Source organism: Neolamprologus multifasciatus, chromosome 20 (genome assembly GCF_963576455.1).
Source record: "Neolamprologus multifasciatus chromosome 20, fNeoMul1.2, whole genome shotgun sequence".
Classification (NCBI taxonomy): Eukaryota; Metazoa; Chordata; class Actinopteri; order Cichliformes; family Cichlidae; genus Neolamprologus; species Neolamprologus multifasciatus.
The window spans coordinates 27,643,222-27,765,117 of record NC_140458.1 but is presented as its reverse complement, the minus strand read 5'-3'; the positions used below and the strand labels follow the sequence as shown (position 1 = coordinate 27,765,117).

General features: G+C 40.5%; 4 protein-coding genes and 1 pseudogene across 6 annotated transcripts; 1 reads left to right on the top strand and 4 right to left on the bottom strand.

Annotated features, from left to right (window-relative positions):
• Positions 1 to 14,191: 14,191 nt before the first annotated feature.
• dalrd3 (DALR anticodon binding domain containing 3) lies at positions 14,192 to 27,000 on the bottom strand. The gene is made up of 13 exons (XM_085145621.1): positions 26,764 to 27,000; positions 24,728 to 25,035; positions 24,115 to 24,425; positions 23,416 to 23,474; positions 23,198 to 23,299; positions 23,053 to 23,117; positions 22,683 to 22,741; positions 22,513 to 22,595; positions 22,301 to 22,427; positions 21,154 to 21,212; positions 20,887 to 21,003; positions 20,737 to 20,805; positions 14,192 to 19,010 (listed from the first exon to the last, which is right to left on the bottom strand). Exons 1-13 carry the CDS (start codon positions 26,998 to 27,000, stop codon positions 18,891 to 18,893), a joined length of 1,716 nt encoding a protein of 571 aa, XP_085001747.1. The 3' UTR covers positions 14,192 to 18,890.
• LOC146495097 (uncharacterized) lies at positions 26,921 to 35,631 on the top strand (annotated as a pseudogene). The gene is made up of 4 exons (XR_014871561.1): positions 26,921 to 27,023; positions 31,020 to 31,155; positions 31,241 to 31,457; positions 32,565 to 35,631. The product of XR_014871561.1 is annotated as an uncharacterized LOC146495097 (transcript).
• A 6,597-nt stretch (positions 35,632 to 42,228) lies between these two features.
• On the bottom strand, positions 42,229 to 61,268 carry impdh2 (IMP (inosine 5'-monophosphate) dehydrogenase 2). 2 transcript variants are annotated; one of them, XM_085145622.1, is made up of 15 exons: positions 60,770 to 61,268; positions 59,068 to 59,116; positions 56,888 to 56,989; positions 56,725 to 56,799; positions 56,266 to 56,472; positions 56,082 to 56,169; positions 53,668 to 53,867; positions 53,210 to 53,300; positions 52,828 to 52,923; positions 49,257 to 49,328; positions 45,931 to 46,074; positions 44,169 to 44,313; positions 43,634 to 43,777; positions 42,860 to 42,943; positions 42,229 to 42,614 (listed from the first exon to the last, which is right to left on the bottom strand). In XM_085145622.1, the coding sequence occupies exons 1-15, from the start codon at positions 60,865 to 60,867 to the stop codon at positions 42,593 to 42,595; spliced, it is 1,617 nt and encodes a 538-aa protein (XP_085001748.1). In that variant the 5' UTR covers positions 60,868 to 61,268; the 3' UTR covers positions 42,229 to 42,592. The 2 variants fall into 2 exon arrangements, with proteins under 2 accessions (XP_085001748.1, XP_085001749.1); XM_085145623.1 differs by lacking the exon at positions 49,257 to 49,328 and having other exon boundaries at positions 60,770 to 61,266.
• A 3,705-nt stretch (positions 61,269 to 64,973) lies between these two features.
• On the bottom strand, positions 64,974 to 81,861 carry arih2 (ariadne homolog 2 (Drosophila)). Its single transcript, XM_085145624.1, has 15 exons — positions 81,715 to 81,861; positions 75,358 to 75,902; positions 73,109 to 73,176; positions 72,585 to 72,657; positions 72,077 to 72,218; positions 70,671 to 70,792; positions 70,195 to 70,304; positions 69,410 to 69,527; positions 69,155 to 69,205; positions 68,811 to 68,832; positions 68,241 to 68,392; positions 67,779 to 67,922; positions 67,210 to 67,278; positions 66,928 to 67,044; positions 64,974 to 66,517 (listed from the first exon to the last, which is right to left on the bottom strand). The coding sequence occupies exons 2-15, from the start codon at positions 75,619 to 75,621 to the stop codon at positions 66,446 to 66,448; spliced, it is 1,524 nt and encodes a 507-aa protein (XP_085001750.1). The 5' UTR covers positions 75,622 to 75,902; positions 81,715 to 81,861; the 3' UTR covers positions 64,974 to 66,445.
• Positions 81,862 to 84,719: 2,858 nt separating this feature from the next.
• On the bottom strand, positions 84,720 to 94,276 carry xpc (xeroderma pigmentosum, complementation group C). Its single transcript, XM_085146676.1, has 14 exons — positions 93,929 to 94,276; positions 92,489 to 92,785; positions 92,273 to 92,369; positions 91,649 to 91,733; positions 91,405 to 91,559; positions 91,100 to 91,220; positions 90,908 to 90,997; positions 88,831 to 89,694; positions 88,397 to 88,557; positions 88,101 to 88,182; positions 86,462 to 86,593; positions 86,162 to 86,331; positions 85,532 to 85,625; positions 84,720 to 85,362 (listed from the first exon to the last, which is right to left on the bottom strand). Exons 1-14 carry the CDS (start codon positions 94,038 to 94,040, stop codon positions 85,030 to 85,032), a joined length of 2,793 nt encoding a protein of 930 aa, XP_085002802.1. The 5' UTR covers positions 94,041 to 94,276; the 3' UTR covers positions 84,720 to 85,029.
• Positions 94,277 to 121,896: the final 27,620 nt, after the last annotated feature.

Below are 121,896 nucleotides of genomic sequence, written 5' to 3'. Positions count from 1 at the left end.
CCAAAGCGCTTTACACATCCAGTCATCCACCCATTCACACACACATTCACACACTGGTGATGGCAAGCTACATTGTAGCCACAGCTGCCCTGGGGCGCACTGACAGAGGCGAGGCTGCCGAACACCGGCCACTGGGCCCTCTGACCACCACCTAGGCAACTGATGGGCAACTGGTGAAGTGTCTTGCCCAAGGACACAACGACCGAGACTGTTCAAGGCAGGGCTCGAACCAGCAACCTTCCAATTACAAGGCGACCACCCAACTCTTGAGCCACGATGGCCCCCACTGCATCGACAATAAATCTGAACAAGCTGTTGCTATGCTCACACTGGAGAAAACAGTGGTTGAGACCACACTGTGACCAAAATTATTTCAACTATGGGCAATGGTTTCTTCAAAGATGGGGTCTGGTGTCTGCGACGACTCACAGTTGCCATTTTTAAAAGGACTTTGATTTGTTAAGACAGTGATAGCAATATATAATGGCAATAAGAGGGAAAGGGTCTGCTGTCTCTGTACAGTTCACTTGGGTCAAGTTGGCAATTACATGTAATCTGTTTGTGACAATATAGTGATTAACTGTGATAAACCGCTAATTTGTTGTCATCTCTATACACAGAAACTGATATTAACTACTGACAGTCCGAGTTCATGGCTTTGCAGCAGAAATGCAAAAATTCCACAACACACTAACACCAAAGTAACGCCTCTGCTTGCTTTGTATAGCAATACAACCAAAGTTCAATACATCATCAGTGCAGACTGACTCTGACTGATTGCAACATGTCTGCATTTAATAATGACATTATTTGTTAAACCTTTAATCAGTCAGTCCACAACGGCAACAAAAATTTCAGTGCAGACACTGATTTCTATTTCTTTTCTCTACTTCTATTTCTCAAGTTACAAAGAGGTTTCTGTTCGATTTTTTTTGCTGACTAATGTGATACAATATTACTATTTTAACCAAAACTGCTATTTAAATTAAATATTTTACCAAAAATTATTTTTAGCAAACTGAAACTGCACCATAGTACAGCCATAACCTTTGAATTTACTTAACCTTTGAAACACGCAGGAGTGTACACTGCAGAAGAAGTGGCGCTAATCACTCGAGAAAAACTTATCAGACTCCAGTCCCTCTATATTGATCTATTAATCCAAATACCCTTAAACACTTCACCAATAACAATAATCATCTTACTCAGTATGTGTGTAAATAAAGTCTACTTTCTTACTTGGCTGGATCTTATTAATTAAGCTGGACACAGTGACTCTGTCCTATTGAGAGCAGTCTGAAAGTGGATACTGGAGTGAAGTCTGTGTGCATGTGTGTGAGTGTGTAGAAGCCTAGTGAGAACTGTTGTATCGCACTGTTTCCGGCCAGTTTCTGAAGCCTTCCATGCATTCACACACACACACACAAAAACAAACTGCAGAGCACTTTAAGCTCGATGGGACTTCATTACATACTCGTGCACACCCCTCGACTCCCCACTGTTAGTTTCCAGATTGCTAAAGCTGGATATACTCTTTGATAGAGTTAGTGTGCGTATTGTATGTGAGGGAATAGGAGCTGGAAAACTGTGTTCATTAGCATACATGCGTGCCAGTGAGCACGCGTTAGCTGGCAGGAAGCTTAGATGTTCAGTTCTAAAGACACATCCTAATCAAAGGAACTGAAGAGACAAATTGAAGATGAGTTGGGACACTGGGAAAAAAAATAGGCTAAATGCAATTTCATAGCTTAATGGCATGTAATTCTAGGCTAAATGGTATTTCAAAGTCAAGGACGTTCAATAAAAGTAGTGAATTTTTTAAAAAGTTGCCCCAAATTTCCCTGAAATGACCTCTTCTGGTTTTTTTGTTTTTTTTTAACTGAGTCACTGATTTCAGTGATGCGTCTCCCTTGTTGTTTAGAATCAGACTTCATGTTTTCATGTGCCCAGCTTCTCTAAATGAGCTCCTTGGTGTGGAAAACAGATGTCTGTAGTTTTGCATTGGCACTTGGAAGCTTCTGCATCTGCGTGTGTGGAGTAAACTCAGTAGAAATATTAAAAGCATTACTTACAATCCAGACAGCTGTGTAGCTTACTGTGTTTTTCCTTTAGTGAGTTAGTTAGTCTGCTTCTTTCTGACTAACCGCAGATAAGGCTTGAAAAAAAAAGGACGGGGGGGGGGGGGGGGGGGGGGGGGGAGATGGGAAGGGCTGTTCAGGGTTGTTCATTCTGACAGACTGAGATACAAAGGAAAAACACAGTTTCTTATCTTGGAACAAGTCACAAACTCACTTTTTTTTTCTTACCACACACAAAATAATAGAAACAAATTCAAACCTGTAGTGTTACTGAGCAAAACCTTATTTACTCGTCTTAGCATAGCAGTCAAAAAACGCTATGCTGTTGGATTATCATTATAATCGTTATAATCCAACAGCAGTGATAAGTAAAGCTCACTGAGCATGGATAAGCAAAGGTCAAAGGTGCAATCATCTGAAATTTGTCCTGAAGCAAGACACTGAATCACCTGTAATCCCCATATAGGTATTTTATCAGAACATCTGGTAAACTACCACAGAAAAGAAGAAAAAAAAAAACAATACATGTTCTTGGTGTGTCGTCGTGTTTGTGTTTCCTCTTCGTTGGTTAAGAAATGTTTACTGAGGAAGATTCTCAGATGCTGGATTAGAGACTAAGATGGACAATGAATGCTACGTGACCAGTACTCTGACCTAATGTGTGTGTATGGGTGCATCCATGTTCGTGTAGCTAAACTTTGATGGGTTCGCTTATCTGTCGCCGTGAACAGGTCTGGGTACAGAGGGGAGATATTGAGCCATTAAGTGGAGATGAGAGACGAGGAAGAGGGGTAGAGAGAAAGGAAGGGAGGAAGGGCAGGGGGGGAGATTGGGTCATAGACAGGTCGAGTCTGGTCTGACAGCTGGTTGTATCAAGAGTTTATCAGATTAAATCTGACCATCTCCACTGTGGGAGGGAGGGACCCAGTTAACTGATGCCCTAAACACACAGACGCCATGGTCGACACATTTTACGCTTTATACTGTGAGCTGTCCAATTGTTTAAAAAAACAAAGAGAGTGATATTTATCACATGATAAAGAGCTGAAATTACAGAAGAAAATAAGTTCCTGTCCTAGTAAATTAACAAAGGAAAGTGTGTTGCAGTCGCTCCACTGATGGGGTAAATTGTGATAAATTAAAAGTTAAGAACTGCTCAGAATTTTGTGCAGAAGAAGCTAGACGCAGCGGCAACATTAAAACTCTTTGTTGTCTCCGTCCCGCGTGATGAGATTAGTGTAGCACGTAATATCATAGTGTCAGGATATTAAAGTAAGTAAAAATGCTGACAGGTCCACTCAGGTGTACTTTTAAAGTCAAGATAACCTACATTTTGAGCATGTGGTTCTCTCACTGGTTGATTGAACATCGATACACGAACTCAGCATCATTTATTCTGCACACACAACTCCATCTCCATACTAGCACTGATGTGTGCCCTGCATGTTGTGAAGGCAAAAAAGGAGACAAATCTGTCCCGTGCCAAGCATTTCCTATTGAGGATGGCAGCTATGGATGATGATGTCACACAGGTCAGACTCTAACCTAGTTAACAGCTTTAGATGGCACAGCTGCTCTATAAACACCATCATTACACCACCACTCTCCTGGTGGTGTAAGGGGGGTGGGGGATATTTTCTTGGTGCACTTTGGGCCCACTTGTACATTCATTGAAACACCACAGCCTACCTGAATATTGTTTGCTGATCACGTCCATCTGTTTATGCCCATGGTGGTTGCTTCCAGCAGGATAGCACACCGTGGCACAAAGCTCACACTAGTTTCTTGAACATGAAAATGTTCACTGTACTCAAATGGCCTCCACATTCACTGGATCTCAGCCCAATGGAGCACCTTTGGGATGTGGTGGAACAGGATATCACATCATGGAAGTGTAGCCAACAAATCTGTAGCAGCTGTGTGATGTTATCAAGTCAAAATGGACCAAAAACTCAGAACAATGTTTTCCAGCAACTTGCTGAAGGCATTAAAAGAGGGTCCAACCCAGTGCTAGCAAGGTGTAGCCAAAATGTGAACGTTGAGTTCTTTTAGTATCTTTACTCAAGTTATTTCAGTTCAGCTCAAATTAGCGTTATTTAGATTGCACAAATGCACCAGAATCTCTCCAAAATCATTTTATGTGGTAATGCATAAAGACCCTCAGCAGTCTTCTACGACTTATCACTTGAAGAAACTTGGGTGAAAAAACGAAATTTTAATAGGAACCAATCCAGCAGAATCAGCGAGCTGAGGTGAGGGCAGAAAAAGGAATTTAATTATCATCTATTCATATTTTTAAATGAATCTCTGAGAGCATGTTGAATATCAGATATTTGCTTCAGTACAACAAATCGCTCAGTTAAAACGGTTTGAGAGATCTAATACCAAGAATCAGTTTTACATTGCAGGTATTTACTTATGCTACGCAACAGCTCCCAGCATTGTGAAATTAGGATGGATAGAGGTTATTTTGGGATTCTGTCTCAGCAAAAGCTGCACCTCTGTCTTGAGTTTTTATTACTGTTTTATGAATTCTCAGTTTAATTTGGTTCACTTTAAACCAAGAAGGTAAATGCTTCTTTCTGCTACACCCAACTTTTCTGCCCTTTTTTCCCCCCATTGGCTTCTGCTGAACTAAGTTAAACAATCTGCACAAGCATGAGTTATTTCATCAGTTGATTAATTTTCACTTGTTATGTTTAATGAGAAATTAACAGGAATTGTAGAAAAGTCAGGCGACTACTCAAAATGCAACCTGTCCTCCTGCCTTTATTGGATTCTGGTCTATATTTATGACTATCAAGCAGAAATTGCTTTTATGATGGAGTTCTGCTCCATATGATTGCTAGACATCAGAGCCAAATGGCCTCTCTGGAAAGCCCTCACTGTTTAAATCTGAGGGTCAGACCTTTTTCTCTTACCAAAGTAAAAGTAATATTTCTTTTTCCAAGCACTTTACTCTTATCTGTGTAAATATGACAGCACAGCTCTGTGGGGTATTCTGCAAATCTTATGAAGTGTATTTTTCCGTTAACCCTCTTTAAACCTATAATGAATGCATGACAGGCTATTCCTTTGCCTATTGATGCCTATAATGGAACAAACTACTGCAGAATAATTTCTCCCAAGGGCCAGTCATCGCTACCAGTGCTGGCACCCAGCCCCAGTCATGAGCCATAGCCCTAGGCAAGCGGCCACAGTTCATAGCAATTTGGTGTAGCCAGAATGCTAATTTGTATGATTTAATTTAATTCAATTCTCAATTTATTCAATTACTGAAGAACACAGTCCCTGCCTCTACAAGCCTGTCTCCCCTCCTCCATTCTTGACATGACCCCCACCCCCCCTCCCCACAACAACCACCAATCTCATGCCTGTCGCTCACACCGCTGCTGCTGCACTTGACATGCACATTTGCGACTGTTTTGGGAATTGACTGCAGGGGCCAAGGTTCAGAAAGCGCTCCACATGTTGAATCCTGTCGAGTGCTGAGTCTCTGCTGTGGAAAGATTTAGCCACACCAGCACCCACAGGGATCTCTACAGCTTCCCATCAGTCCCTCTGTCATCCTTCTACCAAATCAGTTTAAGTGCAGAGCTGTTTCCGCTGATTCTGTGTGTGCTAGGCCTCAAATTTGTCCTTTTGAAAGGGTTATTAGGGCATGCAGGAAGTCTGTGTGTTACGCAGCACTCCTCGAACTCAGTGCACCAGCGCTTCGCTGCCAGTCTGCAGCAAAATCAAAAACTGCACACATGACAGTACGTCAAATGTATAACAGTTAAATATTTAAAATAGGAACACATTCATACAGATTCATAACTGAGAGAGTTAATTAGAGAGATTATCTTTCTGACACAAATGATTATTTAGAGTGGGCACTTTTTACAATATGGCAGTCAATAATTAACATGTGCTGATCTCTCATCCACTGCCCTTCTGTTGTACTGAACTCATCACCTCACCGAATGTGCACTGCTTCATGGTTTAAATCCCAAAACAAAGGCAGAGTAAATACCTGAAAATCTGTGAGAACTATCAATTTAAAGGTAACACTGCTCCTATAAAACAATCCAAAAGTACAAAAGATCAAGAACCAGTCACAATGTAAACCACTGTAAAAGTTAGGGAGTTAATAATATTTGATGGATGGAAATATAAAAGTACAAGAAAAGAGTTTCATTCTCCTAAATCTTCATTTTGTTCATTTTCATGCTTTTATTCATTTTTGTCTTTGGCCAAGGTGGAAAACAAGAAAATTAGAAGCCATTTATCATGTGAGGTGTGTGGTCCGGCCAAACCCAGTAGCAGTTGACCACCTGCCTGACTGACTGCACCAAGCTACCCACAACCCCCCCCCCCCCATCTCTCTCTCTAAGCTTTCCTGCTGAGTCAATAAGGAACTCTTTGGCTTACAGAGGATGGAGGAGCTCAAAATAGAGCGCCTTAGCTTCTACGCCAAAAAAGATATGAGCTGCGTTCAGTCTCAAGGAGTGCATTAAATCTGTCGACGTGAATGTGTCACGGGCCTCAACGAGGCGGACGGCGCACCCGACTGCGTGTCTCCTCGTGGGAGCAGAGGGGAGATAAATCTGCTGCCTGTTGGCTGCTGGTTGAGATCAGAGTGCGTGCACTTTAGTACACGCAGTTCTTTCTTTTATCTTGTGTTTCACTTGCTGCCGTGTGCACAGTACTGGATACACATGCACGGGAAACGGAGGATGTAGTTAAAGCACTTACAGCAGCACGGTTTGATCTCGGGATGGGTTCTGAGAGGTCTGCAGCCAAATTTGCCTTGTGAAATCTGATTATTAAAGCCAGGCCCATCATGAGACGTCATTAATGAGTACTGGTCCTCTAGCCTTCTAAATGGAGCGTAGAGAAGAAATGCGATATGCTAAACGCCACAGCAGCATTAAAAGCGAGGGGCAGAGCCCAGCGGTAGGGCCAGAGGGGAATTAGGATTGGACCACGGTCTCCCTCTGTTAATCTTTTCTTCAATACTTCCATCCATTTTCTCTCTCTTTCATTTTTCCTTCTTCCCAAACTTTTTCCAAACGCTTCCCATCATACCACCCGTCCGCTCTTCTTTCCCTCCTTTTTTGAAATCTGCTTCCTGTGTGTATTTGATTATCCACCCACTCTCTCACTCTTCCCTTTTTTATCTTCTGCTTCCCTGCCAGCTTTTACATTCTGTCTTGCGACAGAGTTTCTCTCCTCATTTCCATGTTTCCCCCCATGTCTTATTCTTATTTAATCCGTCACTCCCGTCACCCTCAGTCCATTTCGAGCTCATGCATTTCCTCTATCCCACCTTCTGTTTATCCCTCTTTTTTCCCTCCCTCTTTCCCACCTCCAATCTTTTCCCTTCCTCTACTTCTTTATTCTCAGGGGCGTCCCTGACCCCATTCATTCATCTCTCTTCAAGACAGTGGATCCGCTTTCAGCGATTACTCTACATGCCCCACTCTCTCAACCCGTCGCTGTGTTTTCCAACCACTTTTCACACACACACACACACACACACACACGCACACACAATTCCCATTCCCTTTCTCTCTACTTTCTCTTTTGTCTCGCTCCAACCTATTGCCCGAGGGGAGTGATTGACAAGCAAGCGGGGGTCTTGTAAAGGGGAGTTTCTGATTGGTGGCAAGGGAGATGAAAAGGATAAAGCCTCCTGGACCTGCCCCGTCTACACTGCAAAAAACAAAAAAGTATTAATTGTGACTCATCTTGTGCTCAGTATGAAGGTGTTCCGACAAGCTTCTCTCGCTCACTGGAGTTTTAGCTGTCTGTGTTTGTTCAGGAAAGAACCATCCAAAGTTTAGATGGAACCAAAAACCCAAAACGATAAAAAAAAAATGAGGTAGGCCGGCAAAAGTAAATGTAATATTTAAATGGCTTGGCACTCTCACTCTTACCCAGCGAAGTGTGTGCCAAGCTTGAAAAGATTTATGCTCTGTATGCCTCCCACCGCTTGTTAAATTACACACATTTTAACGCAAGCAGCTCAATTCATGTTGTAGCAGGACTTTTGATTTATACCATCTTCAATGCAACTCGACTGAACTGTGATGCACTCCCATTTGTTAACATGGCCAACAAAAGGAGCTTAAAAAGGAGGGTTGTTTGTGCTCTTTTAAGACAGATGTAGCTAATTAAAACTAATGATGTAACAGAATAAGGAAATCACCCTAAAACTGGAGGGTTTGTGGGTATACAATAACAGATGTTGAAATCGGAAAGCCAGCAGTTTCTCCTGCCTCGAGAGCTGAGCGCAGTAAAATGAACAATGCACATTCAGCTGCTTCTCTGGCACTTCACAAAATGTGTCATTTATGATTTCTCAAAACGAATCAACAGTAGTCCTTTTGACACAAAAAATGTATATGAAGTACATGTTATGCATATTATGCAGTGAAACTATATTCTCTGTTAACATTGAAGGAAGTGACTAACATCATCTTCTAGGTTTTTTAAGTGTGTGTATGTCTACCTTGGTTCAGTTAAAACTGTCTGAACACCGCCACCACCTGGTCAAAATGGTGTATGACAGTTTAATTACCTAATCTTGATAACTTAAAGCCAGTTTGACCTATGTTGACTGTTAGGGGATATGGGATGTGTGTGAGGTCGCGACCAAAAACAGAGTGTGCATTCAACATAAACATAGTTTATGGTATATCCATGTATGTATAAAACAAATTTAATATCTTTAATGCATAATAAGAAATAACATAAGAAATAAAAGAAGAAAAATGCAGTTGAGTGCAGCCATCTTTAATAGAATCGGTGCATAAATATGCAACAAGAGCAAGCAAAGAGGTCTTGAAACAGCTGTGTTGTTGCACTTGCTAAGCACAGAACAGACCTCGGGAGCAGATGATTCTGCTGACGTCTTCATCATATGACTCATACAAGTGCAAATACACACAGCAGCCCTAAACATACTCACTTTGAGACTTAAACCTACCTGTCCCCCACTGCATGAGCCAGAGAAGTGTGTGTGTATGTGTGTGTGTTGGTATATGCATGGATGCAACATAACGGGGAAAATAACAATTGAGCAAAACTATTAAATGTAGTTTAGTACACATTTTTGCATAACTGCAAAGCGTGCAGAATATAAGCATAAAAAAGTTTTGTATCATTTCTATCATAGATCTGTTGGATGGATCAGAAAATCCATTTTTATTTGAGCTGCAAGTCTTGCGGGCTTGAATCCTGATCAGGTTCACACTTTTGGAAATCAAACTCAATTTGTGTGGAATACACTGATAGCGTTTTGTGTTTAAACCAAATTCAAGCTAAACTTGAAGGTTCATTTTTACGCCTACATTGGAAAAGTTTTATGATTGTAAAATATTTTACACAGCTACATAGACAAAATGTGTTGTAAGCATGTGGGATGCATGTTAAATGAAAACCAAAGCAGAGCACATCAAATGCTGAATGTGAAATCTTTCATATTCTCATTTTATTTTTGTGGCATCCAGGGCCGTGCAGAGACATTTAAAGGGGCGGGTGCTCAAAGTTAAAAAGGGGCACATTGAACCAGGCTGAATAACAACAACACACATTCATCAAGAATCTAATATGGGATCGCATCATACTATATCACTGTTGTGAGGTGGCGACAAGGCAAAGCAAACGTAGCCTATGTTTTACCTGATGGGTACAATGTTGCTGTTGGGGTTGCTGCTGCTCCTGCTGCTGATAGTGCTGGAGGGCAGGGCTGTGTTGATCTGAGACTGTAGACATTAAAAAGTCCATAGGAGAGATGGTAGCTGATTAAACAAGTGTCATGAGATAATAACAAAATGCAAAGATTGGTGACAGCGCTTGGAACCATAAGGCAACAAAAACTGTGAGAAATAAATTAGGCTCTGCCTGTGAATCACTCTTTGCTTCTCTTCTTTCTTCCATCCCATCATTTCATATATCACTCTCCACTTGCTGTCTATCTGAGAACAAGGCATAACTTGCTATTGCAATAAACTATAATCTAATTATCCACACCTAACAACTCTTGCACTTAATCTATAATAAAATGTGTAATAAAATGATGACAGAAAAATGTTATAGCACTGCCTTTAGTAGCCTCACACAGCTCCTGTTTCCTCCTCGTGTCCTTACCAGTCATGTCTGGACAATGTTATATCATGAATAATAATTTTAAAAAATCCATATACATAAAACAAACACATGCACGCACACACAGTGACATTTTAGACCTTCAGAATACTGTATATACTATGGGCATCACGGTGCTGATCCAGAATCCTTACATTATTATTTATTACTAGAGCTACAATAATAAAGCAATGAGGAGGGGGAAGTAATAAATATGAAATAATGTCATTATGATGATTCCATTTGTTTCACTATCCACTCTGTGTAGGGGCAAAGCTTGTTACATTTTTAAACTGTAGCGATACAATAATTTTACTGCTGTAAAATCCAAATTTTGTCTTATTTAAAATATAAATCTAATATAATCTGCTTCTTAATGTATGTTCTTTAAAATACAGCGTGTGTGTTTTTAAATATTATAATAATGCATAATTATGTGGACATGCATATTAAATCGTTTTTAGTGAAATATAATCCCCCCAGAAAGGCAGGAAAAGCCCTGTAACTTACTTTAAAACTAAATATGTTCCCTAAGAGCTACAGACCCATGACAGCCTTACCCAGTGAGCTAGCAGCTATGATCAGCACTACTTGTGCAGTTAATAAAAGGACAGGGAATGTTCGTCGCGCTGTTGCACACACAGCACGCTCATTTGTTTCAGTTCGTCAAATTGCCACAAGACAACTTACCAACGTGTACATAATAAGCTAATACTCCTGGGTGCTATACACTACAGTGTACGCTGTACACCTACTTACTGGTTTTGTCGCATCAGTCTGTATGGAAGAAATATAGTAAGTCTGTGTCTCTGAGTTAACTTGTGTTTCTCCTACAGCTCCGGACTGCAAAAAATGCGCATGCTCTTTGTGAGCTCGTTCCCGGCTCATAACCAGCGCGTTCTGCCGTCAAGGGCGATCATTGGTTAAATGTGATCATGTGACTGATGCAAGCCAAATCCTTTTATTTAGCAAAACTGTGATTAATAGTATATATTATTGTTGAGGGGCACAGACAGAACTCCGCACGCCCACACACATAAAAAATAAATAAATAAATAAATAAATAAATAAATTTTTTAAAGTTGCCTCAACAAAAGGGCACTTTGGGCACCCATCAGGAAAGGGGCAGGTGCTCAAGCCCCTCCACCCCCCCCCCCCCCCCCCTCTGCACGTGCCTGGTGGCATCGATCAGTTAAAAAACAAATGATCTGGCAGGACTGTCTCAGCCGCTGTGCTGAATCGCCTCCTCAGTTAAAAACAAGAGTTTTCAATTGCATGAATGGAAGCATATTCCTCAAAATCCTGAACATATTATTTGCCATTAACGGTGCCTTCACAGATGTCATATGAGTCAATCTGAGGTCTTTGTAATCAGCCCTGAAGAAAATCTATCTTCCTGCAAAATACTTTCAAATTACCAAGAGGACCATTAAAAAGTCGCCCATGCTTTCATCCCATCATGTTTGCATTACTGTAATTCCCTCTACTCCTACAGGTCTCAGCCAAAGTCCATCTCCCTCCTTCGCCTCAAAAATATGGAACCAGACTTCGATCAAAATCCAAAAGATAAGAATATTGGGAGGACTCCCACTGGTTACCATTTAGATAGCTAGTTAACTTATTTTGAGGCTTACATCTTACACCTTATGAGCTGAGTCTCTGCCTGTGAGCAGTTTTCTCACGCTCAATCATAAGCTTACTCAAAAATCTGTATGTCTGTTCTTAATGCGTAAAGATCCCAACTGGTCAGTATTAGCGTTCGGCCTTGTCTCGTATTTGTAGCAGTTTTCCTGGACTGTCTAAATTCACACTTTTCTGGGAATTTTCCCAGACAAGTGTAATACAGCGCAGTGGTGGTCCTAGCCTGTTTGGCGCCCTGGGCAAACACCCCCTCTGGCGCCCCCCCCCCCCCCCCCCCCCCCCCACACACACACACACACACACACATGAAGAGAGAGACAGAGTATGCATTGTATGCAAACGTTGTATGCAAACGGCTACTAAACAGACATCATAATTCGTCATACAATGAGAACAGGACAAGTCAACAATTGACACTGACTAATTAATATTATATTATTGTATATATTGTTTGGAGTTTAGTCTGTTACTGTTACTATTTTTACCATTTCTTCTTGGAGGAACTGTAACCCACATAATTTCCTTAGGGATTAAGAAAGTATTCTGATTCTTAATGTTTTAGGATACATGACCTGCCATTATCCAATGACACATCTGCTTACCTGTATCTTTTGCTCGTTTCTCCTTGTAGGAGTCATAATTAAATGTATTGAATTTTAAGGATCACTGGGTTTTCATTTGTTTGGTTGCTATGGTGATGTGTAATGGGAGTCACGTGGGTGCTAGCGGCGACATTAAGAGGGCGTTGTCAGTCTGTCTTTCACTGGTTTGATTTTGACAGAGCAGGGCTGGGTAGCCGTAGTTTTTGTTGACCGCAGCACAACGAGTTTCCCCTTGTTGCATTAGAGCCTGTGATGTTTTAAGAGTTTGAATCGCGAGCCGATCACATTGCTCTGTAAACTTTTCAAGCACTTTAATAAACAAGCAAGCAATTCCACCTCTGGCATTATTGCGTAAAGTTGACAGGCAAATAGGCAGGCTCAGTCCCCGGCCTCTAGCGACTGTGGAAGTCGCTACGCTCCTCCTCTTCTTTTCTCTTTTTTTAGAGTTTAAAAACGGGTTGTGTGTGAGACTATAGATCAACAAAATATAAAATATACATTTTCAATTGTTATTGATCCCTTTACCCCTAGTCCTAAAGTGTATATTTATTTTCTTACTCTTCTTATATATATTGTTTGTTTACTTGCACTGCTGTAACTGGAGCCTCGTCGTCTCGTCTCTATATACTGGACTGTATGTAGCGGAGATGACAATAAAGTTTACTTTGACTTCAGCAGCAAGCTGGCGCACCGAGCGCTCTCGCGCTCACTGTTCGCGTATAGAATTTTGAAAAAACATCGGTGCAAATTATAAGTCTGTATCATGATGTCTGGTGTTTTCGTGTTTGTTGGTTTGTTTGTAATTTGTTTTATTTTGCGAGTTGGTCATTTTTGCTGCTCCAGCCAGCCAGAGCATCCCCCGCCGCCCCGCCCTTTCCTCCCTGTGCCGCAAGCAGCAGGCGCACCTCGCAAACGGAGGGCGCCCTTACTCCCAGCAAATGGGCGATAGAAAACCAATGCCATTCCCAATATGCGCTGGCATGATGTCGGGGCAGCATGAGAACGAGCCGTGATGCCGCCCCCACCATGATGCCGCCCCGGGCAACCGCCCGTGTCGCCCGTATCTAAAACCGCTACTGATGCAGCGGCTACGTGCTTGCTGCTGACTGTGGCTGAACTATGTCATCTATGACAGATAGCGCTGACAGCGGCTCAGTACAGGAATTTACAGACAGTTTATGGAAAGTAGGAAGCGCATCATTAAATTGCTCCGTTGGCTCGCATTTATTGGCAGGCGCTCATCATTTATGGCTGCAAATATCACGCGTTTATAGCAACTTTTTTGTGGATGAGATCGTGTACTCTGTGAGGCTTTAAATGGCTCAGCACCTCAGAATGATAAACGCTGTGGCTTTTTGTGAAAGTCACTCAGTTGTTTTGTGTTGTGCCTCGACAGGAAGACGCATCGCCACTGCGTGGGCTTTGACCATCACTCGCTGTCCCTATACTGTCTTGGGAGTAATAGTGCAAAAAGCTGACAGTAACAGGAGGTAGAAGATATCTTGTCACTGGAAAAATCCATGAGCCAAGTAAATGATTTTTACCCTTAAGAAACAGCGTTCTGCCTGTAAAGCTACTAATAAAAAGATGTGAATATAACCTCGACGCCCGAAAATCAGCTATAAAATGTAAAAAAAAAAGAAAAAAAGAAAAGTGAATCCAGAATAATTCGCAGAACATTAATAATAATGATTCAACAAATTACGTGTTTAAGCCGGAAATTTTGTTTTTAAAAAAAATCATGTTTTAAATCATTAACTCATTCGTCTTTGATTCCAGCAATATGTTGCAAATAACACTGGGAACGAAACATATTTATAGCTTCTTTTAACAACATCTTAGTTTTCAACTCAATATCCAAATGAAATTAATTTTAAGTTTATCTGATCATTATAATTATTTCGTTAATCTGTTGTTAAGATGAGATGATTAGGAAACATTTATGTGGTGGAATTTTTGTATTAATGTTCACTTACCTCCATGGAATTTCCCATAATTGACCGCATGGGCTCTTATCTAAGCTACACGCTAATTGCTGACCTTAGCCAATAGTGAAATTCTCCACTAATGGCATTATCATGCGCTAAACCGATTTGTCTGTGCTCCCTCCATTAATTAAAACAAGACCAATTATCCAAGCCATCACCATCACTTCTTTTTACAGATATTTATTTTAATCATGCAGCTATTATATCTACTAACTCACATCCTCTTTGTTTCACTTTGAAAGCATGTTTTTTTGAAAAACAAAAAACAAAAATACAACTGATGCAGTCATTAATGATCTATTGCTCCCACACGTGTAAGCTCCACAGCTTTTAAAGTCATGACAACATTTAACAGTGAGAAGGAAAACTAATAGCAAGAGTGTGCATGCACATGTGTGTGAGTAGACAAACAAATGATTTTGGGTGAGGCATTTCCAGCCAAGCAACAGTTTAATTGAGTTGCAGGCCAGCGTGCAACTGCACAGAAAATCGGATGTGACCTTCAAATTTCCTAATTCGAGTCCACATAGAGGCCATGTGATGGCCGCTCCTGCAGCCACTAACCCCGTGTAGTTATTTCAGTTTTCATACATATAGCCTGAGCTGGCGAAAGTGCACGCACTCTTTACGTAAGTAGAAGCACAGATACTTGTCTTACAGATGGCGGCATGTTTTAGGTCATTGTCATGCTGGAAGACCCATCCGATCCGTAACCCATCTTCAGTGTTCTGGCTGTGGGAAGGAGGCTCTTGTCCAATGTTTGCCACATGGGCACAGAACCAATCTGTGGGAGCCAAAATTCAAGCTGGGTGGGACCTAATACATCTTTCACTCAATGACATTTTTTTTCCATGGATTTTTGGTTCATATTCTGTCTCTCTGCATTAAAAATGAAACTACCATAACAATTAGAGTCTGTTTATTTCTTTCAAACTCACACATCCATTGCACATTTCTCCAACTGTATCGTGTTTCATAAAGTCACAATCACACATCTGCATCTGTATAGAATTAAAAATGACTGAATGCTCCAGTTTTCAAACCAGTTTACTGAGCAAAACAAGGATGACAGAGTTGTGTGTCATTTACAGTACACAGGTGTACACAGGTATACAGCTATACATCGACAGCAGAGATATATAAGAAGGCGCGGGGTTAAAGTCGCAAGGTATCAACAAAGCACAGGGCCTTATAAAATATCAAGATGGTGTCTTATTTTTCCTGGAGCACTGCAGACTCAATAACTATTTCATGAAAGCAAATAAAACCATAAGTTTGGCTTGAGTCAGAGTTAACGAACGCTTTTCTTCTATAAATGAGGGTCAGAAGAGGAAATAAATGATCAGCAAAAGGGAGAGGGGGTCTACACAAGGGAAAAAGACAAATTACACATGACACTAGCGGGGTTGTATCCTCAGTGAAGGATCACTGTTAGCAGCATACAGTGAAGTGTACATATCTGTGCAGTGAGCGAGTTATTGTTGAATCCAAGGGCAGCGGGGAGCAGAGCACGAGAGGATTTATGTATAAAACATCAGTATCAGTATCACCATCTGTCAGACACTGAAGCTCGAGACAAACATACAGTGAGAGAATCTGTCATGCTTATTTTTAAGTCTGCAGAAGGGGAAAAACACAAACTGCGGGTGCACAGATGTGTGTAGGCGAGAGTTTGGCAGTGTTATTTACATTCAGATGGACAAATACACTTACGGGGCAGAGGTGCAGAGATTTTCATTAGAGGGGAATTAGTAGGAGCTCGGCTGTAAATAATGCATGCAGCAAATGCAAAGCAAGGTCTCCAGATGGAATTTCACTTGGTATGATCAAAAGGTTCAACAGATGAAGTTAGTGTTTGACTGCATTCCTGACTATTCTGCAGTCATCTTTATAGCTGTCTGGTTTGCAGACAACAAGCCTTCGTGACAATTCTTTTATGGGGAAAAATAATGTGAAAGTCCTTGGACTATTTGTGCGACTACAGTGTATAATATAGCCCTGAATAAAATAACAAACAGGGCCTATAAGGAGGGAGTCAGCATAAAAGACGGAGAACAGAATGAAGGATGGGTGACCGAGGTCAGGTGTTGGGGCCTGAGGCAGCAAACATGGCAGCAAGAGAAAGATAAAGCTAATGTAAGTCAGCATCGTTCTGTTTAGACATGGTTGCAGTGCAGTAGTGTAGTGTGTAAGAGGAAAACATGACAGTCTCTCTGCAGATCCTCTGCTTTAATACTGTGGTAATTACAGCAGCAGCTAACAGGACAGCTACTAAAATAAAAACAACACATTGTAAACGTCTCATTCCCTTTTCTAAAGAAAATAAAAAACTAACGGAAAAAAGTTTGCTTTTTTAAAATCATACATTTACAGGGTCAAACAACATTTCATGCAGTGAAAAGTAAATCTGTCAGATATTTGTGATCAATAACACTGGACTGTATTATCATAGAATTAAAAAAAAAAATGCTATGGCACATTTGTTGGTCACAAACAACAAAAACTGAACGATCAATGTTAGATCCTTATCATTTCACTCCCAAAATTTACAAATAGCATTTTTGGCATAAAAGTCATACATGTTGTTATCATGCCATTTCATGCATGTCCTAAGATTGTGACACGATGCATTATGTGTGTCCATAACTGTCCGAAACAGCTGTTTCATAGTAACATCTGTGATTTGTCAAGCAGGATAATAATCATGTAAACACAGTGATTAAGACTCAGATGAAGAATATATATTCTGTACATTTCTCTCTATTTTTTAAGACAATAAATATTTTCAAGTGTTGATAAATACAAGGTGGTAGATTTCCATGAATGGGGACATTTAACATTTGGAGAAGACTCATAAAAGTTGTTTTTCTTCCTTTAGGCAGTGACTAAACAGTTACATGTGTTCTAAAGAGGATTTAACTGTTGTTGGTGACATTGAGTAGATGGGTAATAAGTAATAAGGCAAGTCTTAATACAGATCAGTTGAGACAAACACCTTAATTATAACTTGGCACCAAATATAAATTAAAGCTATTGGCTAGTTCAGATTTGGGGATTGTTATGTGAAAAGGACAAATACATTTAATTTATAGTTAGCAGATTCAGAAGGGCATACCAGCTCTGCCTGATTTAGATCCTGACGCCTGCTGTGCTTAAGGGAAAGACATTTTCTCCATCATGTAGTAACAAAACCAAAATTAAAAGAAACATTCTGACATTATGGGAAAATGTGCTTACTTGCTTTTTCATTGAGAGTTAAAATAAACAACAAACAAACAAACAAACAAAAAAAACCCCAACAGACTGATATCACCAGTAGCTTACTCGTGTCTCCAGGCAACTGGAGGTTTCCAGGAAACCATCCAACCCCTTCCAAATACTGAGTTTAATGCCAAGTTTTTGTATTGAAACAAACAAGTTATAATGTTCCAATTAGCACACTTTAAAAATTCATAGGTGGACTTTGTTATCTTGATTTAGAGCCAGGCTCGCTCTTTTCTCACTCGTTGCGTTAAGATAATTAGCTAACTAACTAGCTGAGGAAAGCTAACTAGCTGTAGTAGCTTCCAATTTCTATATATCCAAAGGGTCCCAAGCAATATGTCTTGCGTAGCATATTATGTATATCATAGTGTAGTATACTATATACCTTAAGTACTTGTTTAGTGTAGTGTAGTGTGTATTGTAAAGTGAATTTAACTGGCTAAGTCTTAAATCAAAAACGGCAAGTTATGCATTTTATGTTAAAGAACATGAACTGCTAGCAGCTATATTTTGCAATCTTCTGACCGCACATATATTGCCAAAATTTCTAATAGTAAAAATGACACTGTAACAGGCATATACTCCAAGAAACAGCAAACCATGTCCATCAGAAAAAAAGCTGCCGCTGCTGGCTAGCTGGCAATTGGCATGCCATCACTGTGAATGACTGCTGGTTAGTGGCATCGCCCCTTTTTCTATGTACAGAAGACTGACACAACTGAAATGCTGACAGGTAATTATGCAGCACGTCTGTAGCTGTATTTGTAAGTGTGTGAAGAGATTCTAAGTACAAAAGCACACAGCTTGAGACAATGAAGATTTTCTCATCAGTCAGTAAGAAAGCAAATAAGCAGCAACCCAAATGTCAAAATATTTCTTTTACAGCATACAAGCAGCTCAAATTGTCCAAGAAAATCTTTCAGCCCAGAAAAAACAGAACAGGGTCCACTTTATATATTGTAGTTACACTATTCATTGAAATAACCAGACAGTTAGAATATGTCACAATACACTGACAGGGAAATGCAGAAGCGGGACAGTGGGCAAGTGAAATGTCATAATTTGTTTTAATATTGCCAAAAAAGGTGTCAGCTAGACACACACAATACACATGGATATGGTGTGTGCGTAGGGAAGGCAGGGAGGTAGAGCCAACGGTGAAGGGTGGGTGAATTATGTCGGGGCTATAGTTGCCTGATGGGGGGAAGGTTAAGGGTGTCCAGAGCGCTGTGGTAGAGCTCTCTCAATGCTCTCAGCAGATACAAACGACAAAACATTTGGTTGAAGAGATGAGGCAGTGGCTCCTGCAAGCAAGACAGACAAGAAGAAAGATTGAAAATATAGCAAGGGTATGTGAGGGAGTGAAAATACAGAGGAACAAAAATAACAATAAAACAACTGCTGGCTTAAAAATAAACTTCAGTTCTTTTCTGTCTGTTACAGATGTAGTCAGAGGTGGCTCATCATGGGCATGAATATCATGGTAATTTCAGGCTTTCTTTGACGTGTTGTTTTTCCAGAGTGTAATGAATGCACAGCATAGATCTTTAATGACTTAAACGAAAACAGGAACAGAGTCCATAAGTTTGAATTTATCTTGGATTTTCTCTAATCCTCCACACAATTATAGAAAATTAATTATTCCACCTGGAAAAAGACCAGTTAAAAAAAAATCATTAAAAGCCTCAAAGTACTAGGATGTTCATGCATTAACGCAGTGGTTCCCAAAGTTTTTTTGCTAGGCCCCCCTTTGTTTTACAACAAACATTTTCGCCCCTACACGGGTATTTTTGAAAACGCAGCTGTTTCGTCCACACGTAAACAGCGTTTCGAATCACCGAAAATGGAGATTTTTTTTAAACTCCTTTTTTACGTTTCTGTGTGGACGAGGAATACAGAGTTCGTCACGCAACGTCAAAGGTATGTGCCTTTTTTCACGTCACACTGTGCGCACGTTATTGTTTACATGAAATGAATTGCAGAATAGCAGATAGTCAGATTAACAGTATTTTGTCTCTATCTGCAGGTTTTACACGCTTACACACGCAGTTACTGTCCCTCCGTTTAGAAAGGCAGCGGTGTCACGGTGGGATTATTTTATGTGTAGTTGTTTTTTCCTGTGTAATAATATTCAACATTGCTATCAATACATTTTTCAAAAAATGCCTCTCTGCGCAAAATGGGTTTAAAACATGAACAACTGTGGGATACTGTTTGTCTGTGATTTGAGCCGGGGGAACAAATTTTGGCAGGATCAGCCTGATATTATTTGTATCCCACTGTAACTTTACTGTATAAAGAGCTAACATCTCCAAAATGTCACCCCTAGTTAGCCATTACAACAAGTGCTTGTGAACTAAAAATCACGAATGTGGGATAGTGTTTGTCCGTGATTTGAACAGCCCAGCGCTGCTCCCGACGAAGGGAAAACCAATTCTGCTGGGGAGACCTACCTCGGCACTTGTGCAAGTGAAACCAAAGGGAAGATATGCTTCACCATATTTTCTAGTCTTTGGCTTAGAATGTAGTTGGTTTGGAAATATTCAGCTATGCTTCATCTCCTGCTTTGCGTTTCTGTGGGCACCCATGCTAGCAGTGTTCAAGCGTTTTGTTTTTTTGCCCCCCCTTTTCATACTGCGCCCCCCCTGCCATGGCTCTGCGCCCCCCCTAGGGGGTGGGCCCCACACTTTGGGAAGGTCTGCATTAACAAATGAGTCTATGCAATCTTCTGACCACAACTGCATGTAAATGTAGTGTATAAGAAGAAAGGGAACACACAAACACACAAGAAAAATCACATAAACGCATAAGCAAATAGATTTTGCGGCATTCACACATAATCAGAAAACCCTACTGTAAGCATATTTGCTGTGGTAATATAGAATTCAGAAAATGATTAAGTGTATGTATACAGACCGAGTACAAATATAAAATCTACTTCTTGTGGGACAATATGTATAATATAATCCAGTTAATTTGTACACACTCCCCTCTGTAAGTACACACATACATATATGAGTACATCCTTACCCCCAGCACGTGGACCCGGTTGTAGTAGGAGCTAAAGTCTTTACTGAGCGACACGAGAAATTTACAGATCTGAGGAACACAAACGTGTGTATGAGTTATATAAACATCTGCAACAGCGGACGTATCCACCTTTTCTGTTATTGCTCTTACCTGTTCAGTTTTTATGTTCACTCTGGCTCCACCCCCTTCGCTATCCAGAGCCTGTCCCGATTGTTCAAGCAGCTCCGAGAATGGAATGAGGTAATTGAACAGGAGAAGCCATTCACCCTGTCAGTTAAAACACAGTCACATGGTAGCGCTGTAGGATTAACACTGCATTACTAAAATTTAGAAGTTACAGTTTCTAATATAATTAAAATTAAGAAAAATAATCAAATTGTAGAGAACAGCATATCATAGAAGACACTAAAGTGGCACCTCTTCTTTCAGAGCAGAGAAGTCCAGCTGGGAGTCCTCTGGGATTTCTGGGTAAAGACCTGCAGATAAAGAGTCAGAAAAACTAAATGTAGAAACATTGTGATAGATTTTACATTACATGTTCAACATTATAGACATATTGATTGAACCCAAGAGACCAAGCAATAAGCCAAGTATCCCTTCATTTAGCTGTGGATGAAAGCTTTCATTCTTTTGGACCCTGCATATCAAGGACTCTGCATTTATTTAGGTTTATTCTCATTTTTTAGAAATAACTCTACCAGTCATCACAGGCATTTACTCTTCATCTAAAACTCATATTACCTTTGGTGTACCACAAGGATCAGTTTTAGGCCACATATAAAATTCTGTGTAAAATGATGGCACTTCAAATCATCCAATGTCAGCATCCCTATTCACTGCTAGTTTTTTTTTTTTTTAACCTTTATTCAACCAGGAAGGGAAACTCTTGAGATGGGCCCAGAACCACTGTGTTGCCAAGGTGTCACCCCTTAGAACAGCTGACCCACCTTCTTCTTCAGCAAAACACCTGAAAATCATCATTGTTGTTCCCTTTTTTCAAACCACATCTTAACATGGAGTTCACCTGCAGAATAGAAGAGATTCCGGAACAATTTGATCCAGCTCAAAGCTTAGCCCTACCTAAGCTTTGAGCTGGATTTTCCAGATTTATCAGATGACATCACTCATATCCAGGTTTCTCATGGATTTTAAGATCTGATTGACACACGTGTGTAAAGCACTTTTTTGTCTGACTTGTTTTTTTTTCTTTGCTATTATTTTTTATGATTGTTTTTGTTCTGGCTTCTTAATATTCATAACAACATTTTGTGTTTTGCATGTCCTTGGATACCACCCTAAAGCAGCTAACCTTGCTTTCTTATAACTGTGACAGAAATAAAATGCTCCACGTGCAACATTATCCACCCACTGAGCAATATCGATTTCTGATTTATTTATGCAACAAAACATCACAGTCCCGCTGAACTATAAATAAAGCTCGTTCTGGCTTTTAATAAGACTCTCTTTCTCTTCAGACTGGGTGAAGTTAAAGGAAGACTGCAATCATTGGCCACAATGATCTGAGTTACGGGAACATTTATTTACAGAAAAGCACAGCTCTCACCTTTCTCCACTCCTCTCTCGTAGCTGTCGAACAGAGTGTGCAATCGGGCGCAGTTATACATCACAAACACTCCTCCTCTGGGCCCCTTGGTCGACACACCGCCTTCCCTTTTGACGTCCAGCGTCACCTAAACATACGGCTGTCAGTCAGTCTGACTTAGTGCATTAGAGCATGGCTGCTTGAAAGGAAACAGTGCTGTACTGATGACTCACAGGACTAGTGTGGACAGTCGACAGCAGCTCGAATCTGACTGTAGCAGAGGTCATGACCTTGATGATGTCATCCCACGTCTGACCTTCAAGAGGAGGAAGCACTTGTCTTCAGTTAATTCAGTTTACTTACAGTCTATATGCACAATGAGAATGCGCATAAACACACACACCTTCTACTTGATCTCCATACTTCATCTCGGAGGCCTCTTTCATCTGGCCTCTTCTCAACCTGGAGGAGAGAAGGAAGAATAGAAGGCTCATTAATACAGGGAACAGAGCTAAAAAATACACCACAATTACACGCAGACGAAGAAAAGCATCAACAGCGTCTTATTCATCACATCTGCAACGTTACAGTGCAGGGAAGATGATGGTAAGAGTGTTATTGGTGAAAACAAACACATCTGGTGGGGATCTGGGCAGGGTGTGCGGAGGAGTAACAGAAATGACATGAATATGTCACAAAAAGGACGAGAGAGGACAAGGGATAAAACAAAAAAAAGAGGCGGAAGCACGGACAGAGGAATTGATGTGTCTTACTGCAAGTACTGTGCAGCAGTCAGGTGTGAACCAGGAGTCTTCACAGGCCCACAAACAAGATGCCTCTGCAGAAACAGAAAGCAGAACAGGTAAAAATAGGAACCCTTCATCACTGCATAGTGTGTGTGTGTGTGTGTGTAGCTACCTGTGTGTGTTTGGCTCCGCTGGCTCTCCACAGCATTGCTATCTGCTGCTGGCGGAACTCATCTTGACAGGAAGTCACATGTAACGCTGTTACCATGGCTGCCTATGAAAGAGGCAGTGACAAAATTAAAATCAGTGCTTTGTCTGCCCGTTTTATTTTGGGTTTTTTTATTAATAATTTTATATTAAAAACAAAGACATGGAGTGTGTTTGTCTCACTGTGCACTCAGCTGTGGATAGGTCCAGTTGTGCCAATTGGGAAACGCCGTCTCTGTTAACTAAAACAGGACAACAGTCTGTCAGCTGTTATTATACAATATGAAATCTCTGTTATCTCATTCATCTTTTATCTAAGCTAAGCTGCATCAATGCAGTTTTATTACTTTGGGAACTAAGCTTGCTGGCTTTCTTGGAATAAGTAGGTACCCCTCAGACACACACACACACACACACTGGAGAAAGTTGGCTTAGCTTAACATAAACATAAAACAGTCTTCTAAGCTCACTAATTAAACGGGAATGTTATAATTATGAGTGCCGCAAGTTATTCTTGGCCAGGTGAGAAGCTTGCCGGAGTCTCCTGGCAACCAAACTGGAAACACGAAGTTTGAGGAGGTCACTGGCTCAGCAAGAAGCAATTCTGGCACAAATCCTCAGATAAAAATAAAACAGAGCTTGATTTATTTGAGTGGACTGCTATTAGCTTCAGTAAAGAGAAAACTGCCAGTTTCATTTTTTTTTTTTTTTTGGACAAGCAGGAAGATGAGATATAGAGATTTCTAGACCTTGACACAAAAAGCAACAACTGATCAAAAATATTTGCTCTGGATTTGGATAAACTGATCATTCTTCATGATGAGGTGTAAATGAAGGCCTGTGGTAAGCAAGGGAACAACGGGGGAAAGCACTCCGACTCACCCGTGCAGGTGCCAAGGCTGGGGTCGTATCCCGGCAGCCCCTCCTCTTGAAAAACTTGCTTCAGGTTGATCCTGAGTGCTCCTTCGTTCTCTCCCTCCTCTGTTTTCCTCCCTCCCCCTCCGCTAGCTCTCCTGCCTCTCTCCATTTCCCTCTCTCTGTATTGAGACTTCTCTAGCAAGTCCTGAATCTTCTCCTCCCGCTCTTCATTCGTCCAATTAGCCGGGGCTGTCGGCCAATCGATTCCCAGAGCTCGGAGGAAACTGATGATGTCGCTGTCTTCAGGAAGTGTAGGGCAGAAGGACACAGCATATCTAAGACAGAGAAAGGGATTAATTAACAGTTGCATCCATTGATGGTTAATTGATTAGTCTATAGATTATCAAGAAGCCAATGGTAAAATCTTTCAAATGTCCACTAATGCAAAAAAGAGAAAAATCAGCTAATTGTCACATTTGGGAAGAAGAAAACAGTTAATTAAGGGAATTTTCCAGTGTTATGATGACTGTGTTATTAATTCTTTTTGAATGAGAGAAAAATTAAAACCAAGAGGATTTTAAAAGCCCGACATTTCTGGCAAGGTTTACAAGGTCCAGGTCCATTAAACCAGACTCACCCCTGTCTTCTCAGCAGTGCCCCCAAGTGGTCAGCCAGAAGAACAGTCCTCAGCTGGCCTAAACTTATTGTGTCAGGACTGGGTGTGTTGGGCTTAGGGTGCAGTGCGGGGCAGTTGAGCACCACACAGCCCTGCCTCTGACTCAAGGGCTTCAGGTACTCTGCAGCTCCACCCGCCAGAACGGCCCTGAATGTGGCAGCCCGATCCACCCGTACCCTTAGACCTTCACCCATCACCTCCCCACCAGCCACAGGGAGAACCCCACTACCACGAAGGGACAGCACTCTGGACATCACTGCTGGAGGGACCTGGGAGGATGTAAAAATAGATATAGGATGTTACATACAAGCTATAAGAAAAGTATAATGTATGAAGGGCGTTTTTATAAGTATTAATGGTTGTCTGATGCATGATACAGTCATGCAGTTATAATCACACATTCCTCCCCTAGCATTAGCATTGTATTAAAGAATATTTGCAAAGAGGTTTGCAACTTGGGGGGTATTTTATGACTCTGACCTCTCATTTGAGTCTAATGTCATGCAATCCTTCTTCATTCAGCTTAGACAGATATCAAAAATCAATTAATTCAAAATCCTGCTGACAGGCACCAGTCCTTGCAATCATTCTTTGGCTACCTGTTAGATTTAAAAATTAATTTTAACATTTTATTCCTGGACTTTAAACCCCTACATAGTCTGTCCCCTGCCTATATCTATGAGATGTTATTTTAAATGAGCATGGCTGCTGCCCACTAACAAAGCATGTTCTTGTTAGTAGTCTGTAAAGCTTGTTTAGTCACTAAAGATGATAGAGGCTTTGCAGTCCAGGTCTCACAACTTTGGATTTCCCTGCCTGAGCATCTCATCCAGGCTAATTTTGTAAGCTCTTTTAAATCTCTTAAAGCACATGTTTATCATCCGCTTTCTATAACTGCTCATGCGGAATCTTTTTCATTTTTCAGACCCAAATGTGTATAAATGTTTGTTTTTCCTTAATCTTTTGAATTTTTAATAGTTTTTAAATTCCCACTGTAGTCATGCTTAACTCCAACTTTTCATATTTGTTGCTTTTATTATTGCTAAGCACTTTGTAACATTGTTTTAAAAAGTGCTTCATGTTTTATTTGTTCTATACACATTTTTGCAAATAAAAAAATGCACACCATTCTCAGTATCTCTCAGTGGGAAAAAAAAAATTGGATAATGGAGTCTGCTTTAGAAATCAATGCCAGTGCATCTCTACACTGTAAACAAAACAAGTGCATTGTGGAACATAACACATGCACAAGGATACAAACAAATATGTACTAATCTGTTTCTTTTTTAATCTTTGCATTGTCATATTTTATGGCTGAAGAGAACAAGCTTCAAACGGGGTCTTTTTGTGCTCTGTGTAACGCAAGTTGCAGCACAGCCAGCTTGGCCTTTCTGTCTATCTGACCTATATTGTATGTGTCAGTCATGGGTTAATAATTACTGCTGCAGGCTGTTAGTGCCTGGTCGATGGTGATGTTGGAGCAGTGTCAGCAGCCTGATCAATCCACGGTACCAGGCCCTCTTAGTATCATTCAGATGTACCTACTGTTTTGCGAATGTAGGTGTTATTTGTGACACCGTGTGGCATTCACGGGCAGTCGGAATCATCTGAGCACTTTAAAGCAGATAGTTCCGGTCCCTCGCTCCTATTGGTTGAGTCACGTTCGAAACAGCTGAAAACACCTTTATTCATTTTTAATATCACTGTATTACTGCGCGAAACGAACTAGCACTAACATAAACACACTAGTACCGAGGAAGTACACCGCTTAGCGGAAGAATAAAATGAAGAGCTGTTTATCGGAACTTCAATGTGTATTCCCGCTGTCTGGTGACAGCGTCCGGTTTGACTAGATTTAAGAAGCGTGTTCAGAAAGCGCATTGAGCGGCTTAGATACTATTTAGCGCTATGTTGAAATAACATAAAACAGCACACTCTGAGATTAGCATGGAGTCACACATAGGCTAATATATCCAACAGGTATCAGTCAAACCAACCTGTCCGTCCGCGTACAGCGTGTTAAGCATCGTGGTCGGCGACAAGAAGTCCCTGTTTCGTAGATTTTTAGCGCTGCTCTCCTTAAACCAAAGCTTCTCCGGTTCAGGGAATACCCTGTCACCGTTTACACGGCTGGAACCGTGGACATCTTCACGCTTCCCCCGCAGCGCGGAGCTCAGAGCACGGACTGTAGGGGTGATGCGAAGGGGCGAGAGCTCCTCGATGTTCTCCATCATCACCACCACCACAGCACAAACAGGTGAGCTTTCTACCAGTCAGCTCATTCACCCTCTCCTCATATCTTGTGTCAAGGCGTCGTCCCGCTGCTCGCGTTGACACGGGCGAAGATGAGCCTGATTTTGGGTTACGCTAGCCGCACGGTTGCTCGCTGGTTGATGTCAGATGTTGCGCTGCATTGCCTGTTTTCCTCTTTGCGGAACTAGTGAAATGTAATCTGTGTTTTCCTACGACATACATTCGCGTGTCGGACCAGCATGGCGCCATCCAGTGTTAGGTGAAATAACTGCAGTAGTTGTGCCCCAAAATTTGTGCATACTGCTCTCTGTACTGAGAATCTGGAATTTTGTTAGGGTTTGGGCTCGCCACCTCTGATCCAGTGAGGGAGAAGGGTCAATCATAAGGTGAGCCCACAACTCAAAAGTTGACCCTGGTCTTAGAAACCCAACATCATGAAATCCTTCCATCAGGGGTGAAGTTTAGTTAGATCATTTTCTTATTGCTTACCTTTTTTTTTTGCTAATACAACCATAAATAGCTTTGTGTGTAGAAACTTAACATGCAGCAATTTTCACATTAGTCATCTAAACAAATGTTTTTTTTTAAGATTGTAAATAAAGTTATGGGTAGCACAAATGAAGGTCCTTACAGCAGTTCAAAGACATGCAGTTAGTGCGGTTAGGTGAATTGGTGATTCTATATTAGCCGTAGGTGTAAATGTGAGTATGAATGGTTGTCAACCTAGCAGAGCAGCTTTTCAGTTATTAAATACAAAGCTGAGTGCAGAGAGAACCACAAACAAGTAGCAGCTGAAGACAGCTGCAGCAAAAGCCTGGCAGAATATCTCAAAGGAAAAAACACAGCATCGGTGATGTTCGTGGGTTCCAGGCATCAGGCAGTTACTAACTGCAAAGGAATTTCATCCAAGTATTAAAAAAGTAACCCGTATATTTAAAAGTTTGTAATTTTGCCCAAGTAATGTTTGATCATTTTGATAGGTGTATAGAGGCAAAATTATCAAAAATTGTCTCTGTCAAACAAATTATGGACCTAAAGACATGGAGATCCCATTATCTTTATGATTTAAAGATTTCTGTCTGAATAATGGAAGTATGTTTCCAACATGAACTAACAACAATAATAAACCCTCTAATGCTTTTTTAAAAAAAAAAAAAGATTATGTTGTATCTATGCTCTACCAAAGCGCCACCATAATAGGAGCTGCAAATGCTCTAAGAACTTGAGCCTATAGTCATTGTATTATTTCACGTCCACTGTGCTGAAGCTCAGAGACAAACTGCAGAAAATGTGTCATTGTCCCATTAATGACACGCTGCATTTCGAGCAAAGAAAAGGAAAACAACAATGATGAAGCTAGTGTCAGTGACGGGCACCTAGCTTGGAGAAAAGTCCTCCTGCAACTGCACACAGGTGCTGGAGGACATCCATCTGCAGAGGTCAATGGACCATAACAGGAAAATGCCTCATAATGTCAGCTCACAACCATGACTGAAATAATCAGTTGATGAAACTACAAGAAAAAGCATGAAGTCTTGGAGTGCTATCTAGTTCCCTGCATTTTCGGCCTCATCAGACCACCTACTGTCTGACAGCTGTCAAGTGCCTCAGTCCACATTTCTTATTATTATAAACTACTAAGGTGATATTCAATGACATCAAAATGTTTTTGTCATGGAGGAGAAAGATTGATGCATATTTTTTACATTTTGTTTTAGCACTGAAACATATTTAGCTCTCAGTAAGGTGTTTTATAGGCTAGAAATAAGTCAGTGTAACAAAGAAACTTTAATTGTCTGAGCTGCTGTTGAGGCAGATAATGCACTGCACATTACGCTTGGAAATTTGATTTCACTCCAGAAATGACAGACAAAATGGATTTAGTAAATGTGAGCAACAAACAGGACTTCATGTTTGACATGGCTTAACACCTCTCGTGTGAACATGCAGCAGCCTTCGGTTCACAGGAAAGAGATGAGTCAGTATAGCGCTGACGTCTGGATGTCCTGATGGTGTGCAGTTAGACGTGCAAAGTCTTGCTTTCCTGTGTCCTAAAAACAAAATGAAGCTTAATGGTTCAGTGTTTGGTTAGCACTCTGGCTGCATTAATCACACTGAACTGAAATAAGGTTTAAAAAAAAAAAGTGTCTTTACTTCTGTTTACTTCTCCCTTAAGTGCTGCTGGTCAGATAAATATGGCAAACACTTTATAGTTCTTGATGTTCTAAAGCTACAGCAGCAGCAGAGAGCTTCGACACTCTCATCTGATACAAGCAACTCTAACATTTAAAGTTTGTTCAAACAAAAGAAGACTTTTTAAATGTAAAGTAGGGAAATGATCTTCTATTAACCTCTGGCTACATTAGCCGTAGGCTCAGGGACAAAGACTGCCCTCAGTAGGACGAGTATAGCTAAGAAAAAACTACTGTCTTGAATCACACACTCGGTTAGTTTAACCCTCACTGTCACTCATAACTGACCGAGAGCTCATAACTAATCTGAGAAATGAAGGGATTGTTTCAGGAAAAGACTCCGTTTCCTTATCCTAAAGATTTGTTCTTTTGAAGGAATGATTTGGAACCGGGCAGTGCAGAGCGACTGCAGCAGCTGTGCTGTAATACTGCTCCTGCCTTGATTTTATTTTATTTTTTTTTTTTTTGGGGGGGGGGGGGGGGGGGGGGAGGTCAAGTTTTCTGGTTCTGCATTTGCATGATGTCCAAGCCTGTTGTCCTATATTTACTTTTTTGCCTCGGGGCAGCACCTGATCTGTTATCTGTTGGTTCACAAAGGTCCATCTACAGTACAGTGGATTACACAATACAACCCTTCACTTTATCACGAACCTGTTTTAGCCCAAACATTGCTGTAACATAAGACTTGCCTTAAAAGCACATTAAATAACATGCCTAAACTTAAACTGCAAATATTTACACCAAGTAGGTCTGCCATGTGTTACCATACACCTGCAGACAGACCTGCTCTGATTGGATGATATATTTGCTCATCATTGTTAGGTTTTATTGAGCCTTTCCAGTGTTGTTTAGCCAGAGAGTTAGACTTTGACTTCTTTCATTCAGAGTCAGAGTACAATCAGAATACATATCATAAACAATATGTGATACTGGGATGTCCTTTGCTTAGCAACATAAAATCCATTAGGAGAGGTTGTTATAGTTAAATAAAAGTAAATTAAACTAGATGTTAAGAAATATTTTAGTTTGTGTGTTGTTGTGTGTAATATTTTTTAAATGACTTTTGAGAGCAATTAAAACTAACTGAGGCAATTTTGTGCACTACAATAATTAAATAAAGTAAAGCTGTGAAGAAAATATCCCTAGTTTTAGTATCTGTTAGTTTAGTATAAAAAGAAAGTATTAAAACTTGAGTCATGAGGTGTTGAAAGACTGTTGGAGACTCTGAATGTCTACAATACTATGACACAATTTGAGTGAACTGCTTTCCAAAAGTTGTTTTTATTGTAATACCTGTACTAATTTTCCTAACTCTAGCCTCTGACACATGCCCTCCATACAATAATAATTAGACTTAAACCAAGAGTGAAACTAATTAAACCGAAACTAAAACAAACCTTTTTTTTAACGATAAAAAACAAACATGAAATAAGGAAGCATCCTCTGGAAACTAAATATAAATTAAAGAACAGTAATAGAATCCAATAAATACGAATAAGACTACAAATCTGTGATAACTTTGCTAGAAGGTGAGATTTTTAAATGACTATTTGTTTTCGCAGTATTTTGGCTGTTTATCGGTGTTTTTTAGTGTGTTTACTAGGGTTGAGAGTGACTGGCGTGACGTGGATGACGGTATCAGGATTTTAAAAGGGGGGATGAGGGGGTGGGAGACAAATTCTCCTCTTTTTGCACGTCGTCTTACGGCGGAGCTGTATGACGCACGGGGTGCAAAGATTAAATAAATACATCTTTTTTTAAAACGGTGTTTGTGTGATTTTGTTTGTTTGTTTGTTTTTGTTTTTTAGTAAATTGAGACGTGTTGTTGGGGTAATTGAACGCAACCCCAGGATGCACAACTGGCAGGAGAACGAAATCCGAAGACTGCTGAGGATCCGCAACTTGATCGCGGGCACGGCGAGAACTCCGCGGTTTACCGGCGGATAAACAGCTGCTGGCGGAGAGGGTCGTCCGCGGGTCACTGTACCACGAGCAGAAGACCCGCTGCGGGACCGAGCGCGTCGGCTAGCTGATACGCAGACGTGATCTTCGAAATGCCAAGTCGGGGAACCCGGTGAAGCGCCATCCCCAGCACCCACACCCGCCACGCCCACCTCCGCACCGAAGTGCAGTCAGGGACGAAGTGGACGACTGAGAGCTCAGCAAGCACCTAGGCCCAGCGGAGGTGGATGACGACGAGGACCAGTACAGCCCACCAGAACACGTGCACACAATCAGCCCCGTGAGTTTGATTCTGTTGTAGGGCAAGTTTGCAGGGGCGGTGCTAGATGCTATCAATCAAGCGCTGGTATCAGTATCAGATCGATTCTAGTGCAACAGGGTCAATACTTAGTTTCTGTCCTCGAAGTTCAGTACTTCTAAACCGAATTGTTAATTTTTATTTTTTAAGAATAGAAAAAAAAACCTTTAAACTGCACTCTAAAAAATGTCTGAACCATTCTGTTGAATGCCTTTATTTGTAGCCTTCAGCACCCTGAAACAACAAGCTTGTTTGACGTTTGAACTTCTATGGAGACCAGTGCATTTAGATTCCAGTAAAAATCACTAAAATAGTATAGAGTGTGAATTGGTCGTGAGGTGCAGATATCACATAGACTGGTTTAAACACACTACTGCACAGGAGGTTTTGGTCCATTTACACTTTACTCTGTTTATATTCTCTATACAGGTCTGGCTACACAGAATAGCTCAAGCCTTTTACAGCAGGTAGTGAGGTCTGTGGGAGCTACATCATTTTTTCTGTGCACATTGAAAACCTACAACAAAGCCCAAGCATTCATGGCTATTCGTCAGTTTTCAAATTATCAGCAAAGACCACGCAGAGGTGTTTATTATTATCCCATATACTTTTGATGTTGGGGTTTAGTGGAAAGGACTTTCTGAAATTGATTGGCATGCCCTTGGATGTTCTCAGTATTTAGGTGTAGGTGGGCTTCATTGTTGCACACACATAGTCTTTGAACACAAATTTTCACTGATGAAGTCAGACCAGCATGTTTGTAAGAATAAAACAGTTGGATCCACTCTGTCAGATAAGCTAGTTTTTAAAAGAATGCCATCAGATTCCTGCACACATTTAAACTGACCTCTGGGCAGTATTTGGGTCTCCAGTTCTTTATCTAATCTGTAGGAAATCTGCATAAGGAACAGTATCACTTATTCAATATTCTGTCCTTATCAGGAGGCTCTTTTATTGCTGGAGTTTGTTCTATTCACCAGAGTAGATTTGAAGGGACGACTGTTAGACCGGTGGCCATAGTTTCACTTTGAGCAGACAGATGAAAGGGTGTCTCTGTCTTCTAATTGCATGCTGCAATGTCTTTGTTTTACAGCACACGCAATTCCATCAGAGAGAAGGAAAATGCCGGTGATGGAGGAAGTCTCCACATCAGTGTTGGCGATGGACGCCCAGATCCGAGAGATGGACGCCTGTTTGCAGAGGTTAAAGGAGCATGAGAGGGAAATGAAGAACAGTCTCATGAGCCAGTTCATAGCCATGAATGAAAGAATAGGACGTGACACCTCAAACTTGTGAAAGACTACTGTCCAAGTTTCCTTTGCCTTTGGCTCCTTCAGGCTGCTGACTGACTCGTTCTTGTGAGAATGGCACTTGTGACAAAATTTTTCACCAGCTGTCCAGTGCCTCAGCCCAAATTAACCTCAACTCTGTTCAGTTGTAGCTACTACTGATCCAGGTCATGTTCACACTTTTGTTTTCTGTGAATTGATTTCAGTCGTTAGTTAACCAGTACATGCTTTTAGATGCATACTGTAATTCAGTTTTATCGTACCAGCAAAGCAAACGTAGAAAATGAATAGCTGGTCTTTCTGGTTCTGCCTTTGCTTTTTGATAACACAGCCTACTGTGGAAGACTAAATTGAGTGGCTGTCTTTGTGTCAAAGAGTGCTGTGTGTTTTCTTTTCTTTTAAATTTCCCTGAGTGCTCTCACCTTCTGTGTAGCTGTGTGTAACTCAGATTTTCATCTTGTCTACAAATGACTGTAAGCAAGAAAGAAAATGCAGTAGGCATGTTTGGTTTTTCTGAAAAATTCTTTTCTATAGAAATGCAGGTGGTTTGATATACGTTCCTCTTCACTCTCAGTGCTTTTAAACCTTTTAAGCTTCACCATCATGCTTCTGGGATCTGAGTTGTGTGAGTCTGAAAATCTGCATTTGGTGGATTAATACCTGCAGCGTGAACATAAAATAGAAGATAGCTGAGTTAGTCTAGTGTCTGACACGCGGGTGGGTGTATTCCTCCACCATCCAGGCTGAACATGTTTGAGTGAACACTGAAATGTAACACAAAGTAGGAGTGCGCTCAGCTCCAGATCTTAAACATATATCGCGTGCCCGGTCTTGACAAATATGAAAACAAACAGAATACAGGCACCAGATAAGAAACATTCATTTTACTTACCAAATATTGAAAGCATATTTTGGTTGAGACATCATCAGGATAGTCTGATGTATAATAAGATGAAATAATATTTTAGAATATAGTATAATAATTGTATAGAAATATGAGGTGAGGTCCAATCCCCAATCAACAAAGAGGACACACCGGCACGATAGAGAGCAGGCTAACCACCCAGATGAGAAAACTGCCATGAAAGAACAAAACAAAAAACATCACGTCATCATCCACAGTTAAATACTACAATAAGTTATAGCAGAATAAAAAATCTAATAGACTTGTATGAAGCTTTATCCCAATATGTTTGTCTTTATTTTGAACCGACCAAAACAGAATCTCTTATGAAGCCAAATATGTGTTCTGCTTGTTGAAAGGTTTTACCCTTTTTTACAGGGTCTGTGATGTCAGGTGTGGACTCAACACGGAACCTGCTGCTCAGTCATTTCCTGCGATCTTGTGGAACTGTCGAATTACAGGTACTCCTCTGTAGGTGATGCCGTTTGGTGTAATTGAGGGCAGTTTTTTCCTCACTCTTATAGATTAAGCAGGCTTGAAAAGGCAGATAATTGTATTGATTACATGGTTTATGTTTACATTTATTCGATTGTTGTAAGATGTTATATCTGCAGGGTCTTGTAAAGTTTTATTTTGCCTGCTGACATGTTTAATGTCATTTACCTTTACTTCTTTCATGATGATTTCCTCACAGCCACCGTTGCCTGCTGTCTTGTTCTTTGTGCCGTGCAGCCGTGTGTCGTCTTTGATGATTGGTGTTTTGGACCTCACCTAGTTTATGTAATCCCCGACTATTGCGTTTTGCCAATGAAGGCTCCAAGCCCGGACACATGGGCCTTACCCAACAATGGATATTAAGAAGAACACGTATACATATTGTGTGCTGGTTTGTGGAAACAGTGGGCCACACTCATTTGTAAAAGCAGAACAATTCGCAGCTGCTGCTTTGTGATGTGTTTGGAGGAAATGGTAAAAGCTTGTAATGTGATTTGACATTTACAGGACAACATGGGTTGTCACGAGCTTTCTGAGAAAGCATTGTTGTCATACATAAACCAGGTAGTAGTACCAAGAGGACGAGAAAAACCACTGTTATTTACTGTACATATGTACCACTGAAACCGTCGGTGGTAGAGCGCATCATAAGCAACGTGCCACAATGGGCACTGCAAGAAAAATAATAACTTTAACTGTCAGTTTAAAGTTTGAGGTTTATTAGAAATACCTGTTTAGCAATACAATTAGTTTTTTTAAAAAAAACAAAAAAACAACAGCTACACACATTTTAAATATTGAAAGTAAAAAATCATTTTCAGCTGCCTCCTCAGTTGCTGTTTCAGGTGTCATTCTTGGCTGACACGAAATTCCCGGTTGCGTTTCCTTCTCACAGCAATCCGGGAGAAAACGTGTCATTGAGGAAAAACACCTCTGCATCAGTCAGTCGCGAACCACTTTTGCAGACCAGCGACAGAGTGTTACATGACCTTACAGGCGTTAGTTTCACTTTCTTCACTGATTCAACAGAAACAAAACCACAGGTCTGCCCTGCGTGGGCCGTGATGGTGAACAGCGAGACAGTAGCTGTTATCAAAAATGGGTTTTCTCAGTGACTCAGCTGGGTATTTTTACCCCAGATGCTTTTATAGCGTTCTTTACTGCCACTGGTGTTTTACTTTTACTGTTTAAACATGGTTTTTGTTCTTCGTGTGAGAGTTTTGAACTGATGTGACATGAATTCTGTCTTAAAAACATTTGGTGACCTGCAGTGTTGAAGCGTAATGTCTGATGTGTGGAAGGAAGGAGGATGCCCCACCGGGCTGATGGGTCGGGGGATGTCTTGTGCGCCGTGGGATGGAAACGGACCCCATAACCAGCTGGGGCTCAGAATCACAGCTGCATTATGGGTTCCGTTACAATCCCACCCACAAACAGAGGGTTTCAGCAGGGCTGGCCTCAGGTCAACACGGCTAAAATAAAAAAGGGGAAAAAAAGAACAAGTTAGAAACAGAAAGTAGGTGAATTTACATGATGTTTGAGAGCAGTGAACAAACTCACTTAGACGACCTGAAACGGAAAAACACGAGTGAGCTTTTCGATGCATTAAATCATGTTTGTTTTGCACTGACAAATGAGTAAGGCGCTTTTTAGTGAAATTGAGAATTGTGGCTTGTTTCCACTGTGGGGCTGCGCGAGCAGCTGAGGGTTTAGATGATTCAGTGGCAGTCGCAACACTAACTTCCTCTGGCTCGTTTTGTTCTGGTTTTTGGGCGCTGATGCGACCTGATCTCAACAGACCTGCAGTGGTTCACAGTGGATCTGAATGGAAATTGTGTAACCTCCACCATGATGTACTTTAAGTTATTTGGCTGAAATGTGAACAATTTAAAGAAAAAAAGATGTATTTCATCAATGAACAAGTGAAAACCCACTTTGTGATACATTTCTTTTCTTTTTTTCTTTTTTTTTTTTGATGAAGTTTGATCATTTTCAGCCATTTATTCCGACTCTCTAACTCACATGTGTCAAACTCCAGGCCTCGAGGGCCGGTGTCCTGCAGGTTTTAGATGTGTCCTTGATCCAACACAGCTGATTTAAATGGCTAAATTACCTCCTCAATATGTCTTGAAGTTCTGCAGAGGCCTGGTAATCAGCTAATCATTTTATTCAGGTATGTTGACCCAGGGTGAGATTTAAAACCTGCAGGACACCGGCCCTCGAGGCCTGGAGTCCGACACCCCTGCTCTAACTGCTGGTTTATGCTTCTGCAGAAGCAGACATTTAAGCCTATAAGGCGATCAGAGTCCAGTGTTCTTTATGCTGTAACATAAAAACAACCATTAAAATCACCCAGCCACTCAGGTCTAACTCGGTGATTTAAAAGTCCCACATAGATTCAGACCGACGCAAGGAGATTTAGTTTATAACTCCAAACATGACACACCTCCCAGTCACACAGCAGCTTGGCTCATTACAGTAGCTTAAAAAGATTACAGGCTCACCATTAAATTTGTAATAAAATGGTCAAAGATGTTAGCGAGAGTTATGGGATACGAACTGCTTTTTACAGAACACTCTTATTAACCAAAACAGGTTTCTGGAACTGATAATAGATGCTTTTGTAAAGTCTTCTGTTCTTTTAAGTTAAATAATTTACTGTGTTGCTGTCTGATTGAATGCTCTTAAACCAGAGTGTGTCTTAAAGAAATACTCCACTTAAAGGTTTGGTCTGCTTGAGGGGGAAAGGTAGCAGAACAACTGTACAGCTTTCCTGAGAGGCAGGAGTCAGAAGAGGGAAAAAGTAGTTTTTGTTTTGGCCCAAATAAAGCATATATGTTAAAAAAAACAACTTGAGGTTCAGCTTGTCAGCTTTAAATCCATTAGATATTGAAAATAGACCCATCACTTACTGTAACTACAGTCATAAATAGGACTATATAGGTATTCTAGCTTGAAAAACCAGTTTTGTGTTACCAGTTGTCAGAAAGAAAAAGAAAGCAAACAACAGAGGGGGCGCGGGAGGTCAATCTGACAAGGAAGAGCTGATAGAAACGATAAAAAGGAAGAAGAGAGCCGACGAGAAAACTTTAAGGAAGAGATTTCCATCGTGGGACTCTTCCTGTGAAGCCTGAAATACGCCTCACAGCCTCGCTCTGCTCTGTAATTAACAGCTAATCCAGGAAAACAAAAGACAAAGTCACTGAAAGAAAGATGCCTCGCAAAGGAGACAGAACAGCAGCAGCTCAAAGATACTTTCAGTTTGTCTTGTCGGCTTAAACCCCTGATTTAAACCTGACGACTTTGTAGCTCTTCTACAGTGTGTGGGAGAATTAAACAAACCCATCCATTACAATCAATTTAAAAAAAAAAACTGTGTGTGGTAGGAATGTGAGGAAAGAGTTAAAGTTAAACTGAATAAGGAGAGAGATAGAGAGGTGGAGCCATTCAGAAGCCAAGCAAGAGAATGAAAGCAAAGTGAGTGTACACAAGGAGCTGTCAGACACACGGCTCATCATTAGATTCAGTGTTGCTGAAATTTAAAAAGCTTTTACCTAAATGTCGAGCGGCTCACCTGCGCGTCTGAGCGCTGCGTCGTCCTCTGCAGTCCCGTCTGCCAACAGCTCTGGGACTCCAAACTTCCTCTTTAAATACTCCACAGATTCATTTCACTTTCACTTCTCCTGAGGGCAAAACTCCTCCTTTCCTTCCTTTATCCACTCCCACTGCCCCAACTCGCCTCTCGCCCTCCGCACAGAGACGGCAGCTGGTTTTCTTTATTTAAAATGCATTCTAGACAAACAAAAAACACCCACAATTGGTGAAAAAGTTCACTTTTATGTGCCTTTTCTGTTTAAAATTGTTGTACAGTAAGCACAACCTCAGTGTATTTAAACTTTAACTGATTCAAATGCTTTCATTTATCATGAAACAGCCATATGTTTTATACATTGTTTTATTGTCTGTAGTACATATAAGTGACATACGATCAGTTTTTATGACTTTATGACATTCATTTTCATTCTCCTGTAGTGACTGTAAATTAACATATTTTTATATTTTATAAAGGATCAGATTATTCAGATTAAAAAATACAAGTTTAAGTGCATGTAGGTTTTAATTTGAGGTGCTGATGTCATTTTTAAAAAGTCAGATTCATATCTTTCAAACAAATTAACTTTATTTTCAGTGAAAACACTTCTATGGTGCTTAAAAAAATAAAACTGGAAAAATCTGGATTATCCAGGACCAGAAGATATTCTAGTTGTTTTTTTTTATGCTGTGAGCCTACACAAAAAACGTTATTCTCCTTCACTTTGTTTTGGTGGATGGTTAAATCTCCACAACTTAAACCTACTCAGTCCTGTTTGGGTTAACAAATAGGGCATAAGAGTGTCGTAAATAAGTAAAGGTGCACTTTTAATTTAATCTCATGAACTGTTATTGTAGATCAGGTTTTAACACCATGCACAGATAATAACCAAAAATCATCAGTAAAATAATTATTGGACTCCGTTTTTTTTTATTTTTTTATTTATACAATAAAACATCATCTGATTGAAATTATACTCAATTGTTTCCACTGCAAGAGAATGCAGAGTGTATTATATATCATTTTCACACTGAAAGTAGGGTAAGGAAATGAATCAGTCACTTTAAAAAAAAATGTCATAATTAGAATCTGAAACACAATATATGAGAGATACAGTTCTTTAAGTGACTCATTTCCTTACCTTACTTAAATGATATATAGTTTAACCAATATTTAACCATTAATCATGTGAACTATATACCCATTTGTTTATTCCAAAGACTACATAAATGTATTATTAGTTTTCTAATGTTTTCTACAGCTATGAGTAGCTGTAGTAATGACTTAATACTCATAATAGTAGTGACAGCAAAGGTGGTGTTAATTGTAACCATTAAAATGGGCTGAAATCAGTTAATTTGGATTTCTTTAAAGTTTAATATTGCATTGTAAAATCGTAACCATTGTTTTATCTGTGTATGGTTTGGGTATGTCTCACAATGTCGGTAGAATGCTGCTGAGAAGGATGTAACATGAACATACAAATAAGCTTAACCCTTTCAAACGTGTTTTCATCTGAAGGTTTCTTATAACCAGAGTGAGCCTTTGTACCCGACAACGGTCACTCAGCATTAAAGGAGACATTGTGGGAGTTGTATCACCTATTTTTACAATTTTTTTTTGGAACAAATAAAAACCTTAAAGAAAAAAACAGCCTCTGCCATGACCACTGCACCCTTACCAGAAGTAGTAGGAGAAGTACAAATGGTGGCTTTATTTCACAGATCAGGGTTTGGTTTCACATGTAAAACCTTCATCTATCCATTGTGCTAATTGAGGCATGTAAACGGACTCTTTCCTGTGTGTTAATTAGAAACGTCTGCGTGCGACATGATGGATGAACCGAGGGCAGGTGTGACCAACAGAGTGTGACCGGACAACTCCCATCAGACGGTCTGCGTTTCAGCCTGGAAAGTCCGGGAGATTCAGAGGAATACCTGATGCTCTCTGGAGACCTCCAGCAGATAGGAAGATGTGGAGGTAGGCGGAGAAAGGGTGGTGGTTTTCTATGTGATGGTGGAAACCACTGTCCTCGAAGCAAGATTGGACTGAGTGGCAACAAACTGAGCTTCTCTGGAAACTCTAGGTGGGCAGATCCAGCCAAATGTTAATACTATACCCGCACAGATGGAAAAGAGTATCGATGTGATACTAAGTTTACTGAATTGTGTTAATCTGTTTTATTAAAAGGATTTAGTGGTCATTAAAATGTGTTCAGAATTTGCAAATTGAGGATTTCTTAAAAATTATGACACACTGCTCTCCCCTAAATAAGCTGCGTTTACAGGTTAAAGTATCAGTACCTGTGTTTGTATCGGCAATACTGGCCCTGTATTTGATAGGTATCAGATTGATACCAGAATTTGCAGAATCACACAGGACTACTGGAAACCAAAATAAATGTCATGATGCTTTCGTGTGTGTGTTCTCCTTAACTTTACAGCATGTAAAGATTGAATTCTTTGCAGTTTGCATCGGGACAGAGAATATTAATCAATCTTTATTTATAAAGCACTTTTCATACAAAAAAAATGTAGCACAAAGTGCTTTACATGGTTAAAAGCAGCCCACCCCACCCCGCCCTCCAACTCACTCCCCACACTCTCATTAACATAAACGATGTGAATACACACACATCCCCCCACACACACACACACACACGCACACTTAAAGAGTAAAATTGGGCTGGGTACGCATGAGCCAAGTGAGGAAACACTATCACAGGGAGCCGTCTGCACCGGGAGCCGGTCACAGACCGCAGCCTCCAGGCTGGGCACACAGCAGGAGGGAGGCAAAGAAGCCCCCCCAGCCAGGCTGAGAGGACCCCCAGAGCCCCAGCAGCCACGGTCGATCACAGCCCTGGTGCAGAGAGCGCCTTCCGAGGAAACACTGGAGATATGACACAATAGGATATATACAGGGTAAAAAGATAAAATAAATAAGAACGGGATACAATATAAATATAAATAGAGTAAGAAGATTAAAAAATGAATAAGAATAAAATCAATAAATATTAGGTAAAACCTAAATTAATAATAGAATAACAGGATAGAATAAATAAGCATAAAATAAATAAACGTTAAGTAAAAGCTAAATTAAAAAGGTGGGTCTTGAGCCTGTTCTTAAAAACGTACGTTCTCTGCGGCCCTGAGCTCCTCCGGCAGGCTGTTCCACAGACGAGGACCATACCACTGAAAAGCTGCCTCTCCGTGAGTATGTGTCCGGACAATCAAAAGGCCAGTACCGGTCCGCGAGGGTTCATATGGTAAAAGCAGATCTGAGAGATAAGAAGGCCCAAGACCATTAAGACATTTAAAAACCAATAAAAGAACTTTAAAATCGATCCTGAAACACACGGGGAGCCAATGCAGCGATTCTAAAACTGGTGTAATGTGGGCCCGCCCTCTGGTCTTCGTCAGCACACGAGCTGCAGAGTTTTGTAAAAGTTGTAAAGTTGAAATATTCTTTTTGGGGAGACCAGAGAGCAGGGCATTACAGTAATCAATGCGACTGGTAATAAAAGCATGCATCAACATCTCCGTGTTGGCCCAAGAGAGAATAGGGTGGACTCTGGCTATATTTTTTAGATGATAAAATCCAATTTTGGTTACATGTTTAATATGTGGGATAAAACTAAGCTCAGAGTCAAAAATAACACCCAGGTTTTTCACTTGTAGCGAAGGACATAGTGAAAATGCCTGTAATTTAGACAAGAGTTTCTCTCTCTGAGCCTCAGGACCGATGATTAAAACTTCAGTTTTGTCCTGGTTAAGCTGTAAAAAGTTTTCTGCCATCCAAGATATTATATCTAAAATACAGTTAAAAAGGGCATCCATTGGTCTGGTGTCATCAGGAGACACGGAGATGTACAGCTGAGTGTCATCAGCGTAACTGTGAAAGTTCACTCCATGCCTCCCGATGACACCGCCGAGAGGGAGCCTTACTTTGAAAGGCTTTTAACTGTTTGATACATTAAGTTTTGAAGTTGGATGTTTAGTTCCAGTTCTTCAGTGCAACTTACTCAGGTCAGCTAAGTATATAAATGTACAAATTTTAAACAATTCTTCAAATCAGATTGAAAAAGAATATTTTGTATAGACCCCTATGACCTCTTTTATCAAACATAAAATTAGAAATTAATCTAAAACAAGCCTGTTTTTACGGTCTGACTTAAATGGAGTAAATTGAGTGGATGATGATATAAAGTGTGTAGAAACTGGCACACAGATGGCCGTCAGCTCTCGCTACTAACGAAGTTGAAATGAATGGGTCGGCTTCACTGCTTCCCTACATTAGATGAACAGAAACTAAATGGTCGGTTTAGAACAGACAGTTTCTCATCTACAAGCTGCAGCACATCCTTTTCTTTTCTCTTCCCTCAGGTAACATGAGAACATGCAGGGCACAAGTTACTAGATAGGGATTCTTTAAAATTTTAGCAAAGTTGTTCAATTAAACAAAAACAGACCACAGCCACTTATGAAAAACACATGCTTTATTACTGGACATTTTTCATCTTGAAATGGACACAGCAGGGTTCAAATACTTTGAAACAACATGAAAAGCACTGGATATTTTCATGACACAATCACCCGTGCACTTATTGAAATGCTTTAATTCTGTCCTTCACATTTAAAACAGACGATGCATAGATGACACCGGGAGGAAGACTAATGGATCACTGGAAGAGTGGAGTTTGAGAGAGGTTGATCTTTACAGACTAGTCTAATGAGAAGTGTAGTTGTGTGTGTGCGTCAAATACAGCTATCAGATGATCTGGCAAGTAGTGTTTTTGCATAATGTCTGTTGGAAGGATTCTTCATCAGAAGACAAGCTTCTCCTTAAAAGAGACGTTTCTCGTAACTGTGGAAGAAAGAGAGTATGAGAAGAAAAGATCACACGACTTATCCACGATACTCCCTGAGGTTTCCTGTTAAGACAGACACAGCAGTAGCCTCATTACAGGCGCTAAAGAGGAAGTTTAGCTGAAGGCTTGTGTGGTTGTGGTAAGACATGAAACTAGGAAATTTGAAGACCATGAAATATGAAACTAAGCAAAACAGAGTGGATTTGTACTGAGGAAAACCCATGTCTGTGTGTGTGTGTACCTGTGCAAGCTGTGGACTCCGCCTTCTTTCTGAGCTGATGTGGTTCTCTTTTCAAATTTCAGGTCTCCAGAGTACATCATGGCTCTGGAGAAGGAAAAAAAGAAAACAGCCGTTAGATGACAGCAGAAATGGTAAGAAATTAAGTACAATATAAAACTTAAGGAAATAAGAATAAAGCTGGACATCAAATTTCTGTGAAATACAAATGAATGGTCAAGCTATAGAACTTGTAATACACCTGACTGTACTTGGTTAGCCACATCACACTAATGTGATTTACAAAATGTGTCAAGTACATCAGATTCAAACTTCATAATGAATTCCTTTTTTTCCCCCTATAACTGAATGTATTTGTCGTCCAAAAAAAAAAAAAAAAAAAAAAAAGCTACAAAGATTTTTGTTGGGCACCAGTTTGGTCCCCAATCTTCCCCCACACTCTCTCCCAGCTGCCCTGTCTACTCCCAGCTGCCCTGTCTGATAAAAGCAACCAAAAAAAAAAAGTTCAAAAACCTTTCTGTATGATGTACAAATTAAAGTGTTTATTTACAGCAGTGTATTTAGACACAGTGAATTCATACTGCAGGGAAAGCCCAGACAGCCATTATAATTGATTGATCGATCATGATTTGTGCTTCAAATATCACTGGACATTTAATCACTTGTTTTATTGGCTTGCTTCTGAGTATTTAAACATTCATTTTTCTTCTCGTGTGGCTGTTTGAGTGCTCTCAGAGTGCAGCGTTAACGCTGACAGATCCGTGTTTGTGTTTTTACCTGAGTTGGGTTAGGCTTTTGGCTCCGATGTCCTGGCAGGAGTGCTGAATGCCAGCGAGCAGGTAAGGAACAAACTTGTGGATGGAGCCTTTGTCCTGCACAGCTCCGGAAACACCCTGAGCGACTTTAATCTTATCGTTCTCACTGGGAGGGGAGAGGAGGGAGAAAGGAGTGAGTAGTGTGGAGAGAATCCCTTGTTAGGCAACCTGCTCACTGACAGCATATCAACTTCAACAGCCTGTTTAGACCAGTTTGTTCAGTGAACATCTTTGTAAGCTTGTTAGAGGTTGTCTATTAGATGAAGTTTTTTTTTTTTTTTTTTTTTTTTTTTAAGTAAAATGCCAGCGCCATACTTTTCTAGCAGGCTCATCATTCTTTACCACCACATAGCAGTACAACAGCTGTGTTCTGCAAACCACTGAAAATGAAATGAGGAAGTGTTGTCTGCTGGGGAAAACTGGCAAAGAAAGGCCCAACAACGTGACAGGCAGACTGGCTGTGTAAGGTGGACAGCCCCTTGTTATATTACTGATACCTGAAGTATCTGGTCTGGGAGCCCAGGTTTTTGTCCATGGCATCCAGGGAGCCCATGCCACGGTATTTCTTCAGCCTGATGCCATCAGAGAAGAAATATTCACCAGGAGCTTCACTAGTAGCAGCCAGCAGAGAACCCATCATCACTGGACACACAGAAAAAGAAAGTTACTGAAACATTTAACTCTATCATATATAAAAAAAAGAAAAAGACCTCACAAAACGCGGTACTTGGCGTAACCCAGCTCGGTGCATCGGAGCAGTATGTGTCACGTGACAGAGCGGCTGTTGTCTGCGAGACCTGTCGGCGGTCTGTTGGAGCATTTGGAGCCTCGCTACATGCTTCCTAACCGCGGCATTTCATCTCGGCGAAAACTATCCCAGAGAAGTAAAGCAAGTGTGTAAGTTCATCCCTAAATGTTTGCATAGTATTTCCACGTTAAGCTTTACAACTGATATATTGAGCCACAGTTGGACTGGCCATCGGAGTTCCATACTGAAGTGAAAAGGAAGCGATTTGTCCCGTACTTCAGCTAGAATTAAAAAATCAACACTACTTCTCTCATTCACTTCCCCTCCCTCTCCTGTTATTACTTCAAGCATGAAAATGATCAATGATCAGCTTTTCTGCCACAAGTCCACTCTTTCTTGTTTGTTTATCGCCCACTTTGTGCTAGAAAGAGGAGACCAGCGGATAAACAACAGCAGCACGTTTAAGCGTGATAAGCTGCTGTTAGAATGTATTTAATATTACTTTCTAGTATCAGCTGAGGTTTTGGTGGAGCCACGGCTGTAAAAGCTGCTGGTCATGATATCGGTTTGGATATGTGGTGAGAGGGAAACATGAAGATGGAACTAGGAGATGTTCTTACTAAATCATCAGAGCTGAGCAGGTGATGGAGAAACAGGTTTACCTTTCAGTTGACATGAATGAGTGGAAGGGAAGTTATGAACTGTTTCTGAGAGACAAATAACACCAGGATCCTTTCCTACGTAGCTGACGGCTGGTAACTGTGCAGGGGCGGGTCTAGCAAAGTTTTGTCAGGGGCCAGGGGCACAAAGAAATATTTTTCTTTGTTATGTCATTTAAAAACTTTGAATAAATAATTATCTGAATCTTACAACAAAAGTGGTCATCTGATTAAATGTATAGAAATCCATTATTGTATATAGTAACTAATAAGTCTAATATACACCCTAGTAAGCTATACTACTTTTTCCTTTGGGAAGGTACCATCTGTGCAGTCTGCAATTCTGTTGAAGAAAGATGTTGAATCTATATAATTATTGTAGAAAAATAAGTGATTTCTGTGCATTTGTTTTCCACTTAATATTTTTGCTGGGAGTTGGCAACCCTATTAGTTGGGTAGGTAAGTACTCTTTAAAATAGGTTTAAATTTATTAGATTGATCAGTGTTGCTGAACTATAAAATGTTTTGGGTGGAGTGTATTTTTTGCATACAGGTATAACAGAATAGCTTCAGTCTCTTGTTTTTTTAAAACTTGAGTATGTTTTATTGATTACAAAATACACTATATCAGATTCATATCGGTATCGGCAGATATCCAAATTTATGATATCGGAATCGGTATCGGACATTAAAAAGTGGTATCGTGCCATCTCTAGTTGTTGCATGTTGCATCTTAAAATTCTTTAATCAGTCTTCAGTTCTTCAGTAATAAAATGAGAAGATAAAAATCAAGTTTTTCTTTCTCGTTCGACATGGCTTCAATGCATGTTCACCTGATGATCAAATCCATACCTGTGGATGCTCCAAGTGCTAGGGCCTTTGCGGTGTGGCCAACGGTTTGGATGCCGCCGTCAGCGATGACCGGAACGCCAAAACGCCTGGCATACTCTGAAACCTTATAGACAGCTGTGGCTTGGGGTCTGCCACATGCCAGCACTGACGAGGAGAGAGGAGGAAAAAACAGATGAAGGTGGATTAAACAGGTACAACTGAAGGTGCCCTGTAAAGAACCTCCACCTACTGTAAATACACAACTGGAGCCAGATGCACCAACTTGTCTTGACTAAGCTTGATCCTGAGGTTTCAGCTAATATGAGCCTTTTAAAAATCTTATGCAGCTTGAAACCACCAAACCAAGCACAACTCAGCTATCCACATTAAATGTATTGTGAGTAAACCTAGCAGTATGTGCCATCTTGCTAAAGTGTCCTTTAGCAGCAAGCTCAGGCTGATAAAACCTTATGAAAAGTAATTTTGTCATTCAAGTAAAAACAGAAATTGAATTGAATTCAATCTGTAAACAATGCAGGGGATTGCTTTAGTCGGTTATTTAAAAACGCAGAATGTTGTCTTCAGTGACAGAGGCTGTGTGATGATGGCCAACATTTTTACTTTACACCTGCTCTTCACTTGTTGTATGGAGAACTAGCTTTAAGCTTAAGTGGTTTAAGTTGCTTAAAAATCAGCCGATAACACCACGGTATGACAGATTTAGCTAAAGAACTGGCCTCAGTTTGGAAGATTCAGCTTTTCCATCATTTAGCCATTGTTCTTTCATATGTCTGACAGTTTGAGTAGGCAAGAGGAAAGAAATCTCCACTGACTAATAATAGGACAAACTGTTCAACGTTTAGAAAACAGAAACAAAGTGAATGAGCAGACAAACTGGGAACATGTCTGTTATGTTTGTTAAATGTGAAAATGAGGAAGTTAAATTTGTCACATCAGCAGAGAAATACCACACTGCTCTAAGAATTAAACTCTCATAATACACGCTGCCTGTAGCTGCAGAGGACTCTTCAGTGGATTTCAAAGCCATTTTTCAAAAGATCAACTACTCTAATATTAAGCAACAGAAGTAAAGTGCCAAAACACAAATATCCCAACATCCCAATTCCTTTTATTAAACCGCTGAACTCGTCATTTCCTTCCAACTCAGGACTGCAAGGTACTTACCAGCACTAATGAGTCCAGTGTTTCCCCACACAGGCTTTAGTTGGGTGGGCCAGCAAGGTATATTTACTGCCAACCAGGTTTTGGCTGTTCAATCTTTCCGGGTTGCCGTTGTTGCAGCCCTCGATATCAATCAGCTGCATCCCTCTACAGAGCATCTCGGACTCTATCTTGGACTGCAGCTGGCGAAGAGAGTGCTTCTGCTGCAAGCTGGAGAACCACCAAAACCACAGCCTCCAGCAGGTGAACAACTAGAAAAACTGCCAAGCTCACCAAGGCTGCGGAGCGGAAGGACTTGTGTCCCCAGCTTAAGACCAAGACGAGTTAAAATCTAGTGCTCAATAAGGTGGCAGTTCTTTAATCTGATTATGTGGGGAAATACTGGATCCCCATTTATTTTCTACTCTGCTTCTATTTAGTAAAAAAACCAAAAACGTTTCAGAGGGAACTGTTATCATATGCAATGGCTGTACTCTAAAACAGTGAAGCTCAATAGGTTCAAGCTACAAATCTTTACTATTCTACTCTGTTTTGACTCATGAAAAGCAGGGTCAAAGCAGAAATGAGCCCACAAAGCAGGTGAGTGCAGATTAATTTTCAGCCAAAAACAGTGGCAGCGACTTCTTTAACATCTTTCCCCACATTGTAGACAAAGGTGATTAATTCTTATCATTTATGTCCTTAAGCAAAGTCTGTCCCAACCAGCCCACAAACATGACCACAAGTGCTGAACAGAGACACCCTGTGGTAGCTAGTCACACCATCTAGTAATCCTCTGCTTTTGATTTTGTTCCAATGTTAGGAATGTGTGTTAGACATGGATGAGACGCCTAACACAATAAGCAGTGGCCTTTGAACCCAGCCACTATCTCACCAATAGTATCTTTACATTTGTGTCTCAATCTGATGGCTTCAAACAGAAATCAAAAGGTCAGGAAAGTGGGTGGAAGAAGAGCAACATTCACTCAGCATTAGGGATGGGTATCGTTTAGGTTTTATCCGATACCAGTACCAAACCGGTACTTTTGAAACTGTGCCGGTGCTTAAACGGTGCTAGAACCGGTGCTTAAAGAATGGAGAACACAAAATTGGTTCAAAAACCTCTCGTGTTCAGCTGTTTTTTTTGTAAAAAAGATAACAATGTTAGCCTTTTCTGCAGCTATAGGGGATTTATGGTATCATTCTTGGCTGGAAGCAGTGCTTAAACAATGGAAAAAACACAAACTTTGTCCAAAAACCTCTCGTGTTCAGCTGTTTTCCACTTTTTCTTTGGTCATTTTAACCTTTTTGGCCAGGGTGAAGGGAGTATCTGCCATCAAACAAGAAGACAGCCGCATGTAACTACGACGGTGTTTGCTAGTTCACCTTACATGCATTAATTCAATAATGTGGTTAGCTTACACACGGACAACATTAAGCTACTCACGCAGAGAATAACAGCTGCTGCTGCCATCATCATTTCTGCTACACTGGCAGGGCTACGGGCCAGGACCCTTCGGGTTTTTGGGGATGTTGCTAACTCCGGGTCAGATAACAGGCAACCCACGCGCAGTAGATGTGCACGGTGTGAGGTCTCGCAACAAGCTATCAAAAACAGCGCATTTCTTGGCTTTTAACAAAATGCTATACGTCACCAGGTGTTTCATCAGATTCGAGGTGTTACCTCCTTTGCACAGTATCACCTTAAAGCACTTGTTGCAGGCTGCTGAGTTTGCATCTTTTGCTGTGAAGTACAGCCAGAATTTGACCGCTTCGCCTTGGGCATTTTTAAGCTGTAGCTCTGCTCTAAAAGAACGTACGTACCTGGGCCCGCCTACTACGCTTGCAAAGATAAAATGATTGGCTAGAATCCAAGTGTATGACATCTCAGGGGGGAAAAAAAGCACCGAAATAAAGCACCGAAATGTGCGCTGCTTTTCGGTCTGGTTACTACCGTTTATGTCAGAACCGATACCGGTACCCATCCCTACTCAGCATGATCGACAAATTAGTGTGGACACACGAACAAGCAAAAACCCCAAAACCCCAAAGGCCAACTTCTAAAACGCTACTACACCTACAGATGCAAAGCTGAACCCCAATTAATGCAGCAGGCTGTGGGGGGGAAGACACACTGTGATGATGAAGCCAAACCGAGCCTAGTGCACACCAGCAGGGGAACTTACTGGAGTATCCTGTAACAGCGGTTGGGGTTTTGGGGCTGTGGAGCTTTATAGCTGGTGGTACACTGAGGGGAGCTGACTCACGCACGCACGCACGCACACACACACACGCACCAGGATGAGAAGTAGGGGAGAGAACAGGAAGCAGACAGAAAGGAAGGCAGAAGGTAAGAAGATGGTAAGATGAAGATGATAGCAAAACAGAATTCAGCAAAGGAAATGAACAAGAAATGCCTAATGATATCACAAGAATCATAGTCAACATAGAGACAAGTGCAGTCAGAAACAAGGAGCAGAGAGAGCCTCACTACACCAGACAAACAAAACTCATAAAAGTGACAGACTGATTCAGTTTCAACATTTAAACTGAGTTTAAACAAAAAGCTTTCCTCATTTCCAAAAGGCAAACAGTCAGGATTAGAGCTGCAGCTAGCAATTATTTTATATTCTCCATATTCTATCAATCATTCAACCAATTAATCAAATAAGCAGTCTCATTAACAAAATATTTTGTAATTATTTATTTACAAAAATAAATCATTAGAAACATAGCAATATGTATGTATGTTTAACCTTTAAGCCTCTATAGGAGCATGTGCTGTGTGCAATGAAGAAACACGAGCATATAAAAATTCTCAGATCTTCTGAGGCCCTGTGCTTTGATACTTTTTCTGCTGCAGAAAGCAGACCTTCAGATGAGTGACGTTAATAATAATAACAATAATAACAACAACTACTTATAATTCAGTGTCCAAGCTAACAATGCTAGGTCAGTGGCTGAGAGTTTTAGTGGCTTGTATATTCTTAGTGGCCTATATATATTAAGAAAAGCTTTCATTTGTATTCATAAATATTGGCACAATTTAAGTCATAATTTACATTTTATATTAATCTAAATCTGCAGTATAACGTCACTTTAGTCTTGAAATAAATATGCTCTAGTACACCCCATACCCCCCTTTAGACGCACCCCTGTTGTTGCAGGTATTGCTGCCATATAAAGTAGGACAGCTGCTGTCAGCCTTCCGCAAGCTGCCTTATAAACATACCAGGTTCAGTCAGTCTGCACACGTACGCTTTTTAACTTCTGTAGCTTTACTGTAGATTTTCAATGTAGCACCGCTGTTTGTTTTACACAAAGTTTGCATTTCTTTACATTGGAGTTTGTTGATCAGCTCGTACGTTTTTGTTTTGTTTTTTTTAAATACCAATTATAGAATTTTCTTATCTAATCTAGTTTGACATATCAGGTCCAACAAAAACAAGCGATATAAAAAAGGTATAAATCAATACAGTTCAAGCCATTGACATCGTGAAGCTTTTGTGGAAACCAAACTAAACAGCTTATAACCAATCCCCATCTCAAAGTCTAACCTAATATTTTAAAAATTAATAAAAATAAAATAAAAATGTGATACTGAAAATTAGCCAGGTGCAAATGTTTTCAAGGAATTAAAATAAATGATAAAAGGCTGCTGCATCTATAAAACCTCACTAGCATACCCTCTGAGTCTGAATTGGATCTTTCAGCCAAAGTGATGTAGCTGGAGGGTGAAGAGCTTTCGAGGAACGCTAAATTCTACGATGTGCCAACAAAAAGTCCCGTATGATTGAAGTGTAAGGCAGGCGAGTTAAATCACAGAGGTAATACATCTGCCGCACAGGTCGAGGTTGTCAGAATATACTTTAGATTGTATTTGTCAAAATCAAGACCATCTACAGGGTGAGCCATTTATATGGATACACCGTAATAAAATGGCAATGGTTGGTGATATTAAAGTCCTGTTTGTGGCACATTAGTATATGTGAGGGGCAACCTCCTCAAGGTGGGTGGTGATCATGATGGCCTTGAGAAGTCGGCCATCTTGGATACAACTTTTGTTTTCCAATAGGAAGAGGGCGATGTGACACCCACCCTGTATTTACTGTCTTAAACTAAGTAAGGAAGAGTCTTGCACATGAGGATGAGGTATGAATACTATCAATTACTTTTTCCAAGTAATCTTCCCCAAATTTAAGACCCAGTTCCTTTTCTCAACTGGAAGTGATCTTTTTGGTTAAGTAATTGCCCAGTGCAGTAATGAAATTATATATTCATGAGATAAGAGCCTTACTGTGAGACTTCAACTCAAATAAGTCCTCCCACAAATGCTTGGGGGGCTGACATGGAAACTCTGGGGAAGCAGAGGATGCAGTGTGTCTTTGAACAGACACACTTGAAAACATCTGAATAAATATGAGGGCAAATTGTACAAAAGACATATCACTAAAAACTGAGAAAATTGTTGTCTCCCCCCCACAAAAAAAATAAATTATAATGAAAACATTGACTCCTTTTCTTGCACATATATGAAAGGAAGACGGGGGCTGATTATTAAAGATTGGGGTCAGAGCAGAGGCAGAGACAAAATTAAGGTGGCACTGGAATTGATACCAAATTTTTAAAAAAAATTATTTTTTTCCCACAGAGGCAATTACAACAGGGTTATCACAACAAGGGATTAAACTTTGCAGCTTGCAGAGCTTCATATGCACTCCTAAATACTTAAAGCCAGAAAAAGTTAGACGGAAAGGTAGCTCCGTTTTGTCTAAGCTCCTGCATATCAAGGTTTATGGGAGAAAGAGACAAAATTTTAAAGTGATTCCATAATAGCAGATAGGTGAGTTGTTGGATTTGTAACATAATAATAAATCATCTGCATAAATAAAAAAGGAGTGTATGAAAAGCAGGCTAGATTTAGTATCACGATTAAAGAAATAAATGAAAAATAAAACAAATACAAAAAGCAAAACAAAAACTGAGGAGTACCTCTCACCCCCACCCACTAGGCCCCATTCCCCCCAAAAAGTGACCACAGTATATCCACCAACAACTTCAACTTCCTAACCCAAACTCCTGCTACACAGTAATAGCAGCTCCGCAGAACCATAACTTAAGTACTAAATAGATGTCCGAGTGTAAATAAAACATCTCAATGAACATTAGTTTAAAACCATAATCATGTACCACATTGTCTAACTTAGAGGACAAGTTCAAGAGGACTTTAAGGATGACTTAAAGTCCACTAGCACTGCAGCTTTATGCCCAATTTGAGTAATCAATGCAGAAACCATAATAATTGATCATTATTTTCTATAATAAAATGAGGCTGCAGCATAAATGTTTCACAGCCTATGATGTACAAAGATGATCAGACATCAGATAGTAACAACAGTTACCCATGAATGCAACAAAATGTCAACAAACTAAGCAACTGGATGCTTACGTTTCCATCAGGAATCTTATAAAGTACACAAAAATACAGAATTAATTGTCCTTCAATACGATATACTACACAGGGTGAAAGTTTAGGTTTGGTCCATTCTTGGTCTGGTCCATGCTTTAGGATTCATCAAGCAAAGCAGACTTTAAGTATTGTTTTTTGCTGCAGAAGAACTTTACTGCTGCCATTTTGTAGCAGAAGCTGCTACACCATACAGATCAAAGGCTTCAGACTGGTTGAGAGCCGTTTTATAAAAGGAAGCAGGAAGTGATGTGCCTGTTGTCTGTACAGTTTCGCCTTCAGTCACTCACCTTCCTGCGTGATGCAGATGGAGCCGCTGCCCATCCCCACTCTCAGTGCATCCACGCCTGCATCAATCAGATTCTTGGCCTGAGCTGCAGTCACGACTGCCACAGACCAGGTGAGACACAGAGGAGAAAAAAAACAGCAATTTTCACCATAAGCAACAGATCAATGAGCATCGATCAAAGACATGAGTGTTCAACACTCAAGCCCACTGGCTGTGAACAAATGTAGGATGTGTCGCTCCCCCTTTCCACAATATGCCTTTATCATAGACCATTCTGACAAGTGCATACATAGAAAACAGCATCCATTCTATAGTGATTAAAGAAAACACCTTCTCTGAATATTTTACATATGAAAATGTTAGTGTGTGTAAAGTGAAGTTACCATTGCCACCGATGACCTGCAGGTTGGGGTACTTTTCTTTAATATATTTGATCATATTGATCTGGAAGATCGAGTTGCCCTGAGATGAGTCCTGGAGGTAGAGAGATGAAACATAACATGATCTTCCCATTCAAAGACATGAAGACTCACCCAGATTGAAGATAACCCCTTAACAACAAAAAACAGTGTATTCTAAACAATAATTGGCAGGTCTACTCTGTCCTTCATCCAAGCGACTGCATTTTCTTTTCTGATTCCATGGTTATGCACACTGTTTCATTAAGTGGTTTTAGTTAAATATTTGTCAGTGGACCAAGGCAGCTCTCTTACCTGCATGACAAAACCAAAAATTGGTCCCAGTTTAAGCCCCGTCCCCAGTTTTAACACGACTTAATTTACCCCCAAACTTTGCACTAGAAACATTCCACGCCTTTAAAAAGCACATTAGAAGTCCTTACTAGTACAACCGCATCCACTCCGCTCTGCACCAACAGGTCCAGTCGGTACTTGTCATCATCGTGTGTGCCGATGGCTGCACCACACAGCAGCTGTTTCCGAGAATCTTTGGAAGCTAAGGGGAAGTCTCTGTTCTTCTTCAAGTCTGTGCGAGCGATGATGGACACCAGGGACCCCTCTTCATTCACTATGGGCAATTTACCTGCAGGAGGAACCAAAGGCATGAAAACATGCTCATGCTGTGCACTTAGAAGCAGCTTACCCTGTTCCTTGGTACATTTTTCCCCATCATAGGGCTTCGTGATAATAGCCAAAATTATGATCACGATTATTCACAGATTTATGTGCCAAAAACTTTTATTGCACTGTAATGTAAACAGAGCACTGCTTTAACATCAACACAACAGTGTTGTGCTACATTCCAACTAATGTACAAATCATTACAGAAAAATAAAACTGATCCTCATCAACTAAAGTCATGGCATCTCTTGGAAGAAAAATAAATTATTTAAAAAAACTTTACACAAAAAACAGAATACTGCTGTCACTTTTACACTGCATTATATTTCTATTAAAAATCTTTGCAAAACAATAAGATGTTTATCCATCTCACCTAAAGACATCTCCACAAAGCAAAATAGTCTCATTCTATTCACTGTACCAGCATGACATATGTGAATAAAATTTAGCAGAGAGCCCAACAGATACAAGATTTTTTAAGAGCAATAACAATATTTCTACTCTATATGTGGCGGTTTAAAAATCCAACCTTGGCTGATTTTGTTTTTCCCCTTTCAGACACATGAAACTGATTCCCATAACAATTATTATGTGTAGTTATGATCATAGTTTATCCTTACTGAGAAAATAATGACAAAGCAGTTTAACAATGGTCTTGGTTTACTGTCACTACAAGTCATGGGTTACTCATTTACACTGCAAAATTCTGCTTAGATCAGCTTGTTCTTAGGTGCCCCCAACAGGGACGTTACAAAGTGCCCTCTGGTGGACAAACAGTGCAACATTAACATTAACATGGCGGAAAGTTGTTTTTTAGTTTTTACGATTTCATCTATCAGCCAGCTGATATATCGGTGGAGCTCTAGCAGAACACAGTGGCTGTGAGATCCCATTTGTTCCCCCTTCCACAGTTTGTTTACAGTGCAGGTCTATCCCACATTGAGAAAATAATTGCATGAGGGGATAACATATCTTTTGTCCCCTACACTGACTAGACGATGCAGTTGTATTGGTGATTTCAGTATGTCTTTGTAACCCGGATAGATGTGCTGATGGACTCCTCAGGTTCACCTTTTATGGATGTCTGCACTGACAGTGGATAACGTGAATCATCCAGTGTTAGCTTAGACATTGCATTTTTTCCCCCTCTGCCTTCGTCATTTTACCACAGTTAGTAGAGCAGGGCGATAGGACCAAAATTATTTATCACCATATACATGTGAAAATTTGCGATAACGATATAACTGACGATATAATTGACACTAGACAAAATACTTTACAACTCCACAACTTTATTAGTGCAAAAAAAAAAAAAATCAAATAAAAAAAATCAAAAATCAAAGAATTGATTTTAAGTGTGCCGTATTTAAAAAAAACAAACAAACAAACAAACAAAAAAAAAACACAGTAATAACGACGGCCCGCTAGCATACTCTACCAAAAATAGTGCTTTGTTGTGTATCTGACGGATGAAAGCTAAACCAGTTCCACACCACTGAAGTTGCAGCATTTTTACAAACCAATTCTGGTTCATCTGTTTCATTCAACAATCCGCTTTCGCCCTTCTCATTCTCCGTCACCGCCATGCTTTCTCCGCCGTGCGTATGGAATCAAAGGCACTGCGCATGTGCGTTTTACCCATATTCTATCGCGATATTTCATTTTCTTATCATTGCCCAACATTACACCGGTATTACCATGAACAGTATGACATTGCCCAGCCCTAACAGTTAGTGAAGTGTTTTCAGGTGGTTGAAGAAATTAGTTTGTTGCTTTGCAGATCGCACTAAATCCAAAGTATTTCCAAACAATGGATGAAGATCTGTTTGGAATAACAACGTCTTTGCCTTTTGCTGTGCCAGACTTTTGCTATTTGTTTTGACTGTTTGATATCTGTTGTTTATCTATCTTTGTAGTGTCACTCATTCAGAGTACATCCAGGAAACTTCAAGCTGCGGCATGCAGGAAACAGCAGTGACTGATATGTGCTGGCACACTGTCAGGAAGTGATTTAGGGAATGCTTTGTGTTCAACCAGCAGGGCACATGTTCACATTAACAGTCAATCATGTTCCCGCAATTGTGGAAAGCCAAAATTATGATCAAGGACAAAATCTGATCAACTGGCTCGACTTAATCATCATATTATCAGGTCTTACACAAAACAACCTACACACCTTTCTTACTCCTCTGGAGGATTTCATTGGCTTCTTTCAGAGTCACCCCAGCAGGGGCAACCACCAGATCCTCTCGCTTTGTCATCACCTATGAGAAAAATATTACAAAGGTTTCTAAGAAAGTGTCTCTAGAGCATTTTGAGATGTAAAATTTCAAGATCAAACCAATTTTTTCCATGCCCACCTCACTCAGTGGAAGGTCGTGGTCCTCCACCTTCAGAAAATCGATGTCTCTGGATGAGATGATGCCCACCAACTTGCCGCCCATTTTGCCGTTATCTGTGACAGGGATGCCACAGAACCCATGGCGTGCCTTGGCCTGAAAGACATCCCTTACTCGCTCGTTGGGGCTCATCACCACAGGATCTGTGATGAAGCCCTGCTCATATCGCTGGAGAAGGAAGGGAAGGAAGGAAATGAGGAGGGGAAAAAACAGGATGGGGATGTGGAAAAATAAAGAGGGAGCAAAAAAAAGGAGCGGTGAAGGGAACATAAAGGAATCACTGCCTATACTATATAAGCTGGGAAGCAGACAAATACACTGCTCTACACATGCACACACAAAAAAGACACATGAGTTAAGAAAGATGAAAATAAACATGCATAAAAAAGACGAGAGACAGACTGAACACAGAATCACTACCTTGACTTTGCGAACTTCATTAGCCTGGAACTCTGGAGTGCAGTTGTGGTGAATGAAGCCTATACCGCCTGTTAGCTGCAAGAAGAGATAACACATGCGTGTGTGCCTGAGGATGGCCAGATGTGATAGCAGAACAATAAATGCCTTTGGTTGTTATACTCACTGCCATAGCGATGGCCATGTTGGCTTCAGTGACAGTGTCCATAGGAGAGGAGACGAAGGGAGTCTTCATGGTGATTTGTTTGGTGAGCGCTGATGTCAGGTCCTACATACACAGAAACACTCAGTTTAACCTTTCAAGCCTCACACAGTGGGGTAAGCAGAGGTGGAAGTATTTAACCAGTTTCAGTTTAATGGCTGAGGCATTACAACATCACATTTCTTTGGACATTAAAACACTTGACACTATGTATCAGTTTGTTACAACATACCAGCACAAAACATGTCTTGTCATGCTGTGTGTGTGTTTAGATAGTTAAATATTTGAAGCGAAGAAAGGCAACTAAACAGATTTATGAATGGCACTGACATTTCTTTCAACTTACAGGACAATCATGTCGTGTGAGGTGTTTTACCGCCATCTGACTGTTTTCCAGCCGAGAGAAGTACTTCTACTTACAGCTATGCTTCAATAGTATATGTCAGGAGGACACAACATACTGTTTTTAATCCGAGTGACTGTGGAGTAAATTTAACATGTTCTCATGGTGACAGAAAATTTTTTTTTAATCTTCTGATACAAACTATTTTTGACAAAATGGACTAAATGCTCAGTTTCAATTAAAAGCCACATGAGAGATGCAAGTGACTTTTATCCTTTTTGAAATACATTGTCCATTACTTACTTCTATTTTAATAGACATTTGTGCAAAACTCTTGAATTATGCCCAAAAACCTGTTTTGTGGGGTCATGTTGACCTTAGGCCTCCAAACTCTAACAGTCCTAGTAAATGCTTACTCAGTGAAATGCAAGAGCAATGCATCAGTCACCCTAAAACTAAAAGAACATAAGGAATGCTTATACAGCATATCTCAACATGCTCAGCCACCTAAAATCACCATAGAAGAAATTCCTTCGTTACAACAGTCCAGTCCAAACATGAACACACCAAAACTAGCTGAAAAAAGAAAAAAAGAAAAGAAAATAGTTCAGAGCTACTGTTTAAATGTGCATTGTAAAAAGGATGCATATTAACCAAGTTACACATATATTTGGTCAGACTGTTGCTTTCTATGTCAATAACAAAAGGAAACTGCAGCTCTGACACAAATGTGGTTATGATGTTGCATGAACTAAGTCTAAGATGAACAAGACAGACTCCAAGAGCGCAAACCTCCACCAAGGCAGCTCAGTCTCTAGCCAGTATTTACTTTGGGACTAGAATTGTGTTTTCTATGTATTCATTTTTCTCTTTTGTTCTTTTTCAACATACTGGAGTGTGTAGTACAGTAAAAACAAGTGCAAAGTGCATGCTTTTGGTTTTTGCACTGTTGAAACCCATTTTAATATACTTCACCTAATTTTGAGAATAATTGTGTTTTTATGTGGCTATAGTACATCTGTAACATTCATTGTATTGTTTGGTAAAATTAGTTTAACTGTTTAATAATAAAGAGCAAATTAAAAGCTTTAGATCACGAGTTTTTGCTTAAAAAAGAAAAATGTATTCAGGAATGCTGCACATGTATTCTAATTGTTTTGTATTAAAACAGTTATAACCTGTTATTGTACTCTACATAAAAAGTTCATAATAAAATGAATCAAAATGTTGCCTGTCATTTTATGTAGCTCTAGACCTTCAGATTAATCTATTGACCTTAGAAAAATGGTCATTTCAATCAAACACACTACCAGATTTCCTGCCCCCCCAGACGCCTTTAACCTTGTGAGCCACGGTGCTGTATGGGTATATGCTGTGCAGCCTTTGGTGACATTTCTCAGAGCACAACATTCAAGAGCAATAAACACAGGAGTTTCTCTGCTACAACCTTACTTGGTCTGGTATGACCAGCAGCTCATGAAGGCTAAAGTTAGTAAACATTAGATAGGTGTGCCCCCACCTCGGTTTGCCAGTTTTGTAGTTAGTTGGTATCCCCTGAATGTCAGAGTGACAGCATTTAGAAAAAGTTACGGGGTCTCTTTAAAGTGAAAACAAACTGTGCAATTTATGGGAGCACTGTGAGATAACATTAGAGATGGGAGGCACACAGCTCATAATCCTCACTCTCACCTCATATGCTCCCACCCTGAACATTATCCAGCTTGGATTAGTATAACACTACAACATCGGCTTTAACCAGATTTTGCATGTTGGCAATTATTCGTCTGTCGACTCAACTCACCACTTGATCAGCAGTGAAGTCAATGTAGCCTGGCAGAATCAGGAAGTCACTGGGGAAGAAACAAAAACAGTTAAGGTAAAAGAAAGTTTAGATCTTTTCAGCCTACAGTTCTGAAGCTTCCTTTGAGATGTCAAACACTTTAACCCCGATGTCTGACTAAACTGGCTTCACTCCAAGAGTTAAAAGGAATAATACACTAATTGTAATTGTAAGTATTTTTTGTAAATAGTGAACATGACAGGTTAAATATTGAGCAGGTGATTTTTAAGCTCAGAAATAGTTATGGCATTTGAGAAAAGAACGCATCTTATGCAACTGCAAACTGGACATAACATGAATTTCTTGGACGGGGATCGTCAGTGAGTGTCATGTTCACAAGACTGCAGAGCATACATGGAGCAGAGTAGAGGCAAAGAGGCCCAGAAACAGACTAAGGGTATGAAAGCATGTCCATCCATGAGACCTGAGAAAATGTGTCATTAAGTCACTGCACTTTATTATGCATGAACAGCATTTAAAATCGATTAAACCTGGGGTTCCAGTGGGTCAAAGGATTCGCTGATACAGCTTTATTTTCTTACCCATTTAGAAAGAAATAAGAAAAAAAAAAACCCACTAAAACACAGTTTGTTTGCTTTTGTTTGTATTATAGAACAGTTTTGAAATCTTTAATTGCTTAAAAAATATTTTAATTCATCATTGGATTTTGGATTGCTTGGTTACTGGTTGGTTGTCAGAAATAATTACATTCAGAATTTTTGGGGGGGAAAACAGAAAAAGCTGAAAAGTTTCAGAGTCATCTTGTGGATGATTTGATAATCAGTGAATCAGATTCTTAGTTTTCCCTGCTGAGTGAAAAGCAATTTCATTAAAGAATAAACTGTTTTTGTTGTGCAGAGGACTACCGGGTCGACGTTCTAAATATAGCCAGGGTCCACAGGATCCAGCATAACAACACAGGACTGCATGAGCCAGAGCCTAAATTTAGGGCAAGTGTGTGCACCGAAGGACTGTTCACCCCTTTCCAATAGGCTTCAACTAAGATTGGTCCAGTATTATTAGCTTAGAAGGGCACCAGTGATCCTTTGACGCACAATGCCCGATTTATGAAGTAAAAACAATTAAAATTTATAGAGACTTTCAAAACCTCACTGAACAATTTTGCTGGGATTTCCCTGCTAATACATACATCTGCACAGTTACACAGAGGCAGTGGATTCACCGTGAAACGTTCAATCCTGCGTAAAAGGCAGATTTTCAAAAGGCGCGAAATTTAAACAGCGAGTTCATATTTAAATGCCACCAGACTTGCTTGAAAACAAAACAAACAAAACCCAACAACAACGCAAAACACAGGCACACAAAAACAAATTCTTGTTCTTGAAACTGATTGCATTCTGGGAAATGTAGGATCCTCTCTTTTTTGAGGAGGGGCTATCCCCGTTGAACTAAAAGTAAGCCCTAGTAATAATGTACCTATTACACGATAATAAATGCAACAATTAAGTAACACCCTGGTTTTCGCTTCATAATATTAGTAGAATGTCTTGAGAAACATGAACCACTTACGTACAAACTTAGCTAGCCCAGTCCGACTTTGGCAACACGTCTAATACAGGGGGTACACACAAAGCCATACAAAATGATTGGCGTTAACTTGGCCTGCTTACCAGGGATACAGGTATAGAGATAAGGTCCTTACTTGTATGTGAGTCCGTCTCCTCCGTTGAACAGCTGCTGTCCCGTCAGCCCGTCATCGGGGACGTAACCGGTTTGCCCACTGATCAGGTAGTCCGCCATGCTGTCCAAACAGCCTTCACCAGTCCTCTTATCAGCCTTCGACTGTAAACAAATCACCCTAACAAGCTGCCGAGGTGCGCATACAGAAACACAAAAACACTCTCAAGCCGCACCGGCTCAGACACCGACAACTTTCCTCTTTCGCGCCGCGAGCTGCTCTCCTCCTTGTTCAGTTACCCTTCAGTGTGTCGTCAGGCTCCTCCGTGCGCCCTCTTAGCAGTCTGAGCGTGTGCTAATGAAAAGAAGAGGACCAGAAAACGGCACCGTGAGAGACATTCGCTGCGTTTTCGAGCCTCTTCAACCCCAACAGACAAGTGCTCATGTTCTCTCTGCAGCTAACTCCAGCACGTGCATCACTCCTGTCTGACAGCGTTTCCGACACTGCCGTCACATCCGGAAGACCCGCCTCCTCATATATATTATTTCATTGCTGTAGAATTTAATGAAGCTCCTCTTCAGTATTCATACAAAGTTGTATTTACTCTTATATGGGTGACTTGTAGACCCTTTGAAGATAAGATTTCTGACATTTTTAGGGCTCCAATGCTGCTTAAATCCAGCTGCACTGATTTCTGTTGTGTTTCTAGTTTGTTGCCTACAGGGTACACTGGGAGATAAAACATAGTATGGCAAGGTTATCCCAACAGAAAATAATTATTTCAATTTATATTATTTAAATGTAATGATGTCTAACAAGGCTGGAGTTTACAAGTTAACGAGTGACACATTAAATGCGATAGCGTCTTTCCCAACCTTTCCCCCCCCCCCGAAGGTGTTCAAACCAAAAGAGTCCCCAAGTATTCTGAGCACCTTTTAAAAGTTCCAGGTGGCAACAAGAGTTGCTATGGAGGGAAGGACATGTTTAAATAAATGCTTAGACTACAAGTTGTAACCTATGGTGGTTACATATTTTAAATTATTACAATAGTAACAAAGTTTATTCTTTAATCTGGTAAGTTTATTAGTCAAGTTGACAGCTCATACAACGAGCTTGCTGGTCAGTTAGTAGTCTATAAATGACTGTTTGTTTGTTTTGTTGTTGTTGTTTTTTTTTAATTAAAATATTTTTTTTATTTTTTAATCCTTCTTCAGGAAGTGCTGCCTTACATTTCTTCAGCTAGTGGGCACTGCTGACATACAGAGATAGTAAAATCGTTTACGCATATATGCAGTATGTTACTCCTGACACGTGGCTTCAGGATCCAACAGGTATATAAACAAACAGATTTTTTGTGACTTCTGATTCTGTGACATCAACATGACCTTCTTTTATGGCTTTGCACCTAAAATTAACTTGATCTCCAAATCTTCTTATCTTACTGTAAGCTGCACTGGTATAGTGGACAAAATTTATATATTTCATAAAGCTAAATGAATCTCAGCTAATCTGAGCTCAATCATCAGCCCCACACACTGTTGTAAAGTGAAAAAATGTGCCTGCTCCAAGTAAACACTTGAGGGTGCCCTCTTCCTCCTATACAAGCTATGTTACTGTGTAAATATGAAACCAGGACACATGCAAGGTCAAGCAGAGCAGTGGGGCAGTGGATATCATCTTTGCCCACTACTACACTTATCTATTTTAGGTTGTAACAGACGCTGTGGGTCTTGCACTTAACAAGGTGCCAATCTGATAATGTCAGAGTAGGGTTTCTGCACTGTGTGTCAACAATGCAGTGCCTGAGAAATTACAGTGATTGTGAATATATCATTTTAATCCTATTTATATGTATATTTATTAACAAAACGTGTCTTCATTGAAAGACTCTTTCAAAACATTTTTTAATTTATGTATCAGGACAAAAATAAAATCGTTTGAGTTAAATACAACTTCAGCAGTGTGTGAAAGAGTGCATGCTATGATTCAGTAGCTCATAGAAGCTTTGGCAGCCATAAAGTTGAAGCATTCATTCTCTTTATGGGTTTATTAGTCTCTCTCACATTGTTGTGGAGGAATTTTGGCCTACTTTTTTTACAGAGTTGATTCAGTTCATTGAGGGTTGGTAGCATTAGTTTATGCATAGATCTCTGTAGGTCCAGCTACAGCAGTGCAGTCATGAGGTTTCAGATGAGGCACCTTGATTATTCTGTCACTCATTCTGCTGTAGATTAGCTGCTGTGCTTGTGATCAGTCATGTTACAAGATCCTGCTACAGTCTCAGCTGAAGCTTTTGTTTAGCAGCATTATTTGTTTTTGTGTTAATGGATTGAATGTTTGCCGCACTCCGTATTCTCACTGATGTGTGTCTAACCTCACATCCTACACTAGAATACTTTGGTATACAGAGGAGGCAATTGTTGACTCAGTGACTGCAAGGTGTCCATGTCCTGTGGACTCCAAACTCCTACTTACCTTCTGTATTTTTCCTAATAATTAGAAGATTAGTTTACCTGAGGTTGCCTTTATCAGATTATTTTTTTAAATATACAAATACAGAAAACCTTTGAACCTTAAAAGGGTTTTTGTTGTTTGTTTTTTTTTTTATTACCGGTATGACTGTGTTGGAAACAAAATAATGACACACTGCAGGTGTAGGAATGACCTCTGGTAAATGGTCTTGTTCTTATATAGCGCTTTTCTACTCTCTGAGAGCACTCAAAGTGCTTCATACAATACGCCTCATGCACCCATTCATCAGCATTTTTTTTTTTGTATGCCTAAGTGCTTTCTATCTAGCATTCTCACACACATTAATACTCTGACGGATGCATCAGAGAGCAACTTAGGGTTAGGATCTTGCCCAAGATATTTGATATGAAGACTGGAGCAGCTAGGGATTGAACCACCATTAGTCGATCAAAACTTCCTGTTAGCAGATGATCCTCTACCTTCAGAGTTACAGCCATCCCCTGCTGTGTACGACACTCCTCTAATTCACATTGACAGCACAGTGTGCGGGACAAAAAACATTTAGATCTTAAGTCCTATATAGATCAATCATGTCACTGAAATCACTGGCAGGTGAGGTAACATTACCTGGTTGCTGTGTCACCCCAGGGTGAGATATAATAGGCAGCAAGTGACCAGGAGGTTCCTACTGTTTTGGAAGCAGGTACTAAAACGTTCCAGGCCCACAGGAGTGCTACTGTAACACAAATAACCTTGATGATAGCCATGAGGTAAAAAAGGTCACTGGATTGGATTCATCGAACTGTTGACACGTACCCCACACATCAACATTGTGGCTGACCACAAACAAGTCTTGCTTGCAGTGTACACCCTGATGGCAGTTGCCTTCTTCCAGTAAGACACCATGTGCTGGCAGTGTCTATAAAAACAAAGTGTATTTATCCATTTCAGATGTTTTATTTGTTTGTTTTTAGAAAGCAGAGTGCAACTTCTTGTTAAGGATGGATCATTAACTCAATCATATTTTCTCCTTTATCCATCCATCCATCTTCTTCTGCTTTATCTGGGGCCGGGTCGCGGGGGCAGCAGCCTAAGTAGAGAAGCCCAGACCTCCCTCTCCCCAGCCACCTCCTCCATCTTATCCGGGGGAACACCAAGGCGTTCCCAGGCCAGCCGAGAGATATAATCTCTCCAGCGTGTCCTGGGTCTGCCCTGGGGCCTCCTCCTGGTGGGACATGCCCGGAACACCTCACCCAGGAGGCATCCTTGTCAGATGCCCAAACCACCTCAACTGGCTCCTTTCGATGTGGAGCAGCAGCGGCTCTACTCTAAGCCCCCTCCCGGATGGCTGAACTTCTCACCCTATCTCTAAGGGAGAGGCCAGCCACCCTTCGGAGGAAGCTCATTTCCGCCGCTTGTATCCGTGATTTCGTTCTTTCGGTCACTACCCACAGCTCGTGGCCATAGGTGAGGGTAGGGACGTAGATCGACCGGTAAATTGAGAGCCTTGCTTTTACACTCAGCTCCCTCTTCACCACGACGGATCGGTGCAGCGTCCGCATCAGCGCCGCATCAATCTCCTTTCATTTAGTAAAAAACTAAAATAATTAAAATTCCTTAAAATAAAAAACAACAACAACACAACAAAACAACTGAATAAATGTGGAACAAACAATGACTTGATTTTTTGTCCTTTAAACCTTTAAGTGAAATTCTGTGTGAAGTGGTGTTTGTAATTAACACACAAGAGACAGGATCCGGTTTAAAAACTCTCTCAGTAACTCTATTTCTGTATTAATGTACAACCGTTGAAAATTACAGATTTTTTTTTGGTATTTTCTTTTTTTTCAATTTTTTTTTAAAACAATCTATCTATGAAGAGCCATTTTCCAGAAGAAAAGTGAACAATGTCAGCAGGGAAAGGAAAAAGAGAAAACGAGGGAAAAATAAAGTATAGGGGGATGATGGAAAAGAAAGAGGAGAGCATGAGATGGGACAAGGAGAAAAATTAACAGTTTGTTTTCTGCAGCGGAGTGTTTGAGCGTGAGTGTGTGGGCGTGTGCATGCCATGTCAGTGGGAGGTGCTGTAGTGTGTGTAAATGGCAGAGATTACACTCACAGCTTCATAACAACTTCATGATCTGATCAGTGGAGGTGCTAATGCTAGATTTGCAATAGAAAGGGATCACGCCGGCTTGGATCTAGATTAGCTGAGCACAACTGAGCGACAGCATCAGAATGTGGAGACCAGAACGGGACTGATTCGGTAGTTTTACTTCAGCCATAACGACTCTTTGCTGGCAGCGGTTGCTGGAGCAAAAGACAAAACAGTGGAGGGAAGGTGTGTTTACTATAAAACACTAGTGACTGAATCTAAAGAAGTGAATGTTCAAACAAGTGTTTGTTAAAGAAATGAAACCTTCCCTCCAGCATGATGCAGGTTCTTGCATCATATGAGAGGGCTGTGGCACCCATCATTGAAGATATCACTCTCCAACAGTGAGAAGATGATGCACTACAAACCCCAACAACAGAACTTCTACACTCAGTGTTTTCTTCCCCCAAAAAATATCTGGAGAGGAAACTAAATTTCACCTTTGCATGTGCAACTACCATCAAGTGGAATCTAGCCATTATGGTCACTATAACACCACCAATCTGCACCTTCTGCTCAAAGAAAAAAAATAAATAAAAGAAACAAAATACTCTTCCCAGCTTTTCCTCATTCTTCTCCATTCATGGCAGTTTGACTAGAGATTATGCCACAAAAGGTCACCAGCAATTTTTTGCAAAAAGCAGCTCTGCTCTCTTTTCATAAGGCTTCACTCTGCTTTCAGGTGCTGGTGCCAGTGTCTCGATGTTTACTGACAAATAAAAAGCAAAGCAGCTGACAGAAGACCTCTGAGCTTTGACCTACACGATCAGATCTGAAATGCTGAAACCAGTGTAACCTCGGTAAAATTGATGCTTTGAGGCAAAAACCTGTAAACGCGGCGGGGATGATGAAGAGGTATGGCTGATACAATCGTGCCACTCCGTGGCCCTGCAGCCTTATGGGAGTGAGGGGGAGGGAAAGATGGAAGCAAACAAGTGAGTGCAGTGAAGCAAAAGGAGGGGGTAAAGTATGACTGCACCAAGGCGTGGTCATGGAAGGAAGTAAAGGTTAGGAGGCAGGGAAGGAAGAAAGTAAAGAGGGAGATGCTGGTGCTTTGCAGTCGCGATGGAGCTTCAGGTGTCGTGGAAATCCTTCAGCAGCGTGCGTCGCCTCTGCTCAGCAATGTGCATCTGATTTTCCAGATCCTGCAAAAAAAAAAAAAAAAGAAAAGAAAAGAAAAGAAAAAAGAAATCAATCACTATTATTTAAAAACAATACTTTTCTGTCAATAAAAATCATATGAAACACTGAAATCCAAAACTCATCAATGAACTGAACCATCTAATGGATCTCAGTAGGATCACTTATTCCCTTGTGTCTGAGATCCACTGTTAACAAATTAATGAGCCATGGACTTGCCTAAAACAAAAAGTCACCTATTTTACTTGGAAATCAACTCAACAACAAATAAATACTCCACCATGCTTCATGTGCTGTCATTACTTGGATGTAATGAAACCAGCAACAGATTCCCATGGCTGTCATCCTGTAGTTTTCTCTTCTTACAGACCTAATGCATTTCCCCTCCCTCCCATTGTTTAGTATACTCTCTCACCCCTCTGTCACTGGCGCTGAGCTCCCCCTCGCCTCCTCTCTCGTAGCTGTCGGCTCGCTCGACCTTCCACGACAAGTTTTCTATCTCTGCTTCCAGCTGGGCCTGCTGGTACTCAAACTACAGAGGACACATGGAGGAACACAAACATCAGCTCACCCAAAGAGAAATCTGACTGAAGTCACAATTACATTTGTTGAACAGATACAAAGTCAGTGGTAGGACAGTAAAAGGAAGACACTGGAATCACAGCTGATATATCATTTATTGAAGCTTGTTTCTCACCAGTTTCTTGCGCGGGCCCGACTCCATGTAATAGGCGTAAGGGTAGGTATACTGCAGTGTGTAGCGACACTAGGAACAAGACAACATGCAATCACAACACTGCACAGGCTTACTTGAGTTATTTTACTTTGCACACAAAAACTCAAATTTGTAATAAGCATCACAAAGTTAAACTTTATCACCATCTGTATATACTCAACCCAAGCAGCACATATGTTGCATGTGAGGCATTTTCATAGACATGTTACAAAGCAGATTTTCACTTTGAAATCCTTTAAAAGCAGAAAGGAACCAGTTGATCAGTGCAGTGTTAAAAGTGTATTTGCACATTTACACTGATATGCTGGGAGACCACATGCTCAGTGTGTTTGTGAATTCTAGTTAATCAAAGATGTTGAGTTATTTCAGCTCAAACTTAATTGTAACTATGAGTCAGCCCAAAGGAAATGAATAAATAGATCATGGTTGATATTTTTTGTTGTTTTTTTTCCCCTATGTGCATCTGCTTCCCCATTTCTGCATTTCCACCTCTGTATCTCACTACCCATGCATGCATGCAGCCACAGTACCTTTGCCAGTAGCTTTGCAGCGTTATGCAGGTACTGCCAGTCGATCCAGGTTCCCAGATTGTTCATTACTCTCTCCTGGATCTTCTCCTGAATCCTCTGGTATGTCTGAGCTTCCAACTGCAGAGATTTGTTGTGATTCTCCCACTGGTGGGAAAAAAATTAAATGTTAGTTTGTTTCTAGCAGTACGACACTTTAGATGGGGCGCAGAATCTTTTAATTTCCAATGTCCCACAAAGCTTTTATACAATATTAAGCTCCCTTGTGTCTAAAAATGTAGGTTTGTTGACAGTGTAAGAAGCTGTCAACCCAGTAAAGCTTCAGAGAAAATGAAATTTAACAAAAAATTGACAAACAAAATACCAAAAAAAAAAAAAAAAAGGTTTGTATCAGAGTGTTTGGAAACAGGACATAAAAAGTCAGGTTTGTTTAACCTGGAGCCTTTCTATGGAAAGACAGCTTACCCTCTCAAAGTAGAAGAGATATTTCTTGAGGGCCTCTCTGGCCTGAGCCTGCTGGCTCTGGTTGACTATATCAGGATTTTCTTTGTAGCGACTGCACTCGTAGTATTCACTGCCATGAGTCTTCCAGTCTCCAAGACACATCCAGCAGAAGTCTTTCACAGGAGGAAAAACAAAACAGATTTATGGACTCTCCACAGTACACACAAGTATACCAAAAAAAAAGAGAGAGAGAAAAAAAGCCATAATTATAACTTCAGTTCTTATTTCTAGTAGTCTAAAGAGGATGATGTGATAGAGTGGTTGATAATATATTGTTATGTCAATGAATGACACAGAGATTGATTTAACCACATTTTTGTGTAACTGATAATTGGAGTAGCTCAGAAGAAGCCGTGTCTGCTAGTCCGCCAAACCGCAGCTTCTAACGTTTTGTTTTCAAGAACACAGTAGCAAACCGGGACTGGAAATTTCTTGGAAATGCAATCATTATCCCAGATGGATGCAAATTGCTCCACAGAATCCTCCTCTGAATCATAGAAGAGGTGTGACATTTTGAGACAGCCAACTTACCGTGTTTGCACTTGGAGCATTGCTGAAACAAAGAAAGAAGAAGAAAAAAAGGAGGAAGTCAAATTAGTGAACCAGAAACCTGAAAACACAATAATTTAAGATTCACTAGGACTGTGAATCAAAGCCATTCGGCAGTTCACACAAGACTAATGAACACAATGCTGTCACACATACAGCTTAGAGACTTTAATAAATGAAAAGCAAAAACAAATAAGTAACATCTTTCTGGAATGATTCACTCAAGTGGCAAATGATTAGAGCTGAGGACAGCAGCTCTCAGAATGTGAATGTATTTTTAGTGTTTCCTGTGTTCTGGGAAAGTGTGAATTTCAGCTCTGACTCACCATGTGATTGCACCCTCCATTCTTCTCAATGCAGATATTGCACTTAGGACACTAGAAGACAAACAGAGCCCTTAACTTCCTACTCCGAGCTGAAAATCTGCAGTGTTTATACAAATTACATTTTCAAACTGTGCAAGATTTGTGACCAACGGAGAGTTCAAAACAAAAGTAGGCCTGCAAGCGCACAACTGTGTGCGAGCAACAGCAGTTACAGTACATGCGTATATCAGTGTGTTTACATGCAGATGTTCTTACATCTTTAGTGTGGGCGCTGATGTAGTTTGCAGTCTCTGAGTCGTCTGCACATTTGGTCAGCCATTTTCTAATTGTTGCACAGTCTGTGGGTGCATGATACATCTGACGGCATTTGAAACTGAGGAAAAGATAACAAACAAAGACAGTGATAAGCTTCACTGATTACAGTGACATAAAAAACAGACCGAAGGTGAAACTGAGTAAAGTTCTCAGGAAAAAAATATGAACCGATTACAGTAGTGACACAATTCCACCATATAAAGTCTGAACAAGTAACAGATTCTGCAAATAATTCACCCCATAGCTTCTGGATTCATAAAATAAAGATTCTAATAATAATTAAAAAAAAAAAAAGTCACATAAGGGGAAAAACTTCAGAGGATAATTTTTAGTTAAACATCTGTATGTGAAACAATGATCCAAATTACTAATTCATAAAAGACGATGTTAGCTCTGTGCATATCTGTAAATGTGCAAGTTTTTAATGTTTTGAGCCTAGATAAAAACATATTTAAAAACAAGTTATAAAGCTGGTGAAATCTGTGAGAAAATAAAGAGAAAATAATAGTAATCTGTGTCTTATTTTTATCAGCATGTTATTCTACTAACTTAGCAGGATATATAGCCAGCACAAAAAAAAAAAAAACAAAAAATCAAAAACAACAACACCCCCCTCCCAAAAAAACTAACAACAATATAGTAATGAGACTTTTAATTAGACAGCAAAACAAATGAATAATCTACTTTGTATGAAATTGTTACTGTAACTTCAATGTGTCACTTACCAGAAGACTTCACTGCAGCGGCTACACTGCACTCTACGTGCCCGTGGCTCCTGCACTTTGATGACCATGGGACAGTCTGCACCTGGACACAACTGCAGTTGGAAGTGACTCTGCAGAAAGCACAAAGAGACAATTAATGAATTCACCTCCAACGTAGGCACAAGTATCTGACATAAGACAACCTTGGTAATTAATTTCAACTGATGATGTATTTCTTTATCATCTGAGGGAATGATTGCTGGAAATGACTGTCTGATTGAGATATAAGAATTGGCATTAACAAAGATACCTAGCTGGTGAGACAGACATATATACAGGAAAGAAGTCAGATTTCACGCTGTGTGTGGAACATTCACTGATTCAAAGCAAACACAAATAGGCCAACTCAGTTCTCACTGCCTCTCCAGATGCTTCTCATTCCCTATACATGCAGACTTTGACACAGTATCTGAGCAAACACAGAGACTGTCACAGACCTCGACATAGTCTCTGAAGAGGTAGCGTCTGTATTTGTCCTTGAGCTCCTCTCCTGGCAGCAGTGGCAGGACAAAGTCTTCTGGCATCTGCAGGGAACAGTCCTGAGCCATACACGAGATACCTGAATACACAAACACGTGCACATTTATTACAGTCCTAAATCACAGACGGTGAGACAAATAAGATGTAGACAGTGACTTCGGAGACCTGTGTGATTAATAGTACAAATAAACCCACCCTTTAAATTTAATTACAGCCATCCAAAAGTTCCACTGCAGCCATGTTTGGCCTAAGTGGGCTGGTTTCTTGTGTTACACTGACCTACAACTAGACTGGGGTCATCTGTCACCACAGACCCTTCCTTAGTGCAGCTGATATAGAGACACTTATCAGACTGAGAAGGACTTGGTTACATGGACTGACTTTATCAGAGAGACTGTTAAAGGCAGTACAGGGACGTGCACACAAACATCCTCACACATCTCACTGCTAAAGCATTTGCACTCCCACACACATGCAGCTACAGGGAGCCTGGTAAACTATGCACTTTATCACACATAAAATGTACAAGAGCTGAACCCAAATATTGGACCATTCTGATCATTTGGATCTCAGCTTAGGTGTCTGACCTCTCTCTCAGTCACAGGAGCGATCGTCAGGCTTCACTTCATCTAGTTGTTGCTAACATAGGTTTGTAACTAGATTTACCAACTTTTTGTCAGAGTGTAAGGTATCCCTCTCGTCCTGCGGCTACACTGGTTTCTCTTTTTCGTCTGCTGAGTGACTAACAGTGAGGAGCAACAGTAACCGCTCATGGAAAAGATAGGTATCTGGCACAGGTCTACAGTATAATGCTCAAAAAACTTAGAAACGATCAATGTACACACCCACACACCCATCTGCCATCCTGCTGACACAAGCACACTCTTTCACAGACACACACTGATAAATGAGGCTTCTGCAGGAGCATGTCTGCCTGTTTAACTCCACACCAGATGGAAATCATCAAAAGGTCACATTACACCACCTTTATCTTCCAAGTCCAAAGACATTCTTTAATTTTCCACACATGCAGAAGCACAAATAAATATGGACATCCGGGATGTGCAGTGTTTTCTGTTAGTAAACATGGTATTGCTGGGTGGCTGATGTAGCGCAAATTAAACACCACTCTGCAAACTACGCTGGTTTGGCAGTAAAGCAAGGCAGATCAGAGGCTGAAACTGTGATGAAACCCTTAGTGGACAAATACACATACCAGCGCATAAATATACAAAGTGCAGACATACAGATTCTTGAACAGACGTTTGGGAGCTCTGATCAAACAAACTGTGACTCACTCCCACTCTAATAACCGCTCTGATGACTAGAGAGATGCTTACAAACACGCTTGCTGTGTACTCACCCACTCCCGTGCCATCTTTGACCAGTACGGTGCAGTGCTGCTCCCAGCATGCTTTACAGAAGGAGTGCTGGCAGGGCAGTGCCAGCAGAGAGTCTCTCCGTACGACCTGTAGACACACACCACACTGGAGGGACTGAGGGGCCTGAAAGAGAAATCGAGATTATCAGCCTGATGAACCAGAGAGCTTGTTGGTAAGCTCAAAGTTTCTAACAAGAGCAGTCAAAGGTCATTTTTATTAATATAGTGCGTTTAAAACAACAAATACACATTAAAAGACAATAAAGAAAATAAAAATACAATAAACTTCTTAGCTCAATGGTAAGTAGAAGTTATTTTTTAAATAAAGATTTAATAAAGACAAATTTCACGTATTAATATAAAGCCAGAGTACTCTGATAAGCTGTGTTAGTACAAGTGGATTATCTGGTGCATTACAATCACAGTGACTTTGATGCAGATATGAGTACAGAGTTGAATCAGTGACAACAAATGATTATACCCCACTCACAGTGACTGATTTGCACGTGCTGCTGGGCTGGACCAGAGCGTCTGACAAGAGCAGAGACGAGTTGGACTTATATCTGTGGAAAGCAGAGGTCAAATGAGGAACTCAACAGCATATTAAAGTTGATCAACAAAGAAGTGGATGTAAAATGCCTGAAGAGATATCAAGTCAAATGTGTTACCAAGTATCAATGAGTACTAAAAGTAACTGTAATTTAAGTTTATTAACTTTTTGATACCGTCTGCCATAAGTTGTTAAAAAAAAACAACAACTACAAACAAACAAACAAAAACAAAAAACATCTAGTCTGTGCAGTTTAAACAACACAAAATGAAAAAGAAAAGAGTGTCAGAGTGAACTAAAAATGTGTGTTGGCAGTTGCAGAGTGATATTACACAGGAAGATGATGAGATAAAAACAGTGAAGAAGAGAAAAGTGCAACGGCAGAAAATAAATTTGAGAAATGGATGTGAAGAACAGATAGTGTAAAAGAAATTCTGCAAAGATGAGAAGCAGTGGAGACATACCTGTCCAATATCTGTGAAACCTGCCAGTGGAAATGCACTAGGATCAGTTTTGCTACTGACGGTACAACCTGTGGGAGAAAGAAGGGACGCAGAGATGTTGAGATGTTGCTTCGATGATGTCCAATTCTAAGAAATAAAAGATTGCTTAAACGATTGGTGCGTGACTTCCTTTGTTGAAAGACTGCTACTTGAGCTCTGTGTGTAATTCTACAAATGACTCAGATCCAAGTTTGGTTGATGGTCAAAACACTGCATTACAGTCCTGACCTACAAAGGTTTCCCTCTTAGTAAGACCTCTGCTACACAACAAGCGACTTAGTGGCAAAACAAAAAAGTAGACAGTTCGTTCAAAGTAGTGAATGTCGAGATTTGATGAACTGAGCTTACGATAAAAGAAATGCCATTACAATTTTATAATAAAGAAAAGACACTCCAAGTCTTCTTAAATGTAACACTGTCTTTGTGTTTTAAACTCTTAAAGTACCCCCTAGGACTTATTCCAGCAAAGGCACTGAGACATACTTGTTTATTTTACCTAGTGCCATCAAGAAAAACACATGCCTCAGTTCTGCTAACAGGGGACTGCAGTTGTGCAGTGCAGCTGTCAAATTTGACTGTGTGGAACTGTGAGCAAAGTTGATGTTGATGTTGATGTTGATGGAAAACAACCTGTCGACTTAGCAATGTTACCCAAAACAGGTGACCCTGAAGGGATAAAGATTTTTTTTTTAATCGTTTACAGATTATGTAAAAATGAGAAAAAGGGGTAAAAGCCCAGACCAAAAGTTTCACTCCGTTCTTTAAAGCATCCCACTGACAAGTATCACAGTTTGTAAATGTTTTCACTTCTTGTTTAGGGAATTTCTGCCTGTTTTTGACTGCAAACACCTGAAAGATTCTTGCACTTTTCAGGTCTCTCCACTGATTTTTGATCTGCAACCCTGCCCCTTTTAGACATCAAAGTACTTTTACAACAAGAGCACTTGAAGCCATTGTCTTTTTTTTTTAAAACACATACTAATAATTGCATCAAGAATTTATTGAAATACGACTGAAGTAAATCCACTGCCTCTAGTTGCAACACACACCCAAATCCATCCCTGCACTTAACAGCAGGGGAGATGTTTTCAATTAGTCGCCCTTTTTCCTACAATCAAACCTTCACTCATTGTCAAAATGTTTTACTTTACATTCCATCAGTTCAAAAGACTGGTATTGGTGATTTATTTATTTTTTATGTTCACCTGGAACCTTCTGACAGCAAGTTTTGTGATCTAGACTTTCAAAAAGGTCTTTTGCAGTTAACCTCCTAGGACCTGGTGTCCACATATGTGGACATCACATTTTGGGTTATTTAGACCAAAATACTTAATTTTGCTTGACATCCACTTACGAGAACATTATACTGCCACTGTTCTATCGAAATTTAAAGTGAATGTCCTCATATGTGGATCTAATTTTTCTCAAGAACAAAAATCATGTTAAAAAAAAAAAAAAAATCTGATAAGTCGTTGTTTTTACATTCATCAGGCCCCAATCAGCCCAAATAGCAAAAAGAAATTAAAACGCATGCCATGAAAGATTTCGGTTGAAAACTGCATCTTAATGACATTAGGAGCAGAGCAAATGGCCCCTAAAAAACGCTGTGCCATCCATTTTCACACATGAACATGTGAAACATTGTTCTAAGGTGTGTTTTCCCACGGGTAACACATACCACAAGCTAGTCTGCATCAACTGAATTCTAACTACTGGAAACACTGCCTTTTTCTTTTTTTTCTTTTGTTTTTAAAGCCAAGGGGGATGCATGAGTAAAGCATGCATGAGGAAGGATGCAAGACTGCATGCCACCGCATGCCTTCCTTGACTCTTCTGCAACATTTCCTGTTTCTCTCTTATCCACCTTTCCAATAGATTCTGCTCCAATTGAAAAATAAATAAATAATAATTTGCTCCATTTGATAAATTCACCCAACTGCAATTTTGTTGGTGATCCATGATAACTTTGTACCTGTTTCTTATGAAACTTTGTAAACAAGAAAGAATTAGTTTTGTAATATTTTCAATAACATGACATATGAGGCATGACAAATGAGGGTGACCCATACTGAATTATCTAACATGGGGGGGGACAAAAACAAAAAAACAAACAAAAAAACAAAACACACACTTGCACCCTGCTTTTGCCTTTCAGATTTTGATTTCACACACTAAACCAATGTTTTTGAGAAGAGTGCAGCTCCACTCACCTTCAGTGCGGCAGCCACAGTGTTAACCTCCTCCATCAGCACCCGCTGGCTCTCTTTGTAGGTCAGACAGGTGAACTGGTACTCCTCTGGATCGAAGGAGTCGGCGCCTTGTTGCTCCACGTCACTGGCCACTCCGTCGTAGTATCCTGCAATATCACCCGGATCCTCCTCTTCTCCTCCATCATCCTCATCCTCCTCTTCTGAGTTCACCCCGAAGTCTTCCTCGTTGCTATCCGACGCCTGGCTATTCATGTCCACAGACATCCAGTCGACTGATTTGATAACCCGGACAGGTAGACTACCCGCCTACCTGTCGGATCCTACTCGTCCAATGAGCTGAAATGGCTTGACTGATGCGCCACCTCCTCGTTTCTCCCTGCCCTCTTTCCACTTTCTCGTGCCACTTCACTCTACGAGACACCGTGCCTTCCCGTCTGCCTGAAGCGCATACACAGCGCGTTCAGCAGCAGCGGAAGAAGCAAAAGAAGTCACACTCCCCGTCACTCATTTGGAAAATTTGTTTGGATAATCTGAGGAGAAAAAGACTGGAGAAAAGAGGAATGGGGGAAAAGAGTTGAATAAGGAAAATGAAAAAAAAAAAAAAGAGAGTTAGAAAAATAAGTGGATAAAATTTCCTGATGATCATTTGTTTTTTGGAATTATAGACAATTTTTTTTTTTTTTTTTTTTTTAAGAATGAGCAATTCTAGCTTCTTAATCCAAAACAAGCCGTTTCATTTACAAACACCATTTGTGTACATGAAAGACAATAAATACATAAGTAAATCTAGAAACGATGCCTGCATTATCACATGGTAAAATACAGTGACACAACATATGCACTAAGCCACTCAATGTTGACTTTCTTATTTTGGTGAGAGTCTCTAATGCCATTTTCTCCATTTCAACAAAGTAAACACGTACAATGAAGTGAGCACTAGGGCTGGGCCATATCATACCTTTCATGGTAATGCCGGTATAATGTTAGGCAACGATAAGAAAATGAAATATCGGATAGAATATAAGTAAAACGCGCATGCGCAGTGCCTTTGTTTTCATACGCACATGGCGGAAAAACAATGGCGGCGACGGAGAATGAGAAAAGCAAAAGCGGATCGTTGAATGAAACGGATGAATCAGAATTGGTTTGTAAAAATGCTGCAACTTCAGTGATGTGGAACTGGTTTGGATTTCGTCCCAGATACACAACAAAGCACATTTTTTGGTAGAGCATGCAAGCGGGCCGTCGTTATTACCGAACCTATTTTATGTGGTACACGGCACTCAAAAATTTGTCAAAAAATGTTTTAGTACGACTTTGCTAAACTACGAAGCCGCACCGCTTGATGCATTGTCGGAGCATTACGGCTACCGTAGTCAGGAGGCTCGCGGAGTACTATGTACTTTGCTTCAACATAATATTACCGCATCGTGTGTGTATACTCTTTTTAAGTTTTGTGGATATTATACATTAGGGGTGGGTTTTAATTATCGATTAAAATCGATTCTAGCTTGAATAACGTGATATTGATTCATTAAAATCCTGAATCGATTTTTAAATATAAATTTATTTTGCCCTCTGGTTAAACCTCACAAAATTTCAACAACCACCAAACAGCTAAAACAGTAAATGAGAGCAGGTACACGGACTCTGCACAAAGACGTAAACACAAAGCGCGGACCCGCCGACGGATCAGAATCAGTGAGATGTCGCCTTTCTCACCCGATGGCACGGACACGGTTGGGGCTGAAAGCCGACAGCTCACCGATTCTGATGTTTCGGCGGTCCGTGCTTTGTGTTTACCTCCTTTTTGCGCTAGATTCTGAAGCTGCAGGTTTGATCTCTCTCCAAACAATATTGACTGAACCAGCAGCAAAAGAAGATCCAAACTACGCTTCACATAAACATCGTCATGAATTCCCTCTTACTTTTCCTGTTTTGCTTCCACCACGATAAAAAAAAAACAAAAAAACATACTTCATGCAGAGCTCGTTGTCTCTCTCTCACTGTACTTCAAGAACAGTTTCACATCTAAAAATCTATTTTCTGCATTATTCGCTTGCTTATTACGCACAAATCTACCGTTGTTTACAGCGCTGTCGGACGCTGGTTTTTCCTTTTACTTACTTCCGACAAGAAAGCCTAATTTCTGCTGTTCAATAGGCCTGCTGAACAAATTTAAACTTTTTAAAATAAAAACTAATAAAACCTCTGTAACTTTGCTCTGCTTCACTTCAGCAGCATCAGGTAATGTTCATATGTTGATTAATGGTTTTCTTTCACTTTTGATCTACTGCAGAATATTTTTAAGGTCATCTGCTATAAAATCCCAGGCCAGGAAAATCTTCTTCACGTTTTTCTGTTTTATCCTCAGTTACTTTGACACAAAGGCATCTGCTGTGATGCTCACACCTTTGATAAAGTCTCGCAAGTGTCAGCTTTCTTTTTATAGACAAAAAAATATGGAAATGTGCTGATGTGTGATCAGAATTATAATATTTCTGACTACTATTTTTATATTTTATTTTATTGTATTTTCTCCTACTGTATCATGCTGCTGAGTGACTGCTGCTCGTCAAACACATTTCATTGCAATGTTGACCCTGTGCTAACTTGCATATGACAAATAAAACTGAAACTGAAAACTGTCTGAGTCAAAATTTCCCGGATTCAAATCGAATCAAATCGATTCGGGACCTTGTGAATCGGAATCGAATCGATCGACCAAATGCCTTTTGGTTAAACTGTCAGTGAGGAATTTGCATTTGCACTGTTAAATTTTTATATAGCTTTAATGCACATTTAAAAAAAAACAAAAACCCAGCTGCTTGTTTATGTGAAAATACATTGATGGGGTTTTTTCTTTGCACTAATAAAGTTGTGGAGTTGTAAAGTATTTTGTCTCGCATCAATTATATCATCAGTTATATCGTTATTTTCAAATATATATTGTGATACAATTTTTACCCATATTGCCCTGCCCTAGTGAGCACGTAAATAATCTAAAGTACTGTGCAAAAGCATTCAGCCACCCATATTTCTTTATTTTTTTAATTTGAAGGAGCTGGACTTTCTTGTAATTGTTTAAAGTGCTCTCGAGCAATAGTTCTCCAGGTTTTCTGAAGATCTTTCAAAGAATGTTTTGTGGGGTTTTTTGGCTGCTTTTTCACTTATTTTCAACCCAGTCCTCGTGCTTGACTGTTTCCAGAAGATTTTTCTGTTTGTTTGTTAAGCTTCTTAACACTGACCTACAAATCATTCAAGCATTAAAGAAGGTGCCTAACTCAGGATATGAACCAGTGTTGTGTCTATACATAACAGACAACTTGGCAAAAACGAATTGTAAATTGTACCTGCATGCACTTTGATACTAGCATCCTGTCACAAAAACACAATTTGTTTCCTCTTATAAAAAAATGCTAAAGATAACACAGTTTGTCAGGCATAAAAATAATATTTTGCCCCAACTAGGTGATTCCCAAAATGCTATAACCCAAAAACCTGGCATAGATTGGCAAAAACATGAGGAAATTAAACAATTCGAGGACCAAAGAACAAGTGGCAGGCCTAAAAAACTATTAATGGCAGAACAAAATGAAAGGCATCCAAGATCCAAAGAAGAGCTTTGAATGTCTTCAAGGAGCCTGGAGAACTATTCCTGAAGACTACTTTAAGAAATTACAACAAAGCATGGCTAAGAGAGTTCAGACTGTGTTAACAAATAAACTTTATTTTTGCAGACTACTGTAAATAAATCCCTTCTATTTTTTTATTACTACATAATTCTGTAAACAAATTACATACTGCAAAGCTAAATAAAACAAACAAACAAACAAACAAAAAACATGTATTGACAGATAAACAAAGATAGAAATAAAATTAAAAAAGCCGGAGTAATAAACTCTAGTTGGGAAAAAAAAGAAAAGGGAGGAACCATAAAATAATAGAAATCATATTTGAAGACATAAAAGCTTATAAGCTGCAGATAAGGTTGAACAGGGCTTTCACAGCTGTCAAACATCTACTACCATGATATCTTTTCTAGGAATTTCTGAGTAATACCTTGGAACATTGGCTCACAATGTCAAAATGTACTTAAAGAATGGCAGCAAATACAATATAATGATCAGTTATCATCCTCAATGTGGTAGAAAGGAAATGTCCCATAATCTCTAGAAAAGTGTGTTCTGATAAAAGGGAAAAAATAAAAAATAAAACACAGATTAAAATGTTTCCCCAACAAATCAACTGATTTAAAATGATTGTTACTAAATAAACAAAAGACAAAAAAATAAATAAAAATTAAAAAAAATGCCTGTGCCAAAGTTTAATGACAAACTGAAGTAAACTGGAATGAACTAATGAACCACATAACCTAATCACATGTCTTCTTCCTTGGGGAATGCAGATGGATGAGATAGAGATACTGGGTCAAATGAATTTGACCACCATTGCTTTTGACCGTTAACAATACTGACTTTCCTAGAGTGTTGTGAACTGCATCAAGCTGGCAGCAGTCTTTGTGAGATGTGATTAAATACACTTTAACTGGAAGGCAGATGGTGGATTTTAGTATTAATTTGTCTCCGTTATTTCTGGATGAAATGTTGACTTCGTGATTAAAGTCATTCCGAACAGAGGACCTGGTGGTTCACACACTGAGGAGAGCCTGAAATGACTTTTTGTGAAAATTTCTCAATAACACACTTAAATGGAGTCGTACCTCACAATAAGTCAGGAAGACCAATTGCTAGTTCCCAAATTTGGTTCATTTACAAGAAAATGTGGTCTAATGAGAAAATTAAATCGTGTTATAGCTGGCAAGCTAGAAAACAAAAAAAGGAAGATGATGTTAAGATGAACGGCTGTGACTGGATTAAATCCATGGTCCCTAACTTCAAGGGTTCATAGTTCAGTTACACTTACATGACTCAGCTTCTCACATCTTTCCCAAGGATGAACCTTCCTGATGTTTCTTTTAATGCTGAAATACTTTTGCATCATATTATTCTACTGAACATTGGAAAGATCCCATTAAACCCAGACAATCACAAGCACATAACAGTATAGCCGTGGTGTACAACTGGATTCAACATATCAGAAAACCGGGTTGTTGTTTTGTTTTTTTACCCAGACTAGCTCGACTGATATCATACAGATATTAGTTGATTTACAAATCTGATTATCTGATAGTTATACATACACATATACACACACAATATTTTTGTTTTACCTTTCAGACACCTGAAATAGATTTCATTAGCATCTGTTCAGTGTAGCTATGTGTTTACTCTCTGTTCAGCTCTGCTGAACATCATCAGCTGTTTATGTTAGTGTTTCCAAAAAAGGTCCATACTGGACCTCCAGTTATCGGCTGGGGTCTAACACAGACAGATGCTTTATATAAACTGCATTTACTTTCTAAAACCAACGCTGCACAGAACTTTACGTTTTTTAAAAATATGGGCGAGAAGCTTGCGTTTTTGTTTTTTTTCACTTCTGGGGAAAACGTGTGTCTTCGCCGTGTAATACAAAGTAATCCCCCCACTTCTGAACGGAAAATACACTGAGGATAACTAAAACAGTGACAGCACAAAGGCCCCCCTAGTAGGCTTATTTCGACATGTGATTTGATCAACAGACACGGGATCAAAGACGACTGCTGGCACCGGTGTTCAAAATGTGACTTTGTAAATATCCACTGGACAGAAAACAAGGTTAGCCGGGAAAGCCTGCCAGTCGGCCCCGGCAGACAGACGAACGCTCGCATTACACCCGATCCAGGATAAAAATAGGCAGCAAACTGGGTGACACACATCTTGCTAGGCTAATGCATTACAGCGACTCAGCACAGGTTTGATAACAGGTCTTGTGGGAGAATGAGGGTAGCGGGGAGTCGAGATTAAATTACGCAAATAAGCACCCGGTCGTGCCTGGACTTCAGCGTTTCGGCTCAAAGCGCCTCTGAAGTTAAATCCACACAACAGCTGGCTAACTTACCGTTAGCCGGATTAGCTCCCTGGCTAGCGTACTGGTATTTCTGTTGAGCAGAGGAAGTAACGCAATTGCAAATCCACGACTCGGACGAGTTACGACTGTTGAACACCTTCATAACACACTTGCAAAAGTTTTCAAGGAACACTTTTAATGTGTTCCCCAACAAGAATTGACAACATAAGAGCTAGCCAGGTAGCCACCCCTCCTCCTCATTCCCCTCCCGCTGTGCCTCCGCCTCTCATCCACTCTAGTCCGGGGATCGAGATGTAAACAAGGGCCTCTGGAGAAGCTCGGGAGCAAAGAGGCACATTTACACAACCGCTGAGTGAATTTCCACTGTTTAAAGTCGGTGGGGTTTACCTCTTAGTGCAGAGTCAAGTCAGCCCGCGGTGACAACCAGAGGCGAGTTTGGAGTAAGGAAATCCTAAGCGCGATTTACACGCTTTTGCTTGGCTGGTAGGCGGAAGATAGACCGTTACAGGGGTACTTAACAGTGACGTCACGTCCGCGTTTCTCTAGCAGCCTTGCGCTCTCTCTCTCTCTCTCTCTCTCTCTGTAAAGAAAGATGCAGCACTTCTTGTTTTGTCCGGTAGTATTCAAGCACCAAAGATCTGCTTTGTTTTGTTCCAAACAAGCATCTGGTTAAATGCATGTTTTGATCAATATACTTTTCCTTGGATGTTTGACCTTCACTATGCAGAGAGATTGATTTATTGATTTCATGCTGAAAAGAGGATTAATTCTAAATTCAATTTTCTCAGGATACTGTAGCCTATGTCCACTGTATACAGTCGATGGTTTACACACATAGAAAATTCTCTCCCGGCATATTGCTCTTATAACGTGACACCTAAATCCCATCCAGGTTATAAAGATTGCATAAGTAACTGTATAGTCTGGGACTGTGTTTCCTTATGCCCGTTCAGTAATCTAAAAAATAGTTACTTTTGGAAACTTCATGTTTAACAAACGCTTACAAGATTAAAGCTCTCACACAGTGCAACATATTTACCTTCGTAATTGAGCCAGGTTGACAAAAAACTGGCAACTGCTCTTGTTATCAACCAGAGTACTTGTGATATTTCTCAGTATTTATTAAAAATCTGATTCATGTATAATGCAAGTTATCATTTGTTGCAGCTAGAAATTGCCTCTGTTAGCTATACAGCACAATCCTGTTTTACATTAATGCACGATCAATAATAATCTAATTAAATATTTTCCCACACGGAGAACTTATTTTTTTATTATTAGTGGTACTCTGGCGATGATACACGGGTTGCTTTTATCTATGTAACTGTACACCCGAGTACTTTAGGATTCGAATACTTCCTCCACTGCTGTTAGCAAATGGGTTTTCAATTGAGTATCGTTGTGTTAAACGTGTTTCTAGTTTTACGCCCTTCTACAACCCCTACTGGCCGTGCAGCGGCAGTGTAGGAGTGTGTATATATATATATTTTATATGTATGTGCATATGCATGCTGTTTATCCTGATCCTCGAATGTCACTTTATGAAATTTGATCGTTTCATGTCAGTAACTGATAGTCTTTGGTATCAAATACATCCTGGCATCATAAAGCTGCATTTCTAAATTGCTCCTGCTTTTGTTTCCATTCCTCCTAAAGCTGTAACTGCAGGCAGTCTAATGCAGCTCTTCAGCTAGACTGAAACATTAGACTTACAGTTCTTCTGCTATGAAAGTATAGGAGTGATGGCTTGATAAACTATGCATTATCCTCTGCTGTGGTTCTCAGCAGTGCCTGAGAGAAGTCGAGGGCTAAGCCCCAGAGGGAAATGGTATGGTAATAGGGTGGAATTGCTGAGGAGGAAGATGGATCTTCTAATGGAGCTGATGTTCAGTCAGCTGTTACTGCTGCAACACGACACATTTTACCTCTGCAGTTTACACTGATGTTGTCTTTACTTTTAAGGAATGCCTTGCAGTCTACCTAAAACCTTGTAAACAATCATTACCTTTACATAAGAAAATTAGAAAAATCCAAATTTGAGAGAAAAGCAAGCCAAAGTCAGGCCCTCTTCTGGCAGTCCTTTTGTAGGTAAACACAGGTAGTTCACAGTGATCAAGACTCTGTGCCTAAATACAATTGAACCTTCAAGAACATAATTAATATGGCATTAGTAACACCTGTGTTTACTCACCATTTCAAGGTGGTTAATGGGGCAATCTTGATGATCTTTAAAAGTGTCCAATTAATAAGTATAGATAGCAAAATCTATAAGAAATCTACAGCATTTTTTTATTTCAATATATTTAAACATTTATTACAAAAATAAATTTCATACAAGAACAATTGGCAACTTTTAAATGGTTTGAAGACATGTAGTACGGAAAATCTTCCAACAATTACAAAACAATGTTTTTTCATCAATTTGTCATTGTTATGTTATTATCTCACAATTTACAGTCAGGCATCTCACAATTTCTATTTACCAACTCAAATTTAGAAGAAAATATGATCCTAAAATTTAAACATGAAATTTTGACTTATGGATGGTATTTTCTTTCTGTCTTTTTTTCAGTGTCGGAAACAATAATATACAGCCAAAAGTTATTAAATGGTGCCTAATATGTAAAAGTAATGAGTGTAAAAGAAATACTGAATGCAAACAATGGCAAAGAGAAGAGGAGACATAAGCAAACCTCCTGCTAAACAGGCAAAGAGGACATGAAGCACTAAAGATAAATCAAAAATGAAAGAACAGTTTTAGTGATTTTCAAGTTATACACTCATTAAAAACTGTCATATAGTCTGCATATTCTTTGTTAGATGAGGAGTCTATATCCATAGATCAACTTAAATGTGCACAGTGGTTGGTTCCTTACAATGGCTCTGTCAGATCTTTACCCAACATGAGTATTAAAAAAAACCAGCTGACAAAAGTAAACCAGCAGAATGACTTTCTTTGTAAAAAAACAAACAAACAAACAAAACATTTACATTGAGCCAGTAACAGAAGCTATGCTCTTATTTTGTCAGACCTGCAGGTTGGAGAAAAACTGCTAACATGAATGTGATAAAACAGCAGCATCTGACAGGATCACAGATGCTGTGTGCTTATTTTTACCATTCATTATAATTTGTAGTGTTAGCACAGGAGGTATTGTGTTTAATTGCCATGCAAGCTATCCATTCATGTCAGCATAAGCTCTAAATGCCAACATTAATGTGCCCAGCAGGTTCAAACCTGTCTGTACTGGTCAAAGTTTGAAGCACTGAATATTTAAACCTGATATCAGTGCCTAACACTCACCTAATACACATGAAGATGTAAGGACACTTTCACAGTCTCCATGACAACCTATACTGTTGCTGTACATATGCATGTTTTTTTTCCCCTCTTACTGTCATTTTGTATGTCCATGAAGTTCTTACATAAAAATCTTACAATACAGTGTACACCAAAATGGAGCTATGAACAGTGATGCTTTATGTCGTCACCTTCTCCTTGCTTCCCGTATTTCCTTTCCTTTCCTTCCAGCGTTACTTCCAAAGGCTCCAGGGTATTTCAGTGACCCATGCAGCATCCTGCTTTGAAGTGATGTGAACATCTTCCAAACTAAATGTTGCAAGAAGTTAGTGAAAGTGCTTTTTTAACAGCATCATGGAATCAATCTTTGCTTTACAAAAACCTGAAGGTGGTCTCCAACATCACACTTTCTCAAAGGGAAATAAATGTTGCTCTTGACCCTTCTTCTCTCGTTTTGTTACTTTCTTCTTCTTCAGTCCGCTGGCATTTCCACCATCCTCCTCTGCTTGTCTGTTCTGAGGCCAGGACATTGCTAGAGTCTCAGATGCCATCTTAGCTCCCAGACTTTCACCCTCAGCAGCCTCCTCATCTGAGGAAAACCCTTCGGCGTCACCTCCATGAGCAAGGCTCCCCAATCCCTGGTTCTTCTTGTTGTAACGCTTTTTAAGCCTTTCTCTGATCAGGAGTCCTTTCACCAGCAGAGTCCAGTTGGAGATGGCCCTCTTCTCTTTTTTCTAGATGTTACAAGAAAAGAAAAAAAATTAAGCCCCTCACGTACAGGTTTCTACTTGAAAGTAATAGCTGATACTTTGTGTTAAAGTTCCCACCTAAACTACATAATCTGGTAATCTTACAGGGTTGTAATCAATAATTGTCAAATTAGTGATATGAAAGAAAACACACCTCTTTCTCCTTCTGTTTCTGAAGCTCTTGTTCTTCCACCCACGCAGCTCTGAGGATCTCCTCGTGCTCCTCACACGCAATGTAACCGTCAGTGCTGAAACACACACAGGTGAGCAAATATCCCCTTAGCTTTGACATGTTTGTAAAGAGTACATTTATTTCATTTCTTTCTTTAGGAGTAAAAACATCCTGATTTTGATCTTTTTATTTTACCCAAAGCCAACTAATGAGATGAAAATAAGCTCGCTGGAAACAATACAGATAAATTTGGAAAGCAACCAATTAAGCTTTCAAAAACAACAACAACAACAACAAAAAAACCCACAGTTGTGATTGAAATTTGAAGATACTGTTATCAGTATCTGCCTTCACAACTAAAACCGAGTGAGTGTAAGTAGAAAACAAACACAAACTGATTTTTAGGAAAATATCATGATTTAATGAGTCTGTCTAGGAATCGATAATGATGTGCACGGGTCAAAAAATGCATATGAGTTTGTTTGAAAGTCCCTCAATATTGTGAAATTCTAACTCTCGATGCAGTTGTTCATCCTGAGATTCTCCCGATGACCTTATCCATCTGCTTAATTGTGTTTACACCCCACCGAAGGCTCTTCAGAGTCATCTTACACAGCGTGCGAGTATCCTCCATGGAAGTCGAAACCTGTGACTGCAGGCGCTGCGTCAATGTTCAGTTTCCTGGCCACGCGGTGCAGGTTGGGCAACCTGATATGAACACAGCCCACCGGCAACATACAGGGTTTAAACAGGTAGACATTACCGTAGTCATTACGTGGGACCTGAGGAAAACATACAAAAACACAATGACACTGACAATTTATCCTGTTGGTTCTTATGTTGCTCATAAAACTTTGTTTCGCTTAATCTTCTGAATGTGATGCTCAATCCCACACACACACATATACATACCTTCCCATCCACGGCTATCGGCGGCTGGTACTCTTCAGTTTGCCATTCTCCAAACAGCGCCAGGTCATTCTCATCCTTCAGCTCAGACGTCATCCTGGCCTTACGGGAACGATTAGAGAAGCCCTTCACCATCTAAAAAGGAAAAGACGTGTTTATATTGTGAGTTCATAAAGTCACCAAAGCCTTTCATGTTTCCACATTATCTGTGTGTCTATTCAGTATGAAGCAGCCTCAGTCTGTTATGATTCCCCCTTCCTGTCACCTTGACGATGCCGTTGATCCAATTGATCCAATTAATCCAATTGATCCAATTAATCCAATTAAGCCGAACTAGGATTTAACAGCATCAGTGCTACAAGAAGAATTCAATACATCTGCACTCAGCAGAACATCAATGACAGGAAAGGAAAGGTTTGCAAGATTTTACACCTTATATCATTTCATAATTACATCAGTCATTCTTGAAGACAAATATATCTCTAGCAATAACAGTTTATTCATGGGGTCAGGTTTAAGATCTGGGAGCAATATTGGTAGCATTCCATCAATTCCATATTATTAGTCCTTGTCCATGTATGCTTTATTCCTGTTGCCCACTTCTCATCAGTATGTCCTGGTTCCGAAATGCCTTATGTGGACCTTGTTAAGCTGGGCAATGTCTGAGCCGGTATGGTTTTGGCTCTATATCTCTCGCTCATGTTCTGAAGTAGGCTTGGGCGGGCCTAGCTAGGGGCCCTTACTGCATGCATGCCCTTATCGAGATTTGAACCCCGGCTTATTGTCAGACCCACAATCTGGGATAAACCATGGAGCATCGGCTAATCGATCACAAAGATGGCCTCTGAGATGAGCTGCTACAAGAACACCTCAGGCAGCTGAAGACAGACGGTGATGAGGAAAAGGAAGAGTAACGAGCACGGCCCATCGACAGATGGGAGGCACATCCAAGTGATTGGGACAGTGCACTGGAACATCTGTACCACATACACGACCAAAGGTGTGTGAGAAAAAACAGGATAAGTCCAGTGGGGGTTTGAGTTCCAGATTGACAAGCAGCTAGTGGTAAACCAACCTGACAAATGGTGATTGACAAGAAGCAGAAGACCACAGTTGTGACAGATGAGGCAATCCCAGCAGGCAGGAACATCAAGAAGAAGGAGCATGAGAAAACACAGAAGTACCAGGAGCTGAAAGAACAGCTGGAGCAGACGTGGAAGGTAAAGTCCAAGGTGGTTCAAGTGGTAGCAGGAACATTAAGAGCTGTGGTCCTTAAACTGGAGAAGTGGTTTCAGCAGATTTCTGGCACAACATCAGAGGTTTCTATCTAAAAGAGTGCAAGTCGTAGGAAGAGCTAAGATACGGAGAACCCTCAAGCTCCCATATTTATGAATATCTATCCGTCTCTATTGAATACTCAGTGCAGGCTTGATCACAGGGCTGGTTCATTTAGAAAAACTGTGTTTTCATTACCAGGATAAACTCTCCTCAGTCATGAAACATGCTAATGAACACTGATCAGCTACAACTGCCTTCAGGTCAGAGTGTGACTGAGTTACAAACAAACTGATGTAACAGAGAAACTAACCACAAAATTTCTCCTTTTGAGGAAGGGAAGAGAAGCAAACAAAAAAGAGCTTGCCTTGTATGGCTCCTCCCCTAACCGGACAGTCCTTGCTTCTTTCAGCCACGTGTCTCTGGAGTGCAGGGTGTGCACACAGTCCCTAGAGATGGATAAAGATTTAAACAGGACATGAATGACGACAGTTCTTCTTTTCCCTCTCACACTGAAATCCCAGTTTTCCCTTGCTTTTTTGGTTTAGCGGTAAGACATAACTAGGTTAACACAGACTGCACAGTATAAAAAGCATTATGTGCGATGGATTTCGAGGTATGCTTGAACTAAAATGCATCTGTGATGAAAGTTTAACTAGTTACCGAGAGTATACTGGCTCCCCTCTGCAGTACCCCAGCACAGTGGCTGTAGGAGGATAGATGGCCTCATATTTCAGCAGGTGTCTCTTTAAGGCATACAGCGGATGGTTCTTATACTCCACTACAGACACTGGCAGGGGTTTGTTCAGAAGAGTTTTCTGGAGCTGGGAGAGCAGAGCAAAGAAAGAAATTGAAGTAGGTCAAGACATTGTTTCCTTTCATGTCATTCTTTCATTGTTATCGATGGGAGTAGCTGATGGGCCACAGCAATTTCTTGACTAGGAGGAAAGAATTCAATGTTAAAAATAGAGTAAAATCGCGTGTACATTGAACATTTCCTGCTAATCCATATGATGCATACAGGACATGTGATGTGGCCCCTGGTTTTGGTAAGAAGAATTGTGCAAAACAGTTAAAAAAAAAAAAATTGGAGTCACCTCCTTGTCTTCCTTTATGTCTTTCTCGTCCTCGGGTCCCAAGAATGGCTCAAGCGTTTCCTCCCACCAGTCGTCATCCACCCGCCTCTTCCTGGATGATGTCATCCAAGTCGGGTCATATTTCTTTCCCAGGTCTTTCACAAACCCGTCCCCGTCCACGGACACCACATATGTCACCGGTGTGGTTGCATTCCGGTAGCAGAGTTGAGGAACTCCAACACCGTGATCCACATCTACGCAAACCCAGGAAGCTGTTTTCTCCAGATACACCTCTAACCACTCGTCTGCACCTGGGCCTTCTCTCTTTGCCCCACTCCTCCTTTTTGTTCCATTGCTCGTTGTCCCTTCTCCTCCTTCTTCCTCTTCTTCTTCCAAGTCTCCATCCTCCTCATCTTTTACCTGTTTTTTACCTCCAATGCTTCTTCTCTTTGGAGCTGCAGTATTTCTGCTGTGTGTGCCCTTGGCCTTCCCTTTCTCTTTATTCCCCTTTTTAGATTTAACCCCACTCTCTGAATCCTCACTGTCATCCTCACTGGTGGCTTGAAACTCATCTTCGTCACTAAGCCCTCCATCCTCCTCCCCTTCGCTGTTGCTCTCCTCCTTGTAGCTGACCTTTGAGGCGACACTGCGGCGTTTTGAGTTCTTTGGTCTCTGCCCCCCTGATACTACAACTTTCTTCTCTTCCTCCTCATCCTTTTCTTTCTTCTTTGCTTTCTTTCCTCCTACATCTCCTTTGATCGTTCTCCCTCCTGCTGGTCTCTTGGTGCCAGGAGAAATCTTTGGCTCAGGGGAGTTTGTCTTGAATGATTCCTTGCTTGTGTTGCTCTTTTCTGGGGCACCAGCAGATGTTCTAGCCCCTTTGGCCTGCAGAAATGAGAGATTTCCAACATGTTTGTAAGAACAGAACAACCTTAAAATCAAATGGCAGACACCAATGCATATGCAATACTGCAATGAGTTGAAATACTGTATATAGAGGCATATGTAAGTGTGATAAAATTGGTGGCTGTATCCTTTTAATAAGAACCTGACACCACGGCTGTACCTTTCGTATTTTCACTTATATTACAGTTTATTCATTCATTTTTTACAGGTTAAAGTATTAGGTAAAGTGCAAAAGTATTTGCTCGTCTGCCTTCACATGCATATGAACTTGAGTAAAATCCCATATGATGTTTTTTCCACTCTTTCCAGCTACAACAGCTTCATCTCTTCTGGGAAGGTTTTCCACAAGGTTTAGGAGTATTTATGGAAAGTTTTGACCATTTTTTCAGAAGTACATCTGTGAGGTCAGACACTGATGTTGGACAAGAACGCCTGGCTTATAATCTCCGCTCTTACTCATCTCAAAGGTTTTCTTTTGGGTTGAGGTCAGGACTCAGTGCAGGCCAGTTCCCCCACACCAAACTTGCTCATCCATGTCTTTGCTGACCTTGCTTTGCACTTAAGCATTTCCATTGTTCTAGAGTCCAGTGGGGGCGTGCTTTACACCACTGCACCCGACACTTTGCATTGTACTTGGTGATATAAGGCTTGTATGAAACCGCTTGGCCGTGGAAACTCCTTCACTGAAGCTCTCTACACAGTGTTCTTGAGCTAATCTGAAGGCCACATGAAGTTTGGAGGTCTGTAGTGACTGCAACCACCGACCCAGCTCTGTGATTTTATGTGGCTTACCACTTCACAGGCGAGTTCATAGCTGGGATTATCGCCTGTGGAATATTTAGTAGCAAGTACATTTCATGACTGGACTTGTTGCACAGTTGGCATCATATCACAGCACCACACTGGAATTCACTGAGCTCCTGAGAGCGACCCATTCTTCCACAAATGTTTATACAAGCAGTCTGCATGCCTAGGTGCTTGATTTTATACACCTGTGGCCATGGGAGAGACTGGAACACCTGAATTTAATGATTTGGATGTGTGAGTGAATATTTTTGGCAAAATGGTTTATTTTTTAATAGAAGGCTTTAAAAATGTGTTCTATACATTAAACTGCAGCAGTTATCCAAACGTGACTGTTGTAATTATACCGCAGTGTCTTCTTAAAGGAAAAACAACAAACTGTCAGTACCTTGGCTGATGAGGCTTTGAAAGGAATCGGCTGCAAAGAAAGGACCAATCGGCAGAAGAGCTGCAGAGAGCGTAGGACCAAGAGAAACAGCTGCAGGAAACACAAGGACATAATTATTTATTTTTCATTTGTACATCCAACTAGGGGCACTGTTTTATAGAAAATGGACCGGTTTCATGCCAAACTACTAACGTGAGTCATCTCCTCGTGGTTTCTGGCTGAGAGGCTTGCCAGTCGCCTCTCAAGGAGCCTCTGGGGGTCCAGACGCTCTTCACAGGGAAGACTGGAGTTGAGGGTAAATGTTGCTCTAAACCTGGGAAAGAAGAGAGCCGGATGGATGGAAATGGAATCATAAGATATGGCGATAATTATAGAAGGCTACCAGTGACTGATGGCTTCTGAATAGTAGCTCTATTGTCCCTATTGTACAAATTTCTTAGTTTTACACATTCTAGCATTAAAATAGTTTCAGGAACTTCACATTTATAAGTACATACCATTTAAGCAGCCCAGAGAGGTAGTTTTGGTCGATGCGCTTAGCTACCATGGTAAAGTGGGCAGGCAGCAGCGACAGAGTGACGGCCAGCAGGTCTGGTTTACTGCACAACCTGTTGCGGAACATGCCGCTGGCAATCAGGCACATGAGGTGGACCTAAGAGACCAATCAAAGGTTCGGAACGTCAGGAATGAGCTAGAGAAGCACCATGAAAGGAAAGGTAGAACTAAACAGCGTTTTTTCACCTTGTGGGTGTCTATCAGCAGGTCCTTCTTATATCGGTTCACCATTCGCCTCAGATACGTCTCAAGTTCCGCCTGCTTTTTTTGCCTGGCCAATCAGAAATCATGATTATTGGGTTAAAACAAATATACCATTAACTGAACACCCATAGATAACGCATCTTCCACACACTAATCACATAAACACACAATTACAGGTCCCTCTCCTGACACCTGTGGAGAAAATTCATACTAATGTACATTTGAATGAAACTCCGTGACCCAAAAATGTTTTCCTGAATATAATGAGAGGATCGGGAGTTTGGAGACATCAGCTAACAATGTCTGGAGCTACATTCAGATTGTTTTGATATAAACAAAATTAAACAAACTCAGAGCATGAACACAATGAAACTTTATTTAAATTATGCTGGTGATTCCTGAGTTTTAATAATGAGGTTGATTTATTTTGATTGACTTTTGGATGTCTTCCTGTGTTCATTTAATTTTACACAGATTAACACCTCAACTGTTTAAGAAATAATATCACAAAAAAGTCTGTTTTGAAACTCTTTTTTTAAAGAGCTATTTTATTTTCAAAAGTTTAGAATTTTATGTTGAGCATGTGCATATTCTATATTCACTTACCTCTTTCTGACTTCTGGGGTCTCGATCTCAATCTCCACAGGTTCAGAGGGCAGGACGGGTTCTAGAGGCTCGAGTGGACCCAGCGGCTCAGCTAACTCTGATTAACAGACACACACTATTCATTTCCTTTGTTTTCCATTACTCCCTGCTTAGCATAGGAATAAAAAACAAAACAAAACACTGTGTTATTACAAATGTTACGGATTTTACACTTACCTTCCACTTCTTCCCAATCATCCTCATCTTCCTCCTCACTGTCTTCCCCTTCTTCTTCTTCTTTCTCTGGTTTCTTGGTGTTCACCTTAAGCCGTGGAGGGGAGGTCACCATATCAAAGTCATCTTCGCTATCATTCTCCTCCATAATGGATGACTCAAAGTATTTGCTGGTATTGACAGCAGAGCTAGTGTCAGATTGGGAAGACAACTTATTTCTTGCTGCTCGCTTTGAGGGGGCATGTGGCTTAGGGATGACCTTCCACTCTATCTTTTCCTCTTTATCTTTGATGTCCTCACCTGGTAAAACAGATTGAAAGATGTTTTGAAGCCTCTGTGCTTGACTGAGAATAAAGGAAAACACGTCAATACAAAACAGAAGTACAACCACCCTAAAAATGTATTATATTGCGAGCCAATTTTCTGAATGAAGATGTTTTTTCTTTCTTTTTTTTGCTACAGAAAATTGACAAAAGTGTCTTAATTGTCTGGAGAATCATTTTTGTGCCACTGTAGGAAGTGCAACAGCATTGTTTATCTGAATGAAAGCCACAGTTTATGAATGATTTGCCGCAAAGCATGAAGGGAAGTGCTGATACTGGCCTATGAGTAAATAAGATGGATGACCTAAATGCCTCTAACACTGAAGAATAAAGAAATCCATATAAATTTTTGATTCTTTATTCCAACGGAGGAAAAATCAACAATAAAAATGAAAAAAATTACAGAAAAAATATTGGTTATTTTAAACCAGATGCCTGTATTAGCCTAAAATCTGAAAATTGGTTTATCACTACTATATACACCACAGAGATAATGCTCCTGTTCAAATACTCGTCAGAGATCACGTCTGAGAAGCTGCAGACAAACCAACAGGATTAAGAAGTTAACACACACACTTACACCATCTATGCACAAAATATGGTTGGTGTTTTGGTATGTGGAGCACAGATGTGCATCCGAGCCAGCAGATCCACTTCAGCAACCATGCACATCTTTAAGCAGTGCACCTGGATGCTCATACAGTGCCTTTATGGTTATGGCCATAACAGCTCGATATTATGCATTGTCTCCAATAAACCGAAGCTTTGCATTGATGTGTGACATAAATTATATTTTTGTCACGTTATAACTGCACAAAAACTGCTTCTCAAAGCAGTCAGAGGGAATGGATGACAGAGGATGTGTTTTGCATTTCAATTATTTTATAATATTGTGAAGCAGTATTTTTCATTTACTACAGCTGATGCTGATTTTAGTCATCTCTGTGAAACTCTTCCTCAGATGAACGTGTGTAAGTTTATTCATGAACCCAGGCTCACTGTGCACAGACCGCTTAGCTAACCTCCCCTGTACTTCAGTTAAATTCCTAACTATTGGGGGCTAGAGGTTCCATTTATTTAATTACAGACACACATTTTAGGCAACTCCGACTTTTCATACCAGCATCTTTCTTCTTCGCTCTTGTTTTTGCCCCGCAGCTCTTCGCTTTCAGCACCTGCTTCAGTTTCTTTGTGTCGCCCCCCGTGTTTGCGCACTCTCTCCTCCTCGCCATGCTAGCTGCCGTCAGTGGAAGAACTTTCTTTGAGTAATAATATCCAGAGCTAGACGAGCAGTAGTCCTTCAGAGCTCCACATGCTGTTGTATAAGGGCGAGGAAACAGCAGTTATCCAACACTGCCATTTTCATAACACAAGAAACTGCACCCGGTTGTTTTGGAGGCCGGACCTTGACGTCATATCCGCTCTCCTGTCTTCTTCTTCTTCTTCTTCTTCTTCACTAAATAGATCAAATTCAGCTCCCTATATTTACAAGTTAACACCTGGATATTTATAAGTAGGCTGACACCAACATTTGTTTATAAATGGCTTTATGGTCTTTATATATATATATATATATATATATATATATATATATATATATATATATATATATATATATATATATATATATATATATATACATATATATATATATATAAATAAAATGTGGTGTTTCAGGGAGGTGTAATACCAATTTTGGGCACTAAGGGGTGGTGTTGTGCTTTCCATAAGGTTTTCAACCTCGACAAAGGTCAGCTCCACATGCTCCTGGTAGTTAGGTTTCATATTCATACTCGTTTTTAACAGCCAGTGATTTATTTTAGGTTATATAATGAAGCATTTAGCCAGAAGCATGATCAGTGTGTTCAACAGTAGAAAAACTACAGTAGAGACACAGTATCAGAAGAACCTCTAGCTACTGTACATGTTTGATGTAATTTAGTGGTAGCTAAGCATGTTTGAAAGGGTTGATGTTCAGTGTCATTAAAGAGGCTGTAACTGAGCATGCGGTGTCATCAGTGGAAGTCAGTGGTTGTGATGAGAGTGAGAGGTTGAAAAATGAAAAACACTGTTATCCACTGTGTAATGCAAACCACCCTGAGCTCCACTCAATAAAAGCAGCCAAATATGATTCATGAGAACTTTTTAAATGGTCTTCCCTTGATAAATGGATTTTTTTTTCACCACAGACCCCAGTGTGCCCGGAAGCATGTGTTGAGACAAAGCAACAACTGGAAAGAAAACAGAAAAAAGTCAGTCACGAATTTGGATTGGACTTTAATACATTGCTGAACAGATTCTGCATGATCACCAGGGACAGGAGACCATTAACAGGCCCGTTCAGCTGTCTGTCAAAATCACCTTGTTTGCAAAGAAAAAACAATCCTTGGCTGAAAGGTAGAGAAATAAGAAGCAGAAAAGCTGGTGTCATGTCAAGTGAAGCAGAAGTAAACTGTGCTATTCTAGGTATTGTGAACAGGGATTTCCTCACAGTTATTTTCTAAAACCTTACACAAGCAGATATTAGTGGTTTTTTTGGGAGGTTTTTTTTGTCATCTGTGTGTCAACTGTGTCACTGTCTTCCACCGAGCGTGATGCTGTTTTTTGGGGGGATTTTTAATCCCACTGGAGCCCTGAAAAGACGTAAGTGGGTAAACGACGATGCCTGAGCGCATTCTTCATCTTGTTATTTTGCGCCGGGGTCTGCGTGACTCCCCTGAAACAAGTTCTGCCTCTTGATTCTGAATCAATTTGGCTCATTTCAGTTCAATTTAATTTTCATTTAGCCCTGTTGTGATCTGTATTGATCCCATTGAGGTTCTGTGGTAGATGTGTGTGTGTTTCACTTCAGAGAGCCATCTGTCAGCTGATACAGTCAGACAGCTTCAGACTGACTCACTGCAGTATGAGCCTCCTGAAACCAGGGGGCCCTTTCCATAGGTACCGCATACACCATACATATGCATACATATTGCATGCATACGCATAAATGAATGCGTGTTTATGTGTGGAGCGCATGTGCGTCCATACTTCTGTTAGAGGCTTTGCCTTGACCATCATGTGGATGTGTGCATGCATATGTGAGCATGCAGGCTAGGCTAAGAGTGTGCTTATACATATAGTCGTTAGCATGTGGATGGGTGAGGTGACATGGCAGGAGTCCATGGTCGTGTGCGCTTTGCTCCCAGCGCAGTGCATGGCTTCCATCCCTATATGAACCATAAGTACAGTCAGATAGGAATAAAAAGCCATACAATGCACGGGGCATTGAGAAGACTGAGTTCTATGAACAAGGACACACACACACACACTCACAAACACGCATGGAGTCGGATGATAGATGGAAAGAGATTCAATTGAAACCCCCCTGAGCGAGAAAAACTCGAAAAAGGATAAGAGCAGGTGAAGGACACAGAAACCAAGAGAGAAAAACGAGCTTATAGGAGATGACTCTGCACGGCACTCCAGGTATGCTGAAGATACAGCGTCACACCGAGACTAATCAGAAAACAGCCTGCAAGTCAGATGGTGAGTACATGAAGCCTCGTCAAAGGCAAGTGGTGGTGAGGTGTGGCAACAGGTCTGACATCCACAATGCAAGGACACGGGCTATTTTATGCCCACGGTGTTGTCTCCACGGCAGCTGGATCTGTATTGATGATGATCAGAGCGAGCTGTCCCGGTGTATGGTGTACAAGATTTTTATAACAACAGTAGTAGTAGTAGTAAACGCCATGTTTGAAAGCAAAGACCTTGTTTTTGGATTCTGAGCAACCACACGGGGTCTTTGCTTTACCTTACCCTGTATGTATCCATATATATGCATATATCACAAGGACATCCGTTTCACCCCTTAAAGCTTTCCCAAAGGCAATTCATGTGAATTTGCAACACAAGTACAGGAAAGTGCTTGAAAATTCTTACAATGCATGTTCATTTTAATTTTTTTCTTTGATTGAATGAGGCAGTTACCTTCTTGTTAACTTATATAGGCTCAAAAACATAAAAATCGACATCGCCTGCTAATAGATTTTGGTCGTTTGGTCTTACGTAATTGGAGCATACGTTCTCCATATGATCTCTCTTCACACGCTCTAATCTGTACTGCTTCTTACATGTGGATTTTTTTTTTGAGTAAGTTATAAAGGGGGCAGATTTTCCTCCAGTGAGCACCTGTTGTCCACTTGGACACTTTTGGTTTAAAAGCAGCTTGGTACTTTTTAAGTCCACTTAACACAATGTATTACTTGATAGTTTTTGAATCCCCCACTTTTTCTACCACATATGGCCATTTCTGGATTATCCCCATAAACAAATGTCTGCTGACACATTTAAGACTGAGATCTGTCTCAGTAACAGACATATTTCTACAGTGGAGTTTATGTTTTAATGCTGAAATATCTGCTGTCTGATATATCCTCCTAAGTCCCAGGAAGGATTTAGCAAAAGGATTGAGAATTTGGCAAGAAACTGTATTAAAATTAGAATCCCTCCTTCTCCCTCTTAAAAAAAATCCCTACAAGTCTGGAATAGGTATGTTATTATTGATTTCTAAAGAAATAAAGCCCCAGAAACCATTCCTCTCGTGCTTCGCAACTTCAAGGAGCGGATATGAAATAAATCCAATTACCGAGCTGTCAATCAGGCCGCTAATTAGTACGACTCCAGCACACTAAGCGGTATCAAAGCTGGAAACTCAAAATAGAGGCGACAAGAGGGAGAGACACACACACAAACACAAATTCACAAAACAAGCAATTCTTAGCTGAAAACATAACTACCGCAAATAAACCCCACATCTCAGACGCTTTCTCATACAACCTCCAGACAAGCTGCTGCTATTTCTGGATTGCCACAGACGAGCAACAGCAGCTTGAGGGAGGAGGAGGAGGAGGAGAAAGGGGAAGGTGGGGGGGGGGGTAGAAGAAGATGAAGAAGCGAGCATCCGTGCATCCGAGCCGGGACCCTGCAGGTTCTTCTTCTGACTCAGTACCCGCGTTCCCTGTGTCTTCTCGGGCTGCTGCTGCTGCTGTGGCGTCTTCTGAGCTGTGATTCGAGCAAACAGTGTCCGGCTTCAAACAGGTGGGCTCCGGGGTCGCGCTTGGGCTTCTCTTCGAGGGCCTGAAGAATTGTCCAAAAGAATAGTTGTTCCCTGCTCCCGTCCTCTCGTCCTCAAAGAGATAGGGTCAGTGATGCTGCCGCTGCCACCGGTGGATATGTGGAGTTTGACCGCCCCTTTACGCATCTGTGCGTATTTTCATTCAGCGGCAGAGGCAAACAGACGGAGGGAGAGCAGGGAGAGAGAGAGTGAGAGAGAGGGGAGGGAGGTGTGGTGGAAAAGGACAGTAGTAGGAGGAGGGGGTGAGGTAACAAAAGCCCACAAGTGAGGAGGAGCTAACAAAAAAAAAAGAGGGATTGTGGGGGGAAAGCGAGGAGGAGGCATCATCATACCTGAACAGGAGACCTCCCTCTGTTTATGTGTGTGTGTGCGCATGTCTGTGTGTGTTTGAGTGTGTCTGTCTGCAACAGAGAGGGTGCGAGGGAGGGGAGGCTTATGTCGCCTCAGTGACGCGCAGTGTTAATAAAAGCCAGGCAGAGGGGCTGAATAGGGCTCTTTTCTGTCTCATTCAAATACTGCCAGAAAGCACTTTCATTCTGCTGATAAAGTAGAGTGTGTGTGTGTGTGCGTGCGTGTGTGTGTGCTGGAGCAAGAGAATGTGTGAATATGTGGGTTTGCATCTCCGTGTGTTTGCCCTCTCTCTCTCCCTCTACCTCTTTCACTGCCATTTACACTGCGAACAGCCAGACAAACAGACAGATGAGTGTACAGCCCAACTGACGCCTGATAAACACAAGCCCCCCAAAGTCAGACTTCACATGGAAGATATCTATATCTATATCTATATCTATATATATAAAATGAAAGTACAAAGGTACAAAGGACAATCAAAGCTATAGCAAACTGTGAGGCAAAAGATGAGGGAAGAGACACATTACTGAGCAGACAGGGAGAGACCGATCAGCAAAGGAGGAGTCCTTGGCACCTGCTTTCCTGAAATTAAGTGGGAAGCGAAAGGGAAGAAAATTAGTATGTCTACAGACGAGACACATTTAGAAAATAAAAAACAAAAAAAAGGGCAATAAAGGTCAAGAAGAAACAAAAAAGAAAGAAAAAAGAACTGGGGGAACACTGTGCGGGGATAAAGTAGAAATACTTGCTCTCGACCTCTTCCCTCCTCCTCCTCCTCCTCCTCCTCCTCCTCCTCCTCCTGTTCTCAGGGACTCGGCTGGAGTCGCATTCCAACGCGTCGCTCTCAATCCCTGTTACTCCCGGCAACACAGTTCCTTGATCTGGTCCCACGTCATGCCGGGCAGAGGAGGAGGAGGAGGAGGAGGAAGAGGGAGTAGGACGTGAAGGTGGGTGCCTCAGAGAGGGAGGGTAAGACAGGATGGATGAGAAAATGAGTGTACGCAATGGGAGGAAGAAAAGGAGGAAGACGAAGAAAGACACAAGAGAAAAGCAAAGAGAACAGAAGGTAAAGGAAGAAAAGAAGGAGAAGAGGGAAATAAATGAAGGGGCTGGGAGTGTTAGGGATAGTCACAGATGAGGGAAAAGGTGTGAGGAAGCAAAAGAGGTGGCAGAGGATATGAGAAGAGGACAGAAGAAAAAAAGAAGAGATAAGATCAAAAATTAAAGGGAAATGGGAGCTGGTGAGAGGAGTCAGTCGGACAGGTGAGAAAAAATAGGAGCAAGTAAAAAAGAAACATTACCACCCTCCCCATGGCATTCCTTCCTAATTCTGAAATTAAAAAGGACAATCACTGTTAAGGCTCATTTGCTCCTCTTGAGGCCACTAAAGTCAGATGGGTTTGCTCTGGGCTGCCTGCTTTATTAAGGTTCAATAAACTCGTGTTAAGGAGAAGCGAAAAGTGGAGACAAGGGTAGAGTAATAAAGAAGACGGAGCGGTGACACGAGCGCACATGGCTGACGTAACATCTGGAAAGTTGTGGCGTTAGTTTTAAAATGCTTGCACCAGCAGACAGGTGGGATCCTGCCCCATCAAAATCACACGTAAAGTTCACACGGTTAAAGGCAGCTCTAATCCTTTTATTTTTTAAACTTTTTTGGACACTGTCTGGCAGAATATTGTGCTTTGGTTGAATACCCAAGACGAAAAGATGTCTTAATCGCTTTTTAAACCACTTTGAAAATGTTTTGAAGCACATAGATCACAGCACAGCTGCCTGACAGCTAAAAGCGTGCTAATATATACAGTATCATTTAATAAACGAGCTCTAGAATAGGGTTTGTGGCCACTGGACGGCAGTGGAAATAAGCTGTGCGTGCAACACTGACAGTTAATCACTTTTTAAACATGCGGTCTCGTTGCAAACAGTTGCTGGTTGCACATCCGGCAGATGGGGAGGAACATCTTCTTTCATCCATCTCATTTACCAGGAAGGCTGGTCTAAAAAATGGGAACGCTGCAGTGCAGTTTGGTAACACCGCAAACTAAATTCACAAAAACATGACCTAAACCAAAACAAAACAACAAGCTGAAAGACACTAAAAGTTACACAGAGCTAAAGGGGCAGTATTTAGCCCAGTCGGACACAAGCAGTCGAGTGATTATTAATGTCAACCCACGGAGGCTCTGACCCTCTCGTAGCTGTGGAGCCGTAACCTGTGAAGCAGACCAGCAAGACGCCATGCTGTCACAGTGACCTGAACGTAGCAGTAACACATCAAGACATGCAACAGTTCTCTGAGAAGGGTGGGAAAGACGACTGTGAGCTAGAAAGCACTGAGGTAAAAAAAGCAAGTGTCAAAGCCTTTAGGAGGAAAGGACCAGAAATGCACACTTTTGCTAGAGCTCAAGGATACACACCAAGGATGTGTTTTGGTGGGAGTAAAGATACCTGTTGTTTCTTTTAAGGCGGCATCTTTAAAATAACAATACAGACTGCAGCGGCTTTAAAAACAGACTTCATAGAAATGGCAATTTCCACATGGCAGTCTAAGCAGCAAGGGCTTGCTCGTAGGGGTCTATGGGTTGGCTCGCCACGCGTCACAGAGAGTTAGTCTTTTTTTCTGTCCAAAGACTGCCAACAATCCTTTAAGCAGGGCAGAAGAAGCAAGCAGGAAAATCACCTGCAGATGAAAATGTGAAGATTGGCGGTACGTTTGACCTGCTGTGCCCCAAACACGAAACATATAGGTCTCTTAAAAATAGCATTACATGGAAGTAAGTCTGCTTTAATGGTTAATAATCTGGCACAAAGACATGACAACATGAAAATGTCCCCAAAGATGTGCCCTGATTACACGTTAAGCAGGAATCAAAAGCAACTAATCTCATGCATTCAGGTAGACCAGTTGTTTTTGGTGGAAGTAAGTACGAGATTGTGTGAAAGTGTCCATCTGCAGTGAAACACTCTGCACATAAGTAGACGTGAACCATAATGAGACCAATTTTGGGCTGCACAATGGCCACAATGGGCAGACTATTCAGCAGTAATTGCTGCTGCGTGCTTCTTCCGAGGATCCTAAAATAGTAAACCATCTATCCAACACACCAGGAAGGGTTATAGCAAACAGGATTATTGCAAATGGTATTATTGATCCACGTGCGTGGGAGTGAGTGTGTGTGTGTGTGTGTGTGTGTGTGTGGATGGGGGGGGGATGGATTATACAAGGGGTGGACTAAGGTTAAAGGGCAACTCATTTGGGTTTTCACTCATTTATCTTTATCGTGATTACGCCACAAACAGTGACGGGTATTCAGGCATTTGCTAGAAATCGTTTCTTTTCTCAGCTTAAAAGCTTTAAAAAAAAGAGCAGAGAAAATACAAAAGAGTAAATCCTTAGAGAAAAAGGAGCAGAGTAAAAAAAAAAAAAAAAACCCGGGGAAGCAGGTGTGACAGGAGAATCAGATTCCTCCTGTTGACGACAACCAGTCAGCTCCAAATGTCAAATGATGTCACTATCCAGTTCTCATTTTAAACCTCAAACACTTGCATTGGTTCGTGCATCTTAAGGAGCCGTGTAAATACCAACGTTATCTCAAATAAAATGACAACTCCAGACGTATGCAGACCTGAATTGGTGAGCACGCTTTTTAAACTTCACAGCTGCTCAGAAATATTCATGCATGTTTCACCAAGAGTGCATTCTGCATCACAGAAAGGCCACAGACAGACTTCTCTCACATTTTGAACATCTTTTCAGAGCAGTAATGGACACCTTAAAGTGGCCTCTGCTTGGATTCATCACAATAAATAGCTCAGTCTCCCCTTCATAGATCAAGTGCAAATTGAAGAAACCGTCAGAGATAAGAGATGAGGGACTATAACAGTCCACTGATATTCAGGGGAGTCCATTATGATCATTTGTAGCATCAAACAGGCAGTTTGTAGTGATAACATTTACCGTTTTGCTACGGGCTATTCACAGCATCACTAATTTAAGCTTTCACAGCTGAAGTCCTGAGGCCTGTAGTTCAGGATACCCCAGGTATCTTTTTGTTGTCTGGCTTCACTAAGCCTAATAACTGCAATGCCTCTTGGCAGTAGATATCAACTCAATGAGTCAACTCAGGTTTTCTGAAATAACTAAGAGGGAATTCATGTGAAAAAGAGCTATGTTTGCTGCATGTGACCAATCACGTCTAGCTTTAGAGCAGCATATGTCACAAATGAAATGCATAATCCAGGCCCAAAGCAAAGAAAAAAAGGTAGGAAAAAAGTCAGGAAGTAAAGCTGTCAAAAACTGCTCTGTCACTAAGATACAAGTACATGTGAATATAATTACAGCTGTGTTTCCATTAAATTCCTGTGCTTGGATGTGTTCTGATGTCACAGTTTTTCTGAAGTAGTTTTAATTTAATTCATCTTGCTGCATGCAGTGTTAGCAGGTAGAGAACAAGTATACAGTACTGTGCAAAGGTCTTGACCCCTCCCTCATGTGCAAATATATATAAGACAAAAACAGAGTTTGTTCAATTCTAACAAGTTTTACAGTCTATAATTGGTCAACTGAAGGGCTAGATGCTTCTCTCAGGTCCTGTGTCGTGTCTGTTTTTTTCTTTTATTTTTTTAAGGACATGACTTTTGGGCACTGTTTCTTCATTCTAGATGTTTTTTTATGCCTGTCACTTCTTCTTTGTCCTCACATTTTTTGAAGACACACTGCACACCACACTGAGATATTGCTCTTTATGAATCACTTTTTTGGTGCAAAAATATAATGCTATGCTTGTTAAACTACGTTATGTTTGGCTTTTTAAAAATAGATTCAACAAAAGAAATGAGGAAATTCTACATTTTGTAACAGGCTGTTAGTAACAAAGTGCCTGAAGACACAATTTAAAACTGATTGAGCTGCCTCTTATGTGTACACATAACATTAGTTTGTGCCTTTAGTTAGTTGTTTTTTATGCCTGAATAATTCATAGGACATTGTTGAGTACCTTAGCGTACAAAATGGTGTGAATGGATGAAAAGAACTGGACTGGACATTTTCAGTCCAATATAAGGAAAAGCAGCCAATGCTGAAAAAAATTATTTGGAAGACCTTCATAAAGTCTGGCGAACTGTTGCTGAAGAAAAGAGGGGTCACTCACGATTTTTGCAAAGAACTCTAAAAGCACAATTTTAACCATTAGGTAAGCATCATCTTATGGTATCAACAGAAACTTTTAGCAGTTGACAAAGAAAAAGAGTCTCCTCCATCTCTCATTTTTAGACGGTAAAGAAAAGTCAAAGTATTTAAACAGCCTCAAATTTTTCCTTTGTAGTCGAGGCATCTAGTATCCTTTGTGTGTGTGTGTTGTGTGAGTTTCTGGGCATTATTTTGTCATAGAAACCAAGACGGAGCAGCCTGCACTAACAGACTGGGTTGTTAGCAACCAGCACATAAATCTGACTGGGGGACGGAAAAAAAACAGAAGCAAGGAAAATCCCAGGAAGTAGGTCACAGATACACATCACAACACAACGCCTAAATCTAAAGGAGACACATGAAAATTCTGGGGTTTAGCAGCAGTGCTAACATGAGGATGCTCAAGTGAAACTGAGGATGATGCAGGACTTGGTCACAAACCAAAGTATTACCAACAAATCATAATGCTGATCAATTATATTACTGAATCAAAAGATGATTTTACATCTGCTTAAACACACTCCCTGCATTTACCGAGACATTCCACTCAAAACTAAAAACCACTCACGTATGTGATGGTCAGCAACTCAACCACTTCATGGCTGATTTGCTGTCATTTCCAATCGCTTCCACTTTGTTATAATACCACTAACAGTTGACTTTGGCATATTTAGAAGTGAAGAAATTGGTGGCATCCTATCATGGCACTACTCTGGAGTTCACTGAGCTCCTGAGAGTGACTCAATCTTTTTGCATGCCTAGTTGCTCGATTTGATACACCTGAGGCCACGGAAGTAATTGGAACTCCAGAATTCAAAGATTTGGATAGGCGAGTGCATATTTTTGCTAATATAATGTATATTGCATGTATATGTCTCTAAACAAAACTTGAACACACACATCCATGAAGGAAACATAAAACATAAAAAACAACTATACTAGCCTGAGGGCTGTGTTTCATTGTTAATATGCATTTGCAGATGATGCGACAAGCAGCAACAAAACATAGCTGAGCTCTACAGCTGTGATCAAACACAAAGCCATCAATTGGGAAATTTCAGAGTTTCAGTTTCTCAGCGTCTGCAAAGGAAAACACCCTCTTGTCTTACCAGAGTTGAACAATAATATTTTATGGTGTATAGATTTTTCTCGGTAAGTAGTCCTGCAAAAGTCTTCCTAGCGAGAGTCTGCTCACCTTATTAGAAGGATGTATTTTGAAGACGCTAACTAAGATGGTGTTATTTTAACCTTCCCCGCAATGCCCTTATCTAACAGGTGAGGTTATGAACTGAGAATAAACACCTTTAGGTGGTGAGGCTGCGTGCTTTCATATATGACTTTCACATCTACTGTTGCAAAAGATCATTAGTGGAAGAGCAGAATAATGCAAAGAAAAAACACAGTGAAGAAAAAAAATAAAAGGATGCATCCTTTGATCACAGCTTTAGGCTTTTGATCCTTTGGAGAGAGAAAAAAAAAAGAACTTGGAGAATTAGGTTTTAACGTTCCTCACAAACTCTGGGTGCTTCTGCGTGACTGCGTGCTCTGTAATTATACACAAAACATTAGTGGGGTAAAAGAAGGTAAGGCGGAGAGGAGGAGAAGTGAGAAAAGACTGAAATAGGTAATAGAGGGAGGGAAACAGGACAGAAAATGAATAGTGCAAGGCAGAATTGAACACAACAGAAGAGAATAAACTGCAATAGAAAAACATGAAATATGAATAGGCCCTTGATGATATTCCCACTCTATCTGCCTGTCAGTGGGACTTCATTGATATTCAGGGGAGAGCTCCCCTTCTAGCAGCACATATCAAAAGGCAGTGTTATGATCAATAAACATGCCATGGGAATCAAAGCTTTTTTCTTTGATAGCATTGGTCATTTGCCCAGAAACTGTTTGGAAGTGGGAGCCGGCTTTGAAGGCAGTGGGGTATGAGTCATTGGTTACATTTACAAGAGAGCAGAAAATCAGATTTTTAACCTTTTGTGGGTCAGTTGAGCCGGTGATCCTCTCGTCGCTGTCTCAACAGCAGAGAATCAGATGCCAGGAAGTCTCATCTCTGCTTACACAGCCTTGAAAAGAACAGCTGTAAAAAAAGAAAGTTGGGATTGACTGTAAAAAATGTCCATAAACAGCTTCTACCCTTCGGCGTTTTGATTGATAATACTGCAGTAATAACAAATTGTGTGACATTTCTAAGTTAACCTGTGGGTTTAGGATTGATTGAATGTTTGGAACTGCATTAAAATTATGCATATAAAATCTGTGAGGAAATACTGCACAGTGGAACCATTTCCTGAACTTGTGCTGTGTCATTCCCAGGAAAAAAAAAATCATTTTTTGAAACGTTTTATCAGGTTTTGGGGGTCCAAAGACTCATGAAATTAATCTCACTGACACGTAACATCACATTTTTGATTAAAGAAAGATATTGGGTTAAATGCTCAGTACGGCAAGAAAATCAACTTCCACAGACTTCCAAATGTCCTTGAGACATCACTCTGAACATGTAGCCTGTCTCGTTTTCTGTAACCCAGCGGCATCGCTCTAGGGGTGGCAATATCTGTCTGTCAGTCCACCAATGTGGTGCTGACTGAAATAGCTAATGAATGCTGGATGGATGTCCTGAATGATCTAGATCTGCAATAAGATAACGGTTAGTTGTAACAACAAAGAGTGATGGGAATTTATGTGCAGCTCAGTAAAGCCACCACAGTCAGTGCAAAACTGTTATTTCCTTACATATATGAAAAGCTAAAGACAGCGAGCAGAAGAAAGACCCTCCCTGGAGAACACACAGGGCATCAGTGACAACAGATATGACACGATTACATCAAATAAATAAGAGGAGTGGGGGTGAAAGTGGGTTGCAAAGGGCCTTGCAGCTGGGGTGTAACTGTAATAAGGCTTCAGCAGACTAACAGGCATTCTCTAGATTACATTTATTTTTCTAATCCGTGAGCATCTGCATGGACTTTGAATGTAAGTAGTTCATGTGGATTTCTGTTAAATGTGAATTTCAGTTTACTGAAAACTGCCGATACATCCAAAGATCCAAGATTCAGAACAAATTTTTGGTTTCCACTGATTAATCGCCATATAATGACAGACAGATTGGACACAATTACCACCTTGACCTCGTTCAGACTGGTAACAGACTTTGCTCTATCCAGTTTATAAGTTGATCCAGTTTTAGAGTTGGTCTGAAGGTGACATCTGACTGTGGGTAGTCGCAGACCTATCAAATGGAACAAGATCACAAGTTCACTACACACGGTCGCAATAACTTTGGTTATGTAGTGGCCTCCGAGCACTCTTTTCTGTAGTCTTACTCTGGTATAAAAGCATAAAGGAACCTTTTGTAGCACATTTGATGACATTCCACCTTAGCAAACCAAGAGCTGACCATGAAACGCAGAACAAGGCACTAAATTACTCTCAGTGCAACTTCACAATGCTTTGTTATGCTGTTCAAGCTGCTATTATAAAGACTTTCACGCACAAAGCCGACCTGAAACCTGGAGTTAGAAGAGCCAAAATCTCTCCACAGAAGAATGTGCATTAACACATTTGCTAGACATAAAAGTTTGAGATTCATTGAAATGCTTTACATCAAAATTTGGGTTCTTAGCAGCCTACTGTTTTCTTTGATTGATGCCCAAGTCTGAGCACATTTCAGTTCGAGTGCCTTTGAGTGTCTAGCTTCACTTCAAGCTGAGTAATTTTAAATTTAACTCTGACAAGCCTGTAGAAGTTGGAGGCAGTCCTGAAAATATCGAAGATTTATAATCGGGAAAAACTCTGCGGCCACAGAGCGTGCAAAGAGAGGTCAAAACATTTACTGAGGTGGTATTCTGAGCACTTTTAGTTTATACAAAACTTCAATCATCCCCGAGGACGTCGAGTTAGAAAAGAAATGGGGCTTCCTGCAGGTTGTTTAGTATGAGTGCAGGTCTACGTGTCTGTGTGTTGGCATCAGATTGTGATTCTGAGAGTGTAATGAAATTAATGAAAACAAATGACTACCTCCAAAGTAGATCAGCACCTGTGCTTTGAGAAATTGTTGTCAGCGATGTGGTTAATATCTGATTTCTAGTTAATGAGCTAAAAGATGCAAAACCACAGGAATCACCCTGCATTACACCTACTCCATTTCCTGTCATTAACATAGAAACAGCAAACTACTGCAGACAAGAAAGCAAAGAGCTTTCTTTGCAAGCTCCTTTGACTACTGCAGACATCCATCTCTCCAAAGAGTTTCGCCATCTTTTCCTCAAAGGATTCTCAGAGATTTGCACATCAGATCTGATCAATAATTAAACAGTAAATGTTTCTTTTCAGTTACGCTCGTAATTCATCATCTCATCCTTATGATCAGTTAAAGCTCAAAGTAAGTAAATAAGTAAGTCTATGGATTACTCACATTGAGTCTGTACTGTATACACTTCCTAACTCAGCTTTGTAGTCTCCTTGTACTTCTCTGCTTCTTTCATGCACAACTTTCACTCAAACAAGAAAAATCAAAGATCAAAACTACTTTTTTTTTAAAAAAAAAACACTCTGCTCAGCCTTATTAAAGATCTCTTATTAAAGTCGGCTTCTGAAGAGGCGATCAGTCCCACAGTCTGCCCGTTGCTCATCACACTTCTATTACCACCGCAGCCAAATGTTGCTGCAATTACTATCGCTGTCATGGCTAACACAAGTGGCACAATCCTGGTGATTAGAGTCAGGTTTTCACACACTCTCATGGAAATGCAGATACACACACACACAGTTGGTAGCAGTACTTGGCTTAGCGGACGCTCCATCGATGTGCTCCACTCAGCCACCTGCTGCCGTCTCCGTACCTTCGTTTCAGGCTGGAAGATAACAGTGCCGGAGACATTAGACATTAGTCATTAATTGAGCTTAATCGTCTCATTGTTAAATTGTCTGAAACCAACCTAATGATTATGCCAAGCTCAAGAGCACTAAACACCTGGCTGCTATAAACCTGAAGCCAAGAGTTTCTTAATCTAAGGGAGGGGACTAGAAATGGGTCACAGGCTCTCCTCTGCCTGGTCCATGTGTGGTGAGAGCAGGTAACTTTTAATGAGCCGGCGACAAGGCTGAAGTTGAATTCGCAGTTTAAAACTTTGCAAACACATATTCATAGTTGATGGAAGGTTAGTGAGAGTGTGCTATGGTCCTCAAATTTGATACAGATGACACTCGTGCAAAGTTCTGGTCATTTAAACCCAGTTGAGATTTACAACTTGAGCTCGACTTGGCTAAAATCAGAATTAGGAGTAGGATTAATGAAACTATAAAACTGCTGTAATTTTCCTCACAGCCACAGTAACACAAAGACATATGACCATGTGTGCCTGGAGCAAAACTCCAATTACTACAGCTGTGACATTGTTGCTTGGCAGGACAGTGACAGATGTCACAGATGAGAGTGTGCACATACATTAATGCATGTATTCCCCATGTCAGCCGGACAGCCACTGATTGTGCAAGCTGAAATGCGACCAGTGATAGTAGATTGGATGAACGGCCATGTGGATGGAGTGAGGGGGGCAATGCGAGGAGGGATGCATGTGACTGAGTGATGGTGGGGAGGGTTATGGAGGGTTATTGGGTGGACGACTGCCCACCCTTTGTGCTCCAAATCCGGGGGAATCTGCTAGCCATTGTGGCTCTCTGCTTGTTCACCAGCCAGAAAGCTGAGAGCGGGGATTTCAGCTCCACAGAGCCGATGACTAGCAGGCTTTTTTTTTTTTTAATCGTCCTCTGTGGGTTTCTCACTTGCTCTTTTATCCTCTCTGCCCTTCTTTTTCTTTCTTTTTTTTAACTGTCTGCCTGCTTTGTTCTGGATACAGTGCATAGTCAGCCCCAGCCAGCTAAAGTATAATCTGTGAGTGACTGAGGTTAGTGATCTGAGGTTTTCAGCGTGATTTAGGTTTTTGGTGTATTATTTGGTGATAGTTTATGCCAGGCAGTATAGTGCCATGTTTTTACATTTGCCCCTGTTTAACCAGCAACGCAGAAATGGCCTGTGTGCATTTAGACCAGGCTATTTTTATTGAGTAAAAAATCTAGGCTCATCCTCTTAGTGCCTGCACAGCATTCTTCTCCCCAAAATTCAGTATAGAGAAGCCTCTAAAACTCTGTGAGTGTCAGATGTAAGGCGTGTCGCAGCTCAAAACAATATAAATAAAGTTCTTCAGGGTGATCATATAGAAGAATAGAGGCCTTCTCTAAGAATATATATTAAACATAAGTAAATTAATTTCTAAATTCCAATTTTTATATCTCCTTAACAATATTTGAAAGCTCTGATCTTTATTTTAAAATGTCGGGGAGGGTCACAAGCTATTGCACTCGTAATGAGCCAGTTGATGGTCTGCATGACAGTCTGATATGGGAGTTGCCAGCAGCAGAAAATCACTACAGTGTGGTAGAGGCGGCAGAGAGCATCATTACCAAGAGCTTTCCTGCCATTAAGAATCTCCACCTCCAGCAGAGCCTGTGTAAGCCCTCCACCTGACACCTGACTGCTGCCACAACTGTTAGATTTGTCATGTACAATAATGTCACACACATCCCCCTTACCCCATCTATACTGTAAATTCAAGAATATCTATTTATTAATCCCTTATCTTTATATTTCTTAGAGGATGTTTATGAATGCCCCACGTCTGTATAAATAGGAAGGTTACATCAGTCAGGGCATCTGGTGTAAATCTGTGCCAAATCAAACATGCAGATCAATCTGCTGGAGTGACCACTTGGGAAATAAAGGAGCAGCCAGAATTACCTTCTAGTTTTTAAATAACTTACCCATCTGGATTTGCTTCAGTCTACACAGCCTGTTGCTGGAACTTTGGAGCAATGTGTTTTGCTCCCGAGGCAAAGAAGTTGGTGCTTTAGTTTTGGTGTGTTTTAGGATTCCACATTCTCAAATCATCCACATCCTGGATCCAAAAACATACCTGGCAGGGCCCACAATGGGTAGGAGTATCGAAAATGAGGAGTTAAAAACCGGAAGATGATGGCAAAGTGGCTACATCCATCTTTTGTATACAGTCTGTCTATAAATTGTTTTCTTTGTAAAAAAAAAAAAAAAAGCTGACCATAAATAACAGGTCAGATCCGACATGAAACAGTCTTTAATTCGCCTGGAGTAGGCATCATGCGCCCTCCCCCCTTCCTGCCTGCTCTGTGCAGGCAGCACCCTCACATCACCATTCAGAGTACTTTAAGAAGTCAGGAGCAGGTGAAGGAGACTACCACTGCGTGCTACACGTCACACAGCCTGATTTTCCACACACTTTCTATAACTCGTGTTTAAATAACTCAAGAAAAGCAAAAATAATTTCATTATTTATCAGTCCAGATTGTACCCACTGATTTATCAAATCACTCTCACGGATTGACAACAGCCAGTTGTGCAACTGCCTAATGCATCAGAAGCACATCTATATAAGCATACATACACTTTAGCCAATTGAGTAAATAATTATGCTAAAATTAGAAAGAGACTTGCGCTCAAGTCGAAAACAAGCAGATGACAAGTCTATCATTTAGGTTTAAGTTTATCACTTAAAAGCTTGGAGTTTGTGCAAAGATAATAGAGTTTGTGCAGTCAGAGGTCAAAATATTTACTCATGCGGGATTCAAAGCATTTCTGGCTCTGCATGACAGACATGTGGGGAATAATCAGTTGTTAGTAATTGAGGAAAGCATCTCCGGGGGCAACGAGTTAGAAAACAAATGGGGCTTCTCTGTGGTTTTGTCACATCGGTGCAGATGTGTGTGCTTGCGCGTGCGGGTTTGGTTCCAGTCTCGTGCTGGGCTGTCGCGTCGCTCTGCTCCATTTCCTGCCTTGCTGCTCTGCGGCCTTTCACCGGCCCAGAGGAGGGGGGATGCGGACGTGAAGGGAGGTGCGATGGATGCCCATTCTCCCTAAAAAAGTAAAAGAGACGTAAAAGTGAAGCGGTGGTTCACCATGATGAGGAGTGGGAGGGGCTAAATTACTGCAGTAATTGTGGAGATTAAGGTCCATGAGTGCAGTCTTTAGGTGATGTTGCAATCCATTGACAAAATAGAGGCAGTTTAAGTTTAAGTGAGCCCAGCAAGACTGAAGGAGGGAAGTAAGGACAAAAGGAGAGAAGGGGCAGAGTGAGATTAGAAATCACTTTAGCAAATTTATGTGACTGTGGGATTAGAGCAGTTCTCCAGTTTTAATGACCAAATATGTACAATAAGACCATATATAGTATAGGGAGAGTGGGTGTTAGCAAGTGATAACATAGCTTGTTTAAAGCAGACATGCAAAACAAAGTAGGAAATAAAAGTGTGAATATAACGCAGCAAAGTAACAACATGAATTATCTATAAGATGTCAAAAGCATGAAAATAGTGAAGTTAATACAAATAAGGAGTGAAAAGCCCACAAGTTAGAGAGACAGAATCGATGAAATTCAATGAACAGGAAAGCAAACAGGCTGAACAAAAAAGTCTCAAACAGTGAATCTCAAAGTGAGTGTGGTAGGAATGAATTTAAAGAAAGACACTGTGAAGCAGCACGAGACGCAGAAGGAAAAAAAAATCAAGTGTAGCAGAGAGATGAGCATGCCGCTGAGGACAGGGAGACAACAAGTGGCGATACATTACACATGGAGCTTTTAACTGGAAACCGAAGGAGCCTACGCAGCGCAGTGTAAAGTTTAAAAAAAAAAAAAAGGTTAAAAATTGGAGGCATGAAAGACGCAAAGCTGAATGCGTGCATGTATGTGTGCATGTGAGATCCTGCATGAGCCGTGTGGAGTGTCGGCTGCATGGCTGAGCAATTTTTGTCCAGTTGACTGGTTGTGTGAGTGTGTACGGCAGGGGGTCCCAGGGAGAGCTTTGATCATTACCGAGTGTGACAGAAGTGTTCTGACAGAGAGGTAACCCCCCAACCCATCACACACACACACACGCACTACCAGTAACAGCATCACCATGACCACCACTAATGTTACTCCTATACATGGGCAGAGATGCTGCGGTGAACCTAAACTGAGTTTATCACCCTTTTCGCTGATTGTTAATCCTGCTCTTTGAAAATGCGCTCAGCTAATAAAGTATAAGCTTTTTCATTAGAACTAAAATCATTAAAGAAATGTACTAATTTTCTTTGATCTGTCTGCACAGTCAAGTGTGACAATGGCTTTGCTTTCATAGACGAAAACATTTTAACACATACTGCTTACAAACTATGAGTGGCGAGATGTGACCATAAAGTTAACCTCAGATATGTCAAACAACTTACCTGATTGGGAAAATAAACCTTTAAAGGCAGTCTCCTTGGCCAATCCTGCAAACTTCCAGCACAGCTGCTGTTTCTAGATTGGACAGTGAGTCCCATTTTTTTCCCGTTAGACTTTCAACTTTGGTTTATCCAAACTGCAGCCCCTCATAATTAATTTTATCATAAATTATGCCCAATGAACTTTAACAAATTTTGGCTTAAAGGAGAGGGCAGTCATCCTAAAAGGTAATGATGGAGTCATTTTCACTTCTTCTCTAATTACCAACAGCCCACTAAATTAGTTTTCAGCCTTATCTAGTGCACTAATTTTGTATCCATTATCCCTGTTAAACAGAAAAGCCCCTGTATGGGCCAAGCAACATCAGCAACACTGGGGTGTAGTGCTATGGCCACACTATGTAATGCCGTAGGGCCTAAAGGGACTTTTGCTAATAGTGGATCACTAATAAACACAGGATTGCCTTCTTCCACTTATCCAGATCAGGGTCATAGGGGGAAACTGCAGCCTATCCCAGCTGCTACAGAGCAAGGCTTCTGTCAAATAAAAAAATTTTTTTTAATCAAATTCATGTGTGCTCTCTCTCTTTTTTTGGAATATAAAACAGCATAAACTCAGCATAAAAACAGGCAGGTGGAAAGAGGGTCTGTAAGCATAACTCTATTTTTTCTGTTATATAATTTCAGCATGATATCCATATTTCATGCTTATACATCATTACAGTTATTATCTCTGTTAATATACTTTGTCAGATGTAATTCACAAACACACACACACATGCATGAGGCTGGACAGTAACGTACCCATGTTGCACACACTTGTACAACAATACGCTATGTAAAAAACAAGATGCCCAGACTTCTCTCTTTCTAGCCACCTCCTCCAGGTCTTCTGGTTCTACCTGTGGGACTCCACCCAGTTGGACATGCCTGAAACACCCCATAGGTGTCTTGGAGGCAACCTAGTCAGATTCACCAAATTCGCTCTACTAGCCTCTTTTTAAGTGTGGAAGAGTAATAACTCTACTCTGAGTCCTTCCCAGATGACTGAGCTCTCTAACCAGTCTCTAAAGAAGAGTTCAGACACTTAAAAGGAAGCTCATTTCAGATCTTATTTGGGTAGGAACATAAATTGATCAGTAAATCGAAAGGCTTGCTTTCATACTCAGCTACAGCATCTGCAGTTCTGCAGACATCGCACGTATTGACATGTCCTTTGCTGAGAACCTTGGCCTCGTACTTGGAGGTGCTAATTCTCATCCCAGTTGTTTCACACTCAGCTGTAAACTGCCCCATTGTATTCATCGCTCGATGAACCCAGTAAAACACAACTGATGTGTAACATGTACATTCGGATGGCACCACCAAAATCTTCATCTCTAATCATACCTATCACCACTCTGGCTTAACCGACCTTTCTTTCAACAGCTCAGAAACCCTACTCACCGCATATACAGTTTCTCACACACATATACAAGCAGATATACACATGCACATAGCTCTGCACTCTTTAATTGTACTGTAAAGAAAGGCAGAGATAGGAACTCGAGACCTAAACGAGCTCCGCATCTTGGCTGCACCTAGGTAACTGATTATGAATGTAATCAGTAATAACCTGAGTTATTGTTAGCAGCACATGCCAAGTTCTCGCTTCAGTTGGATGAGGATCGAATAGTCCTCAACAACAGACCCTGGCAGTCCCTGGCTATTGAAGTTTTTTTTTAACTACCTGCAGTGAGCTCAACCATAGTTATGGATAAGTCCTCCCACTAATCTTCAGACTCTGCTTCCTCCACAGAGGATGTGTCAGTGGGGTTCAGGAGACCCTCGAAGAATTCCTTCCACTGCCTGACGTTATCCTCAGCTGAGGTCAGTAGCACTCCATCCCTACTGTATACAGCATGAGCACGGGTGGTTCTCCCGATTCACTTCACTGCTGTCCGTAATTCTTGCTTCATGGCCTCATGGAACTCCTCCCACGCCTAAGTTTTGCTTCGACTACAGCAAAAGTAGTACAAGCTGTAGCTTGTATAACTCAGAAACATTGTTAAAGTAAAAATGAAAATCAAAGTGATGGCACAATTCAGTTTAAAGTTAAGAAAATCTTAAACAAGTTAAAAAATGCTCCCGCACTGCCTGAAGTGCCAGAATAATCATTCGCACAGGGTTGTTTACAGCTTGCTGTACAGTAACAGTGTTAACTGTATTAATTTTCATAGTTCAATAAAACTGCCCTCTGAAAAGGATCAAAAGTGACGATAAAGAGGATCAAATCATCAGACTCTGTGAAAATCCCAGCCCACACATGCTTTCACTCCAATAATAGAACATTAATTTCCCAATTTATTTTGTCTCTAGTTGCCAGCCTGCCAGTCCTTCAGGTGTTTTCATTGAGGTTCAGGTTTCTTAGACACTCTGTGAACTGGTAATTAGTTTCTCCTGGCGTTCAGTCCCATAGCTTCTGTGTGTGTGTGTGTGCACGCGCATGTGTGTGTGTGTGAGTCACATCCAGACAGAAATCAATTTCAGGCGGAGATCTATCAGCTTTTGTAGCCAGCGATCCAATCATCAAATAATGCATCTGATATCACGCTGTCGAGGTGGTCTGTTCAGGGAATGATTCACTCTCTCTCCCTCTCTTTTTCTTTTCTCCTTCTCTCTTGTTCACTTTCTCATTCCCTATCTCGCTGTCCAATTCTTGTCTCCGTCACCCACACACCTGCACTATCTCACACAATCTGTCTCTTTCTCTCTCTTACACACAGCAAGATGGATAGTGTTTGGAAAAATGACTTCACCTGTGTATTATCAGGGGAAAAGCCCTCCCTCAGATTCTTTTACGCTGTTAGATATCATCAGCCTGAAATGTTTACAGCATGCCAAAAGATATTTTCACATCAGGTGTTGCGATTCATTTTCCCCCCCTCCCTCCTAAACTTGATTTGTCTAACTGTAATTCACTTAGCAATTTTCTACATTTCACAAAAAGCAGCGACAATGCTCCCGACTGTGTTGCCAACAGGTTGAAATTGCGGTGATATTACAGAGGAAAAGCAAAAGCAAGTATGGCTTGCAGAAGTGTTTGTAATGAATGTTGGTGCTGGACTAAAAAAAGCTAACGATAGCGCTAATAGCTCTGTCCTGTCTTTTTCTTTCGTTTCTTTCCTCGCCTCGGCTCTCACACCAAAAGAAACCAATGATCATTTTATTACAGTTAAAAATAGAATAATGGTGCACACAGACTGCAACGTGATTGGAGAATAATGTGCTCAATTATTTGTGTGTGTGTGTGTGTGTATGTTTTAAAATACATGAACACAAAAAGTGGGTAAGACACATCTTTTCTGAGAGTGTCTCTTTCAAAGGTCTCTAGAAAACATCAGTGGGTACTTCTAGTGTAGGGTGGTTATCCTTCAACTAGAGGGTATTAACTGTTAAACATCATGGTGTTAAGGTTAGGACAATGTGCTTGATTCCAGGTAAGTGTATTTAATGGTTGTTAATCTCTTAGACTAAGCAATTCCCATGCTGTGTTCTGTAGAGCTTTCCCACACCTCTCCTACCAGTTGGTACAAAGACTATACTCCAAATGCAAAAGAAAAAACTGAGATGCACTGACTGTAAACAATATTTGACCAAGAATTAGTAGAATTAATCCAATCAGGCCCTAAAAAATCAGCACTATAATTTTGTGATTTAGTGCAGTGGACCATCACTTTACACAAAATACCACATTATTACTAGACAGATTAGCATAACATTTCCTACAGGTAGCTATTGCCTGAAGAAGATGAATTTTAATGACTTTGTTGATCCCATTTACACAGGCAGCATTAATTTTCAGTATTTTAGCATCTGAGAAAAGATTAGATGCCCTCCTCTGGTATCTATTTTGTGATTAAGACAAATACACTATTCCTTTATCTCAGCATTAGTGTATGAAATTAACCCCTTAAAGCTCATTGTGTATTTGAGCCTCTTCTTTCTTTCTTTTTTTTATTAATTTGTTTGTATTTGTATTGTATTTGCTATATCTGGCTTCTTTTTTTTCTTTTTGCAATTTATAGCTTAATAATGTATCGTACAATCCATTAAAAATTATTTATTTATGGGTTATGAGCTCATGTATCAAATGTGATACACTTATGCGGGGGGGGGGGGGGGGGGGGGGGGGGGGGTTAACAAAGCAAATATGAAAAAAAGACGTTTGCATTTCATGCCTGTTAAATGATAAGCAGAAATCTGAATATATTCAGATGCAGATCAATTGAACATTTTTTTTGTAATTAAACCAAACCTGAGAGCTGACATTAAACACTCCCCATACCACATCTACTTAAATAAATACAACACACAAAAACACACACACACTCATATACAGCATTACCACTCTATGATACACTTTCAGTGTACTTCAGAGACTAGCATTCCTCTGAGTGTTAACAGGTTTTCTTCCACTTGAATGTGCATGCTTCATGTCTGTGTGTGTGTGTCTCTAACTCAGGCTGAAGGGGACTACACGTGCAGACTAGCATCATGTGTGCATTTTTATGTAAATGCATGGTGTGTGTGTTTACCATCTGTATTCAATGCAGTGTTTGTAGCAAATGTGTATGTGCGTGTACATGTGTGGCTGTTTTGAGGGTTAAACATTGATGTCATAATGCATTGAGACAGATAGCCTTTCCCACTGTGATGTCGTCATGGTTACCACATGAAGACAAATGCTGTAAATATCTCTATTTACCATCAGTTCAGCACACACACACACACACACACACACACACGTGGACAAATGTTGATGTATGCAGCCACACGCACAATTCCCCCCCCCCCCCCCCTTCCTCACTCTCACATTTTGCTAGTGTCACATGCGAAACATGTAACAGCACATATAAACACGTAAAGGACTTTGGCACATACACAAATTCACCGTTCGCTTCAGCAGCCATCCCAACACACTCTGTCCTACGATACACAATAATCTTTGGATCCCAGTGACTGATTATTCACTCATTTCTACACATCACTCCTTCTCTCGCTTCATTTCCCTCCTCACTGGGAGACCAGCCTGTCAGACAGAGAGAGACAGAAATGATGGAACACAGTTCATGCTCAGACGACTGAATGTATAAGCGAATGACGTGCAACAGCTAAACAATGGGGAAAATGGCCCGATCTCCTCTTCCATATATTCGATTGCAAAGCATCAAAAAGTGTGCATCAGAGCCAAACCACTCTACCACACCTCTGCTTGAAAAACCTCGGGTCTGCATGCTGGTTTGTTTGTTGTTGTTGTTTTTTCACATATGCCTGAATTCACAATTAAGTAGTTCCCACTTTTGCGTTTGTTTTGATCATGGTGAGTCATGGATATTACTTATTAAACAGGCAAACGCAAGGTGCTGCTGCACATCAACCTAATGGCTCCTGTGTGAAGATGATTGGTTAAATAAAATGAACATAAAAGCAAGTTAATCAAGCAAGCATCCTGGATGCGAGAGGAGATGCAATGTTTTCATCTTGCTGTAACATTTTTTTCATTGCATGCATTAAATGCTATTTTTTTCCCTTGAGCCTCCTCTGCTGTGGCTCTAATGGTTGTTTTTATCTTAGGCTGGTCTCTCGCTGGATCGAGTTGTTGTTTTTGAAAAACGGAAGGACAACAGAGTTGGAAATAGACTGCTGACGTTTCAGTGCTTGCGACTATACAATGGCAGCAGGTCACTTTTGGGTATTTCAGTTCATTTTCAAATTTTTCTAAGTTTATTTAGATTATTCGATCCATGTAGGGATTTTTACAAGGTTTATAAATAGTTATGTGGCAGTATGACATTTCATATAGGACGTGAACTGGTTTAGACGGGAATGGTTTAGACATTTGAGACAAACTGGGAATCTGCTTCTTCTGTGTAATTTTTTTGTCACATTATTCAGCTTGGATGAAAGGTGTGAAGCAGTTGTTTCAAATATATTTTCCAGAAAACATCAGCTTTGGGGTGTAAAAATGACTCGCTATAGTGGTAAATTTAACTGGTGTGGTGTGTTAGTCACAGAACGAGAGCTCAGAGCATCAAGCCTTTCTATCTAGCAGTGAATGCAAAAATAAATCCCAAACAAATGCCCGGGTATAGAGTTGCCATCCTACATACAATTGTTATTAACTGCACTTCTCATAACTGTATAGTTGCTCAGCAAAATGTGTCACTCTCTGCATCCAATATATATCTGAGCAACGATAAAGAAATACAACACAGAGGAGCTCAATTTTGATGTGATTTATATCCTTTAAAGCCAAATTTAAAGTCAAATTTTATGAAAATGGAGAGTTTACTCACCCATCTGACGAATTTGTTTAAAAAATGAATTCATTTTAATTTCCATATATGACTTTTAATTTCTATCCTATTTGCAACATCTCACTTTTTTATTGCTTAAAAACATGTTGTGCAATTTATTAACATATTTCAGGCAGAACATCAACATCACATTGATGATGTAGAAGCCTTAAAAGCTCACAAAAACAGTATCCATCAAATATGATACACTACGCATAAAGGGGATATTTGGCACTATGAGTTCATCCCTTTCATGTGCATATGTGGAAAGGCAGAAGCAGGGAGAGAACCAGCGAGACCCCCAATAACATCGCAGAACAGGCATCAGTGACAACTAACATGACATTAATTAAGTCTGACAATGGGTGTAAAGGAGGAACTGGGCTGGAGGTGGTTTGCAAAGCGGCTTGATGTAAAGCAACTCTAACTCAAATATTGTGCCCTGCAGTATGTGAGGATGGGCAAGTGGATTCAAAGCAGGGTATCAGCTGAGCTATCAGCGCTGGTAGAAACAGACTGATCTGCTGGGATTGTGGCTAAGCTTGACTTTGTGGTTCCATATCCGAGCTAATGTTCTGACGTTGGATGACTGTTAGCTGGCATTTTTTTCTTGACGTCTAGCCACAGTCAAAAATACCACGACGTACCTAGACGTCAATTCAATGTGCATCTCGAGCATCGCCTGAACATCTCTGTTAGACTTTCTAGCAAGAGAAAGTTTGTGTTCAAGGATTGCTTTTTACTATTCACTGAAGGATTGCAATAAAAGGAATCTTCTTCTTCTTGATAGAGAAAATAAAAAGCAAAACAAGCTTGCACTTCAAAAGTAACTGAAACTTACATTCTCGTGATTGATGCTTTTGAGGGCATTCCTCAACCCTATTGAGTTGGGTTTAAGAGAGAAGAGAGGCACCGTGTTCACCTAGCAGCAAATGACACAGAATTTAAATGCATATAAAATTAAATAGCATGAAAGTGCATGTATACATATTAAACTTACACACCCAATCCTTGTTTTGTAAATGGCCTGCATTTGTATAGCGCTTTAATCAGTCACTAAGGACCCCAAAGCACTTTAAACTACATTCAGTCATTCACACACTGGTAATGGCAAGCTATATTGTAGCCACAGCTGCCCTGGGGCACACTGACAGATACAGTAGTATCTTGCCCAAGGATATTTGCCAGGAGGCAGCCTGGGATCGAACCACCAACCTTCTGATTAGTGGCTGACCTGCTCTGCCACCTGAGCTACAGCCACCCCAGTGAAAGCCACTAAAGGTGTGTGCAAAAAAAGAAAAAAAAGAAGAGTTAAAGATCCGACCACAAATGTATACATAATGATCGCCTGCTAACCCAGCTAGTTTTTTTTTAAAGAACAACAACAGACTCATTAGGTTCCTTCATTGCAATAATCTAGTTGATATTCTGCAAGGGAGCAAAGCCAATGCTTGTCCATCTACGAGTCACTTTTTGCTGTTTTGCCATTACCAGGAAGTGATGTCAGGGTCAACCATGTTTGCTGCGATGTTGCCCCTTTGCTATTCAGGGTAATCCACTCAAACCAAAGGTTCATTATGTCCCATGCTTAACACTGTTAAAGCATTTTTAACAGCTTCTATACTTACCGCATGCAAAAACTTTGATGCGTGTTAGTCCTCACTGACTTAAGGGATGACTCATATGTGGCACTTTCCCAGCTCCATTTTAAAATCTGAGACAATCTGCTGGGTGTCACGCTGTAACTGGTAAGCACCAAGGAAAACAAAGCAGGATGAAGCAGTGATACACCCACTAATTTTATGCAAAACAAGTTAAATGAAAGCAAGACATGTGGCACCATCGTTTTGCTTGAAAACACTTTAAAAAATGTCAAATAGCAAACTTTCTCTACAGAAAACCGTAGTTATCGGCTACAGTAACTACATTTTCCTCCTCCGTGTAGAGTACAATCAAAGGCTCATACAGAGAATTGACATCTGCATATTTAAGAAACCCGCAGCTTTATCAAGCATCATAATTCTCAGCTCATTCTTTTTAGCTGTTTTGGTTTATTGTGACAAATCAATTAACCAATAACCAAAAAGTTGTTGATATGAAACAAAATGAGACATTTTCATTACACTTCTCTTGACTACTGCTTTGAACGTGGAAATGCGTTTTTGTAACTGCAGGGGTAAAAATGAAAAGAGGCCTATAAAAGAATAATGGCACCAAAAAGCATCACCCTTGGACCGAGACAGTGGTTATGCTTCACTATTACCGTGAGGTTAAAAAACATTTTCCAAGTCATATATTATCTCCACTTTAAGTTTTGTTTTCTTGCTTCTAGAAGTAATATGTGACAGCGCCTTTTAATAGGACGCAAACAATCAAAAAAAAAAAACCACTGCTGTTATCTTTTAAAGCTCAAAGCATCCTTGACTGTCCTCGACAGAGACAAGACAGATTTTTTTCCATCCTGCTTTTCTCTTTGATTTTTCACTGTCCTTGCCTTTAGTTTGGTGAGATGGTCACATAAGCAGCTCAGTGTGATTGTGAATGCAAATGCCGGTGCTCTAAAAACACTATTTATGTTGCGCTTTTGTGTGTGTGCGCGCGCACGTGTGCAATCAACAAAAATCTCAAGCGTATATATGTGCACAGATCATTACATTTACTCACACGGCAGGCGCGGCTATAGGAGAAGAATAGAGAAAAGAATAAGACCTTGAGTCAGAGAGAGAATAAGAAAGAATAAAAAGATGAATTTTGAAGGTGGATTTGATTCCCTCAGACAACTCCA

Bases quoted from the DNA above. Each gene is read 5' to 3' on its own strand.
- dalrd3 (XM_085145621.1), bottom strand. From the start codon at position 27,000: ATGATGGAGAACATCGAGGAGCTCTCGCCCCTTCGCATCACCCCTACA. The intron at 24,426-24,727 runs GTGAGTCTGGTT...TCTCTGTCTTAG, and splicing joins GCACTGCTGAGAAGACAGGG to ATATGCTGTGTCCTTCTGCC. The intron at 20,806-20,886 runs GTAAGAGCAATA...TGTGTTCCTCAG, and splicing joins TGAACATAAAAACTGAACAG to ATCTGTAAATTTCTCGTGTC.
- arih2 (XM_085145624.1), bottom strand. From the start codon at position 75,621: ATGTCTGTGGACATGAATAGCCAGGCGTCGGATAGCAACGAGGAAGAC. The intron at 73,177-75,357 runs GTGAGTGGAGCT...TTTCTCCCACAG, and splicing joins CTGTGGCTGCCGCACTGAAG to GTTGTACCGTCAGTAGCAAA. The intron at 68,833-69,154 runs GTGAGTCAGAGC...TCTTTGTTTCAG, and splicing joins ATGGAGGGTGCAATCACATG to CAATGCTCCAAGTGCAAACA.
- impdh2 (XM_085145622.1), bottom strand. From the start codon at position 60,867: ATGGCGGACTACCTGATCAGTGGGCAAACCGGTTACGTCCCCGATGAC. The intron at 56,473-56,724 runs GTAGTGATTCTG...TTCCTTCTCCAG, and splicing joins ATGAAGTTCGCAAAGTCAAG to CGATATGAGCAGGGCTTCAT. The intron at 44,314-45,930 runs GTATGGATTTGA...CTGTGTGTCCAG, and splicing joins AGCACTTGGAGCATCCACAG to TGATGATGGGTTCTCTGCTG.
- xpc (XM_085146676.1), bottom strand. From the start codon at position 94,040: ATGGCGAGGAGGAGAGAGTGCGCAAACACGGGGGGCGACACAAAGAAA. The intron at 91,734-92,272 runs GTAAGTGAATAT...CTGATTGGCCAG, and splicing joins ACCCCAGAAGTCAGAAAGAG to GCAAAAAAAGCAGGCGGAAC. The intron at 89,695-90,907 runs GTACTGACAGTT...TCATTTCTGCAG, and splicing joins TCAAAGCCTCATCAGCCAAG to GCCAAAGGGGCTAGAACATC.